This window comes from Xenopus laevis, chromosome 9_10S (assembly GCF_017654675.1).
Source record: "Xenopus laevis strain J_2021 chromosome 9_10S, Xenopus_laevis_v10.1, whole genome shotgun sequence".
Classification (NCBI taxonomy): Eukaryota; Metazoa; Chordata; class Amphibia; order Anura; family Pipidae; genus Xenopus; species Xenopus laevis.
Window position 1 is genome coordinate 52,561,084 of NC_054388.1, and position 144,179 is coordinate 52,705,262.

The following is a 144,179-nucleotide window of genomic DNA, read 5'->3' on the forward strand; positions in this document are numbered from 1 at the left end:
TGATCTGGAGACAAGTGCAAGAGCTATAAAGGGTATAAAACTGTTCCCATGCACAGAGCAATTATTATGACCAGGGCAATAGATGAGCTCTGCCGAGATCTGTCGGGATAAAGATCTAGGGCAAGGTGCACATGGTTAGTCCAGGCTCTATTGAGCATAGTAGCTCTGGCACTCCCTGAATAGCATTTAAGGAAGGGGGTGTTACCTGGGACCCATGTTCCTTCTCCCTGCTCTGATTACTGTAATGCTGAACAGAGACAGTGCTGCTGCATTCAGAATAAGGAACTCTAGTCTTTGCAGCCCCTAGGATTGTGCCACAGGATGCAGCGCATAGGGCAAAAAACAGGACGATTTGTGGCTTCTGTGCACAGAGAACCAGTGCATATGTAGAGAAAAAAAACACCAGCACCAGGGGTCTTTTTGCATCAAAAAAGCAATATATTGTGTTGCATGTAAAACTGACGTTTCAGTCCCTATTGAAAAAGGTCAATGCAACACAATATATTGCTTTTTTGATGCAAAAACTCTCTCTCTCTCTCTCTCTCTCTCTCTCTCTCTCTCTCTCTCTCTCTATGCCTTTGTGTGTGTGTGTGTGTGTGTGTGTGTGTGTGTGTATATGTATGTGTATATATATATATATATATTATATATATATATATATAATATTATATATATATATAAGCACACATAGGCCGCACTCTCCCAAATATCTCTCAGGTGATGTCGGGTGCTGCACTAAGTTGTATATTCACACCAAAACCTTATAGCAGCCCCACTGGCATTTGCCAGAACTCACAGATTGCCAGTCCGGGCCTGACTGCAACCCACCTAATATGCATGCAACCCACCTTATCCAAGAAACTCAAATGCCAAAACCACCAAACACCCTTTGTGTGGTCTGTCCTTGAATCTGCTCTACGTGGTCACTTCAGAAACTCTTCTAGGCTTTAGGTCCAGGTGACACCCATCAACCAGCACTTCATTTTGTTTGCCTTGTGTCTGAACATGCTCTTACTTGTACTTTATACAACATCATCTGTGTGGCATCTTCTTATCCCTTTCCAACCTATTAATTAGCAGACACCTTCTTTAAGTCCTTCCTTGAACCTGGATATTAGTTGGTCTTTAGCTGGCCATAGATGTAAAGATTTTTAAATGATCCAATCGTCATTGTGAAGACCACGATTATCTCGAAACGATGGTACGAATTGTCCATCAACTAAAAAGACCATTTGCCAGGAAAACAAAGGGGAGCTGCCTGCTTGTCCTGCAAACATAGATAGATTGCACTGGACCGATAAAGATTTTTTAACCTGGCCGATCGATTTTCTGACAGATGTCGACAAATCCCACTAACCCGCATGATAATTTGACAGATTGGTCGGACTTCGCCAAAAATCGGTCGTTCGGTCAACAGAAATCTTTACGTCTATGGGGATCGACACAGCATTTGTTTTTTAAACTCATGGCTCAAGAAAAATGTTGTCCCTTTTATAAATACAGATTACATTCAGTTACTGTATGTGATTATCTATTTTTCTCCATGTTGAGTACCATTGAATATATTTTCTCCTGTGTCCATTCTCACTTTAAAAATATTAGTTATTGAATTCTATTAATTTGCTAATTTTTCTCAAATATCGTGATAGCAGTCTTTGCAGACTTTGCTTGGACATTACACTGCCAGCCCTGCCAGCGCCGATTCTTGCCTAAGGGTTGCCTGAGGCGGCTCCTGCAATGCCGCCCCCCTCGGCCGACTTACCCGTCGGGAGGGGAGGCAGGAACACTAATGCGAGGGAGCGCAATTGAGCTCTCTCGCATCAGTAAAGCTGAATTTCCCGGGTTTAAAAAACGGAAATTCGGCTCTTAAAGGTACCAGGAGCGGCTTTTTGCCGCCCCTGGAAACCTCTCCGGCGTTGCCGCCTGAGGCGAGCGTCTCTATTTATTTTTAATAGCCTGGCATAATAAATAATTGCTGTACATAACACCTTCTCTGTTCCTCGAGGGTGTAGAGGATCAGAACTGTAGGTTCATAAATCACTTTAATTTAAGCTCAATGCAAATAGATTCAAATGGTATAATTTGAATCAGTTTGGGTTGATTTAAGGTGTGAATCTCATCTAAAAGGCTTCATAAAAGATATAGTAGTATGTAATGTTGATCTGGAGACAAGTGCAAGAGCTATAAAGGGTAAAACTGTTCCATGCACAGAGCAATTTATTATGACCAGGGCAATAGATGAGCTCTGCGAGTCTGTTCGGATAAAGATCTAGGGCAAGGTGCACATGGTTAGTCCCGGCTCTATTGAGCATAGTAGGCTCTGGCACTCCCTGAATAGCATTTAAGGAAGGGGTGTTACCTGGGACCCCATGTTCCTTCTCCCTGCTCTGATTACTGTAATGCTGAACAGAGACAGTGCTGCTGCATTCAGAATAAGGAACTCAGTCTTTGCAGCCCCTAGGATTGTGCCACAGGAATGCAGCGCATAGGGCAAAAAACAGGACGATTTGTGGCTTCTGTGCACAGAGAACCAGTGCATATGTAGAGAAAAAAAACACCAGCACCAGGGGTCTTTTTGCATCAAAAAAGCAATATATTGGTGTTGCATGTAAAAACTGACGTTTCAGTCCTATTGAAAAAGGTCAATGCAACACAATATTTGCTTTTTTGATGCAAAAACTCTCTCTCTCTCTCTCTCTCTCTCTTCTCTCTCTCTCTCTCTCTCTCTCTCTATGCCTTTTGTGTGTGTGTGTGTGTGTGTGTGGTGTATATGTATGTGTATATATATAATATATAATATATATTATATATATATATATTATATATATATATATAAGCACAACATAGGCCGCACTCTCCCAAATATCTCTCAGGTGATGTCGGGTGCTGCACTAAGTTGTATATTCACACAAAACCTTATAGCAGCCCCACTGGCATTTGCCAGAACTCACAGATTGCCAGTCCGGGCCTGACTGCAACCCACTAATATGCATGCAACCCACCTTATTCAAGAAACTCAAATGCCAAACCCACCAAACACCCTTTGTGTGGTCTGTCCTTGAATCTGCTCTACGTGGTCACTTCAGAAACTCTTCTAGGCTTTAGGTCCAGGTGGACACCCATCAACCAGCACTTCACTTTGTTTGCTTGTGTCTGAACATGCTCTTACTTGTACTTTATACAACATCATCTGTGTGGCATCTTCTTATCCCTTTCCAACCTATTAATTAGCAGACACCTTCTTTAAGTCCTTCCTTGAACCTGGATATTTAGTTGGTCTTTAGCTGGCCATAGATGTAAAGATTTTTAAATGATCCAATCGTCATTGTGAGACCACGATTATCTCGAAACGATGGTACGAATTGTCCATCACTAAAAGACCATTTGCCAGGAAAACAAAGGGAGCGCCTGCTTGTCCTGCAAACATAGATAGATTGCACTGGGACCGATAAAGATTTTTTTAACCTGGCCGATTCGATTTTCTGACAGATGTCGGACAAATCCCACTAACCGCCATGATAATTTGACAGATTGGTCGGACTTCGCCAAAAATCGGTCGTTCGGCAACAGAAATCTTTACGTCTATGGGGATCGACACAGCATTTGTTTTTAAACTCATGGCTCAAGAAAATGTTGTCCCTTTATAAATACAGATTACATTCAGTTTACTGTATGTGATTATCTATTTTTCTCCATGTTGAGTACATTGAATATATTTTCTCCTGTGTCCATTCTCAATTTAAAAATATTAGTTATTGAATTCTATTAAATTTGCTAATTTTTTTCAATATCGTGAATGCAGTCTTGCAGACTTTGCTTGGACATTACACTGCCAGCCCTGCAGCGCCGATTCTTGCCTAAGGGTTGCCTGAGGCGGCTTCCTGCAATGCCGCCCCCCCTCGCCGACTTACCTGTCGGGAGGGGAGGCAGGAACACTAATGCGAGGGAGCGCAATTGAGCTCTCTCGCATCAGTAAAGCTGAATTTCCGGTTTTAAAAAAACGAAATTCGGCTCTTAAAGGTACAGGAGCGGCTTTTTTGCCGCCCCTGGAAACCTCTCCGGCGTTGCCGGCCTGAGGCGAGCTCTCTATTTATTTTTAATAGCCCTGCATAATAAATAATTGCTGTACATAACACCTTCTCTGTTCTCGAGGGTGTGAGGATCAGAACGTAGGTTATAAATCACTTTAATTTAAGCTCAATGAAAATAGATTCAAATGGTTAATTTTGAATCGTTTTGGGTTGATTTAAGGTGTGAATTCATCTGAAAAGGCTTCAAAAAAAGATATAGTCTGTATGTAAGTTGATCTGGAGACAAGTGCAAGAGCTATAAAGGGTATAAAATGTTCCATGCACGAGCAATTTTTTATGAAGGGAATAGATGAGCTCTGCCGAGATCTGTCGGGATAAGATCTAGGGCAAGGTGCAATGGTTGTCCAGGCTCTATTGGATAGTACTCTGGCATCCCTGAATAGCATTTAAGGAAGGGGGTGTTACCTGGGACCCATGTTCCTTCTCCCTGTCTGTTATGTAATGCTGACGAGACAGTGCTGCTGCATTCAGAAATAAAGGAACCCTAGTCTTTGCAGCCCCCCTAGGTTGTGCCACAGGATGCAGCGCATAGGGCAAAAACAGGACGATTTGTGGCTTCTTTTGGACAAGAACCAGTGATATGTAAGAAAAAAAACACCAGCACAAGGGGTCTTTTTGCATCAAAAAAGCAATATATTGTTTGCATGTAAAACTGACGTTTCAGTCCCTATTGAAAAAGGTCAATGCAACCAATTATTGCTTTTTTGATGCAAAAAAATCTCTCTTTCTCTCTCCTCCTTCTCTCTCTCTCTCTCTCTATGCCTTTGTGTGTGGTGTGTGTTGTGTGTTGTGTGTATATGTATGTGTATATATTATATATATATATATATATATAAATATATATATTATATATATTATATTATATATTATATAAGCAACTAGGCCGACTCTCCAAATATCTTCAGGTGATGTCGGGTGCTGCCTAAGTTGTATATTCAACCAAAATCCAAGAAGATGTGCGCACTCCGTCGAAAATTGAAAGTCTTTATTGCAAAAACGATTACATTAACGTTTCGGTTCTGGTCTCGACCTTTTTCGATGAACATTTTTGAAAAAGGTTTGAGACGAAACGAACGTTATGTAATCGTTTTTGCAATAAAGACTTCAATTTTCGACGGAGTGCGCACATCTTCTTGGATTTTGGTATATTATATATATATGTATATATATTATATATATATATATATATTATATATATATATATATATTTATTATATATGTATGTATTATATATATATATATATTATATGTATGTATGTAGTATGTATGTATATATATATATATATGTATGTATATATATATATATATGTATGTATATATATATATGTTATATGTATGTTATATATAATATATGTATGTATATATATATATGTATATATGTATGTATATATATATATGTATGTAATATATATAATATATATATATATATGTGTATGTATATATTATATATATATATATGTATGTATGTATATATATATATATATATATATATATATGCTTTGTATATATATATATATATATCACAGTCCAGTGAGTATCCGCACTCCAAGGCAAACTCTATTGCGGCCTATAATAGCCGGGGGGGGAAGTTAAAAAAAATATATATAAACTTCAATTCAAAAAACCGGCACTCCATGTAAAAATGAATAAAAACGGAATAAATGATTGAGAATTTTTACATGGGAGTGCCGGTTTCTTGAATTGAAAGTTTTATATATAACCACAACACACATACACACACGTCACGTTGGCTTTTTTTCATGCTAATTGTTATATATATATATATATATATATATATATATATATATATATATATATATATATTCAGACACAAATGCACGCTAAAAAGCAGACTGCATAGGACAAAAATGCTGCAACATTGTTTCAATACTACCTGTAGTAAGGATCAGCAGTGCAGAGAATGGCAACACATAGACAGATACTGCACTTTTATTTTGGCACCCCCCCCCAGTCATTATGACTTACCTTCTCCTGTAAATTAAGTGAATATATATAATTAGTTATATTGGAAAGAATTTACTGGATTCTCTTGATCTCACTCCCTGATTTGATTTCTTTATCCCAATCTGGCATGCTACCTGCTGGAATAATGCCATCATAGGGTGGATATGATGTCATTCGAGGCAAGGGGAATTTGGCAAATGTCGCAGAGAAGCCTACATTGAAACACACATATTGCACACCCTGTTGGCCTTCAAATATACCTTCAATTCCTGTTCACACCCCACAATATGTTTGCAGATACCTGACCTGCTGGCTGCTGCAGAACTACACTAACTACTTTAAGCTGCTAAGTATATTTATTTTAACTAACTCAACCTGACCATTGATCACAGACCTGGAGCATGTGCAGTGGAAGCCAGTATGCATGCTCCTATTGGGAAGACAGTGCCAGTGTGAGTCCACAGAACTTTAGCCATTAACACTGCCATCATGGCACAGGGCAGCCTAGGGTTGCCACCTATTTTAATGGATTAACTTGAACAATAGGGCAGGGCTGCTGAGGGAGGGCATGACATTGGGGAAGGGCACAGTGATGTTGGGTGTGGTTATTGCATCACTTGTAATTGGCTAGATTTCAGTCCAGTTTTTTCAATGTTTTAAAGTGGACAGAAAATTTTGAACCGGACAGTCCTTTAAACAGGTGCCAACCCATGCTCTGTTTATATTCTGCCTGATGTGTAAGCTCAATGTATGGGAGCTATCAGGACTACCAGCATTAATCACCGGGCCCCATACGATAACATTTTCTGGGCCCCCTGGACCCCCACACCACAGTAAAAAGCCAAACAAACATGAGTGCTAAAAACCCATTGGTTGCCAGGGTTCCCACTACAAAGTAAAAACAAAAACATTGGTGGCCAAGCCCCACCCCATTTACAAGTTTAAAAAAAAACCTTGTCGGTCAAGGCACCCCCTACAAATTAAAATAATTATTGGTGGTCAGCCCCCCCCCTTACAAGTTAAAAAAAACAATTGGTAGCCAGTGACCCCCCTACAAGTTAAAAAAAATGGTGGTCAGAAGCCCCAAAAAACATTGGTTTTAACAGAATTCATTTTTCTTCTCATGGTATTAGTGTGAAACATAAAAATTTGTTTCATGCATACAACATTAATTCTGTGACCAGAAAACTCTGTCAACAAAATAAATATAATGCTTGATGTGAATTCTGTTCATTTTGTTTTTAACCACTAGGTGTCACTGTATAGTTGTTATCTCCGTGCCCATCTAACTCCATCATCATTCTGGCAGTTTCTTTCTTTCTTTCTTTCTTTCTTTCTTTCTTTCTTTCTTTCTTTCTTTCTTTCTTTCTTTCTTTCTTTCTTTCTTTCTTTCTTTCTTTTTCTCAAAAAAGAGCTCCCCAATTTTTTTAAAACCCCCAAAAAAAAATGCCCCCGCCCCCGGGGCCCCTTAAAAATTTTCCCAGGCCCCCAATTGTAAAACCCCAAAAGGGGCCCTTTTATGAAATCTCGTTTTTTAAAACCCCAAATCTGACTAGGGGGTTCAACCCCGGGGTAGTTTTAAAAATGGCTTAGCCCCTTCAAAATACCATAAAAAATATATTTTGGGGGACCCACATTTTTTCCAAGGGGAAAAATGGCCAACCCCCCTTTAAACCAGGACCATATGGACAGACATTTTTCCCCGGGGGCATATAAAAATTTTTTTCCAGGGGCCCCCAAAAGGCCTTCCCCCATTTTGGGGAAAAGGGGGGTGACCAGTTGCAAATTTTCCCGGGCCCCCCCTTGGGGGGAGCAGTATGGGCCCCCCTTTTTTCCCCGGAAAAATTGGGCAAATTTTTAAAATTCTACTATTTTCCCCCCGTGCCCCCCCGGCGGGATTTTTTCCCCTTTGTTATTTTAAAACCATAAAAATGACTCCCCCCCTTTAAAAATTTTAAGGGAAAAATTTTTTAAATTTCTCTGATCTTGACTTGGGAAAAAAAAAAAGGGGGGTTTTCCCCTTTTTAACACCCCCGGAACCTCAGCCAGGCACTGGAGGGGCTTTTAGATTGCTACAACTTATTAAAAACCCCTTTTTGGGAAAAAAGGGGATAATCCCATTTAAATTTTAAATTTTGGGAAAAATTTTCCGTTATATTTTTTTAGTTAAGTAAAAAGGAAAAAAGAAAAATTTTGTTTTATTTTAAAAATGGGGGAGGGCCCCTGTGAAAAGGGGCGGCCAAATTGGGTTTTTAAACCCTTCCCCCCTCAAAAAACCCAAATTTTTAAAAACCCATACTCTATTACTTTTTTACTCTTATATAAAAGTTGTTTTCCCCCCCTTACCCCAAAACAGGGCAGGGTGTTTTTTTTCAAGGGATCAAGTTTAAAAAAAACTGTGTTTTCTTTTCAAAACTTTATAAAATATCTAAATTTTTTAAACCTTTTTGCAAAAGGAGGATTTCTGCTTACAATGGATATCAGATATGATCTGTGTTACTGTAAAAGAAGCTCCTTTTAAAAAAATTTTGCAAAAATCAAAAACCCAAAAAAACAGGACAAAAATGCTGTTTTAAAAATGGGAAAACAGTTAGGACCCCTTTCAACTTTTTAAAAGAACGTTCTCTTTTTCCAAAATAGTTTTGAAAACCCCGCCATAAAAGGCGGGGGAGATTTTTTAAACAGATCTGTTAGGGAGATTTTTTTTAGGAGAGAAATCTCAAAACAACAATTAGCTTAATTTTCCCAAAAAAGAAGAAAAAAAAAGGTTGTTTTGGGTTGGGGTTTTTTCTGATTTTAGGGGAGGGTTTTTTATTGCCCCCCGAGGCCATAATTTTTATAATCAAAAAGGGTTAAAATTATCCACTTTTCCCTGAGGCCTAAAAAATTTCATTGATTTTTGTTTTTTAGTCGGTTTTCGAAAACGCCAAAAATTGTTGGAAAAATTTGGGCGACTTCGAAAAAAAAACCCCACGTTGCTTTAGGACAAGCCCCACTTTTTTTTAAAGCGGAACCCCCCGGGGAAGGGGGTTCCAATTGAAAATTCCCCGTGTTTAATGCCCCAAAAGGGGTTTGGGGCCCAAAAAGGACGTTTTGGCAAGCTGCACGCCGGGGACGAAAAGTCGGATGCAGAAAGCGGTCGGATCAAACGCTGCGACCCCCCGCCGAAAAAAGCATTTTTCTTACCTTATTTTTGTCCATGTATTTATGCGGGTTTTTGTTGGGGGCCCCGTCGGGGCGGGGCCCCAAAAAATCATGTTAAAACCTTTCCCCCAAAGGAACGCAGCACAAAAATTTAGTTTAAAATTAAAGGGGGCCCTTTTTTGTAATCATTGGCCTTCCCCGGGTTTTCTACTTTAATATTGAATTTTTTAAACCCAAAAGGGGGCCCCCCAAAAAACAATAGGAAACCCGCAAAAGATTTGAAGACTCAAAAAGCCCCACAACAAACCATTTTGGAAATTTTGGAATGGAATTTTGGCTGTGCCCCCGTATATCAAAATGTATTTGTATAGGGCTTAAAAGACCTTTGGAAAAATCCAAAACCCGACCCCTTTTCTCTGGGGAAAAAAGAGGGGTCACACCCCCAAGCCAAAGTTCTAACCCCCAAAACCAAAATAGGGGCAGGGAATATTAAAAAAAAATTCCCCCCTTGCCTATAAGGGGAAAGTCCGACGTGGGGGGCAATTTTGCTCCCCTTTTCTTCTGGCCTGTGGGGGGGTTTCGGTGGAAATGCAAAAAATCCTCTTCGTCAGCCTGGGGCCGAAAAATGAGACGATGGGGGTTTGGTTCAGGCAAAGGGGAAAAAGAAAAAACTCAAGGGGGTCTTAAAAGGAGGGGAAACGTAGGGGGTAAAACCCCCAGCGTCTGGGGCCAGCCCCCAAAGAGTGCCCCAAAAGGGAAAATTTGGGAAAAAATTAAAGACCCCGTAGGGGAAACCCTGGAGGATATCCCCACCCCCGGGTTTTATTTTTTTTGGGGTTTTGGTCCAAAAACCTTTGGGGAATTTTGGGGAAAGGCCCCACTGGGGTTTTGGGGAGATTTGGGGGTCTGGCGACTAATCGCTCTTTTTTGCGGGCCCCAAAAATCCCCCCAAAATTTCCCCTCACCCCTGCGCTGGCTTAAAAAAAAAAAACGCCTTTTTGCTTAAAATTCACGCCCCCGGTTTCCCTTTTCCGAAAGCGCCAGACCAAATCTTCCCCAAAATTTCCCAGTTGGCCTTACCAACAAAGCAGACTGTGTAAAATTTTTTTTTCCCCTTATTTTTTTATTTTAAAATTTTTTTAAAGGGTTACTGTAAAATTTTTCTTTTCCCAAAAAAAATATTCAGGGCCTTCCCGTTGCAAAACTTTTGCCCCAAGGGGAAATTCGACCAAAAAAAAAAGGCCCCTTTTTTTCAGTTTAATTCCAATAGGGGAACCCCAAAGCTGTTTTAAAATTTAAACCTTTAAATGGGGAAAAAAAAAAATCTGAAAAAAGGAAATGATTTAATAAACCAACTCCCCCCAAAATAAAAATTTTTTAAAAAGGGGTTTTTTATAAGGGGGGAATGGGTCCTTGAAACCCCAAAGGTTATTTTAAATACAAAAGGACCTGGCTCTCACCCATAATATTTTTTTTTATTATATATATAATTTATATATATATTAATATTGCTAAATGGCGGGGTGCACGGTAATTGCATGTAATTTCAATTATCAGGCAGACCACACCCCCTTTTTAAAAACGTAATACTTTTATTTGGGAGTACCCAAATGCCCGACGTTTCGTCCAAAAAAGTATTACGTTTTAAAAGGATGTGGTCTGCTGATAATTGATTTTAACATGAAAATTCCCGGGCCCACCCCGCATTAGCAACAGCCTTGGAGTGCGGATACCATTGAAAGTGTATATATTATTATATATAATACAAATGTATAGAGATTGAATTTTCTGGGCCCACACAATAAGTTTAAAACCCCCTTTGTACTGTATTTTTTTCTAAGGGAAACAATATGGACGTCCAAAACATTTTGTAAATGCAAAATATACAGAGAAGGAATTTCTGGGGCCAGAATAACAAACCGTTATTTCTGTACTGTCTATTTAAGAGAACATAGAAAGTAATCAAATATCAGAGAAACACTTGATGTGACATAGTACAAATACCAGTATGGATGAGGAGAGAATAATTATTGAAGTAAATACCAGATGTAAAAAAAATAAAATGACTTGTTCTGCTGTACAACCCAGTAAATGATACCCCGGCATTTATCCACAAGCTCATCTGAGCTACATCTATTATACTGTAATAAAGGACTCAGCAGCCACATCCATCACATTTACTCAGAACTCATTAAATGGGGGGCCTGAAGAGGTTTTTTCCATGGAACTGGCTAATTATACAACAGTCAGATGAAAATCTACTCTCATTAGCAAGGCCTCACTTCTTCATTAGTACAAAGTGAATGGAAGGTTTTTTTAATTCTGCACTCTTAAGTCAGATGCCAGAAGGAAGCTGCCATGTTGGTTTTACAAGGTAGACCGATGGGAATCACTAACACTTAACCCTTATTACCATTACTGTTCATTGGTCCCAGGGGGAGCAAAGTCTCATCTCTCCCACCTATGGAAATGGTAGCCCTAGCAGATTTACTATTTGGAATTACTGGGCAATTGAGACAGGCATTATATAAGGCCACGGTCTCCCAAATAAATATATTTAGACATGGAAGGCAGAGGCTGAGATGAAGTGAGAGAGGACAGGAGGAGAGGGAGAGGAACGAGGCACAGGGGATGGCGTTTGCTGTTTGGATTTCTAGTTAGATGTGACGAGCTATGGAGAATCCCCCACTGCCTGTGTGTCAGCAAATGACGCATGACATCATCACGTATGTTTTTTGGCTTTAAATAGATGCCAGAGTCCTGCAGCTATGCCCGAAATGCGTCAAGCCTAAAATGTAGCATGCTTTTTAATATGGACAAATAAAGTTTTTGCTTTTAACTGACGGTCCAGTGTGCGGAGCTCCTTTCTTCTTCCTTCCTCCTAATACATGCGGCGTGGGACGCCAAGAGTTATGCATCAAGTGCTGCCAGTCTTTTACCAATCAAGGTTCGGTGGTCCCAAGGGGGTTTTTTTATTTATCTTTTCCCTGGGATCCATTGCCTGATTATTAGTTTACCTTGTGGGTTCCTGGGTGCGCTAAATTTACTATTTCTTAAATGATTCCTTTTGAACTTGGCCTTTTCACCATTTATTGAAACCTTTGCTGCTTGAAAATGACCCTTTGCCGGATTGACTTTGTTAACCTCTTAAACCCCTTGATATCCCCGAACTGTGTTTGGTGCCTGCTACTTCCTCCTTTGTCTGTAATTCCCAACTGGAGCCTTCGGGCCCTGACAATGGGGCTCTTACACACAGACCCGCGGCACGTCACGAGGTGGAAGACAGGGAAACCACACAACATGGCACAATATGGCTATTATGTACAATATTGGGATGTCTGAGTACACTCAGCCCCAATGCACTTTCAGTCATGGATCTGCAAAAACACAGCCCCCTTGTTTATCATCACTGGAGGCAAAATGTTTTGTTTGGGGCACAATAATGACTCCCTGTATCCAAAACTATATATTTATTGGCCAAAAAGGTCACTGCACAGAGTGTACTGCTCATGGCTAAACCCAGCACCGCACCCAGATAACACCCAGACAAATCCCACAATCTGACTATGGCAGTACATTGTGATCAACACTATCTGTGCACTGTGAATCAACACTTCAGATGAATGGCAAAGTGAAAGAGCCCTGCAGTGGAAAACTCCATGTGTGTTGGGTGCCTAAAGGATGCACAGACTGATGCTCCATGACTGATTGTTACATTGTTATAGAGAAGACTGATGTCTCAGGGTGAGACACATGTGGCTGCAGCTTGCCCCATGGGGTTCCTCTAACAGAACAGGGTGCATTAGTGAGATGGGGAGAAGGAGTAGGAGGGGCTACTGGGAGGGGGCAGGTGCAGTTGTCAGAGACAGGAAGCTCACAATAAGCTATTGGGGCAGGATGTAATTTCATTAGGTGTCTCTGTAAGGATATAATCTCAAGTCTTCCCTTGTTGGACAATTGATTTATTGCTGTGTATGACTGTTGTCAGGGTGCCTGCATCTCAGTGCAAGAATAATGACTCTCCCATCATCTGATATAAGCCAACAAATAACCCATGTACAGATATTGGTTTTGCATCCAAGGTATGGGGGAAAGGATCAAGGAACATGCAGGTGTGTGATCTGTTATTACTAAAGCTGTTTTTCCTTTCTATACACTTCTGCTAACTAGTCACATTAATAGCACCTCAGCGGGCACAAGTTTCGTTGGAGCTTTCTTAAATCCTAATGCAGTGGTCGCCAAGTAGTGGTATGGGAGCAACATGTTTCTTACAATCCCCTTGCTTTTAGGGCCTCAATACAGGTGTTTTTTTTTTAATTCCTCGCTTGGAGGCAAGTTTTGGCAGAATAAAAAGTCAGACCCTTATTATTTTGTCTTTGTTGTTTTTTAGCAGGAGGGATTCCTGATTTACCCTATAAGTATAAATAATAATAGTCATACTGTATTCTTCATGTTCCATGTTTTCCTAACATTGGTCAGAAGAGTGCGGGGAAGTCCAGTAATGAACCATCTGTTCAGCCTTTGACAGTACAGTGAGAGAAACTGCAACAACAACTAGAGAGGTACATTTCCTGAAGAAAATGTGAGTGGTGCTTGCCGTGGCAAAACTCAGGCCCAAATCTGATTGGCTGTTGTTGCCCCGCCCTTTTTTTCCTAATTGTGAACCACAGTCACTCAGTGACTAACATACCAAAGTTTGGGAATGCTGTCATTTAATGTGTAAAAATGGCAGCATTTCTATTTTTTCTATTGAAAATCAATGAATGAAATTTGATTGGTTGTTGGTGGCTCCGCCCACTTTTTCTAAACTTGAAGTGGAAACCCCCAGCGACCACATTTGTGATATTCAAGGTCCCTGACATCAATACTGAGAGAATGGCAGCCTTCTTAATTTTTCCCATTAAAACCAATCAAAGAAATCTGATTGGTTGGTTTTGGCTCCACCCACTTTTCTTAATTTTAATCCCAGTCCCCAGTGACCAACTGTGCCAACTTTGAGGAGGCTGCCATTAACCGTCTAAGAGCGGCAGCAGTTTAAAATTTTCCTATTTAATTGAATGGCTGAAATTTGATTGGCTGTTGTAGACTCCGCCCACTTTTTGTAAATTTTGGCTGCAGTCACCCAGTGACCACGGTGCCAAGTTTGGGAGCTCTGGCTTTATTACTGTGAGAATTACAGCTGTTTACATTTTCTCATTGAAGTCAATAGGGAAAATCTGATTGGTTGTTTGCGGCTCCGCTCACTTTTTTGGGTCCCCAAAATAGGACAGAAAAGTCACAACACCCATTCCCGAATAAGCTGAACGGTTTGACACCTCATTCATGGGTCTGCGACAAACTAATTATTCGATAAATTCCCCATTATAAGTCAATGGGGCAAATTTGGGGACCTCTCCTGCCCCGGGGTAAAACTTATACCCTCGTGTGGGGTATCATCTGACACAGGTCGCAAACCTCTTCAAATGTGGTAAATTTAACGTTTCTACAAGATTCCCTCTCTGCGCTAGAATCCGTCAAAAGTTGGCCTCAATGTTAATCTATGGGACTTTTCGGGGTGGTTAATTGCCCCCGCAAGGGGCAATTAACCACCCACCCCTTAGAAAAGTCATACCACCCCATTCCCGATTAAGCCGCACGATTTGACACCTCATTCATGGGTCTAGGACAAACGGTGCGGGACTAGTTACGCGCCAAACTTTCATATGGAAGAAGAATAAAAATAAGTTTGCAAGATAACAGTAGTGATGCTTTGCTTCGCAAGCACCACTAATAACAGTAGTGATGCTTTGCTTCGCAAGCACCACTAATAAGTTTGCAAGATAACAGTAGTGATGCTTTGCTTCGCAAGCACCACTAATTATACAAGCAACAGGCGTCTGGGAGGAGTCTGTGGCTGTGGGATAGCAGGTATAGTAGGGTGAGATAGTGACTATAGTAGCAGTGAGGATAATAACATCTGGGAAGGGACTGTGGCTGTGAGAAGGTAGGAAGAGATAATGACTATAGTAGCAGTGGGATAATAGTCTCTGGGAAGGGACTGTGGCTGTGGCATAGCAGGTATAGTAGGGAGAGATGACTATAGTAACAGTGGGATGATAGCTTCTGGGAAGGGACTATGGCTGTGAGATAGAAGGTATAGTAGGGAGAGATGGTGCCTATAGTAGCAGTGGGGATATTAGTCTCTGGTAAGAGACTGTGGCTGTGAGACAGCAGGTATAGTAGGGAGAGATGGTGCCTATAGTAGCAGTAGGGATAATAACCTCTGGGAAGGGACTGTGTCTGTGAGATAGGTAGGAAGAGATAGTGACTATAGTAGCAGTGGGATAATAGTCTCTAGGAAGAGAGTGTGCCTGTGGGATAGCAGGTATAGTAGGGAGAGATGGTGTATATAGTAACAGTGGATAATAGTCTCTGGGAAGGGACTGTGGCTGTGGGATAGCAGGTATAGTAGGGAGAGATGGTGCCTATAGTAGCAGTGGGATAATAGTCTCTGGGAAGGGACTGTGGCTGTGGGATAGCAGGTATATTAGGGAGTGATGGTGCCTATAGTAGTAGTGGGGATAATAGTCTCATGGAAGGGAGTGTGACTGTGGGATAGCAGGTATAGTAGGGAGAGATGGTGTCTATAGTAACAGTGGATAATAGTCTCTGGGAAGGGACTATGACTGTGGGATAGCAGGTATAGTAGGGAGAGATGACTATAGTAACAGTGGGATGATAGCTTCTGGGAAGGGACTGTGGGATAGCAGGTATAGTAGGGAGAGATGGTGCCTATAGTAACAGTGGGGAAGGGACTATGGTTGTGGGATATAATATAATATAAGTTATAGTAACATTTTATGACAGTGCTGTAAAACATGTGGCAGTTGGGCCAAACCTCCTATTCTATTATGGACCTAGCTATGGGTTAGTGACCTATATTACTCAGTAGCAGATTTCCCAGTATTCTTTTCATTTAAGACACCTTTCCTTTTGATGCTGCATGCATTCCTAGGTAGGACCAAATCCCAATTTGCCTATAGCGATGACACAGCAATTAAATATTGATGGCACTTTTGTATGGTGACATAAAAATCTTAATTCCACCTTTGTTATTGGGCCAGCAGGGGTCCACAGTGCTTCCAAACAAATAATTTTTATAAAAAGAGCCACATTGCGCTGTTAAGATTTAATTCTGTGACATTTACACGGAGAGGTAGTAATTTGCATTTACGAGGGTGGGGGACAGGATGCCTGCTGCCTTCCAGCTATTGAGGTACTATTGTAGCACACCTCCTTATTAACATAGTTTATAATTAAACAATAGTAAGGTTAACTTCCCCTTTAAAGCACATTATTGAATGATTCAACTGATGCGCTCATTGCCTCTTGCTTTGCCATGAGGGAGAAGGTCTGTCAGTATAGGGGGCGTTTCCCTGAGCAAGGCACGCCTCTCTGTGGGAGGGGCTGTCTGGGTGCAGCTGAGTTCAGTTAAAGCCCTGGTCAATGCAGGATCAGTGAATCACAGGAGACAGGAGCTATAGTGGATGTGATTCGGAGGGAATGCAACAGTGGGGGTCCAGTCTGGCTGAAGGGGATGTCTCCCCAGTAACCTGAGCAAGTGAGAACAAAGGACTGGCTGAGAGATTCACAGCTGATACATTGTAGCAGCCTGTAGTGGAGAGGCTGCAGCAGCAGCTTCAGGATTTGGGTGCTAATGGGCTCTTCCCACCTGTGTGACCCTTGTGCTTCAGGGATACTCTGCAGGGCTGAGAGGGAGAAAATTCCATTGGCCCCTTGATGCCATTTAACTCTTTCCTACCCAGCTGGTGCCTCGCTGACCCTTAGTGAGAAGTCTTTGTACTTTTGTTATCCATCTAAACTTCAGGAGAGCAGATCTGGGTGCTATAAAACCCTGTTCTTATATTTCTGTCTGTCCTTGGAATACGCAGAGTCCTGGATTATATACTGGCTGAGCTGAGGGAGACATGGAGGAATATTTCACAGAGGTAAGTGGAGTTGGGATTAAATCAAGATTTCCTGTTGGACTGCTGCAGTACCAGCCCCTTCTCTAGGGACAAGGCTTCTGTACTGCCCAATCACCCGCAATGCTTGTCTAACACATAGAACCAGGGTTGCCTTTAGTGGTGGGACACTGGGGCAAAAGGAACTCCATAATGTATATTCAAGCCTAAAGCTCCCCAGCTGTTGTTTCATTACGCCTCCCTGAAAACCATAACTGAACAATAGGATAACTCGGTATGATTGACAGGTTGCCTTACTATACACATATACTACAGCTGCAGACCACAGCCAAACCCCTACTTAAAGTGATATTGACACAATCTTGCCTTACCGTATACACATGTCAGTGGGGCACATCATGGCAAATCTGGTGCTTGGAAGAATCCTACAAAGAGTGGGCCCTAATAGGATAATTGGCTTCTGGGTTTCTGTTAGAGAGATTGTAAGCTCCTGTGGGACAGGAAGCAGTCCACTGTACAGACATGTGCATTGCTGTGTAATATGTCTGTGCTATATAATTGATGAAAGGAAGAACGGCAGAGGACTCCAGGCAGCTGGGTCAGTATGAGATGGGATGTGGTGGTAGAGAGGATGGGGGGGGATACTGTACCACACCCACTACATGCTGGAGAGGTCACATAAAGAACGTGGCAGTGCAGATATTCCAGTATATTCCCAGTTATGGGGATTTCAGTCTCATGCAATCCTGCCACATGGTTCTGTCTCTTGGGTAAGAGAGTTTCCTTAAGTTTGAGCTTTGAGTGACAGAGCCTCAACATCTGTTGAAAGTTTTAAGAGAGGGGCTGTGCCCACATGCATCTCTTCCCCAAAATGGTCCCAGGGCAGGTATAGGGAACATCTGTGTTTGCTTATGTGTCTTTACAATACAGCAACACTGCGGGTCCCTAGAGGCCACTAATATGTGTTTGGGGGTTTCCTTCCTCTCCATTTATGGTCACAGGATGCTGTTATGCTATGTCAGATGCACAAGTGTAAAATATAGAGACTGATGGGAGCAAGGTATAATTTCTGTAGAGCAATATGTTGGTGCTAGTAAATATATATGTGTGTGTGTGTGTGTGTATGTATGTATGTATATATATATATGTATATATATATATATATATATATATATATATATATATATATATATATATATATATATATATATATATATATAAAACCCACATTAATGTATGGGGCTTATTGCCCATAAGGGCCATAGTATTTAAAAGGTATGGGAAAGTGTCAGAGTGATGATAGCTGTTGAAATAATTTAAACCTCTTTAAAGGCAAAGTAACTTTAAAAGAAAAGTTGATCTATGAGACAGGCACATATGTACAACTGGGAAAGCATTTACAGGCTCATTATTTTCCTTGAAGGGAATTTTAGATCAGATGGTAACACAGCAGCTCTTGTTTTGCTTTGATATTGTTCAGGGATAAAAAGCAACCTGCAGGTCTCGAGAAACTACAATGCCCGTGGTTCCATCCCCCACCACTACTAGCAAAAAGGGATTCTGGGAGTTGTAACTATGCTGTAACTTGAACATCAAAGTTGCCACAGGAAATTACAGGTTCCAGACCTGTAAGAAGTGATTTCAATTGAAAAAATAGACAGGAAAAAATGTATACAGTAGAACCCCCCCCACACACACACACACACTCTTTGTTTTTCAGTGGACCAGAAAAAAATTGTGTAAATTCAGGGAAAATGTAAAATTGCACTACTTGAACCCGATTCTGAATTATACTCTGAACCCCAGTGCCGCAAGGCAAAAGTGCTAACCATTGTGCCACCATGCTAGCCATATTCCAGACTTAGATGTGCATTAGTGATGTGCGGGTCGGGCTTTTCCCAACCTGCATTCGCCCGCCCAAGCTCAAATTATGGGTCTCTTTTATAGACCCACGCTGACCCACCCTGCCGATGACGTCACAAAAGGACGCGTCTATAACAACTCAACCTGGAAGCCGGCATTTGGAAGGTCATTGGTGGGGAGAGCAGTAAGAAGAGCCTGACCCACACCTGCCGCGGGTATCAGGTCGGCCCGCACATCACTAATGTGCATGGCTGTATTTTTATATTGGTGGCCGCAGGTCTGTTCCTAGGGTGGCAGCTTTCTGGTCTCTCTCACTCATGTCTGAACAAGGAAAGGTTAACTCACTGATGGTTACTAGTATGTACTGTGAATTAAGTTGCTTTTTTAACTTTGTCTGATACTCTTCTGCCGGTAAAAATGCACTGGCCCACGGAACTTCCTGTAGCTGCCATTTTATCTGTACTTTCGCCTATGCAGTATAGAAAAATCAGAAAATGTTTGTTCTATGTTATACAGTGGGCTCCAAATATCACAAGGGTTTATGTACCACCGTCTATAAATAATAAGTATATTAGTCACGGAGGGGTTCTGTGACCATATACTGTAAAGACACAAGGCTGCAGGTTGAGTTATACAGGGAACTCTGGGTATCACTTGTGTATTGTAAGGGATAATGTACCACCTGCTGTAAATTATAAGGATATTAGAATTTACTGAGGGGTTCTGTGACTATATCAGGGCACAAGGTTGCAGGCTGAGTTATACAGGGAACTCATTGGGAAATGCTTGTTTCCTTAACCAGTTTCTCAGATTTAATCTTTGCACTGTTATTATATTCCCCCATTGGTGCTTTACAGACCATTGACAATAATAGCAAGAGAATGAGAGACAGACAGGGCCATGAGTGCAAATAAAGATAAGGGAACTTTACCCAATGGGATAAGAAACCCAAATGCTGAGTGCAGATGTCCCCTGCAATGAGTGCAACCTGCTCTATGTTCCAGAATCTGGGACTGATCCTATTATCTGCCTCTGACTGTGCAGCCTTTGATCCCTACTGACTGTGGAATAAATTTCCGCTCCCACACTTATTCCTGTTTGTTCTCCTTGTTCCTGACCATATTCACTAATGGCTGGGAATGAATTGAGAGCTTCTCCCCTGGAAGGCACCACTTTTGTTTTTGGCTGTAGCTATCAGATATCATTAGGTACAGGGAATTCATTAAACCTCATTCTGCGTCTTGCAACAGGCTTCATTCTCTATATAATGGTTAAACACATAAAACTTTTTTGTTGGTCTTGGGCTAATAAAAAGCCTCAGTTTATAATAGTGATAGCATACCTCCGAACTGTCCCGTTTTGAGAGGGACAGTCCCTCTTTTGACAGCTCAACCTGCAGTCCCTGATTTGTACTGAAATGTCCCCAGTTTCTCTTTGATCTGCTGCACTGAACAGCCAGAAAAAGATACAAAGTTTCTAACTTAATTGGCTCTTGGCAGAGAGCCCGGAATACATACCTAAGATACTTTTGTAGCAGTTTTAGATAAGATAAGAACTGATTCACAGCTGAAAGGGCAATTCACCTTCATTAGCAAAACTGTAATAACACATAAAAACCATAGAAATGTGTTCAAACTTTCATAACCTGCCAAATTTTATAAATGGGCATGGTAATTAGGGGGTGTGGCCACAAAATGGGCGTGGTCAAGAAGAATTTCGCTACGCTACGCTCGCCAAAACTTTTTATCCCTCTTTCTGTTTCCAAAATGTTGGGAGGTATGGTGATAGAAAAGGCAATAGTCCATGGCACAAAGAGCCCGAACAGGAGGTAGATATAATGGCATCAAGTTATGAACGATATTGATATAAAGAATATTGTTAGATCCTCTGAACACAGAGCTAAAAAGGGAATGGGGAGGCTTATAGGAAAGGGGGGGAGTTTATTGTACAACATCAGGAGTATTCACTACTAATATCACAATTCAGTTGTGTTTTCTCTCCTGATGTGTCTCACCAACTGGTATTTTATTGGAGGATGTGACGCTCCATCAGCAATGATCTTCAGTAGATTACTTTGTATTTAGGGTGCTACAGCAGAATAGCGTTCATTCATCTGAAGCTTATTTTCCAGTGGGGTTATTTAGCCTCTTCCTCATTTACTATCTTCCTTACACACTGTCCCACTGTTACAACCTCAGGCCATGGGCAGAGATAGTCTAGTGTGAGACAGAGCATTGGGCCACAATACTTCTAGGCCCAGCACCCTCCCTGCTTGCCTGCCCCCTCCACTGGGTCCACTACCACACACACCCTTATTTTGCATGACACACTCTGCTGTCCCACTACCCCACCATTTATTCTCTGTTCAGCTGTGCCACCAACGAAACCATTATATAGTACGGGGCCCCATGATTACTGATCACAGACATGTACAGCTCCATCCACTAATGCTTCCCTTAACATTTACAAATCAGTTGGGCACTGCATATAACTGCTGCTCTGCTTGCACCCCCCCTAAAAAATCATAACTCAGCCAAGAATTCTGAATTGTTGAACATTCCTGTTGGGCTTCCCCATGGCAAATTGGTGTCCAAGAGATCTGTTATCTCACTACTCAGAACAGCTACCTCTAATTTCTGTGTGTTATTGCAGCTGGGCCCTCCTGCAGTGTGTGACTTGGTATTTCTGGCCCGGTCAATATTCCGGTGTTCTATGAGGTGATGCATCCCTACTCAGGTTTGGGCTGGAGCCCATTATACCATCATGCAGTCATTCTAAACAAATACCCAGCCAGTTTCCTGAGTCGGCCGCTGACACTCGTTTTCATGTGAGTCAACGTTATAATTTCTCTGCCAGATCAGTAGCCGGTTTCCCCCATGGAGTTCATATAGCCAAATATTTGGAATATTTTGAAAGGGAGGGGGGGCTTTCATTCATTTAGCATCTCACTGAGGATTTATGTTAAAGCCTTCACTGAAAACATTTCTCTAATCAACTTCCCAATATACAGATGTAACACATTATCACTGGTTTTATTGTTACTCTTAAGGGTAAGGGCACACGCTAAGATTCGGGAACATTTAGTCGCCCGACGACAAATAGCCTCTTCTTCGGAAAACACCTCATGAGGAAACTTTGGGCCACTTCGGAAAGCAAAGCACTCCAAGTGCCATCCCGCCGTCAATTTCGATTCTAGCCAGCGGGAAGGCTTTTCGGGGAGATTAGTCGCCCGAAGAAGAGGCGATTTGTCGCCGGGCGACTAAATCTCCCCGAATCTTCACCTGTGCCTTTACCCTAAACGTAATTGCTTTTGACAGCAGGAAACTTCGGGCAACACGAAAAACAAAGCACTCCACGTAATTGCTTTTGACAGCATTGTTTGCCTGTTTATAATTGCTGCATTGCTGGTTCTGACACAATGGGGCAAATTCACTATGCGCCGAAGCCCCTACGCTAGCATCAATTCGGTCATTTTCATTACTTCGCAAATTCACTAACGAACGCTGGCGTAAATTCACTAGTGTTACTTCGCAGCCTTACGCCTGGCTAATTTGCACAACGGACGTAACTACGCAAATTCACGAACGTGCGCATTGTACTGAACGCTACCTTTTACGCTAGACTTCCTTCAGACCAGGCGAAGCGCAATAGAGTAGATAGGGATTGCTTCAAAAAAAGTTCACATTTTTTCCAAGTCCCAAAAAACGCTGGCGTTTTTTCTATATTATGGGTGATAGGCTGAAAAAGATCGAAAAAATTTTTGGGGCTCCCCTTCTTCCCCCCTATATTTCCTAACTCATGGCAACTTAACTATACAGTGGGCACATGTGTAGGGCAAAAAAAAAATTTTATTTGATGTTTTGAAGGTTTCCCAGGCATTTGTAGTGATTGTACGTATTCCTCCATTGAAATTAGAATTTGGCGCTGTATGCAAATTAACCATCGCTAGCGTAACTTCGCTTCGCTTAGCGAATCAACGCTAGCGCAACTTCGCAACCTTACGCTACCCCTGAGCGCAACTTCGGATTTTAGTGAATTTGCGGAGTGCTGGCGAAACTACGCCTGGCGAAGTGTGGCGAAGTGCCACGAAGTTACGCCTGGCACAACTATGAATCTTGGTGAATTTGCCCCAATGTGATCAAAAGTAGCTCTCCCCCAGCCTCTGGGAGCTCAAATTCACACAATACCTTTCTAGCTTTTGTTTGAAGAGTCAGAACCAGTAGAGCAGATCAGAAAGGGCCTAGTTCTTCCCAAACACATTGCATACCACCCAACTGTCCCATTTTTCACAGGACAGTCCTGATTTTGCCAGCTCATCCCACAGATTGTTACTAAAATGTCCCAACTTTATCTTTGATATCCTGCACGGAACAGCCAGAAAAAGGTACAACGTTTCTAACTTAATTGGCTTTTGGCAGAGAGCCCAGAATTTGTGCCAGGTGCACTTGGACACTTTTGTAACAATTTAAGATAAGCAGGTCTCTTGAGGAAACTGTGACTTGCAGCTTAAAGGGCATTTTACCTTCATTAGCAAAACTGTAATAACACATAAAAACCACAGAAATGTGTTAAAATTTTCATAACATGGCAACATTTTGTAAAATTAATATGGTAATTAATATGGTCAAAACATTTGCCATGCTCCATGCAGCAAATCTTTTTTTCCCTCTTTCTATTTCCAAAATGTTGGCCGGTATGCACAAATGAGTTTAAAACGTTAGACACATTGGGGGCTTTAACAGTTTTTATCAATTGCAACTGGAATCTGTGTCAGGTCATACAATAGATATATGCAACATACCAGTGCATATTTATTGAGAGTCGGATTTTCGAAGTCGCCAGAAGTGACTTCGGAAATCCGAAGCGATTTGTATGCCATCCTGCCGGCATTTTGGGGAGATTAGTTACCCAAAGTAGAGAAGATTTGTCGCTGGGCGACTAATCTCCCCATCTGCCACCACCCTTAGCCACAAGGCTGCCCATAGCCTTGCTTTTCATTGACAAAAGAACATTGAAAAGAGAGCTGGACATTCTGCTATGGACATTCTGGCCACGCTGTCAGAGATATTGATCACATAATGGAAATGATATTGCACAGAGCTTGCTAGCAGGTACGGTAACTAACGATGCCCCAGAGACATATCTGGCAACTTACCCTGCTTATATCTAGCTGTGGCAGTATGGATGCATTGATAGATCAAGTATTATCATGCTCAGCCCACTGGGCCACGGCATACTTGGAAGGGCACAGACATTTTGCATTTATAGGTCAGTTGAAGTAACCACATTCTGGATCTTTATCGAAGAATTCCTGTAAATCAGTGCTGTTGATACAATGTGGTCTTTGTTTTCCTGTCTCTTTAAGGAACCCCTGTTATACAGATGCTCTGCCTTGCACAAAGACAACATTTCACCCCCCCCCCCTTTATAAATCTTCCTTTCCCAGTCTCATCAACCAGTGGAGTTTTTATTTCCCCACTAGGCTGCTAAATGGAGGGGAAAGTGTTAATAAGCTGACATGGCTGCTCTCTCCCCCATGGACATTCATCTGTAGTTCACCAGGGGAACATGTATTTCCCCAATTTTTCTCAAATCTCTCCCCTTCCCCCCAGGCTCTCAATTCCATTAGCAGATTCCAGCTATTTGCCTCATATTTTATTCATTGCTGTTTGGGCAGTGAGAAGACGTCCATTCTATATGATACAGTCTGCAACATCTTTATACCCAACAACATTACACTGATACAATGTACCTGCAGGTATTTGGACAGAGATACCATGTTACCAGACAGGATTGTGCTGCTGTCGTATTTCTCATTACCCAATCACTGCTCTGTACCAGGGCCAGAACTAGAGGTAGACAGAAGAGGCAAGTGCCTTAGGGCGCAAAGCTTGGGGGCACCAGGCAGGTATCTCATAAGCAGCCTACTCCTAGTCCGCCACTGAAAAATGTTAAGTGGGTGACGCTCTGGTCAAAGCGTGTTGACACAGACCCCTCCGCGCTCATTTGCGCACGGTTGCGCACGCGCGTCCTCGTTTGCGCACGGTTGCGCACGCGCGTCCTTGGTTGCGCACGATTGCGCACGCGCGTCCTCGTTTACGCACGGTTGCGCACGGGGTTGGGGCGCCCAACAGGCACTGCTCTGTACCAAGCAATCCTAGAAATGCTCTGATAGAACTGTTTCCTAATTACACAGGTACTGTCCTGTAGCAACTACTCCTAATAATGTTCTTCTGTGATTCCTGTCTTATTCCCTAGAATCCCTAATCATTGGCCTGTACCAACTAACTACTCCTAGTAATGCTTTCATGTGACTGCTTCCTCATTCCCTACTCACTGGCCTGTACCAGCTACTCCTAATATTGCTCTGCTGTGATTGCTTCCTTACCCCACTGTCCAATAGTAACAACTACTATTAATGCTCTCCTGTGACTGCTTCCTTATTCTACACCACTGCCCTGTATTAACTATTCCTAGTAATGCGCTCCTGTGACTGCTTCCTCATTCCCTACTCCCCTACAGTCGGCTGTTTCCTCATTCTAGCACCACAGCACTGTATCAACTGTTCCAAGCAATGTGCCAACTGCTGCTTTATTTTAACCCCCCCCTCCCCGCCTGGCCCTGGCATTTTCAGTACACGGATGCCCAAACATCCACTACCAGCCCACTTAAATAGTGACTGTCTATGGCATCTTACATCAGCACCCTGTACCAACTACTAGTAATGTTCTGCTGTGACTGCTTTCTCAATCCCTGCTAGCTTCCCTGTACCAACTACACTTAGTAATGTGATGCTGAAAATGTAACGTTTGGTGATACCTTTTATTGGCTGTGTGTGTGTGCTGTGTGCTCTGAAAGCTTTGAATTTTTACTTATTCAGTTAGCCAATAAAAGGTGTCACTAAACTTTACATTTTCTGCATTTTTTCAATGGCAAACACGGTACAACATAAATGAATGTGATGCTGTGACCGTTTCCTTATTTCCCCCCACTCACTGCCCTCTCCCCTATACAAGTTACTCCTAGTATTTCTCTGTTGTGAATGCTTCCTCATTCCCTACTCACTTGCCTGTACTAACTACTCCTAGTAATGCTCTACTTTGACTGCTTCCTCATTTCTCACTCAGTGCCTGTCCAATCTATTACCATGGTACTAACCGCTGATATTGCTCTGCTTAGTTGTTTCTGCCCAGGATACTGCCCTATTCCATCCCTGTGGGCAAAAAACATGAAATTTCTTTTACCGAAAACCTGAGTGGTGCTTATGGGATCCCAGGTGCTCAGCTGGCAACTGGAATTTCGAATGGCTCCTCTGGGGAAGCCTAAAGCTTTTCTGGAATGCAGAGCTGGGGGACAGCAGGGGGATGTAGAGTGTTTGTAATAGGGGTCAGGACATTGGGGGGGGGGATGTATTAGCAGTCTACTCCCCCACTAGTGAAGGGAGTGCAAATATTGCAGGCAGTGGTGAGGAAATCTTCAGGATGTTTTATTCCACCTTGTGTAGCGAGGCCACTAAACTGCAACAGAGTCTCCAGTCTGAATCTGATGTGCTGCAGTCTTGCCGTTTGGCTCTTATGTCACGTAGTAGTGTGTTTAGCCCTATGGGATATTTCTAAAATGATCAATAAGCCTGGCAAGTGCTCTAGACTTAGGTGAAATATATGTTATTATACTAATAGTATTTTTTTCCTTGTGTGAATAAGACTGCATGATTGTTTGAGTTAAGCTGGTCATAGACACAAGGATAAAGTCTTGTTTCATATGATTGTTTGACCATGTGTGGATCGTCCCTACATTTTTTGTACCATAGCGATTGGTCATTTATTTAATGGGACAGGTTTGAAGTTTTCTGTCGGCTAAAGATAATTTCTCTGCATGTGTTGCCTATCTGACGATATCAGTGGGTGACACTAACTAATATTTGTTTGACAACTTTTGCACGATTGCTGGCTGTGAATTAATGGCCAAAATATTGTCGGATTTGTTCTTTTCACTACTTTATATTTAATCTGAATGGTTAGTTGTAGGTCAAAAGATTGCACTGCACGATCGTTCGTTGGACATAAAGATATATCTGCATGTCTATGGCCGGCTTGATGTGCCTACAACATTCCTTCTCTGTATATTGTTTTTGTGTTGATACATATGTGCAGGAGGCTGGAGCTGCCATGTTGTTTCCCTTAGACAGCCAGATAGCACATAAGTAAATTTACTTGGAATTTATTTTAGGGGTTATACCTCCTTTTAATAAAGACCTTTAGCTTGTATAGCAGCCCTTGCAGGTCATACATGGTATACCCCTCTATTACAAACCCACCACAACACCTGGAATTTGGAGGTTTCCAAACTGCAGCAATCAATTAAAAGCATCACTAAAATCCTACTGGTGTCTATTGGCTCCTATGATCTCACATTCCTCCTCAAGAAAATCACAGTTGCATCTCCTGTGTCCAAGCCTTTTAGCTACAATTAGTTACAGGTACTTTGCTGAGAACAAGCTCCTTTAGAATAATCTTCTCTGATCTCTGTATTCAGTCATGGAAAAAAATGTTATGGGCAGAGAAACCAACAGTTCACTGCTCTCTGAATAAAGACGGTTCATTGTTATCATCATGGATTTAATAATGGAACTTTAATATGCAACAACTCTGTTTTGTGTTGTAGGTACAGGTATAGAACCTGTTATCCAGAATGCTTGGGACATAGGGTTTTCTGGAAAATGTGTCTTTCCATAATTACGATCTCTATACCTGAAGTCTACTAAAAAATATTTAAAACATTAAAAAAAACCAAAAGGATTGTTTTGCTTCTCTAATACAGAGTAACTAAAGCTTAGTTGGGATCAAGTACAAGGTACAATTTTATTATTACAAAAAAAGGAAATTATTTTTAAAAATGTGAATTATTTGATTAAAACAGCCTATAGGAGATGGCCTTTTTGTAATTTGGAGCTTCCTGGATAACTGGTTTCTGGATAGCAGACCCCATACCTGTACCAGCAGGGAGTCAGGGAATAAGTCATGACAAAATGTAATGTACAGCCACAACACAGTCCCTTCCTAGAGACTGTTATCTCCACTTCTACTATAGGCACCGTCTCCCCTCTACTATACCTGCTTTGCCACATCCCCAGTCCCTTCCCAGACTATTATCCCACTGCTACTATAGGCACCATCTCTCCCTACTATACCTGCTATCCCACAGTCACAGTCCCTTCCCAGAGACTATTATTTTACTGCTACTATAGACACCATCTCTCCCTACTATACCTGCTATCCCACAGCCACAGTCCCTTCCCAGAGACTATTATCCCACTGCTACTATAGGCACCATCTCTCCCTACTATACCTGCTATCCCACAACCACTGTCCCTTCCCAGAGACTATTATTTTACTGCTACTATAGACACCATCTCTCCCTACTATAACTGCTATCCCACAGTTCCTCCACAGAGGGCAATATGATTATGGGTTATATTGATGACTTATACAATATTCTTCTTGAGTTGAGTGCATTGTTATGTCAAGTTCCGGGGAGGTAGCTGTTACATGTACCCACTTTTAAAGGCTTTGGGCATGGATAAACCTTAATCCGCTTAAAGCTGTACCGCAATTGTGAACTGTCACCCTCAGTGTGTGCAGGATACCTATGCATGAGAATTGCACATAAAACCATCCTGGATACAATGTCACCCCCTGTTCTACAACTGCAATCAGTCTCTCTCCCTCTCTGGGGAAAAAATGTTAAAAATGTGTATATATGTACAAGTGAGTTATTTAATTTTTCCAGTTAATATTTCCCCAGGTGTATCGATATGCTGATACCTGAAGTAATGGCAGTGGGGTAACTTGATGGCTATGGCCCTTGGGGTTATGTCCTTGTATAGTTTGCTAATGTGTTACAAAAATTATTTTGGTTTTACACGTCCATTAAAAAAACATTTTGGACAATATTGGCAACACCCCTCAATCTACCTTAATGTATCCTATGAACCCCCTTTATCACAGTAGTGACTCTCCAGTTATAGTTGAGCTACAACTCCCAGCCAAATGTTTTCAAAGTGTGTGCTGGGAGTTGAAGAGCAACTAGGATACCAAGGTTAGTCTCATCTTTAATAGGCTGTATAAAATTGCAGTTTATTTGTGAAGTGAGGTGTAGTGAGATGTATGTGCCTAAACCGTTTACATTCAGCATACCTCCCAACATTTTGCAAGTAAAAAGAGGGACAAAATTTTTTTTTCGTACGCAGCACAGCAATTTTTTGGACCACACCCCTTTCTGTGGCCACACCCCCTAATTACCATGTTTGTTTTACAAAATTTGGCAGGTTATGAAAGTTTGAAAATATTTCTCCTTATCTAAACTGTGTTTTTGTGTCTCAAAATTGTTACAAAGTATCTTATTTGCACCTGTTGGCTGTTCTGGGCTCTCTGCTAAAAGCCAATTAAGTGAGAAACTTTGTTTCTTTTTCTGGCTGTTCAGTGCAGAGAAAAGAGGGACTTTCCAGTACAAATGAGGGACTGCGGGTTGAGCTGTCAAAAGAGGGACTGTCCCTCCGAAAAAGGGACAGTTGGGAGGTATGCATTCAGTTCCTGTGATGTCCTATAGAATGCTGAATTGCACAGGGGATAGTGACAGGACAGCATAGCTGTCACTCATTGCAGCTTTACACTGAAATTGACTTTGGTGAGGAAGGAAATCATTTTCTTCTATTTCATGCCTGGTTTGTGCTGATCATTCTGATATATCAACTGTGTCTGGCAGTGCAGTTTTGTTGGTGCTGTCATTTGTTATAGCTCATTGGCCATTTCTTGGCACTGACTGACAGTTGACTGACAACCTTGCTAGCCAATGAAATTAGAATTTTATCTCCACTCCACTGAACAGAATATTGGCACCGTCACCAGGACCTCTGCACTATCATTGCTTTAACATGCAGATAAAACAGCAAGGAGATCCCCACAGTTATGCCATTAACAGACATACTCTGGTCAGAATGTTTATCATGGGTAAGTGAAATTGATTCAATTCTTTATGGCTGGCATATTTTTATGGGATCTCTCTGTACAGTCTATGAGAAAACAGAGGGTCTGTTCCTTCTGAATTATTCTTAGTACAGGGAATTACCTATGCTGCCATAGTTCTATGGCATCTTCTGTACAAGCTATGATTTGATTATTAAAGACCTAATAGAATCTGTTTTAGGCAGTGACACCCGCTCAGATTCAGATGTCGGACAACTTTGGAAAACAAATCCCGGTGGTGATTTACATTCTAGCTGGCGGGAGGCAGTTCGGGGAGATTAGTCACCCCGAAGAAGTGGAGATTTGTCGCTGGGTGACTAATCTCCCCGAATCTAAGCAAGTGTCTCTGCCCTTAGACAAGGAGGGATGAAGCCTTCCCTGTATTTCTCAGTAATACAAGAAGACTTATTATTTACTTTGGGCTATTTAGTGCTGAAAGTTAAAAATGCGCAGACAATGGATAATGGAATCGCATGTTGCTAATTTGATCCTCTGTGTATCTCCTGCTGTTTGGCTTTTGCTCAGTCTGGTTACCTGCTTTCAGCTCTCACAGCATGTCATGTCCCTGCTACCTCCTGCTGTCCTGGTCCCTTGCTCAAGGCACTGCTTCTGCTTGATTAACTCTCCCCCCCTCATGTCTGCCACCCTATTTATAGGGACAGAAGCTCACCTTGTACCATCTGTGTCTGATGTAATGAGCAAGGAGAAATGGAATGGTATGCAGGAATGTGTTTTCAGAATGGTAGGATGTGCAATATAGACACCGTAAATGCAGTGGTGTAACTCAATTTCCTCCCCTCCCCCTGCTCAATTAAAAAAGATTGAAATGGGTTGGGAAGGGAGGCTAGAATGGATGCTGCAGTAGGGAATGTTACAATTGCTAATATTTCTTTATCTAAAATTCAACTGTTACATTGCATTTTTGGATATTTACATATCATGTATTTATATTAGGGATGCACCGAATCCAGGATTCGGTTCGGGATTCAGCCAGGATTCGGGCTTTTTTTCAGCAGGATTCGGATTCGGCCGAATCCTTCTGCCCAGCCAAACCGAATCCGAATCCTAATTTGCATATGCAAATTAGGGACGGGAGGGAAATTGCATGACTTTTTGTCAGAAAACAAGGAAGTAAAAAATGTTTTCCCCTTACCACCCCTAATTTGCATATGCAAATTAGGGTTCGGATTCGGTTCGGTATTCGGCCGAATCTTTCACGAAGGATTCGGGGGTTCGGCCGAATCCAAAAAAGTGGATTCGGTGCATCCCTAATTTATATAGTGTCTCTGTATACAACATTCAAATATACATAATAGCAGGGGTATAATCGTCTCTGGAAAGGGACTGTGGCTGTGGGATAGCAGGTATAGAAGGGAGAGATGGTGCCTTTAGTATCAGTGGGATAATAGTCTCTGGGAATGGACTGTGGCTGTGGGATAGCAGGTATAGTAGGGAGAGATGGTGCCTATAGTAGCAGTGGGGATAATAGCCTCTGGGAAGGGACTGTGGCTGTAGGTTTGCAGGTATAGTAGGGAGAGATGGCGACTATAGTAGCAGTGTGATAATAGTCTCTGGGAAGGGACTGTGGCTGTGGGCAGTAGTATAGGTCAATTGTCAGCACTCCCTGATTTTTCAGGAGTCACATTTATTTGTCCCCCGCTGGCAGGGAAGATCAAGGTGAGTGGCTTTATCATGGGAAAAACTCACCTTGATTCAGTTCCCTAGAAGCCAATGTCTCTGCTGGAATGACCTGACTGTACCTGAAGTTAGTGGGGCAGATGCAGTAACTTGGTAGCTTTTCTCTTGAGTTGATGATTTTGCCCCATAGATTGACTTTTTTCCCTTTTTCTGTTCTAGGGAAGTCGCGTGTGGCTGGTGGAGAAAGAAACTCTGCTCCCCGCAACAGTGACCTCCAGCAGCGACGGAGATGTCTTGTTTAACAGCGACTACGGGCAGGTAACTGCATCCAGCTATGAATTATGCATTATTAAAGCAATAGCTTAAAATGTAAGTTGCCAGATATGGATCAATATTGATTAAATGCTGAGGACAATGTATTAAAGGCCCAGTGGAACCCCTGAGCAGTGTAGGACCCCTGGGCTGCGGTTCTGATTCTGCCATCACATGACATCGCTTCTCACATCACATGCAGTAACATTAAGGCTAAGGCCACACTAGGCGATAGCGCCGCGATTTGACTCGCGGCGACTTTTCGCCGCGACTTTTAAGCCGCAATCGCTGGGGAAACTTTTGCGCTGGCGTCTATGGGGAATCGCGAAAAATCGCCAGCGTAAAAACACACGCGGCGATCTTTTTTCTATTGTCGCTCGAAATCGCCTAGCGAGGCAATTTCGAGCGACAGTAGAGAAAAGATCGCCGCGTGTGTTTTTACGCTGGCGATTTAGAGCACAAATTAATTCAGTGAACTAAATGATCCAGAAATTGGCTTCACAATGTTGCAGCAGCAGCGTCTGGGGAAAGTCAGAAACCATTATCTTTTCATACTGCAGATCTGTGCTATATACGGTAGTTTCCTTTGCTTACATTGAATCCTTTTAAGGTGCAGCAGGAGTCATTATAAATAACTTCATGTTACTTATAAATACCCATGTATTCCCACAGCCCTACCTAACAGCGTGCCAATGTGATGGAAAGTAGATAATGACATCAAATTGCCTTATTATTCACCCCCCCCCCCGATCTGATGGTTATTACAAGGTTATTTCCTAATGCAGTGGGGAGAAGCATTAATGTATATGATATCTCTCTGACTTCTACCCTTAGTATCTTGTAAATAATGTAAACCTAGGTGTGGAATGCCAGCTGAGGATGTTGGGAACTTCAATAGTGACAGTTGTAGTTGAACAACAACTGGAGGACTAGTGAATACACCCTGACTTTCCTGAAGATGGACCCTGTTGTTCTGTGGATAACATTGCACAAACCTCGCCTGGAAGCCCAGCAGCTGCTTACATATGGGGAATATGTTTAGTTAAGGGATTCTTTGCATTCCACATTCTGACCCATTTCGTGCTAAAGGATAGTTACTCACTAAGACCCCCACAGAGAGTCTGTCCCAGCAAATTCTGGGGGCTAACGTACAATTGACAACCCCACTTCCTGTTGTGCAAGTCTTGCCCAAAGCCCAGGGATAATTGAGAGGATCTATTAGTTACCAGATAAAAGAATGTAGTGATACAGATATGGTGGGACATACAATGTGGCTGTAGTGGTTATGCTGTCAGTACAGGCAGTTTCTTTCTACATGAAGAGCATGGAAGGATCATACTTGTCTGTGTCAGCACGAATATATACACGCAGAGACCATGGGGAAAATAGGGAAGGGTTATTGTCTTCTCTACTTTGGTACCTTTAAATATAAATAAGGAACACTAGATAGTTAAATAATCTATAGGGAAAGAGACAGGAAAAGTGTTGGAAATGTTACTGCTTCCACTACTCTCATTTCCCCTACAGAAATAGTGGTTGGTGGCACTAGATAGGTACCTAATAAATATATATATATATATATATATATATATATATATATATATATATATATATATAGAGACAGAGATAATGATGCCCACTCTACTTTTTTTTTTAATCATGGGGTTGATCAGTGACCCCCATTTGTTCAATAAGAGGTGATTTATTATTGAGTCTGCACAAGGTGCCAGTCAATAGGAACGATTTATCAACTTGGCTAAGTCTGAGAGAAGATCATTATGCAGAAATGCAGATATTGCCCTCTTGGTGCTTATAAGACAATAAAGCAGTTACACAGTGCACATATACAGTCCCATATGCAGTGCACTCCAGTATATAGTCAGCACATGCCTGGGTGCTGTCTCGTGTATCATAAATAGAGTTTCCAACAATAGACACTCTCCAGGACTTTCTAATGCAATGAAAATATAGAAAAATGTATTTGTCAACATTTCAGTCCTGTTTTTGGCCTTTCTCTGTCTTGAATAAGCAGGGTCGGATTGGGCCAGTGGGACACCGGGAAAAAAAACTTGGTGTGTCCCTGGCCTGGACCTGCTATTAGCGCTGCTCCCTGAACTAACTTCCAGCCCCTGGTTGCTGCTGCGAGCAGGAAAAAGGGTAGGCCCGGGGAGGGGGGTCAGTTGCTGCACAGGGGGGGGGGACCTGAGGTGCCTTTGTCGCTGGGGCGGAAAGCCCAGGAGGGGTTGGGGGCCCCAAAGCAGCAGCCCTGGTTGGCCCCCAGTCTGACCCTGCTAACTGTTTAAGGTAGTGGGTGGGTGTCTGGAATCTCTTGCTTATAAAAAAGAAGGGGCACCCAGCTGTTGAACAGACTTCAGCTCGTAAAATAATAATAATAATTTAATCTTCATGAAAAAGTTTCTTTTATTATGTGTCTTTGCTTAGATGTACAGACAAGACGTTCATGGAACAATTTCACATTTCATTAATGATACAAGTATAGGTTCACATTTCATTAATGATACAAGTATAGGATCTGAAAATCTGTTACCCACAAAGCTCCAAATTACTGATGGGCATCGCCAATTTGACTCAATTTTTATAAAATAATTCACATTTTAAAAAATGATTTCCCTTTTCTGTGTTATAATAAAGCAGTAGCTTGTACTGGATCTCAATAAAGATATCATTTATTGTTATTGGAGACAAAACAATCCTATTCAGTTTAATTAATGTTTAAATTATTTTTAGTATACTTAAGTTGTGGTGATTCCATTTTACGGAAAGACTTCTTACCCAGAAAACTCCAGGTTCCAAGCACTCTGGATAACAGGCCCCATACCTGTACTTGAAGTGCCAGGGCCTATTTTGAATATCAGTCTGAGTCTGTTTCAAGTCAAGAGTGAGTTTATTGTCATTTCATCCATATACGTTTGTACAGTACACAGTGAAATGTGTGAACAACGTTCCTCTAGGACCATGGTGCTATACACAACATAGATGTACCAGACAACAGACAAAAAGTGCAAAAATATGCAACTCCTGCAAGACAGGACAGCAGATGTAATATGTTAAGTAAATAATGCTAAACGTCAAACATGATGGGTGTATCATTGTGAAAATACAAAAAGTCTGTCTGAAGCATTCTTTTTGCTCCTTTAGAGATCCCCTATAATAATTTCACTTCCAGACAGAGTTTTTACATTTTTTTTAACAATATGGTATTTTTAGCCATATTCAATTTTGAGTTTATTTCTCCTTTAAATAGTCCAATGGCAGTGCAGAAAATGATTCTGATGAGATCTAAGTGACCTGTGATACAGTTAGTTTTTTGTGTTTATCTTCCCCAGTACATTAAGATGATACAACTCATTGTGTGCCCAGAACATTCCTTCTCTGTATATTTGTATTTATACATAACACACTTGCATACGATTTGATCAACTGAATTTAGAAAATAAAGGCATTCAGTTCAAAAAGGCTCATGGGAATTTGCAGACTGTGTATAGCTCAGGTTCCAGGCTGTAGTAGAGCTGGTGACTAGGTATAAGAGTTGTATAGAAATCCATCATATCTGAGTGGCTGCCACTGCCTCAAAGGCTTTGTAAGACACAATGTGCAACGTGAGAGCAGAACGGACAGAGAGACAGATCTGACGCTTCTGGAGCAAATACAGTGGTGTAATGAGTTTCCTTGAGGAAGTCACTGGGGCAGCGATACCTCTTCACTTCATTAAGTAGATAAACAGCTTGACATTTATAGGGGAAACATTGCTAAAATTGGATCAGGATATACGACTTCATATTATTATGGCAGTTTCCATTCTTCAAGGTAAATGCAACTACTGTGTAGTATTCTAATAGAAACAATATAACACTGCCTGCCCATATGTATAAATTACAAATATACAGAGATGAAATGTTCTGGGTGCCTAATAATCTATACCTTTATATTGTACTGTCTAAGGGAAACCATATGACACCTCTCATGTATAAATACATATATGCAGAGAGAATGTTCTGGGCACAAAATAATCAAAGCCTCCTACTGTGCTGTCAAAGTTATGTGACAATGCCCAGTGCAGTTGTGTTCAGTAGCATTGCAAGGAATATGATCTTCCATTGCTGGGAAAAGGAGGAGCGTCACAGACAGTAGCAAGCTGTTTCACAGGGCAGATTTCTTGTTTATATTCCACAAAAGCCTTCAAATACTAATTCTAATGGACGTCTCTTAGAAATGGGAGGAAAAGGAAAGGGTGATTGACCTTACTGTAAAGTCTGTGTCTGCGCTGCCTCATACAGTGACAGGGCATGGGTCTTGGAATTCTGCTGCATAGAGTAATTCATTTTAAATTCTGTTACATTAAGCCACTCCTTGTAAAGTTGTTGTACCATGTTAGCCAGCTACAGGGCAAAACAATTAAGTGGTATAAAGGGGATACCTATGTTGGCTAACTAAGATAATTATAGCAAGCTTTCAGAACATTTTAGTTCCTTTTTATAATATATAGTATAATGATGTTGAGGTTTTCTCTGATATATATATATATATATATATACACATTCAGCTCATAGATCAAATGACCAACAAAAATAAATGTCTATCTTTGTATGAAGTCTTATACAAGGGGACATGCAAGGGACAACCCGACAAGGTACAATAGAATGTGGATCAATGTTCCCAATTAGTTTAGGTATTTCTAAACTAGCTCTGTTATAAACATAGGATTGCTGTCTGTAATGGGATGCCTATGTGGCAGAATGCACTTGTAACGCCCACTTGGCTAACCCCCCTGGTTCCAAGGTCGTACTTGCTTACGAATTTGAGTCCTGAGTTCCCTTTGCAAGGTGATCGGGTACTGGGAATGCTTCTCTGGCAGTGCCTCCACCTAATGGGATCCGAGAATACACCTGCGGTGGCCCCATTAGGTCAACAAATCAATCACAAACTTTATATACAAATATAACTTTTATGCAGAAGTAAAACTTTACATTTTCATTAATAAAAATGCCCACTACCCTAGGAACCTGTAGCAGTCCAGTCCTGGTAATTCCCTGCCAGGAAAAGTCCCACACTACTCCATTTTGGCAGCCCAAGAGTCTCAATCCCTTTTCCCCAAAAGAGTACCAGTCCTAGGTAGCGCTACCTGCCCAAATACCTTCCTGATGGAAAGTATTTGCTCCCACGTGGCAGGGACACAAACAGCCTGTTTCCCCAAACAGGAGATCGCTGGATCCTCATCCTTTCCTACCCCTTCCCTCAGGTAACACTTACCCCAAAGGAGTCACACACAGAGCTGAGCGATAAAATCTTTATAGGCTCCAGACTCTCCCAGTCGAGCACATCACTTGCTTGATCGTAGCTCCCAGTACTCTCTATAGTACGAGCTTTTAAACTACAGTGTCAATCTTCCGGAACAACAGGGTCTAGTTATCCCTGAGCCCACACAGGACATAGCAGCCATATAGTGTGTCTCCATATCCTGAGGTCTGCCACTGCAGTACCCCAGCCAACGATCACTCCATCCTGCATCCAAGACAAGATCCGAATCAAGATGGATGTGTGAGCACATGGCATTCTCCTTTTATATTGGTGCACAGCGACACCTTGTGGCTTCCTTTGGGATCAACCATGCTGCACCAATCCAAGAGCTCTGCCCTTGGAAACTCTAGGAAACCCCACACTCTGCCATGAGGCTCCGACCGCCACTTAAAACCTGCCGATTTCTAATACAAGTCTATGGCAGAGGTCCGTTGGACCATTTGAAGATGTTATTAGCCTTCCTGACATTTCGAGGTTTTTTCGGAGGAAAGCTTGATTCGAATTAGATTAAAAGACCGGAAGGGAAATTAACCCTCATGGTCCCTACACACTGTTATAAAGATAGCTAGAATCTCAACCATAAAGCAGGACAGGACTGCTGCTTACAATTGGTTTTAGATAAGATCTGTGTCACTGTGACAGAATATTCTGTTATACAGATAGCCATAAAGCAAATGTCTTGTCTTTGTTAGAAAATGTAAAGCAGACTTAATAATTTTATGACATTTCTTTTTGCTTACATTTTTCAGCATTTTAAATAAATGTCCCTATAATTGCTGTTGCCTTTTCGCTTTGCCAGGTCTTCATTTACCCCCGATGTTCCCTGTCCCGTGAGAAAGTTCTCCCAATGCATCAGAGCAGCAGGGAAGGGGTGGAGGACATGTCTCTTCTGTCAGATCTACATGAAGCCTCCATAATGCTGAACCTGAGATTGCGCTACCAACAGGACAAGATCTATGTGAGTATCCACGAGTAGAGTACTGTGAGTATATAGGAATTTTGGGGAGGGGGTGCATTTGTGCACTGTCTTTCGGCTGTTTGCTTTTCTGTAATTTTCTCTCTTGCTTTCACCATGTGCGTTGTCTTCCACTTGTGGAGTCAGTGCAGAGGGAGTTCTATTTTGAAGAGATAGAAATGGAGTAGGAAAGAGACGCTGGCTATTTTTTTTTAGTGGGGGGGGGGCAAACTGATAATATGGCAGCTCACTCCTTTGCTTAAATTCTAATAAATATACGGTGGAATAAATGTAAAGTAGATTATATCTTCTCTTTTGGGTTAGTGCTGCTTCCAGGAATCATTTGTTCTGCTTTTTAGGTTTTGTTCAGAGAAAAGAACCACTTCCTTCTGGTAATAACAGCCTAATTATAGAACAATGCAAAATGGCATGTGCCATAGAAGACTGTACCCAGTTTAAATACCGGGCAATTAAAACCTGCTGTCACTAATTGGTACTTAAATGTAAAAGGAACCTCCGCCCAAAAAAAGATACATAAAGCATCTTCCTAATATACATGAATTCCTCATGTCTACTGGTTTTAATGTTATATGTAGATGTTATTGCTATCAGAAGCAGCATATGTCTGTTTACATTTTATTCAGTGTCCGTTATGACTCTTGAAACAATGTAGCAGAAACCAGCCAGACTTGACAGTGGAACTGACCTCTGTTTCTCATTAGGTAAACTTTTGCTTTCTCTAGACAAACATTGGCTCGATCCTGGCCTCTGTTAACCCGTACAAGCCCATAGCTGGTTTGTATGATGAGGAATGCGTGGATTTGTACAGCCGCCACCACTTTGGAGAATTGCCCCCCCATATATTTGCTATTGCAAATGAGTGTTACTGCTGCTTGTGGAAGAGGCATGACAGCCAGTGTGTGCTTATAAGGTAAGTGGGGGTGACCTGTCTGAATTATGTCACTAAGCTCATAAGGCAGTCGGTCCTATTTGAACAGCTCTGCTGATGGTGATTATGCCAGACTTGGCACCAGGTATAGACAGACTCATGGAGTCAGCCAAATGTTCAAAACGCCCTACCTTTCCTGAATAATCATCCGTTACTCTGACACCCCATCTCATTACAGCGGGGAGAGTGGAGCAGGGAAGACAGAGAGCACCAAATTGCTGCTGAAATTTCTCTCATCAATGAGTCAGAACTCGGCCGGGGGAGGAGGAATGCAGACGCACGTGGAGGAAGCCATCATGGAGAGCAGGTAGGATTTGAAATATGATAAACGTTGGCCTAGCTTGGTGGCTGCCCATTAGCAATGTCTGAATGATTACAGAAAATATTGCAAGGGCATTTAGCTTGTGTTGTTATGGATTCCACTGTGGCCCCACAGCATCTCCCAAAATATATATATCTCTCCTTGCAGTCCTATCCTTGAAGCTTTCGGGAATGCCAAAACAGTGTACAACAACAACTCCAGCCGCTTTGGGAAATTCATCCAACTTCACTTCTCGGAGCAGGGACATATTCAAGGGGGGCGTGTGGTGGACTGTATCCTTTTAGGGACTGGTTATGGATTTAAAGCACTCAGCTTGGCTCATTGAGTAACATATAAGAATGGCCATGTCTGATAGATACTTTGGTAAAATGGTATTCCTTTGTGCATCTCAGTGTTGCATCACAGTGCAATCATGGCTGCCCCCCTGACATGAACAAGCACATATAAGCACATACATAAACCTCAGAAGAACCAGCTGTGCTAGTAATGTTTTATTGGTCATTTAGAGATTAAGAAGGCTGCAATTCTTTAAATGGAGGCCCATGAAGACCTATTGTTCTTGGGGCTAGGAGTCGCTGACTGCCAGAGGGAGGGGGTGGGGTCTCTCTAGTTGGTTGTTTTCAACTCCTTCCCCATGGCTCAAGGCAGGTATGAGAAGGGAGGAGCTTATAAGATGAGGTAGTGGGGGAAGGGGCCAGATAATCCTTTGTTTGTGAATGTACAGACAGACATATTATTTTCCCTTCAATTCAGAGGAGGGGCATGTTGTTTACCAACCCCTTGGATGTTGCTCCCAGTGGCTGTAAAGCAGGTGCAGGGTCAAGTTTTGTTTGTATAAGAACCAGGTGTACTTCAAAACATAGTCTCCTGTAGGCTGCCAGCCCACATAGGGGCTACCCAATAGCCAATCACAGCCCATAATTGCCATCCCTGTGAACTTTTTGCATAGTTGTGTTACTATCCAATCTTTTTTTTTACATATGAATGTGGCTCACAGGTAAAAAAAAACTTGGGAATCACTGTCCACTGGCGTTTTAGCTGCTGAAGGCGACCTTTCAGACCTGGCATTAGCTTTCCAAGTGCCGGAGTGGCTCAAGAGAGGGGGGCACGCATTGCTAATGCAGAGAGAGAGAGAGAGAAAAATGGGTGTCAGTTGAACGAGGGGTCAGTGATAATTGTTTACCCACTTCTTTTTGTGAGAAAAAAGGAAGATGCCTAGTGCTCCCAGTGACAGACAGGCAGCAACCATGAGTGTGGAAGTTAGAGGCTCTCTAACCTAAGATACCAGCAATGTGCATAGTATTTGCTAATATTTGTAATGCACCAATAGCTGCATCTGTTTTCTTTGTCTTGCACCACAATACAGCGTAATGAAAGTTAAGTTCAAACAGGCTTATACCTTAGAACAGTGGTGGTTAAACAAAAGGTTCTTTCTAGTGCAGTTAGAATTTATTCGCCAGGCGCGGATTTGCGGGGAATTTCTGTGTTTCGCCACCGGATAAAATTGATTCGCAAAATTTCAGCGACAGTTGTGACGATGGCGACAATTCCGATGCCGGCGACAATTCTAGGCACCCAATGAGAGTAGCCCAGTAGCAGTAAATAATGTATAGTACTGTATGTTCATAATTTCTAGTGCATATTTTGAGTTGGAAACTTCCAGCCGTAGGGCTACTTATGCTAGTTGTCAATGTGTGCGCTAACATGTCTTGAAACAATAAAAAACTACTTTTGTACAGTGTTAGATTCCTAACTGATCCGTATCCAGATTTATTAGAGAAGGTAAGTCTGCCAACCATTCCTCTCCTCTTACATACAAATAGAGCATGAAGCATAGCTTTAGTGCAACTGTCCCTTCTCTCCTTCAGACGCGGGTCACACGCCAGAGCCCAGGGGAGAGGAACTACCATATATTCTATGCTTTGCTTGCAGGAGCCAATAAGGAGGAAAAAGGTGAGAGCATTTCTTCTATATGGGAAAGCCCAATTCGCAGGGCAGTACAGACAGGGGCTGTACTGGAAATCTCATGGCTGGAGCTGAACATTAGCATTCAGGATTTATCCGCACAATTGCATCATGTAAATAAGGGCTGTGCACTGCAGATGTCTCGCATATTAATTGCTGTCTGTATCTTACAGAAACGCTCTCCCTCTCTGACCCGCAAACCTACCAGTATCTTAGCACCTCTGGCTGCGTGACGGCAGAAGGACTCAATGATGAGGACATGCATGAGAAAGTTCTGGTGAGCCCCAAATGCCTATACAATTGGGTTTCATACAGATGCATAAGAATGGAAGGTTTAACTACTGGATCATAAAGTTCCTAATGACTTGTATAAATGAACTTATCTTGTAAATAGCTGTATTACTATTCATTTATACTTTTCGCCACTAGGAGGAGCATGCAGTGACAACTAAAAACTCTTAAAATCCCTGAAAAATAGCACGGCTGCAAAAGCCCCAGCCATAATAATAAATAAAAATCAAAAATAAATATCAGCCCTTAAGGTGGCCATACACGCACCAATATTATTGTATGAAATACATTTTTGTACAATATTAAGTGCGTGTATGGTGGGAGATGAGGCGATATCGGCAGAAGACTTTTATATTGGCCAGGCGGAAAATTTTGATTAGGTGCCTTTCCACTTTTCAGCCACTGGAAAGTGCTAAATCGTCAGATACAGGTCGAATTTTATTGTTTCTACTTGTATATCTGGTGAGTCAGCTCTACATGCATTTATTAAAACTAACAATCTTTCTTGGAAAGATTGTATTTGTTACCTCTATCGCCACCTTTACTCTGAAACAGATTGTCCTAGACTGCTTAAAGGAACAGTAACATCAAAAAATTAAAGGGTTTCAGGGCTTTAGCACAGGGGTAGATTCGGGTGATTTAGTCGCCTGGTGACAATCTCCCCGAACTGCCTTCCCCCTGCCTTCCGACTGCTAAAATGAAAAATCGCCTGCGGGAATGCACTGGCGGCACTTCGAATTTCCGAAGTCGCCGAAGTTGCCTCTCGAGGAAACTTCAGGCGACTTCGGAAAGCAAAACACCGCGAGACTAAATCTCCCCAAATCTGCCCGTGTGCTAAAGCCCTTAAAGTAATACAAATATAATGCAGTGTTGCCCTGCACTGGCAATACTACTACTGTTTATATAAATAAGTTGCTGTGTAGCAATAGGGGCAGCCATTCAAAGGAGAAAGGCTCAAGTTACACAGCAGATCGCAGATAAACTCTGTAGAACAAAATGTTATCTGTAATCCACTATTTATCCTGTGCCACAGAGGCGTAACTTGAGGAAGCAGAGGAAGCCCCATGTGGCCCTAATTCATATACAGTTTCAATAAATTTTGTCAACTGTATTTTGGGGGCATAAAAAATAATTTGCTATGGGCAGAGCCGGGCCAGGCCAGCCAGGCGCCCTAGGCAGCCTGTCTGTCCCCGGCACCGACTGAGAGCACGCAGGCGAATTGATGCTCGCGCGCGCACACACCCCTATTGGCCCTCGTGCGCGCATGCGCACAATGGAGCACCTCGTGCGCGCAAACGGAACTAGCTCCTGTGCGCATGCACAAAAATGGACTGTGCGCATGCGCCGGAGCACAATAGGTGAAGAAAATGCCAGCGGCAGTTGGGGAAAGAGGGGACTGGACATGGAGTAGGCGACAGAGCGGTACGTTTCTGGGCCCCCCCAGCTTTGCACCCTAGGCACGTGCCTACTCTGCCTACCCCTTGTTCCAGTCCTGGCTATGGGGCCCAGTAATATCTAGTTTTGCTGCTGTACCATATAGCCTTTTTTCTAAATCCGCCATTGTTACACAGCAGCTTGTTTATATAAACTATAGTAGTGTTTCTGAAGCAAACAGATCTGATTTACCAGTGCAGGGCAACACTACATGATATTTTCAATACTTTAAAACACTTTAATTTTTTGGTGTTACTGTTTCCTAAAATTATTCTAAACAGCCCCAAAAATTATACACCTGGAGCTTCAGGCTGGATAAGGAAGTAGCTGGTTGCTGCAGCAGGTTCCAGATTCAATGCAAGAAGAGAGGAATGTGATTTGTGGGACTTTTTAGAGTCTTTTTAGGGAGTTTAAAAAAAAAAAAAGCTTTTATTCTTAAAGGTATGACTGACCTGCTGCTGTATTACTACCTAGACAAGGTACAGTCCCTTATCACAAACTCCACCAAAGGGTTAGCGCTTGTCAGGAAATGGGAGGGGCTTTAAGTGCATCAGAGGCATAACTGGAAGCGGACCAGCCAGATTGGGGACATGACCTAAATTGTCTCTGATTCTGTTTTGGGTTCATAGGCTGCCCTGCAAGTGATGGATTTTAGTGATGAGGAGATCAGAGAAATGTGGAAATTGCTGTCCGGAATTCTGCAGCTGGGGAACCTGGAGTTTATGACAGCTGGAGGGGCCCAGATCACAACCAAAGCAGGTAATGCAGCATCACCTGGACTTTGATCACGTTTTCTGCCATATTTCTTTGGTCACTGATTGGAGTCTACAGGGGCTGTTTTACTTTAACTTTACATGAAGAGCAGCCTTTGAAGCTGAAGGCTTTAGTTTTGCTGTATTATCAGGAAAGAGTATTTCTGTTTTGCGGCAATGGAATGATTGCCAAAATTATGAATACCATTGTATTTATACCTGTGACTGTGCGCCATCTACTGGACACACATGGCTTTAGTTTGCTTTTTGTCTGGGTCACTATGTTTGACTAAAGCTGGCCACAGACACAAAGATCCAATCGTACAAATCAACGTACGATCGGACTTCCCCATCTCCCGACCTGCCACTAACCATTCCGATCAAATAAAGTAGAAAAAAACAGATCAGCCGATGTTCTGCCCCTGACGAAAGTTATGTCTGACAAAAGCTAGTGACAGTCTCCCACTGAAAATCATACGATAGGCAATGCACGCAGAGATATTACCCGCAGCCGACAGAAATCTTTTATCCTGTCTGATCGACCGATCTTCGCCGGATGAAAAATGACGAGACCCTCCACACACGGTCCGAAAATCGCACGAATCCTCGATTCATACGATCAGATCTTTGCGTCTATGGCCAGCTTTAGATCTGGTTGGGGTTTACAATAATCAGATGAACCCAATCTGACCTTCAGTTTGGATAGTCTAAATAAGCACGTGTAACCAACTACACTTGACTGAGTAGTAAATTTGCAAAGCATGCTGAGAGGCAAATAAATAAGTAATATGACTTTGATTCAGTAACTAATACAAGGTATTCAGGAGATGGGGGATTCCATTACAAGAACAGTTTGCTGTCTGCCCTGTTCATCAATTCTTGATGTTACCATTATATCACTCATAGGCATATCCATAGCAGGCTCCCTTCTGTGTATACTGTGTATAAGGCACCACGCAGGGTACTTGTTTTTTTATATTATGAATATTAAAGGCTAACTTTGCTTACGTGAAGCTGATTTGTACAACTGCTGTATGCAATGTCTTTCCCTTAGTACTGAGTGATGCAGCTGATCTTCTTGGACTGGACTCATTCCAGCTATCTGAGGTTCTGACACAAAGATCCATGATTCTCCGTGGTGAAGAAATCAGTTCTCCTCTCACGGTGGAGCAGGTGAGATGTTCCACAAGGATTCAGCTTTCCCAGTGCTGTTTCATACCTATTTTGTCTCACTCTGTGGGCCCTAGGGTCCTTCTTACTTATTTACTGTATGTTCCTTTCTGTGCAGGCAACTGACTCCCGGGATTCTCTTGCCATGGCACTATATGCTCAGTGCTTTTCCTGGCTTCTGGGCAAGATCAATTCTCGTATTCGAGGCAAAGAGAACTTCAAGTCTGTGGGGATTCTGGATATATTTGGCTTTGAGAACTTCCAGGTATTTAAAAATATAAATGATAAATTAACCCTTAGGGGTTTTCAGATGCCGCCCCCCTCACACCCTGCTCTTACCTTTTCGAGCACCTGAGTGCACAGAGATAAAATTCTGATTTAAAAATTGGAATTTCAGCTCTTTAAAGGAATACTGTCATGGGAAAACATTTTTTTTTTTCAAAATGTGTCAATTAATAGTGCTGCTCCAGCAGACTTATGCACTGAAATCTGTTTTTCAAAAGAGCAAACCGATTTTTTTATATTTAATTTTGAAATCAGACATGAGGCTAGACAGATTGTCCCAGATGCCCCCAGTCATGTGACTCTGATAAACTTCAGTCACTCTTTACTGCTGCACTGCAAGTTGGAGTAATATCACCCTCCTCCCATCACCCCCAGTAGCCGATCAGCAGATCAATGGGAAAGTAACCAGATAACAACTCCCTGTTATATATAAGAACAAAAAAAAAACATGTGCGGCTTTTTGCCGACCCTGGTAACCTGCAGGCTGCTGCCACCTGAGATGAGTTTCTCAACTTGCCTCATGGCAGCGCCCCTGCCTTCCCCTGAGTGCCAGTGCCCTCTGCCTATTCTTAATAACACTCTGGTTGCTTTTGGCTGATTGTGGTTTTGTTTGCTTTGTGGAGGTGAATCGGTTTGAGCAGTTCAACATCAACTATGCCAATGAGAAGCTGCAGGAATATTTCAATAAGCACATCTTTTCCCTCGAGCAGCTGGAGTACAACAGGTGGGTGTGGCAAGAGGGAGCAGAGGCTTTTGGGAAGTCACCTTTCCTGACCAAAGGAAAATCTTGTGGTGTTGCTGTGCTTCATACTGACCAGAAAAATTAAAATGTAATTTTTTAAGTAGAGCAATATCACAAGAAGTTTCTTTTCTCAAGAAATGATTTTTTTTGACAACTGTAGCCAGTCACCCAAAATGACTAATGGGTGGCACTGTGTAGTGCTCATTATATTTAGAGTTTAATACTAGTCATATATGGAAAAACTAAATAAAAAAGGTGCTAGAAAAGCTCTTTGGGCAATTTTACATGATTTTGGCTAAGGGCAGAGACACACGCTCTGATTTGGGGAGATTAGGTGCCCATCGATAAATCTTCTCTTCTTCGGGGCGACTAATCTCCCCAAACTGCCTCTCGCTGGCTAGAATGTAAATCGCCGGCATGATGGCAATCAGTGCGTTTCATTTTCCGAAGTCGCCCGGAGTTTCCTTAGGCGACTGTCACTGGGCGGCTATATCCCCGAATCTGAGCGTGTGTCTCTGCCCTTAAGGTTTACTTTCCTTTAATGAATTGTTAAATAGAAGCATTCATTGCCAGAGCCTGGGGGCTCATTATTCATGCACAGTTAATATCTCTTACTATTTCCTTGCACTCTTGTCTTGACTCCATACCATGGAAACATATCAGCAGTCAGGTCAGCTCCTCCATTCCCACAATGCCTTTCATGTTCTGTAAGAAGGAGATGAACATAAGTGAGAAAGGCATTGTGGAACATTCATATTTAGTACATGTTTAGTATAGTCTTCCTCTGGCTACATAGAGATATGGGTCTCCCTTCTCAACCACAGCTACTATTACAGATTCTTTGTGCTTTCCTCATTGATGATGGGCAGGAGAGATAGAGGCCAGGGGCAGATGCAAAGGCTGATATAGACAGGACAGTTTCTCGTTACTGTTTAACCTCTTGTTTACAGTTTGATTTCATCTTGTTTCTCTCATTTTTTCTCTGTGCCCATTTGCCCCATTGTCTTTATGCCACTCCAAGGGAGGGGATCCACTGGGACGCCATAGACTGGATGGACAATGCAGAGTGCCTAGATCTAATAGAAAAGGTGAGACCATTATTCTTAATCAATAGCAGATGTAAAGGGAAACTTTTCCTTGCTGTGGTTGAGAGAGAATATTATATATAATATAATAGAGTGTGAGTGAGCAATACTAGTCCAGCAATGCCCAGCCAGTGCTTCAAAGCTGCATGTGGCTAATGTCATCTGTATCCTCCCTGGTTGTTGTAAAAAGTTAGTCTGGATATGTTTCTTTTACTGAATGTTATTTTATATGTGACCTTTTGAGGAGTTAGGGGCCACATGTGAGGTCCCTTAAGTTTAGAATTGTATAATATTAAGCAATTACTTCCAGTGATTAAATTGTGGTTTATAGTTTGAGACATCCATAAGGTTTCAGGGACCAGACAGGAAGTGCCTGGAATTTGGAGCCTCATAGCTTATATATGGTAATTTCCATTAATTGTTTCATCATAATCTTCCTCGCAATTTCAGAAATTAGGGATTTTGGCTCTAATCAATGAAGAAAGTCGTTTTCCTAAAGGGACAGACTTCACTCTCCTTGAGAAGCTCCATAACCAGCATTCGGTGAGTCATGTTGTTATGTATAACACCTTTTCTCATTGTGTCCTTGCTTTATGGCGTTCTGTAACGACAATGCATGCAACGCTCACTTTAAGCTTTAGGTTCCCTTGCTGTCAAGCAGTGACGGGGTCAAGTTTGAGACTCAGTTAGGCACAGATTCAGAATGGGTGCTTTCTTTCCTTTTGTGTGTGCCCATCAGAACCAGTCCAGAGATTTGTCTAGCTTAGTTGCAACAGCATTGCAGGGATTCTCAGTGTCTCAATATAACACCAATGTCTTTCCCCATTGTCCCAGAATAACCCCCATTACGTGAAGCCTCGTGTGACTGAGCACCAGTTTGGCATCAAGCACTATGCGGGGGAGGTAAGTGCCTCAGGGCAGGTTAATTACATTGTTCAGTTCAGGGTGTTTTTTTTGTCTATATACTTTTTAATGTGATCACTATAAGACAAAACATCAAGGGTTACAATGCAGCACCATTACAGCTCACATTCTGCTTAGAAGCAATATAACCCTTCATACAACCTTCAACGTTGCAAGTTTTTAGGTGGAGTTACCCTTTAAAAGGTTCTTGCACTCTGGAAGGGCAACATTACAGCTACTTTCTCTATATCCATGGTTTTCATAGGGCTCACTATTAGAACTGCACAACAAGCAATAATTGAAGGTGCCAGGGGACCCATTTGGGTCCCTTTTTGGGCCAGATGTGACATATTCTGCTTTGAGTCTCTTTCACTATTCGACACTGCCCCATATAAACTAATATACAAAACTTACAATCAGTTTTTCAGTTGAAAACAAGCCACAGCCCTGTCTGACCATGGGGAAGAGAGCAGCCCAGAAGTGAGAATCAGAGCTCTGTCACTGGATGAGTACTGTGGGCAGAAATGCTTCATTTCTCATGGGAAGGCTGCTACTGAGGTTTGTCGAAATGGTGCAAAGTTTTAGCCCAAATGGATACAGCCTTTAACCCATTTAGTGCTGGTGGCCATCTAGAACAGTGGTATATTAATTCCCTTTCTATCCTTCTGGATATTCATAGGATTTATTCACATGAATTATTTATTTATTCACCTCAGTCAGAATATAATAATAATGATTTTTTTTTTTAACTCTATAGGTTACATATGATGTGCAGGGGTTCCTGGAGAAGAACAGAGACACGTTTAGGGATGATATTCTAAACATGCTCAGGGACAGCAGGTGAGTGAGATTAAAGCAGGCTTAAAGGAGAAGTAACCTCTGTGAGAATGGTCCTCTATAAACCCACTAACACTAAATTAACAAAGTATATGCATCGCACATTGTATGGTTAGTTACCCATTATCTGAAAGTCTCAGCACTACTGTCTGGGAATTGTGGGCCAAACCTGTGTATAGTGGTTTAATGTAAACTAGTTTACACTGCCTCTAGAGATCAATAGAATTGGAGAACCCTCCTGCTGACTGTTCAGTTAGGATTAAATCCAACCCCTTGCTGACCATGGGAAGGAGAGCTTGCAAGGAACAGGAAATACAGTAATTGGGTCTAGACTGTTTCTGGGTAAGTGGTGGAGGGAGAATTCATTCACTTATTCACAGGAAAGGTCCTCAATGGAGCTAAGGTTTCATCTTTTAAAGTTGGCAAATATTTCCTGCGCACTGAACTGTAGAGAAATGAAATCATGGTACTTAGCAGGGAGGGTAGACATACAGTATGACAAGGGGCAGAACTAGGGGGACAGGCACTTGCCTAGGGCACAACGGAGAGGGGTACTGGGCACCTTTTCTGCTTGGCTGCCCCTAGGTCAGGCCCATCTGGAAGTCCATCAGCCACGGGGGAGGGTTAGGTAGAGAAGATAAAAATTGGATGCCTGTCGAGGTTGGAGATGATGAATGTTTGGTGGTGGTGGTGGTGGGGGGGGGGGTTATGCTTTGCCGTCACTGCCTCCCTCCTCACCTCCTGAAGGTATGGGGCATGTCTTGGGCACTAACACCATTTGGCCTGGCACTGTGTATGACGTACTTAGGGTAGAGATATATGACATAACTTGGGAATAGATTTACATCCCTTGTTTGCCTCCTAGGCTAGACTTTGTGTATGACCTGTTTGAGAAAGTCTGCAGTAGAAACAGCGAGGAGACTCTTAAAATGGGGACCCAGAGAAAGAAGCCGACAGTCAGCTCACAATTCAGGGTAAGTAACAACTCTATACAGTATAATCACTGGAAACGGATGGACCGCCAGCCCTTGTATCTGCTTGGTCCCCAAATGGCTGCTTCCATGTATATGATTTTCATGAAATTAATTATTATGAATCTATTTCTGTACTAAGCCTTTCCTTTATTAATGTGTTTGTGTAGGAGTCTCTCCATTCCCTGATGGCCGTGCTCAGCACATCTAACCCTTTCTTCATTCGCTGCATCAAACCCAACACTGAGAAGGTAAGTACATCTTTCTGTTTCCTTTAAATTGGCTTCACTTACTCTGCATATAAACCCTCATTTATCTCCAGAACTGCAAGTTTCATGATATAGGTGCCAGCAGAAAAAAAGACCCTTTTCACATGTACATAGCATTTGGGTGGATTGGGCAGTCGTGCTCTGCTTATTTAGAGTTCCAGGTAGCTTACAGCAGTAATTGAGCCCTTTGTATTCAAGGTAGCCCATCCCTCTATGTATGAGCAAACTAAAGAGGCTGTTCCTGCTGAATAGTGTTTAGTACAGGGGAATACCTATGCTGGCATTCTTTTATGGTAGCTCTCTCTGCAGGCTATGAAAAACCTTAGGTATTTTATCCTGCTGCCAAGTGCCCCATTAACAGCCAAATAGGATGGCTACAGGCCTGAACTGCTTTCTGTCTTCTTTTAACTGGATTGTAGTCAAGTGGGGTCCAATAATGCCTTTGTGGCTTTTCAGCACAAGGCTGAACCAGTAGTAGTATTTTGGGTACATAAACCAGAAGCAAAATAAACACTACTGCTGGTGGATGGGCATCACCATGGAATGCGTAAATCTGCGGTACATTTCCCTTTCATATCAATAAGTATATTACTACAAAATGTCCTGGTGCCCATTTGAGATCTTTCTTAGTAGCTTTGTCTCTAGTAAGGGTGCACTGTTCCTTGTATTCACAATTATACACTTTCCCAGCTCTCAAACACATTTAACCCAGATGTGGTGCTGAACCAATTGAGATATTCTGGAATGCTGGAGACAGTGAAGATCCGGAGAGCTGGATTTCCTGTGCGCCGACTCTACCAGGATTTTGTCAGCAGGTGAGACTTACTCAGTTGGCTCATGTCTTGACCAATAGACTAAAGGCCATTTTTGCTGACCCAATGATCTAAGTTTCTTCTTAGGTAAAGCACAGTATTAAAGGATATGTCTCCATAGGAAAAGACATTGGCCCATTATTATAAGCCCCACTAGAAATCTTCTCATGTATATGTGAATCCCCAGTACTGACTCGGAGACAAAGCTTTGATTGGCTGTACTTCCTAGTCCTAGGCTGCTTTCTTATTCTACAGGAGAGGGTGTGGCTTTGATTCACCTTAGAGCTATTGGGAGGGTTTTCACATTGCATTAAATTATATGAACAGTCTAAAAAGGTAAAGAAAATGTGGCCACTAGAGGGAGCTTTTACTACTTGATTGTGCTTTTACATTGCCATAGAAATCCATTCAATGTCTGTAGTTTCAGTCTAAGCCCATCTGTGGCTGACACTGTGAGTGAGCAACACCGGAATAGTCCAAAGAAATATTGGGAAGACTCTTGATTCACTTACCGTGTTGGAGGTTCCTAGTGAAGTTAATAATAATATGAAAATGCTTTATCCCAAATGGACTTACCCAATAAATGATTATTAGCTTACAGTGTATAGTCCCTATTACATAAATGAGCAAACAAAGCATTTTTTCACAAGACACTTCTTACTAGGAGATGTGAGAGATGTAAACGCATTGCACAATATCTTGGTCTCCCCTACTTGTATTCTCCTGCCATAGACTTCTTCAGGTCAGATTCAGACTTTAATCCGTCTATGGAGGCAATGTGCTCCATGAAATTGTAGTTTATCTAGGGGGAGGAATAAAGATATAAGGGTGCTGAGAGGAATGGGTACAGTGATGTCCCGAGCCTTTGCAGCAGTGCCATTTTCCAAGGATTTTGTCTTTCACGTTGGTGCATGTTCCACCTAGTGGTAAAACACATAATCAATTAATTACTATTAACAAATAGTACAATGTATTGAAGTGAGAATTATTACAAATTTAATAATAGTGTAAAGAAAACAATGAAAAAGTAATAACGCAAGTGCCTCAAGTGAGGGCCAGATTTACCTACCCTGCCCAAGTTGTGCTTATTGTAGCAGTATATGCCCTATTTAGATGGTGCCCTGTGGTGCTGTAGACTTGGTACTCACTGCTGAGTTCTGTGCAGGTACAAGATGCTCTTGAAGAATCTCAAAGCCACAGACGAGGTGCGGGAAAAATGTGCCGCTTTCCTGCAGTCCTACGAGGGCACTAAAAGAGAATGGCAGCTGGGCAAAACCAAGGTATGGAAGGAACAGAAAGGCTTCTGAACCTATTAAATGGGTGTATCATGATTTATACAGATAAGTATTATTTATTACCAAAATATTCAGTGCACCGTGGGAAATGTGTAATTTCATGGTGCATTATAGATACAGTAGAAGTCTCTTTTCAAAAGGTTCAAAACCCTCTTATAACCACTTGCTAAAACTAACTGAAACCAGGAATATGAAATCTGAGTTTTTTTTTTTTACGGTTATTTGTTGTGCCATGAGCATTTTTTTTATGTTTGTTTATATTCACAGTTTACTGTCTGTATTTTTTATGGGTGTTATTGAAATTGTATTTAATTAAATTAACATAATGATGCAGAAATTAATACTTCTACATAATTGGTGCATTTAGGTCCCCATATAAGTCCCGTTTTTTTTTTATTTTATGACACTGAAAAATTCCAAAAGGCATTTTACCCAACAGGTTTTATAACATTTTATAATTCTTGTAAGTCCTAACTGAAACCAGAAATATATATTAATATAAAATGAACCTCTAAATGAAAATGTCATTTGATTGTTAGGGTCAACCAGAAAGTTGCTTCAGTCTGAGGACAGATCATTAATAGAAATACATGTTTTTCATCAGGCAGCCTATTATTCTTAGGCATTCCTGACATTCAATTATACGACATGTTGCTGGGAGTCATGAAAAACTGAGCAAATAGCAGTTTCAGTTCCAGTCTGGTGCTGTTTCATAATTCTTTACCTCCAGGTTATAGTTTATTTTTGCACCTTGTCCAGCTTACAGTCAGCAGTCAAAGGGTCAAAAATATTGCTGGATGTCCCTTATTTTCCTAAAACAATGATCTAAAACCATTATTGTCCCTGGCAATGTTCTGTGTATTTTTAACTGTACAAAAGCATTCGATGCTATAGTGACACCTGCTTGTAGAGACAATAAATCTGCCTATGTTAAAGAGTACAGTGCCACGATGTTATAGAATGGATTTTAATTTTTAAAGGGCAAATGGTATATTTTAAAAAAGATTGGGTTCAAGTTACCCTTTCAAACCATAAGAAAAAAGCTAACCCGATCAGAGCACCATGACTAATTGGCAGTCTCTATCTGCCTGCCATGACAGCCTGTGGTATGTGCAAGTGGGTGAGGGGGAGAAGTGGAATTCAGCAGGTCATTTGGTGCTCGGCAGAGGGGACGTGTGACAGAGGGAGACACACGGAGCATGGCGCTGCCCGGGGAACACATTTTGGGGAATGGAGTAGGTGGAAGGGTGCCAGCTGGGGCTGTGAAATAGACTCATTGTATCACAGGCCTGCGGCTGGCTTTAGTGCTGGGTGTCCCCTGCATGTTAGAGAGAGAGAGGGCCTCTTTGTTCAGCTCAAGGTCACAGGCAACTCCCAGCGGCTTTGTGTATGCAAAATCTAATCATTAAGGCTTTGTTCCAAGAACTGCCTGTTAAACCTAATGGAGGGGAGTTATATCTTTATTTACTGATTGTTGTCTCTTTTTTATGAATTTATTTGTTACTGACATAATAATGTATTTACCTGTTCTAGCTCTGCCTCACACTCTGCCAATAGAATTATATATACCCCCAATATTGCCTTCATACGCTATCCCTTTTACATTCCAAGTTAAGAACAGGTCTTTGCCTTTCTATCCCTTTGACCTTCGTTGCTTCAAGAATTCCATTTCCGCTGCTCCATGTGCTCTCACATCCTAGTTGATTGTTTATGAACAGAAGGAACAACAGCTGGAAGGAAGCTGGGGGTGCCGGTGTGGGGGGGGGAGAATTACTTCTTTTGGGTATTTGCTTTAAAAAATAATAAAAAGAAACAACCCGCACAATATTAGGAATGCAGAGCGCCATTAAGGGTAATCTGCAACCTTCTCTCTTAGAAATCATGTTCTAATGCTCCTTCCCTCTATTCTTATCACTTGCCTGGATGTTTGAGGGTGAAGGGAGTACAGAGTAATTTAGGCTGGGTAGGGAAGAGCATAGTTGGGCTGCAAGGATGGTACAGAGAATATTGGGGAGGGTCACAGACAGTGCAGGTAGCTAGAAAAAGCTATCAGAAAAAGAAAATTGTGGGTGAATGTGTTGGGCATAGGAGCATCAGGGAGGGTGGAATTGCAGATGGAGAGTGTAGTAAAGACCATAGCAGCTGGCAGAGTGCAGATCAGAATGTAAAAGAGGGAGAGTTTAGGGAGTAAGATGCATGATAGTAGTTTGTGCAAGATGGGGGCAGAGAGCAATTGGGAGGGATTAGAGAGCAGTAGGAATAGTGCAAGAATTAGTATGACTTGGCTGGGAGTTGGCAGGTAAGGGTGTTGGCAGTAGCAGTGTAAAGTGGGATTAACAGGAATTGTTCTGGCAGTAATAGCAAAGGGGCACAAAGATGGCAGGTTGGGTGTATGGAAAAAGCCCAATGGAGGCAGGGAATTGTAGAGGGTAGCATAGAGGGTAAGTTGGGGAGCAGATGAATGAGCAGGAAAGAGGCAGCTACAGTGCAGTGTCACCCAATATTTGAAAGATTCCTTTCTATGCTGTATGGTTTAGCCTAAGGATGAATAAATATTTTTAAGGGGTGCAGACGGCAGCCCTTTGGGTAGTATACTGGAACAAACTGGAAGTGGCATGGTACTGTATGCTGAACACTGTAACCCTCTTAATTGCATACTTGCTCTGCTCTTATTGAAATAATGTTTTCTTTTTACCCTATGTATTGCCTCTCTGTGTTTCTGAGGGACCATATAATACCAGTCTCTTTTGCTGTCCCCATTACTGTCTGCCCCCCAGCCTCTAGCAGTGATTGCCCTATTCTTTTCCTGTGGCATAGCTCTATAGCTTCTTATTCAGCCCCTCTCCCCATCACTGGCTAAGTTTGTCCTGTGATTATTCCTATGTCATTTCATTTCCTTTTGAGTGAAGCTTTGTCATCCTATTCCTGTCTGTCCCAGTCTCATACCTCTGTGCCCCCCCTTCCAGTCCCCTCCCCATTCTGGCAGTGGCTGGGACATGAGCGAGGGGCTGCAGGGCAGACACTTGAGCAGCTGAGATGTAGTGGGATAGACAGACAGTGACTGGGGACACGCTCAGACTGACACACAGACTTCCCGGAACATGGCTGCCCCCACCTGTAAGAGTGTGTCTTGTCCCCCACCATTAGGTGTTTATGAAAGAGGCATTGGAGCAGAAGCTGGAGAAGAGCCGTGAAGAGGAGCTGAGGAAAGCGGCCTTGGTGATTTGCGCTCACATCCAAGGATACGTTGCAAGGTAACACTTGCACCAGCAATGAACAAGTAGGGGCAGACTGTCAGAGAGTGCTGGGAGTTGAGGTTTCCAGGTGTCTGTAGTGTTTGCTTAAAGGGGTAACTATTTCTATTTTGACATATTTCAATATTTTTTTGTCCAAAAAAATTGCTCTTCAGAAATTGTCCATTTTCCCTTACCGATTTCTCGCAAGCATTTGCACAACATTGATTTTCATTTAATTTAAACATCAAGAAGGTTCTTTTTTTTTTTTCTTTTGAATAATCATTGTTTTATATTTTCATTAATAGATACAACAGGGAAACTTTGCTTGGTTGTATGTATTTATTCCTATGATAAAGGCACCCACCAACAAACTGTATTGTTCTCTTCCTATCCAAGCAGTGCTGTGATTGAGTTGTACATACACATAGTAGGACAGGTGTTACTGTATAAAAACTAGTGCTAGATTGAAATAGTACATACCTACTTAGCAAAGTTTACAAGCATTTCATAGATGGCACTGCACATTTCTGCACACAACCTCACAAACCATATGGCCTTTCATTCATTTTAAATGCCTTTGTCCGTAATTTATACAAGCCTTCCCTTGGTCATAGAGAGCAATTTATTTTCTGACAGCTGGTACCTCACTACAGGTAGGGTTTACTATTTTTAGGTGAAAGCTATTTGGGTTCAGAGAACAGGATGCAGCAAAGGCAATAGCGCTATGGATCAAGCAACAGTATGTCAGAATGTGCTTTGCTTTATTGGAAGGGTGAATGTGCTTGTGTGTATTAAGACAGGGCAGATGGTTGTTCAGTAACAGAGACTCACAGAAACATTTGCAAATGGTTCTGGGCAGTAAACTGTGGTATTTACTTTTGCCGTGGACCCAAGAGAAAGCTGGACACTGTAGGAAACCCCCTTATTCACAGCACATTGGGCTACAGCAGGAAGAGAGAACATGGTTCAAGGGGGGGTTTAAAAAAGAAAAGGGGCTCAGCATTGCCCAGCATGTGTATTAGGGAGTTAATATGTTCATAATTTTTGGATTGAAATGAAATAATGGAGGATAACCCTGACTTTTCCATCAGGGTTTCAAGTGATACTGTGAAGGTTACGGAACAGGTGGGATTGGATCTGAGTAGTACAACACCACATCATGCTAAATGACCTTTAATACCACGGACAGAAAAATTGGCCAGTGAACTTTAATGGTGCTTATTTATATGGGTTCAGCAACCCATTTGTGGTACCTTGCATTTCTGAGTTCTTTCTGTTGCAGGAAGCGTTACACTCGTGTTCGTCTCTGTGTAATCACGATCCAGAGGAATTACAGGGCCCATTTCTGGCGTACAGCCTTCTTGCGCCTCCGCCGATCGGTTGTGCAGTTCCAGAAGCACTGGAGGGGGGTGGTTGCTCGCCGACTCTATCAGCAAATACTGGAGGAAGAGAGGAAACTTCGGGAAGAGGAGGAACGCAAGAGGAAAGAGGAGGAAGACAGGAGGAGACTGGAGTTGGAAGAGCAGAGGAAGCAAGAAGAGGAAAGGAAAAGAAGAGAAGAGGAAGAAAGGAGGTAGACATGTCATTCTAATCCTCAAGCAGTTGCTGAGAGTGATGGTAGTTCTGTGACAGGTGGTGGCTTGCACATGCATGCAAACATAGATCTAGAGAACAACTGTAGGTAGGTAGCTAGCTTACTGCCTTTACAGGGACTGGCCCCTGTTTTACCTGCTTTGTTCTTTGTTAATCTCACAATTTTCTTTATTTGCCCCATAGGGAGCAGGAACGGTTGGAGGCAGAGTTACGGGAAGCTCAGGTCAGTTCCTTGTACCTTTTTTTGTGTTTTCTGGGATTAAGTCTTCAAATTTGAGGGCCAATATCTGCCCAGAATATTCTATATTACACTCAAATTGGTCCTTATATTGGACTCCAATATTCACCACTTTAGTTCCTCCCAAGGGTCATCCCCACAGTTTGGTAACTTTTGTTTTATGAAAGATAAAAAAAAGCACAACCATTGTGTATTACATCAAAGTGTCACGCATAGTGATAACTTTGTAACAATGCTTCTTTGACATCTATAGTCCACTTACTCTCTAGTAAATCCCAGAGAATATTCTAAGGATAGACTACAGACATCAACATGAAAGGGTCCATTTAACTGGCCTGAAATATGTTGTTACCTAAAGTTGTTAATGTTTGTTGTAGGAAGAGCAAGAGAAAGCCAAGAACTTGGAGAACATCATACTCCAGGAGGAAGAGAGAAGGCAAATGAATGAAATACTAAGGCTAGAGAAGGAAATTGAGAAGTTGCATCAACAGCAGAAACTGGATGGTGTCTCTATCTCCTGCACAGAGACGCATAAAGAATTGACTCGGCAGCGGGAGGAGCAAATCCATAAGTTGGAGAAGGAAGCCTCGCTGGTTGCTCAGGAGTTCCTAGAGCTCCTGGATTTTGGGAACTTGGAAGTGAGTGTGCAGTGCTTGGAGAACGGCATTGATGGGACTGTTGGTGCAGAGGGCAGCCTGGTGGCTCCTTTGGCTGAGGAGGAGGTAGATGAAGGATTCCATGCAGATGATGAGATGTTGCCCCCTCCACCTCCTATGCTGTTGGAGGATAATGGCGCAAGAACCAGTGAGAGCTTCTCTGAGGAAGAAACTTACACTAACATCCCTATTGATGTACCTGGAGCTCAAAGCAACAGCTGTGCTGACACATCACTTTCTCCTTCAGAGCCTCGATCTGCTCATGACCTTTATAGCGTCATATCAGATAAGTCTGAGAGTATATATCAGTGCGTGTCTGATACTCAAAGTACCAGCGAGGAGCAACAGGAACCCATCTACAGTTATCCCCCTGATGTGGAGTCAGACTATGACCATGAAGAATTTGATGAAGCCCTACCAGGTTCCAGCATGAATCTAAGCAATGAACATCTGACAGATGAGGAGCTTATGAGAATTTCAAAGCCCGGGAGTTTTGGGTCTCGATGTGGCAGCGTGGATTCGGTAAGAACTACTTAGCTTGTATTATACCTTCGTACATTTATGTTTCCTTAAGTATATATTATATAAATGTAGGCATGATATATTCTCTGTTGAAGCCCATTTGTTAGTCGTATGTTGCACATGGCTGTTCCACATAAGTAGTTTTCCTTGCAATTAATTATTTCATAGGGAACCAACTAAAGCTGTAGTGTAGTTTATGGGACTGAAGCAGATAACAGATCAGAACAGTGTGTTCTTTATTCTGTCTCAAAACTCTTTATTTCAGCAATTGACATTTTGTGGTGCACATCTCCAAATCATGTGAAATGGGCACACAATTGCTCTTTGTGTGGGAAGAATTCTCCTGGGGTATTTATGCTAATGGGATATTTATGACCTTATTTTTAGGCTTTCAGAACTAGGAAAAATACACATGCTTGCAAAGCAGCTGGCTAAGGATTATGGGACTTTGCTGCATATGTTTCAGTTCAACCCTTGGCTTTATACTGTAGCAAACAGAGGCATAGTTACCTATCAGCAGACCCTTTGGGAGACAAGGGAGCTGTTCATCCCCCCAGAACCCTTCCTCCAGTAACCTTCATTTGTGCAGCAATTGCTGAATTAATGCAAAGTCACAGTCATGACATCACTCATGTATTATTCATTTACAATACACAAAAGCCATGAATATCCTGTAAATTATATCCTTATATACGGCTTAGTGAGGTCATCAGTTATAAATGGAGCTTAGTGATGTCATTTTTGTCACAAGACTCACTAAAACATGTATATTATAATAAATAAAGTACCCCTTGTTGGAAAATATGAGGATATTAGAAGTAACCTCGGAATTCCATGACCTGTATAAAAGCATCAGGCCATCTGCCCCGTGATTTTATATGGTCATGGAACTCCTATGTGACTTAATATCCCTATATTTTACAATAGGGGGTACTTTATTCACTATATAATTTGCTGACACATTTATGCACCAATTAACAGCTTATCAGTTCCTGCCCAAGTGGAGCTTACAATCTTAGGCAGGAGTGCTCATACTTTACTAATGCGGGGTCTACTTTTGGTGATGTTGTCCCGTTTTGATCTACATCCATAAAATCAGTTAGCACTGTTCCATAGAAAATATTACTTGCATATATTGATTTATGAGAATTTATATTGCTGTATATTTCTTATGTAACCATAACATAATAAATATCTGAATGAAAAGAATGAAACGGGAGGGTGATTTAGACAAGCTGGTTGTTGACAGTGTCTTGAGATCTACCAATACCCAACTAAAGGTCTACTGGTAGATCCCGATATACCTGTTGGGTAACCCTGATCTAAGGTTTGATCATGTCAGACTTCTAACAGTCACCATTGTGGCATCACTCCTGCATTAAGAGCAGTTCCAAATTGCTTTCCTGTTCTGCAAATGAAAATATATAGATTTATAGAAAGTTAACATCTATGGAACAATAAAAAGGAAAAATATAGAGCATGAATAAATTGGGATTGTGTCTTTTCAACAGAATAATCCACTTGATTTTCTTGACATATTGACTTACTAACTTCAGTGCTCTCTTCCACTACATACTGTGACAAAGCTCTGATTCTCTATACTTCCCGCTGCTGTCTCCCTAATCAGGGGGAAGATATGAAAATCAGTTGAGTAATGTAAGAAAAGCATCTAAAGGTTAACATGATATGAACCACGCACCCCAACTGGTTTGTTGCCTGACCATGGGAAAGAGAGCAGCCTAGGGTCAAAAAGTGTAAAGAATCCGAGCTTTGTTCCTGGGTAAGTACTGAGAAACACAGATTTCCTTATTTATGGGGAGGTAGTTAGTTGGGCAATAGCAAAGTGCACTTAAAGGAGAACCAAACCCTTGCTAATAATACCCCCTACCCCCACCCTACATAGACCCCAACCCTGCTCTCCCCCCCCAGCCTAGGTTGTACCTTTGGTAAATGCCCCTAAGCCCTAAATTGCCAAAGTGCTGGAAGAAGACCAGAAGATTACCAAAGAGAAGAAGATGGCACCCGTGAACTCTGATGCCCTGTATCTGCACCGAGGGTAAGTAAAGAGTTAGAGCCATTTACCAAAGAACAACCTAGGCTGGGGGGGGGGCAGGAAAAGGGGGTCTATGAAGGGTAGGGGGTAGGGGTTTTATTAGCAAGGGTTTGGTCCTCCTTTAAGAAACCTATTAGTTGTCCAATAGTTTAGATTGTCTCATTGTTTCACCTTCGCTTGTGTATTCTGTTCTGGCTGTAGCTTGTGGCATCATGAACTATTGGCAACATAGTGAGTAGGGCAGTTGCTGTTTCATATGATTATTGAAGCACCTATTATAGTGAGTTGTTATCCATTTTATTTCCTTGCAGTTCTTGGACAGTGATGAAGAAGTTGACAGTCATATTGATACAGATGAAGAGTTAATGACTGGGCGAGTGACCCTGTTTAATGGAGGAGGGCCTCCTTATTTTCACAGCTATCTTTACATGAAAGGTAAATGTCTTGGCTGCTTCTTTGGGATGGAGAATGGACACATATACAGGGACCCCCAACTGTGTTTCTTCTAAATCTATTCAAATTTATAAATTTATAAATATGATTCCATATCAGAACTCGAGTTTGGCTCCGTGGGGAAAAACCATACAAGTCTTGCATTCGGCTCCCTATAGATTATAATGTACAATGACCTCATGCTGTGACATTAATTCCTTTGTTACCAACGTGCCCCAATCAAACAATATATTGCAGACGATATCATGTTAGAGGAGAACTAAAGCGTAAAGGTATTCTGTCATGGGAAAACATGTTTTTTTCAAAATGAATCAGTTAATAGTGCTGCTCCAGCAGAATTCTGCACTGAAATCCATTTTTCAAAAGAGCAAACAGATTTTCTTATATTCAATTTTGAAATCTGACATGTGGCTAGACATATTGTCAGTTTCCCAGCTGCCCCCAGTCATGTGACTTGTGCTCTGATAAACTTCAGTCACTCTTTACTGCTGTACTGCAAGTGGGAGTGATATCACCCCTTCCCCCCCCAGCAGCCTTACAACAGAACAATGGGAAGGTAATGATATAGCAGCTCCCTAACACAAGATAACAGCTCCCTGGAAGATCTAAGAACAACACTCAATAGTAAAAGCCAAGTCCCACTGAGACTGATTCAGTTACATTAAGTAGGAGTAATAACTGCTTGCCAGAAAGTAGTTCCATCCTAAAGTGCAGGCACAAGTCACATGACTGGGGCAGCTGGGAAACTGACAATATGTCTAGCCCCATGTCAGATTTCAAAATTGAATATAAGAAAATCTGTTTGCTCTTTTGAAAAATGGATTCCAGTGCAGAATTCTGCTGCAGCGGCACTATTAACTGATGCATTTTGGAAAAAAACATGTTTTCCCACGACAGTATCCCTTTAACTTTAGAAGTATGGTAAACATCGGTGCCTCCAAAGATGCCCCAGTAGCTCATCGTCTTCTTTTTGCTGATTCACTGCATATGCTCTGTACTGCTGTCAGGTTCTGAACCTTGGGATAGACACACAATATACTGAATATATTCCATATAAATGTCACAATATAAGTATGATTGTGTAAATAATTCAGATTATCATTACAAGGATGCTCAGAAACTAACCCAATTACATCCCTGTAGCATCTGGTTATCTGACATGCAAACCTCATTTTCTGCGTGATGATTTGGAATAGCCCCTAAGCTTAGCTTTCTAATAGCTGCTCGAAACACACTAAGCATGTGCTTGTCACTGACAAAATTCTAGATGGGAAACTCTGCCGGAAATTTTGAAGGCCTGGATCAGTACTGCTATAGAGATGCTGAACCTTTATTTTGGTTTAAACGGATTCTGTCATGATTTTTATGGTTTACTTTTTTTTTACTTTATTCTTGAACCAACAAATGTATTTCTTTTTAGCTCTGTTGGTGTGGAGGCAGCCATCTCAGTGCATTTGGCTGATTCTAAGCTTTGAGAAGGAGCCAGTACTTTTGGATGGAACCGTTTTGAGACCATTTCTCCCCTTCCCATTGTATTTACCATGCCCTAGGTTGTGCTCCCTAGCAGGAAAAGCAGGGTTTTTCCTGCTTGGGTGATATTCTAATGTCTACCACTAGGTGGGGCTAGGGACGCAATCCAAACAAATGTCAGCAGAAGTGTCAGGGAGCAGCTGTCTGGTTAGCTGCCCATTGTTCTGTCGATAGGAGGGAAGGGAGATGAGTGATAATCCCTCCAACTTGCAGTGAGTACAAATCACATGATCTGAAGTAACTGACAATATGTCAAGCTCCATGCTGAATTTCAAAATCAGAAGAAAAAAATGTTCTTTTAAATTTATTTCAGCGCAGAATTCTGATGGAGCAGCACAATTAACTGATGCTTCTTGGAAAAATGTTTTCCGACGACAACATCCCTTTAATAAGTTCAATATATAAAATATGGCATTTCTAGCAATATTCATTTTTTAGGGTTGAGTTCTTGTCGTATGGCATTACTCAAGTTGTATCATATAAGTGGTTGTGTCATTCCAGCTGGGGGCCTAATGAACATCTGGAGGCGCCGTTGGTGCGTACTGAAGGATGACACATTTATGTGGTTCCGTACAAAGCAGGAAGCTCTTAAGTCCGGTTGGCTGTACAAGAAGGGTGGTGGGATGTCCACTCTGTCCCGGCGCAACTGGAAGCGCCGCTGGTTTGTTCTACGAGAGTCTAAGCTCATGTACTTTGAGAATGACGGCGAGGAGCGCCTCAGAGGGACTATTGATATCAGGACTGCCAAGTGAGTAATGGCTTATCTGAGATTGGGGGTAAACACTTTTACTACATTCAGGACCCTATGCGTAACAGAATGAAGGGGAATATACTAAACTGTTGTAACTGCAATGTGCAGTAATAATTAACCCATAGCGATGTGGTGAATGCAGTAAGACTAATGATGGTGTATATGGGCTATTCCTGCTGAGCTGAATTACCCTAGTTTAGTGAGTCCCAACTCTGGAATGTATCACTTGCACATTTTCCTCCTCCTCCCTGCAGGGCGGTTATAGACATACATGAGAAGGAGAATGCCCTGGATATTGTCACCGAGGAGAGAACGTATCACATAGTGGCTGAGACACCTGAGGATGCCAGGTAGGTAGCCACTGGAAAACTCATTAAGAGAATATAGGGAACGATGTATCAAGTTCTGCTACATAGGAGTAAACCCTCAGAGAAGAAGGGCAGTTCTGGAACAGAACCAAGTGTAATGGTGTTGTCAGAGTCTAGCAATGTGAGCAAAGCTCTGCCCTGGGTGTTTATTTAGGGGTCCTGGTGACTAAAGCCTGGCTTCTAGATTTCCTTTGTCTTTGTTTCCAGTGGTTGGTTTAATGTCCTCAGCAGAGTTCACAGCGCCACGTCCCAACAGCTACGAGACATGAGGGATGAACAGGCCAACCCCAAGAATGCTGTGGTGAGTGAGTCAGGAAGGGAAACTCATGGGAACACCATCAAATAAAAGAACAGATACATTGTATGCATAAGCTATGTTCTGCCGTCTAGCGCTTCTTGCACTGTACAAGTGCTTTTGCCCCACCTTTTGGTGGACAGGGAACATTGCACCTGCAAGTAACCAACCCAGAATTTAGCTGCTTCTTGTAGCTGCAGAGATGTAATAGAAGGAGGTGAGGCCCCCCTGGAAATGTATTGGCCTCAGTGAAGACTTGGAAATAGATTTTAACTACAGAAATTTATATAGGTTCATGAAAAAAATATATAACATTTGTCAGCATTTGGACTCAGGATTTGCATTCCCTATAAACACGCTGACTCCTCCAAGCTTAAAGGAGAAGGAAAGCTACAAAAACAGTTTATTGCCAAAAGATTAGCCACAATAGTGCAAGCTATAACACTATATTTATTCTGCAGAATGCTTTACCATACCTGAGTAAACAGCTCTAGAAGCTCTCTGTTTGTTTAGGATAGCAGCTGCCATATTAGCTTGGTGGGACATCACTTCCTGCCTGAGTCTCTCCCTGCTCACTCATAGCTCTGGGCTCAGATTACAGCAGGAGGAGGGGAAGAGAGGGGGAGTGGGAGAGAGGAGCAAACTGAGCATGCTCAAGCCCTAGCCCTGGAGGTTTAAGATGAAAACAGGAAGTCTGATACAGAAGACCATGTATACAAAATAGAAGTAAAGAAATGCTGTGTTTCTTTTGACAGAGGACTCAGAACGGCATTACTTTGAGTGTTTACTAGTGTATTTATATAGACCTTTCTGATGAAGCTTACTTAATTTTAGCCTTTCCTTCCCCTTTAATGGTGTAAGTGAATCCCTGCAAGACTTAATAGTATACAAGTCTGTTAGCAAATGGCCAACAGCCAATACAAATCTGGTAACCACTCCTCAGTTTCTACGTATCTGCATGCTTTATAAGGAAAAAGAAGGAATACATTTATATTTATATATAATAATAAGTAGGTGTTTTTTTCTACAGGGAACTCTGGATGTGGGTCTCATAGACTCTGTGTGTGCTTCCGACTGTCCTGATAGGTAACCGGAATGTTCTCTATTCTATATATTCTATGTATACTTGTATGTTGTATAGTACATGGGTTTATACTTGTTATTCCATTATCTGTCGTGTCTTATAAGAGAATGTACCTCCTACTGTAGATTATAAGGATATTAGATGTCACTGAGGGGCTATATCAAGGCATAAGGCTGCAGGCTGAGTTATACAGGGAACATCAAGTATTACTCATGTATTATAAGAGATAATGTACTCCATACTGTAAATATATTACATAAATTATTTTAAATTATATTAGAAATGAATGAGGGGTTTTGTGGACATATAAGGTCTAATAAACCCCCTGCGATGTATGTTTTATATATGTATGTAAGAATTATACTTTTTCTGTCTTTCAGGCCAAACTCCTTTGTGATAATCACTGCAAATCGTGTGATACACTGTAACACAGACATAGCAGAGGAGATGCACCACTGGATCTCACTACTGCAGAAGCCCCGTGGAGAGGCCAAGGTGGATGGGCAGGAATTCCTTGTAAGAGGTAACTCACAGGTCTAACACCCCCTAGGAAATCTGACACATGGTATGATTCTCCAATATTCTAATACAACCACCCAAACTCTCCATACCAGTAATATTTCAGCATTATCACATCATCAGATTCACAGAAGACACTTGCAGAATATGTCATAAAATGTCACTTTTTAAATGGCTTGTCATAATTGGGTTCCTACAGGTTGGCTCCACAAGGAGGTACAGAGCAGCACAAAAATGGCATCTCTGAAACTAAAGAGGCGGTGGTTTGTGTTGACTCGGAATGCCCTCGATTATTACAAGTCCTCTGAACGGGGAGGGTCCAAGCTCGGGACCCTTGTACTCAACAGTCTGTGCTCTGTGGTGCAGCCTGATGAAAAGGTTCACTCAGAAACAGGTAAGGCAAGAATGGAGGGGCAGCAACATATCAGAAAGAAACTGGCAGTCCTGAATATCAGATGCAGGCATGAACGTGATTCTAGTATAGGACCTAGGATAAGTGGGTACAATCTAACATTTTATGTAGTCTTGTTGTAACATCTCTTATAGGATACTGGAATCTTGTTGTCTATGGGCGGAAACATTCATACAGGCTCTACACCAAACTGCTCAACGAGGCAATGAGGTGGGCTAACGCCATCCAGGGAGTCATTGAGAGCAAGACACCCATTGAAACCCCCACTCAGCAGCTGATCAGAGATATCAAGGTAGGATAATCTCTGTTTTGGTTTAAAGGGGAACATGACTTTTAAACAATATGGCAGTTTTTTTGGTTGCCAAAAATTGGGTGATGCTGGAGGGCTGCAGATTTGACGTTGATGTTTTAATGTGTTGTCTGAACCTATTCTCTTATTATCAGGATAACAGCCTAAACAGTGAGGCTGTGGAACAGACCTACAAGAGGAATCCTATTTTGAGATATACCCAACATCCGCTGCATTCTCCTCTGCTGCCATTGCCTTATGGACATGTCAACCTCAACTGTATGTTTCCACCTTCTTATTCCTTCTGTTGTTAATTAGTACACTTCTTAGTGCAGTACTTACATACATCTAGTTCTGTTTTCTGTTTGTGGGAACAAACTCTGCTCTACTGTATGTTGAGTTACAGCAGGTGTGTCCATTTAGGTTGTGTCTTTGTTTACATTAGTTAAAAACCTTAGGGAACCATTAAAATGGAAGCTGCTATTCCCCAGAAGCATGCAATCGTACTGAGCCAATTTCCCAGAATGCCAAGCACTGGGGCCTTGTGTTTAATTCCAGAGCTCACACCCTGTAGAATTCAAAAAAAATAACTAAATTCAGTAGTTACAAGGCTCCTACAGATATCTTCCAATGGTGCTCATTGGGGCAGAGCACTCCTTAAAAGAGTCGCCATAGTGGAATATGGGTGATTGGAAAGTGATTTAGACTTATAGATGGGCATTTTTGTGCATAACTGGGTGTGAGCTGAGTGTGTCAGGGTGTGACCTAAATTGACCTGCTTTTTAAATTAAAATATTGGGAGGAATAAACCCTACCCTATGTTAGAAACTGTCTTTTACTCAATGTGCCCACTATATCCCCTTAATCAATTCCCCCCCCCCCCGTTGTCTTTATAATATACTCCTTGCAGTACAAAAAGAGAAGGGCTATACCACCTTACAGGATGAGGCTGTCCGCATCTTCAACTCCCTACAGGAGATTGAGACAGTTCCAGATCCAGTCCCTATAATCCAGGGAATCTTACAAACTTGCCAAGATCTGAAGTCCCTACGGGACGAGGTTTACTGTCAGCTGATCAAACAGACCAATCACGTGCCTGAGCCTAACAGCCCTGGAAATTTGCACCACTGGCAGCTCCTGTCCTGCATGAGTTGCACCTTCCTTCCAGGACGGAACATTCTGCGATATCTCAAATTCCATCTGAAATGGTGAGAAGTTGAAACCTGACACTGGTTCCTTGCCCATCAAAGGTGTCCCAGAACATTAATTTTGGCTTCACATATGATGACAGTGGGGGTCATATATTGCACTGCTCTGCCCGTCTGTCCAGTTTTTGCGAATTCGCATTATGAATAAATTTGCAAATGGCGCGCAAATGAGTCGGGAGGTTGTGTGAGGTTGTTGTGTGCAAAAATAGCATTAACTTAATTTAAGTAACTTAAATTTGCACTTTGCGAAACTGTTTTGCGAATATTTTTTGTATATTTTTGTGGTGTAATTCAGTCGTAGAGGGGGTCATTTATAAACTTTGCGCAGGGCAGATTGGTTCGCAGAGTGAATATATTTGCCCTGTGCATGGTTATATTTATAAAGCTGAATAAGAGGGTGCAATTTTTTTTCACAATGCGAATGTCTAAAGGAGCTTTTTAAATATCTCACAATTCGCAAATTGCGAATATTTATGCACACACTCTGCGACTCAATTACGCCACAACTTTGGTGGTGGATAAAATATTCGCAAAACAGTTTCGCAAACTGTGAATTTAAGTTACTGTCAACGCTATTTTCGCGCACAACAGCCTCGCACAAACTCCTGGCTCATTTGCACGCCATTTGCGAAAATTTATTAACAATGCTAATTCACAAAAACCGGGAAGACAGGCAGAGCAGTGCATTATATTTGCGTTCAGGAAAAAACATGCACAATATAACCATTTGCGAAAAATTTATAAATGACCACTTTTGCGAACCAATCTTACCTTGCACGAAGTTTATAAATGACCCCCAGTGTATTTTATAAGTATTTTGTATTTTATATGGCTTCTTATGGTTATTGAACTTCAGTTCTCATCATACCCAAAGAGAAAGAGCTCTCTGTATTCTTTATTAGGGTGAGGGAGAGCTTTCCAGGCACTGAAGTTGAACAGTTTGCCCACTTTATTGTTGACGTTCTGAAGAAGACCAAGTGCAGAGAGATGGTCCCATCCCAAGAAGAGATCTCTGCTCTTCTGACACGAAGTCAGATGACCACCTCTGTTTACTGTCATGGCGGCGGCTCCTGCCAGATCAGCATTAACTCTCATACCACAGCAGGAGAGGTGAGACTGTTCAATATTTCGGGTTGCAAAAGAAGAGTTTAGTCCTAAGGGGAATCCTTTTGTAGAACCTCATTCTCTTTAATATACAGGATAGTGAATTTGCCCCCTTAGCTCTATTTTTTTCCTTATTTAGTGAAAATGTCATTCCCATCCATGGGACCCCTTCAGGTTCCAGGGCCCACTCATGGGCTGCAGGTTTTATACTTCTCATTCATAGAGTCATGACTTGTCATTTTCCCACCTCAGGTCGTGGAGAAGTTGATTCGGGGTCTCTCCATGGATAACAGCCGCAATATGTTCGCTTTGTTCGAACACAACAATAACACAGACAGGGCAGTAGAAAGTCGGGTCATTGTGGCCGATGTCTTGGCAAAGTTTGAAAGGTAGAATAACTCTGGTATCTACATCTGTATGTAAAGTGCGTGCCCCATAGTTCCTGAACTAATGTGGCTTTAAATGAACCCTATAAAGTATGCCGTTATGGTATAAAGTTACCAAATCATTTGACACTGTAATAAATACAAGTTGCTGAGCAGCTCTATACATGGGCTGCTCTCTTTCCCAGGGTTAGGCAGGGAGCAATACATGGAATTGGCTTAACTTGGCTGGAGTGAGGCAGAATAGGAAAATAATACAAAATGCTAAAAATGTATTTAATAGTAAATTTTATTCTAAAAAAGAACCAGTGCTTCCTCTGGTGGGCAAATCTCTATCTCCATCTGATTGCTCTCTCCATATGCCCTCAGGCTGGCAGGTACAGGGGATGAGGAGGATGACCCGGGGCCTTGGAATCTGTATTTTAAACTCTACTGTTTCCTGGATGTACAGAGTGTCCCAAACGAGGGTATTGAGTTTGCTTTCATGTTCGAGCAGGTATGGGTTTCATTTTTTCACTGGCATAGTTCCCATTGCATTTTGTTGCTACTGACAGTATGTTACTTTTTGGTAACACTTGAAAATATTTCAAGGGTAACACTACCCAAATAATGGAAAAAACAGCTATGAGAGTACTGGCATTAAACTGTTATATCCCAATCTGCTATTCCAGGCCCATGAAAGTCTCACCAGTGGTCACTTTCCTGCTCCAGAGGAGACTTTACAGCATTTGGCTGCACTCAGGCTTCAGTACCAGAATGGAGATTTCTCCAAGATCACGTGGTCCTTGGATACCATGTATCCCGTACAGAGACTCAAAGCTAAAATCCTACAGGCCACTAAAAGCAGCACGTCTGGTCACACCTTGGAGAGGAGGAGAACCAGCTTCCTAGAGGGCACTCTGAAACGTGGTTTTAAGGTCGGTTCCATGAGGAAGCAGAAGCTGGAGGAGGAACAGATGATGGAGATGTGGGTGAAGGAAGAGCTGTCAGCGGCTCGCACAAGCATTGCTGAGAAATGGTCACGGTTACAGGGGGTGTCCCAGCACCAAGCCATGGTGAAATACATGGCCATTGTGAGCGAATGGCCAGGATATGGCTCTACACTCTTCGATGTTGAGGTATGAAAAGCAAGAATATTATTTCTGATACTTCCATCCCATAGTAATATATTCAGTAGGCTAATGTCACACCTGAATATTTGCCACATTTTCTTGCCTTATTCCCTATATTATGTTCCCTACCCAGTTTGTTCCAATTGTTATGTTGGATGACTTGATCCTACTTTTAATGTCTTGTTTCCTACAGTACAAGGAAGGGGGGTTCCCCAATGATCTGTGGCTTGGGGTGAGTGCCGAGAATGTGTCGGTGTACAAGCGCGGAGATGCAAAGCCACTGGAGAAATTTCAGTATGAGCACATTATTTTCTTTGGAGCACCTCAGCCCAACACCTTCAAGATCACTGTGGATGACAGGGAGATGTTCTTTGAAACTACCCAGGTGAGTTGCATGTGTGTCCAAACCTGAGTACTATTGAGCAGGTCATGGTTGGGCACCCTTTATCTGTCCAAATGCTATTGAATTTTAACCCTTACTCCACTCACTCTATTAAAGTAAGCTATTCCCACACCCAGGGGGTTATTTATCAAAGGTGATTTTTTTTTAAAATAAATTTGAATGTACTCACAACTCGGATGGGAGGTTATTTATGAAAAACTCGAACGTCTAAAATTCAATCGAATAGTCCCAACCCAAAAATTCTAATCTAATTCGAATTGAGTTTTCCCCCGGAAAAAAACTCGAATCTCAGGAAGGCAATTAGCATATTCAAATGGTTCATCAGACCTCTGCCATTGACTTGTAAATGAACTCTGCAGGTTTTAGGTGGCGAATATTCAAATTAGAACCCATGGTTGAAGTGTGATAAATCTCACATTCAAATGGACATTTGAGTTGCTGCTTTTAAATTCAAATTTATGAGTTTTGACATAAAAAAATTTAAAATTCGAATTTACCATTTGAACCCAATAAATCTGCCACTTCCACATTTATCCCAATAAATCTGCCACTTCCACATTTATCCTCTTCTCCCAAATGCAATCTCACCTACACATTTGGGAGATGTTAAAATACACAGAGCCATTCATTCTGCCCAAACCTTTGCAAATAATGAACCTTGCCTTGTGCATTGCAGGTGGGGGAGATTACCAAAATCATGAGAGCGTACATCAATATGATTGTGAAGAAGCGATGCAGTGTCCGATCTGTGACAAGCCAGGACAGCCAATCCAGCAACTGTGCTAGGTGACCCACCAGCCACATACTGTGGGACTATTCATCATCCTTCCCCTGAGAAATTTTGCAGTTAATATGGATGATGATCCCAAAAAAGGGTGAAGAATGTTTCAACATTGTAGCAAAATACTCCAATAATTCTGATTTTTATTTTATACCACAAGGGTAAAAACTGTGAAAGAGTTTATCTCTTTGGCCCTGGAAGAAGCCATTATTTTAAGGTGATGTTCCAGGAGGACATAAGACCCAAATTCTTACCTGATCTTCCATTGATGCCATCCCCTGAAATAATGCAGACTCAAGCCTTTTATAGTATTATCTTGTCTCAGGGCTTTCAGGACTTCTGAAAATCTTAAACACTGTGCATGATGATTGTTTGTTTTCCGGCATTGGAGAAATTCTTTAAAACATTTCCCTTGCAGAACAGTATTCAACTGCTAAGCAGAATTGGACTGTCCTTTCCAAATGCTCCTATGAGGTGGAATTTCTCATTACATTTTACTATTGGTTTGGTCATTGTAAGATGGATTCTTTTTCCAGTTAAGGATATTTTCAAGTCTAGAGCACATGAAGATACCTGGTTTTCTATAGCCGTCTCTTTATGTATTCCCATTGGCCATCCTTGTTGTTGACCTACCACAAATCTGTTCCTGGTGAGCACTGATCCTGGATGGCTATTGTAAATGTTGTCTTGGGAACCCATTAAACACCCTTTAAATATTGATCCAGGGGTTATAATGCCTTTGGCCCCTGGGATGTTGAACTCCCATTGCCCTCCCTTCTTCAGGGGCAAAGTTTGCCCAGTTGTGCTCCAGACAATCAATTTATGATCAGGACTTTACTAATGATTACAACTACAAATGATTAAACCTGGGAATTTGGGAGCACCTTTGTATTTAAACCTATCCTTCCTCAGCCATGTGGCCCTAAACATATACCTATGGAGCAAAGAGAAAGTATTTGCAGACTACAGTATCTTGGTCTTTAAAATAAAATAAATAGAACATTTAGAGGTGTGGGAGAACAAGTGTCGGGATTTGTCTCTCACCAATTGGTGAATCCAGGCCATTGCGTTTTGTCTACCTCTAGTTGTAACGTGGATGGTCATATTGTGCTCCTGGGCTGCTGCGGGCAGCGGAGACTCAGGAATGAATGTATTTTACTCCTATTCTGGTTGTTACTATTTGAGTGTCACAGCATTTACAGTATATTGCTAATAAATTATTGAATTATTGTTTCTTGTGAATCTGATTATTCTGCATGGGGTGAGTCAAGTGGCACAGTATAGGGACAATAGGCAGGGCTGTCTTTACTGATATCAGGTCCGAATGCAAAAATAATTTCCATTCCATTTCAAATGATTCGCTATAGTCAGTGTTGTAGCAAGTACCATGGACTGCACAATGCAGCCTTTGCATTTCCTATGGGTTGCATCTTCTGTACCAAACAATTTACTCCTCGAGTGCAATGGGGATGGTTGTCCTACAGCTCCACAAATGGCTTCATTCAGAGTATTTTCTATTTGTCCCAAACACATTCTGTAAACAAAAATATCCCTAGTACACAGAATGAATGTCTGTCGTGGTAAATAAGTATGTGTGACCATATACACAGATTAAAATATATACAAATGCCTATTTCTATTGAAGGATGAAAACAAAATCTGGTTTGTGCACAAAATGATATCCTTTTATTACAAACTCCATTTGGTAACAAGCAATCTGCTTCACAAATGTATAACATCCATGTAACAAACCAGTATGTGTAGAGTTACTTACAGAATGAACTATATAAGAAAAAAAAAACAGAATATATAAAATGGTGTAACTAACTAGTGCGTGCCAAGCTAGATTTTAATGACAAAAGATTGTATAGCACAGCATTCTTTCAACAAAATTAAAACTCAGTTTCATAAAACTGGCTGCCCCCATGGACACACAGTAGCTTGTTTATATTAACTATAGTAGAGTTTCTGAAGCAAACAACCTAGTTGTACCACTGTAGGGCAGCACTACATTATATTGTCTTTCCTTTAAAAGACTTCAGTTTTTTTTGGTGTTACTGTTCCTTGAAGCAGCACAATCTTAATAGGTAGACAATGGCCATCTGAGATACAGAAGTTACATGGACCCTATTAGTCTTAAGCATCTTTTAATTAGATAATTTGAGGTTTAAGCTGTAACTGTGGAGAGGAACAGGCTAACAGTGCACTGCGTTCCCCAGACAAGAAGAAGTTCTTGTATACATGGAGGAGGCAGTCATAATAAATGATGATGCCACAATTTTGAAATCATGAAAAATGCACCCCCTTGGTGCACATAACCTATTTGTGATGGACTGATTGCATTTATTCAATTTATGAATTGTTATAGGCCAGCAGATATAGGTGGAGGTGGATATTTGTGTCTGGGGAGGTGAATTAAAGACGGTTTCCAGTATACCTTTGCCAATTTCATGTAGAATACCCTACAACAGGTGCCAGAGTGTTAAGGCCACCAGAGAACATCATCTTTGCCCAGAACACTATGGTTCTACCAGACACACATATTCTGTTGTGGTTGTAAGATCAGGATTCCACTGTTTCATTGGCTGACACCTGTTCTGGATCCGAAGAACTTTTACAATCTGAACCATCAACAACTTCTCCAGCTCATAGCCCTGGATTATCATTGTCTGAGTCTTGAGTTTTTATGCACTTCAATATTTTATGCGCTTTTCAGTGAGTGACAGCCAAAGAGAAATGACACTGATGCTGCCAACTTCTTTTTTAACCACTTTGATGCAGTGTACAGAAAGATGAAGCTAATTTAGAAAAATGAAGGGGAGGTTTAGGGGAAAAAAATTCCACCAGCTCCAAATGGTCTTAAAGGGATTCTCAAGTATTGATTGAAGTACAGCACCACAAATTTTTTCTTATAGATAAAAATGCCTTTATTGGAACACTGGCAGGACCTGGATAAGCGACTTTTCAGGCTACACAGAGCCTTTTTTCAAGCTTACCAGACACTTCAACAACACAGCTTTTTATAGAGAAACATATTGCGCCATCTACTGGCTTCTTGTTACAAATTAGTTACAATTTTCAACAGGTTTGCTACAATGTCACAAGTAGATATCCAGTTAACTCTTAAATGGATGAATCATCACAAGTTTGCCCAAGTTTTAAATATCTGTAAGACACAAATTTTAAAAAACAAATTTTTAAAAAACAATTACACCCGGAAAATAGCTTGTAGATCGTATTCCCTGTTTAGTCCCTGGGGTGTGAGGGTTTCTAATCTCCGAATCCACATGGCTTCTTTCTTAAGAAGCCTTTTGGTCCGGTCCCCCCCTCGTCGCATTTTAGGTACATGATCAATAACCTGATATTTTAGCTGCTGCACTCCATGACCCTTCTCTATAAAGTGTGAAGCCACTGCCTGCTCCGCTTTCTTAGTGCGTATAGCTGACTTATGTTCCCTAATGTGTTCCCTCACTGTGCGGCTAGTCTGCCCTACATACATAAGTCCGCATGGGCATTTTATTACATAGATAGCAAACGTGGTTTCACAAGTATAATATCCCCGGATTTTTATGGGGGTGCCCATAAAAATGCATGGATGGTAGATTGTATCACTTTTCTGGCAGTTCGAGCAGCAATTACAGCTTAAACATGGGAAGGTTCCACATTTAACCGGACACAAGAATCTCTATATCGGCTTTCCTTCTCCCAAATCCGACTTGGTTCACGTAGTTCCAATTGTCGTGTTCCTTTTATATGACATCATTGGTGGCAACTCAAACCAAGTTACCCCAGGGATGCCATCCCTCAAAACACCCCAATGTCTCCTTATGATATTGGCCACCTGGTGGCTTAGTACATTATATTTTGAGACAAAGGGAATACGATCAGTGTGTCCCTGCTGTCGGCCTTTCCTTGCATTATTTCTCTCTGAATGCTCTATCTCCTCCCGTTGCTTTAATAAAAGGTTACTGGGGTAACCTCTCTCCCTGAACTTTTCCTGCATTTTGTCCAATCTATCCCCCAGCAGTGTTTCATCACTCACAATACGTTTAACTCTACTGAATTGAGATTTTGGTAGCAATTTTTTAACCTGCAATGGGTGGAAAGAATCGAAGTGCAGTAAAGTGTTTCTGTCTGTGGGTTTCACATACAGATCAGTTAACAGCACCTTGCCACATTTTGAAACCCTGGTATCCAGAAAGGAGATATCTTCCTGACTATCATGTGCCGTAAATTTTATAAAAGCCAATGAGGAGTTCATGTCGTGTACAAACTCCTCAAGGGTCCAATGTGGCCCCATCCACAAGGCGAACACGTCATCGATGAAACGGAACCATCTTAAACAATGTTGCATAAACCACCTATTGGTGTAGACAAACTGTTCCTCAAATATATTCATAAAAATGTTCGGGTAGGACGGGGCCACATTCGACCACATAGCTGTACCCCGCAACTGTAGATACCATTTATCCTGGAAGACAAAATGATTATTATATAGGACCATTTCCAAACATTGTATGACAAACTTTTTTTGGGCACCATCTAATGATGGATCCTGGTCCAGCTCGATGCGGACCTCCTCCACACCCCCATCATGTGGGATGGACGTGTAGAGGCTCTCCGCATCAAGCGTGACCAAAATCAACTCCTGTGATAATTCTCCCAGCTCCTGTATTTTTGATAAAAAATCACTAGTATCTTTTATATAAGACTTATGTAAGGGAACAACATAGAGGTTAATAATCCAATCAACAAAAATCGAAAGGGGTGTTAGTACTGAACCCATACAGGAGACGATTGGTCGCCCCGGGGGTTTTGCCAAATTTTTTTGTATTTTAGGCAAAACATAAAAAACAGGCATTAAAGGGATTCTGTCACAGAAAAACTGATTTTTTTTTTTCAAAAGGCGTCAATCGATAGTGCTGAACAGCAGAATAGAATTCTGCACTGAAATCCATTTTTCAACAGAGCAAACAGATTTTTTATATTTAATTTTAAAATCTGACATGGGGCTAGACATATTGTCAGTTTCCCAGGTGCCCCAAGTCATGTGACTTGTACTCTGGTAAACTCCAGTCACTCTTTACTGATGCACTTCAAATTGGAGTGATATAATCCCTCTCTCATTCACCCCCAGCAGCCTTACAATAGAACAACAATAGGTAACAGCACTCAATAATAATTTTAATCATGCTTCCCACTTTCTTTTTAAAGAGCTTGAGTCTGAGTGTGATCAGGATATCAACAAGCTTATACATAGCCCAGATATTATTATTGTAGACACCTATAGGGTTAGTGCTCCACTATGGCTTTAAATGCCTACACTTCCTTGTTCTCTGGTTGCTGGGCAAAACCTCATGTATCTACTTTTGCTTATTAACATAATGTGTACAGTGTATCATTGGCCCAGAGGCTGATGACAAGTTCCTGCCACACTTTAGTTTAGTGCTGGACAGAGGGCAGGCGTCCTCTTTTCCCTTCCACTCCAGAAGGATTTGGATGCACTGGGAGCCTAAAGCTTTGGCCTCAGTAAAGGGGAGGCTATAGTGAAGTAGGGGATACAAGGACCACATGAACAGGGTTGGACTGGCCCAGTGGGACACCGGAAAAACGCCAAGCACCGGCGTTCGTGCATGTGCACGGGGACCCCGAAAGTTTGGCACCCAGTGGGCCCCAATGCTCCAGTCCGACCCTGCTCACAGGAATACAGACTGAAGCACTGGAACTCCCACATTTCAGTATAAATCTGTTACACAAATAAAACCCATGCCCAGAGAATCCTCAGATACTTCACACTCATGTTCCCTCTCCTAAAGCCTCCAGTGCCACTGACTGCCCTTGCTGACTTGCCTAGCTCCAAAGTCTGTCTTGCCTTTAGAGGTGAACAGCCCAAAGAAGAAGTTTCTGGCTCCTGCATGTCCTTATATACAGGTGGGTAGGTGTTAGGAGCCCTATTGTATACAAGCATTGGCGGATCAAAGCATCAAATGTACCCAAGCTATTTTTCCTTCTGCAAAATATACCAATAATTCTTTTTTGCTTTCTCATATTGACACATTTAACCCTTTCTCCTTTAGATGTGTCAAAGTAAGCTTTTTTTGGCAGGGCCCTCTTTACCTTTTATATTGGTTACTGATCGATATGTATGCAATTCTGTATGTTATTTGAACAAACACATCTATTTACATGGAATATGATGTCATTCTTTTTAATAATAATAACAATAATAGTAATAATAATAATAAAGTGTTGTTTTAAGCAATTTGGCTCTATCCAAACTGGTTAATTCATTCTCAATTTCATTTTTTCTTTGGTGTCTTCTCATTACAAATTTGTCTACCATGAACGAATTCTTCAGGATTCCTGGTATCACAAATATGGCGGCAAGTTCTCGTGATAGGTTACCCTAAAGTGATTGACATTAAAAAAATATTTCTACAGCAGGGAAGCATGCTGAATTTGGTTTCTGATTTCCAAACAACCCATTGGTCTTATGGAAAACCTACATCTCCTACATGTGACTTTTAGACTGTTTCATAGATTTAACCTGAATGGCCTTCTCCATCCTTCTTATTATGGTCTGATTTGCCACTGATCCTTAGATGTCACTTCCTGACTGCCCATATGTGAATCTATTGACAATGCTCTTGCCAACTTCAACCCTGGGTACTGTTTGAATTCCATTACAGGTACAAGGGATGATAGTCTTCAAATTAGCAATTCAGCAATTCTGGGTCCCATTTATCCGAGTTGGCACAATCAGTGTTGGACTGGGTCACCAGGGGCCCACCAAAAATCATTAGACCAGGGGCCCACACTCAGTACACAGTTCTTCCTCTCCTCACTCTATTCTCATAGTCATAGTCTTTTTTCTTTACACACTATAATCTATAATTCCAACTATTTAGCCTCTTTGTTCTCATAGAAATAGGGAATGGCCATGAAATAGGCCAAATGTTAAGAAGCAGGAGGGCCCACTGACACCTGGGCCTACCGGGAGTTTTCTTGGTTTTCCAGTGGGCCAGTCCAATACTGGGCACAATGCCCAGTATTTCTCTCTTATTTCTTTCACCCCAGTTAAGCACCTATGTTACCAAATTATCTTAGTCTACTCTAGTTTAGGAAACTGGCCTAGAGTTTGCCTCAAATTAGCCTTTCGATGTTGGTTCAAACATCAAATGACTCTGGTTCGGCTCCTGGTGGCAACTCCCTGTGACCCTGAACAAGTCACAGTCCCCTGGTGTACATTATTAATGCAACTATAGTGGCTGCCACGCTTGCTTTAAAAAAACACTTTGGGGGGAATTCACAAAAGTGTCGGGAACGAAAAAATGTCTTTAAAATGTCGTAGAAAGTGTAGCAACAGCCGACAAATTCAAAGAGCATTTCTCCGCCAGTTTTCCGACATGTGCGACACTTTTGAATTAGTGTCGTTAAAAGTGGGCGTGGTTTTTTCGGCGCCACTTTTCCCGACATTTTTATGAATTACTCGTAAACTCATTTTTTTTACCGACAATTTTTCAGACACTTTAGGCTCTCCAAAATGAAAATGTCAGACAAATTGTCGTTTAAAAAGTCTTGGTAAATGTCGTTTGTACGATGAAAAGATATATGACATTTTAGAAAATTGTCAGACTTACGAGACATTCAGCGATGGTAACATCTGCCTTTGTGAATTTGCCGTTCGTACGACATTTTACAAATTTGTCGACCGCCACTTCTGGGTTACTTTTTTTACCGACACACCGACACTTTTGTGAATTCCCCCCTTTGAGTCCCAAGGGGGGAAAGCATTATAGAAAAATTACACCCCCCACATTTTCCCTTCTTTGGTTGTTCCTTACTACTTGCTGAAGTTTCTGTTTTTAACCACTAGAGGGAAAAATCAAATAGCGCTGGCTTGCAACAGTAACTTAACAGCCCTTTGAGCAGAGGTTTGCAAACTGTGTTTCTGCATTTGCAAAGCAATTTCCAATTACAGCAGGCTAATTTCAGTGCATTTTGTAAGCCTAGTTGAAGGTAAGTTGATCTTTTACGCCAAAAGAATAAATTAAGAATACTTTGTTACCCTTATGGGTAAATGAACATTATGTATCCCATCTCACATCAGCATAACTCATTACAAAAAACTCATTGGTATATTTAAACTGTTTATTTTTTATGCAATAATTACACTATTGTTTTACATTTCTCTAGCCCATTAAATCTCTATTAGGAAGTCTTTCAACTCCCCTTGGCTAAATGAATCCAATAGACCCCTTTATTTACCTGGGCATAAAGTATTGATTAGTCCTGCTGCTTGCTCCTAGGTAGGGATGTAGCGAACGTCGGAAAAAAAGTTCGCGAACATATTCGCGAACTTGCGTCAAAAATGCGAATGGTTCGCGAACGTCGCGAATCCCATAGACTTCAATGGGAAGGCGAATTTTAAAAGCTAGAAAAGACATTTCTGGCCAGAAAAATGATTTTAAAGTTGTTTAAAGGGTGCAACGACCTGGACAGTGGCATGCCAGAGGGGGATCAAGGGCAAAAATGTTTCTGAAAAATACATTGTTGACACAGCACTGCGTTTTGTGCTGTAAAGGGCAGAAATCACACTACGTCACTCAGGTGATGTTTCTGGACACGGAATGTGAAAAAGCTCACACAGCTAGGTGGCCGTTGTTTGAAAATGAAGAACACACTGGGCAAACAAATTGAAACAATGCCTGCAAGGTCAACGTATACACTACAGCAGTGGATACGGAATATATTATTGCTGCTTGAAAAACGTCACTCAGGCGGTGTTTCTGGAGACGGTATTATTATTGATATTTAGACAGAATGTGAACAAGCTCACACAGCTAGATGGGAGTTGTTTGAAGATGAAGAACACACTGGGCAAACAAGGCCTACAAGGTCAACGTATACACTACTACAGCAGTGGATACGGAATATATTATTGCTGCCTGAAAAACGTCACTCGGGTGGTGTTTCTGGAGACGGTATTATTATTGATATTTAGACAGAATGTGAACAAGCTCACACAGCTAGATGGTTGTTGTTTGAAGAACACACTGGGCAAATAATGCCTGCAAGTGCACTACTATTGGTGCACTACTATGAAGAACAGCAACAGCACTGTACACGTTAAAGAACAGTAAGATAAGTAAAAGAAAAAAAAATATATGTATATTAAAAAAAAAAAAATTCTTGGGTTGCTGCTGCTGAACTACTAGGAGCAGCACAGCAGCACACCAGTCCCACTCCCCAACACAGCTAGACTAATAGCACTGGGCTGTTAAAGTAGCAAAGTAAAACAACAAAAAAGAAAATAAAAGCAGTCCTTACAAGGACTATTGGGTTATTACAGCAGTCAGCAGATGAGATCAGAAGAGATCAGTGCCCACAGCAGGCAGCTACATACAGAGCACTGCAGTAGAAGGTAGATTACTAGCAAGCAAAGCTACCTAAACTAAAATGTCCCTCAAATCCCTGCAGACTTCTGTCCCTCCAATACAGAGCAGTATCAAGTAGATTACTAGCCAGCAAACTTATTATCAACTGTTCCTCAAAGAAATCAGTGAAATCAGTAACAGCTCTCTCCCTACACTAGCTCTTGCAAGCACACACAGGCAGAATGAAAAAACGCTGCAGGGCTTCAGTTTATATATGGAAGGGGAGTGGTCCAGGGGGTGTGGGGGTGGTCCAGGAGGGAGAGCTTCCTGATTGGCTGCCATGTATCTGCTGGTCTGGGGTGAGAGGTAAAAAAAAAGCGCCAGGTAAGGCGAACCCAAAATGGCGAACGTCGCGCGACGTTCGCGAACATTCGGCGAGCGCGAACAGTCGATGTTCGCGCGAACAAGTTCGCCGGCGAACAGTCCGCACCATCCCTACTCCTTGGCCTAGGGTGCTCTCTTTCATGTGGTCAGACAGGGCAATCAGGGACTGAAATAGAAGGAAAAGGCAAATGGGTTATTGGATCCACTTACCCAGAAATATGTTCGACAGTAGGGCTAATGTATACTGGGCCATCAGTCCTCAAAATGTCATCACCAACTATTATAGTCGTTTTTGTACATGATTATTATATAGGAAACAGGAGATGTCAGTAGAACAAAGCCTGAGGATATTATTGCCAAGTGTTACAGTAACAAAAGATTTTTTCTAGTGCTTCTCCATGTGCCAATCCCATATATAGAAGGGGCACTGTAATAAAAGATATAATTAGATTTTACATTTCAGGCAATAGAACAATAAAAGTTCCCTGCCAATTACTGCTAGCCTGCTACCTTATTAATATAAATGTGCATGGAGAAAAAAAAATATTAGTAAGGCTGCGGGGGGACAACAGATCTTTCGTTTGTCTGTCTTAAGGTGGCCATACACGGAGAGACATCGCCAAACGAGCGGATCTTTCTCCGATATGCCCCCCTTGAGGTTCTGTTTTTAGGGTTGCCACCTTTTCTGGAAAAAAATAAAGGCCTTCCTATATTCTTGCCGTTTTTTACTATTAATAACATTGGCATCAAATGAGTGGTTTGCAAAAATGAGGTGCATGACCGAAAATACGTACATTCCAAGCTAAAAGCAAGCAGCAAACTAGTAGCAACCTTTGACATCTTATTTCTACAAACATTTTTTTCTTTTTTTCTTTAATTTCCAGTGTGACTAATGTAAACGCTAATCACACTGTGGAAATTTTTCTGTATTTAATTATGTTTATATTATTGCATTTTATCAGTTTTATTGCATTTTCACTTATGCTTAGCTGTTTATTGCCTGTTTGCACAAATTTTTTATAGCTCAGTAAAAATGATTGCGATCTTCTTGTGCATGTGTCCAACGTGCTCTTACTTTTATGTGCTCTGGCACTGCGCTATGATGTTCCGGAGTAATCGTGCAAGGCCTGAAATTCAAATATTTTAAGGAGCCACTGCCTATTACCTCTTGCCCAACGTAGGTTCTTTTTGCTGTTAGTTCCTGGGTGTGATATTGATCTGTTTCATGTGTGTGACCTCTTGTCTGTCTCTGACTCTGATAATTGCTACCTGTCCTGACCTTATTCCCTGTGGCTGACTATGATCTGAATTCTGATTTGGTTTGGCGCTTCTCTCACAGTATAGGCCCTAGCCTGTCCCCTGACTATGTACTGCTTGGTCCCTATCCATCTGTTTTACAATCTGGTTCTCTTGCCTGCCCAGAATTTGAGCCTTGAATCTCTCACTATAAGACCTGGTGGCATCTGAGAAGTGGAGGGCTCCTCCCAAAGCAAAAAAGGCGACTGTTAAAAGCTTGAGCCATGACTGGAAGTTTGGCTTTTATTCTGGGTTTTGCGAAATTGGGTGTGACAATGGCACCTGCCTGGTTATTTAGATTGTGAATTCCAAGACTGAAGGAAACAACAATTACATTCTATACTGTATATACAGAATATATAATGTAAGAAAAGTTTATTTTGCTCAACTAACATGAAAAAAAGGGATTTGGAATTATTTCTTTGGGTGACAGGTCCCCTTTAAATACATAGCAATAGTAATTTCCCCATAACCACATCCAGGTTGTACTTACAATTATTCTTGTAGATATTAACCTCCAGCTTCCAACCATTGAATCTAGTCATCAAGTTATGTGTGCTCAGAGGGAACACATAACTTATGCTATGGGTGATGCCCCCTGAAGAAACACCACCCATTAACGTTTGTTTTTGGTATTATTCCATTTAATCTTATGGACTTTTCTTTATTTCAGATTTTCATTATGGTTGGGATTGTCCCAAAGAAAAAATCGAAAGGGGTGGATTTTTGTGGTGATGATGAACATTATTATATCATTCGATCTGACCTGAATTGTTACCTGAGATCAAGTGACTTCCAAAACGGTGACAATCTCTGCATTTTTACCCTCCACCCCTCATGTAGAGATGGTGACCATTACCTGGCTCATGAAGATGGTTACTTCTACATCATTAAGGGCAGCAGCTACCGTCAAGTCACAAGTTTGAATACAGATGAAGATGCAACTGTCTACTCGCTCCATCCCAATTGCCAGGGTGGGGACCATTACCTGTCAGCTTCCAACTATTACTACATCATCTACCAGAGCCGAGGTGTCTATCGTCGCACCAAGAACATGAACAATAATGAAGACAGTGACGAATTTAATCTTAGTGCAGACTATAAGAATGGCCTGTATTATTTTGGAATGGAAGGCTACTGCTATTTTGTGAAGCCCCATAAAAAGTGGGGGATTCACTACTACCAGTGCAGCAACTTCAAGGAGAATCAAATTCTTAGTTATTCTTTTCACCCCTCTGTCATCAACTTTCTCCCAGGGGGCTTGGCCATCACTAAAGGACCATCGTTTTGCAGGTGGGAATGCATTAAAAACATTTGCAATCATTCTGACAATGTGATTACCTGGACCAAGCAGAACACTATGAGGGTTGGCTATGAGAAAGAGAAGATGTCCAGTATAGAGCACAAGTGGACCATTGCCCTTGACGACAGCATGGAATCTATTGGATTGACAACTTTTATTGCAAAGGCACAGTTTTCTCTCAAAACTGAATATGGAGGATCCTCAGTCAATACTGATAGAGAGAACTGGGACCAGGCTACTGAGGTGGAAGAAACAATAGCTGCCACTTTGCAACCCCAGCAATGCTTGTATATCTGGCAGTACAAACTTGGCCTAGGTTCTGAATCAGTTCTTCACTGTCATTACACCACGATTACAGATGAGCCAATCCCACCTACACGTAAACCATTGCCATCAACATAAAAATATTTTGTTGTTACCATTTTGTTTTGTTTTGTCTGGTAAGCAATGGTTGGGCTTTGATATCCTACTTAGACATATCTGTTCCATATTTTCTGTTTCGTCAGGAGTAGATTCATCAGAACAACGCTAATTAACTAAAATCCAAAGTTGCATCCATGGCGCCGAACGCTGGCGAAGTTGCACTAGCGTTATTGTGGCCAGCGAAGCAAAGTTGCTCTAGTGTTGCCTAATTTGCATACGCAAGGAAGTTAAAGTTGAATGGACGTATATGTTGCAGCAAATACATTACATTATACAAGCCCGGGAAACCTTAATAAAATAAAGTTGTTATATTGCCCTACACATGAGCCCAGTGTATAGTTTATGTGCCATATGTTAGGAAATGTAGGGGGAAGCTGGGTACCCCAGAAAAAAATTCCGATCTTTTGCAGCCTATCACCCTGTAAAATGAAAAGCGTGTTTTGGGACTTAGAAAAATTTTCAACTATTTTTTGAGGAAGTCCAATCTACTCTATTGCACTTCATCTGGTCTGAGGTGGTGAAGGCAAGTCTGGCGCAAGAGGTAACATTCTTAGTGAATTTGCGTAGTTACGTCCCTTCGCCAGGAGTAAGGGAGCGAATTTCCGCTAGCAAAGTTACGCCCACGGCTGTTAGTAAATCGGCAAAGTAATGAAATGACGTCACGCTGGCGAATTTCCACTAATGTTAGTCACTTCGCCATTTAGTAAATCTGCCCCTGTGTCTCCTTTATAAGCTTCTACTGCAGAAGATACGGATCTGCAACCGACAGAAGAGGATGAGACGACAAACAGAAGATGCCTCTTGAACTCTGCTGCTCCAATTTACTGTATACCAGGTCAAGATACAGGGAGATTTTTAAAAGGTATAGATGCAGCGTGGAAGAAGCTTGGGGGGGGGTCAATGGAGCCACAGTGGAGGGGTCTAGCGTTTATTTCCCCTTTAAGTTTATTTCCATTTCAAATCCCTCCCACCAAGCTGCTTATTCTTTACAGTGCTTCCTTTTCTAACCAATCACACAATGCTTTTTATTATTAGAGATCAGCTGGTTTCTGGGTTGGTCTAGCCAAGGCTACCAAGTATAAGATACAAGAACGCTCATTGGCATAACTACCATACAGCAGACTTTGTGATTGTGAATTGTGAGTTCTGCTGTACAGTTCCAATTTAAATCATGCTCACTTTATTCCATCAAGTAGTGAGTGCCTGGGGGGAATGTACGGTAGTTGGCTAGAGGCACTTTACAACACTGAGAACTCTCTTCCCTTAAAGGGCCAGTAGTAAATTACTAATGACTTAGAGCGCAACTGTCCAGTTCTGGTCGAACAATGTGAGTTACACGGGCAGATTCAGGACCATGCAGAACAGCCATTGTTCTTGATCACATTATTAAGCAGTAAAGGTTATATCTGCAATATAGTAGAATATCCTTAAATGGTCAAGTAAGATGGGTACTTGACAATTTTTTTTTCCATTATATTAAACAAGGCCCTTTACTGATCTTTTGTCACACCCTTGTGTAATCCTTCAGTAATTAGACCATACCCTGTGTACCTTAGCTCCTTTAGTAATTTCTCCCTGGATAAATGAATCCAATCCCCCCTTCTACACAAGATTCCTGATACAACGAGGGAAATTACTCTGCTGCTCCTCTGAGACAAACTGAGGGTCAGAATTCTAGTTTCTAATGTTATAATGTAACTGATATGGCCACCGTAATGGTCATTAGATCAGGCATATAAGAATCATCAGGCCTTATTAGTAAAGTCCCATTCTAGGCTATTGAGGTAGAACACAAACAATTATGCTTTCTTATTACTTGCTGAAGTTTCAAATTATAACCACAAGGGGGAACCCTACACTAATAGATAGAGAGAGAGAGAGAGAGAGAGAGAGAGAGAGAGAGAGAGAGAGAGAGAGAGAGAGAGATAATAGATAGATAGATAGATAGATAGATAGATAGATAGATAGATAGATAGATAGATAGATAGATAGATAGATAGATAGATAGCAGTGTCTGCATTTTTCTTTACAAACTCAAACATTCACTGTATAAACTGAAACATTTTCAAGATTTTGCTTTCCTTTGAATCACTGAACTAATATTTAGTTGTATAATCAGTGTTTCTGAGAATTGCTGCACATCTGTGTTACATGGAATCGACGAACTTCTGGCACCTGTTACATTCCACAATTCTTCTGCATTTCTTGGTTTTGAAACAGTATTTTTGATCTCACCCCACAAGTTTTCAATTGGATTAAGGCCTGGGCATAGGCGGACGGTGATTTTTTCAATTGGGGAGGCTAAAAATGGCACACGGCAAAATAACTGCCTGATTTACCATCCACATGGATGCCTAAAGTACTGAAATTTAAAAAGAAGAAGGGAAACAGGTCCAGTCCTAGCAAATCTTGCATGCTGCATCACCAGTATCATTACACACAATATACCCAAGCACAATCATGAAGCCAGTGTATATATTCTCTAACTTTGCACCCACACTAGGTAACTTACTGTGCTGTTTTGTTAAAATATATTTGTATTTTTCAAATCTAGTTTGATTTCTATATGGATGTACACACTGATTTCCCCATTGTGATGCCTATGCTGGGCCGCTGGCTCTTTGTTACCTCATTCATATTGGGCTAATGATCTCATTCTTTCAGGACAGTGATGCAATGCTGACCTGACAATGGGTTGGATATTGGGGGAAAGTTGACTAATTCTGGGATGATCGGTGCAGTGTTCAGTTATAATTGGTCAGAGCAGAGATTGTGGTCAAATTGTCCCTTATTTAATCATTCAGATGTTAGGAGGTATGGGACTGGGCCAAGGAAGCATTTGGGTTGGGCAGGCAAGTTGAGGCAACAGAACAAAGAACATTGGTAGGAGGGAAGTGGCAACAACAACAAGTAAACCAAAAGTAACTGGGGCAAATGCAGTGTATTTTTTTTTGGGGGGGGTGAATGTAGTAGGGGAAGTACAGAAATGACAGAGTAGAAGCAAATAATGACTATATTTGATGATATAGGCAGAAACAGGGCGAAGGTTAATAAAGTAATTAAGAAAAAGGGACTGGTATGAAGCAGCAATAGCAAAAGAGCTGCCTGTGGTTTGCATTCCATTTTACACCTTTCACTCCTCTCTTGGCCACCTCTGTCAATGGGTAAGCAGGGTGCTTTTTTTCTCAGATAAGACTGATAATATTTTACCATGGGCAAGAGATCAATTTAGTCACCAGAAGCTTTGCAAGTCACCAAGCCACACCCCCTGACCATTGGAAAGAGAGTATCACAATAAGGCATAGTACAGAGCAGAACTTGAGGATGTTGCTACATTGACACATGTCACTTGTTTTTTTTATTTAGTCAATAAAGTTGTGGCCAATTCTGCAGTCATCATCCTAATGATTTTCCCTTAACCAAACCCAGACATAAAAATGATACACAGGGAGTACATTAATTAAAGACGTAGATGTTGCTTTAGGTCAATTATCTTAAACCAACCAACCAGATACTTGCTTCCATACAGAAGAATCATAAAGCTCCCTGCGCATTCTTTGCTATATGTTATACGAATCCGGCTGTGTTATTATATAAGCCTTAAGGATCCCAAAACCAAACACATGATGCTGCTCTCAGCATCTGAAACCCACTGATACAGCTGCCAAAATCCAGGGTGTGAGGGGTGGTGTCTTTCTTGGAAAAAGTGTGCCAGGAACCCATCTTAAAAAGAGTTTCTGTAGTAATGATCCATAGTTACATCATGTGTAACTGGTTAGTACTTCCAACCATAAGCAGCTGCCTGGCAGGGTTACAGTGCTGGATCATATGTACTCTGGGAAACAAGGGAGAAAACACGAAAGAAAAGAGGAGCATTAGGAAGGGTACAGGAAGATGGTAATTGTTTGGTTTTCTGCAATCATGTGTGATAGGCTCTACAATGGAGGAAATCCTGCACCCACTATATTTTGCACACAATCATCATAAATGAGCGATTATAAAAGGAGGCTTTCATTTTCTAAGGGCCTGATGTACAGTTATAATGACACTAAAAAACTACTTTTTAAAATATGAATGTACATTAAAAGTTACCTATAGGTCATGTTGATCTTTATTAGCTGAGAGGTTTGTTTTTGTAAGTAATTGTTAGTTGAAGTTCCTAAACCTGACTGTTTTGCCAACCTGACTGTCCCATCTCAGCCTGCAAGTTTCTAATGCTAACGGACGCTTGCTGCACAAATATGGCAGCCCCCTCATACAGGAACATGGGGCATCAGACAGGTAATGTAAAAGCATTGTGCAAATACTTTATGGCAAAGTTATAAGTAGCTTTCAATGGCAATATTATGATAGATGTAAAAAAAAGAGTTTAATTTCTGGTGTCAGTATCTCTTTAAGATTGCTCAAGTCTGAGGATTCAGCTACTAAAACCATGAAGCATTCTACATTTGAATAACTCTACTTCCTGACAATCTTTTTTTTCCCCCAGGTGAGTTTTTCAAAAAAATAAAAATCTTGGCACCTACAACCTGTCAATCTTTTTTTTTTTTTTTGCAAGAAAAAAAAAAGATCGTCAGGAACTCTCACATGGTTTAAATGGCTAAAATCTCAAGCATTCTTAAAGGAAAATTATACCCCTGAACAATATCTCTATAACATTTCTTCAATAAAACAGCAAGTCATACAGTATGTAAAACCCTGCTTCATGTAAATAAACCATTTTTTGATAATATACTTTTCTAGTAGTATGTGCCATTGGGTAATCCTAAATATATAGTTGCCATTTTAAGATATAAGGATGGGATGCTCAGGGGCGCGCCGCCAATGAGGCGAGCTGAGCCGCTCGCCTCAGGCGGCAGCACCTGAAAGGATTCCAGGGGCGGCAAAAAGCCGCTCCTGCACTTTTAAGAGCCGAATTTCCGGTTTTTGAACCGGAAATTCGGCTGTACTATTGCGAGAGAGCGCAATTGCGCTCTCCGCAATAGTGTTTCTGCCTCCCCTCCCGACACGTAAGTTGGTGAGTATTTCTGGTCAGTTGATCTCTGAGGCAGCATAAAAATTATCATAAAATGGGGCCTCAAGGGAAAAGATGTAAAAGGGTAATATTTACTGTATGATGTAAACTATCTGTTGCATAAGCATTCATTTTGGGGGTACAGCTTTCCTTTAAATTGACCCCTCTGTGTAGCAATTGATGCATCAATGTGTAATCCAACACTCATTCTAGTTACTATCAGAGCATGTATTCATCATAAATGAGCAATTATACATGTAGACTTAAGTGTAGTGATGGGCAAATTTCTCCTGTTTCGCTGAAAAATGTGCGAATTTACTGCAAAATTCACAAAATGCTAAAAAATTAGCGAAAAATCAAGAAATTGGAAAGTTCCTGAAAAAATAGTAAAATTCTAAAGTTTTCACGCAAAAATCGTGAAAATCAGATGTTTTCACGCAAAAATCGTGAAATTAGAAAGATTCCACACAAAAATCTTGAAATTTAAAGGATTTCACTCAAAAATCCTGAAATTTGAAGGTTTTCACTAAGAATTTGTGAAAATCGGACGTTTCACACAAAAATCGTAAAAGTTGAAGGATTTCACTCAAAAGTTGTGAAATTTGAAAGTTTTCACCAAAAAAAATGTGAAAATCTGACATTTTCGCGTAAAATCGTGAAAATCGGAAATTGACGCCAGCGAATTTTCACAGGAGATTCGCAAATTTATTTGCTGGCGGTGAAACGCGGAAATTTGCCACAAATTTTTGCCAGGCGAATTTATTCGCCCATCACTACCTAAGTGGTAATAAAATTAGACTAACATTTGCCCATTTTAGCACCAATCACAGCACTTAGTCACCATAAATTAGAAATTATGATGAAATATAATTTAGACTTTACTACTTATTTATGATGACTAATCTCAAAATGTGAGGTGAGAGCTCACCATGAAAAAACTAACACACTTTCTATTCATTCCTATGAAATTTGTAAATGTGTATTTCTCAAATGATGAACTCATTGATAAATACAATTCTAAAAAATCCCATTAGAATGAATAGAAAGTGTGTTATCTGTGGTGAGCTCTATTCTCATATTTTGATAAATCTGCCCAATAAACACTACAATGGGTGCGTTCCTGCAGCAATTTAGTGGCCATCGCAGCATTTACTATAAATGAGCAACTATAAATTTAGACTTAAGGACTCATTTATGATCACTGAATGAGCACAGCAATAGACACTACAATGTATGGAGTCCTGTGCCCAATATAGTACAAATTTTGCATTATGAATGAGTGGTTTTAAAGTTAGACTTCAGGGATCATAAATTTTAGATTTTTGAACTCTTTTATGATCACAAAGTGCAGCAATGCTCCCATCATAGAGTTTTATCATTGTAGACTCTCACATCGTAGTCTGGCACTACGAGTAATTTAGAGGTAAACATGCATTTAGGTTTCAAGCCCCCTTTAATTGCTCGCCCATGTATCTAATCAAGATTTCTTTGTCCTCCTTCATTAGTTTAATTGTCACTTCGCCTTCTCTTCAGAATGTTCGCAGCTGCTGTGATACGTGTCAATCTGCAATTATCGCAAGGGAACATTCCATAAGGTTTTACACTTGCATCAGTGGAATATTCAGTTTAGGAAACACTAGAAAAAAACTTGAGCAAAGAAAATCACGTGAAGGAAAACCTAAGCTGACTGCTGCGCTCGCCTGATTGCTCGATACGTTTATTTTTAGGGCCTTGTTGCCAATGTGTTACCATTTATTCTTGGCACAGCAGAATGTAGCAGTTTCCTTCTGAGATCTTTCTAATGTTCTCTATTGTTCTTTCCTTGGTGCGATTTATTACATTGTCTTATTGACATTTTCAGTCTTGGTCCACAACTTGAGTGGCCACTCAGTCATTTTGGTTTAATCTTGGACTTTGTCCAATACCAGTAGGCCACAAACCATGCTGGATCCAAACCCTATATGCCAAAAATGGTGCTTCATATCTGTAGTAATAAATCAACTCAACTGGAATTGCTGTGTTATTCTTGAAGACATTTCACCAGTCATCCAACTGGCTTTCTCAATTCAGAATGACTTGTATCCAAGATCTTTTTGTAATAAATACCCTGGAATGTTGCTCCAATGAGCATTATCTGTTTAATCATAATCTGCAAGGATGAAGGTGAAGGTAAGGTACATGATCAGAGCTATGAGGTGTTATTAAACCTTCCAGGGAGAGGTGCCAAAACATCATTGTATGTGGCAGACAATAGATGTTGCATCCCCCGCCTCTATTCCAACTTGTTTTTTCTGTTTGGACATATATGGCATATTTAAAACCTCTTTTGATCCAGTCGTTCTCCCGTCTAGAATCTGGACTTGGCAGTCTTCAAACATGTGTCCTTTTTTTCTTTTAGATGTAAGTACATGGCTGACCACATACAAATCAGAACACTCCTCACTGCACTGCATACACTGTTACTCTTCCTGTGCTGGGTTGGGTATTTTGGGTGAACCAGTTGCTGCCTTAGTATGTTGCTGGGTTTAAAGCAGACATGGGTGCAAATTCACTAAGTGCCGAAAATGCGCTAGCGACGCCTTTGCCGCACTTCGCAAGGTGAAGTTTCGACAGGGCGCCGCTAATCAGAAGGTGTGCTCAGGAAGGTGAAAGGTAGCAAAGTTTCGCTAACGTTGCGTAGTTTGCATAAGGTGCCAAGTTAAAGTACAATGGACGCATATATAGCAGCAAATACATTACAATACACAAGCCTGGGAAAGCTTCATAAAATAAAATAGAGTTGTTATTTGTGCCCTAAACTGTATAGTTTAGGTGCCATATGTTAGGAAATGTAGAGGGGAAGGAGGGTACCCCAAAAAGATTTACGATCTTTTTCAGCCTATCACCCTTGAAAAAGTAAAAGACGCCAGCGTTTTTTGGGACTTAGAAAAAGTCCTATCTACTCTTTTGCACTTCACCTGGTCTGAGGTGGCGAAGGCAATTCTGGCGCAAGAGGTAACGTTCAGGAAAATGTGCAAGTTAGTGAATTATCGTAGTTACCTAATAGGTAGGTCCCTTTGCCATAGCGCAACTTTGTCTGGCGTATGGGTGAGAAGTAGTGCTAGAGTAGGTGCACTTCGCTAGCGAATTTACGCCAGCATCTGTTAGTAAATCGGCGAAGTAACGAAATGACGTCACGCTGGCGAATTTGCGCTAGCATTAGCCGATTCGTGCTGTAGTGAATTTGCCCCATGGTGTAGTGTTTATTAAATCCTTCTAAGTTTTTCAGACATATGGGATGTCTGGCATGGGATGACCAAGCAAAAAAAAGTAGGCCACTTTTTTGTCCTAATAAATTTTTTAATAAACTGTGCTTTCTGAATTTTTGGAAAAAAACCTACTATACATTTTTATTCCTTATTTTCAATATACAACCTTTAGACTGGGGTGGACTGTAGGATTTCCCTGAGGTGTGGTACCTCAGCTAAATTACTACAGGCCAGGGCTGGTACTAGGGGTAGGCAGGTACTTAGGGCGCAAAGCTGGGGGGCGCCAGGCACGTACCTTCTCTGCCTCTCTTACCCCCTAGTCCGGTCCCTGCTTCGGCCAGCCTGTGCTGACTTTTCGCACATGTGTGCCTAAGGCGAAACAATTGGGAGGCGCTGAGCAGCTACCTCTTCTGCCTACCCCTAGACCAGACTCATCTGGCATTCAACTAGTTCAAATGCGCATGACATCCCTGCGCATCAATGTGAGCGTGCGTGACAATGGATATCAGACAGGACCTGTGCCACTGTGACAGAATGCTCTGTAATAAAGAGAGCTAGAATCTCAGCCATAAAGCAGGGCAGGACTGCTGCTTACAGTGGGTATCAGATAGGATCTGTGTCACTGTGACATGTTCTGTCATTAAGATTGCTAGAATTTCAGCCACATGAGAGAGAGTAGAACTAGCCAATCAATATTAGCATTATATTTTCCCAATCTGGTCTTTGACCTAAAACAGACCATGGCCTGTGCAGGATGACTATTTTGGAAGTTTTTAACAACACCTGCTTATTAGAGATCCCAGTGAATTTAGCAACAAATAAATTATAAAGTAAATTATAAAAATGTATTAAATATCATGTGCTGGCCACTAGAGGGCACAAGACGTATTACATGCTGCCCAGAGCCATTAGTACATTGGTTTGGAAATAGGATGAATCTAATTATTGCTTTTTCTTTCCCTGCTTAAACCAAAAGGGAAAATCTAGACAATGAGCAAATCCACTAAAAATTCATCACACTTCAGGAAGTGCCGGTGGATCCGGCAAGAAACGCATAAGTCAGCGTGCACACCCACCGCCTAAACCCTTACCTGTGTGTATGATGAAATAAAGCCTGAATTTTGCATCTAACGCTGTTGTCCGAGTGATGTCCAGGATCTGCGCCGAAAACGCGAGAGTGTGATGAATTTTTAGTGGATACCGGCACGAAGTAACCGGCGTCTCGTAAAGGCTGCGACTGGATAGACACAGCTGATCCGGGTGAGCTCCGATGCGAACCGCATCTATTTCTTTTTCTAATGAGCAAATCCAGTTAATTAAAGAAAAAACAATTCAAGTTCTAACTGTGGTAACCCTTTAACCCCAAGCTCATACCATAAAACTATGGCTGCTTAGGTATTCTTCTGTACTCAGCAGGGACAGACCCATAAGTTTGCACATACACTGTAAAGAGAAATACTATTAATACAATTGCATTTTATTATATAATTACATATATAGGCATCAGGAGGAGTTTAATTTGAATCATCTAGAAGGCAATAGGGCAGACAACTTCACATTAAACGAGCCCCTGCTAGAAAGGATAGTCCTGCCTATTTTACCAGTAGAGGACTGATGGATTGTGACACTAGTATGAGCAATAAAACAAGTGGATTTCTCACTTCCCAGAATTGAGGTCAAGCTGGGAGTGAATGGGGCAAAAACAAGTAATTCCCATTTATTTTCAGCCCTTACCATTTTCCATGCAAATGAACTACAAATGCAACAGTGCACATTTTCAGCTGATAAATAATGGACACATGAACGAATAGAGAAATGGAGAGGCAGGGAAAAGCCTTATCAGCAGGAAACCTGTTTCCCTGTCCAGTGTCTTATCTGGTCAGACAGTTGGTCATTTCTCTTCACATTTCTTTTTCCAGGACAGAATATTCCATCAGTTCAGGAAAAGCAAAGCACACAGGTTCAGCATGACATAAATTGAACCATTTTAAAAGGGGCAGTGTACCCTATTTCACAATAAATAGGGCAGGTGCTGGACATCCTCTTTGTACAATCGGTACAATTCATTAGTCCACTAGAATCCATGAATAAACAACAAACCCCTCCTTTCCCCCAACTACAGCTTATTATGCTTTGTGCTAAGAATTAGTTCATTATATAGAGGGTCCTCAGTTTAAATATACCTCGTTCCCTTTATACAGTTTCTAGGGAGCACAGGTAATTATTCTTTCTTTGTTTCCTTATTCCTTTTGAATACAATTTTGAAAAACAAAATGGTGACTCATTTGGTACAAATGTATGGGCCGTGCACACAGTCAGAACCAGCAGCATCCAGTTGGGTTTAGTTCAGCAGATATTGTTTTTTCTTTATAATTAAGTAAAATTGGATACAAAATAGATTTTAATATAAAATGAATTTTTTATGAAAAGAAGGGACATACTGTTCCATGTACCTATTGTATATAATTTTTTGGCAAGGCATTCTGTTTGCCACACTGTGCGGTGTTCCAAAGTCTCAGGTGTAAAGAAAAAGTAATTTGTGCACATATATTTTTTTCCTACCCAAAAATAGCTGTTTTGCATAATGAAAGAATGTCATTCAAAGCAACTCTCCAATATCCATTCTTTCCTCATTCTTTCTGGTTTGAGAGTTATGTCTAAATGTCATTGTTATTGACAGCATTCTCTGTCTGGCTGTTGATATTTTCTGCACTGCCGACTCTGACTCCTGCAATGACATAGCAGATGCTAGCTGCTTCCAGGAGCAATTACATTTACAGATAATAATGAGAAAATGTGTAATGAATGGATATTATGAAATTGCTTAGAGTTAAACAGTATATTCCTTCCGTTATGAAAAGGAAAATATTTATGAGTTGAGTTCCATTTTTAAGAATAGTACAATGCTGTTTTTTATTAGGCACCTTGATGAGATATTAGCAAACGATATGTTGCGTTAAGCAAATAAACAGAATGTCTCCTTAGCCAAACACTGAACCCTTTTATACCCAGCAGAGATAATATCCTGGTAACTACGCTGTGCAGAAATCATAAACTCCATGAATTTGTGTCTGATAGATTTCAATTTCCTGCTCATAAAGCTGAATAACCCAATGTATCAGTTTCTTTTAATACCAGCTGTTACTTTTAATGGTGATATCCCCCCCCCTCTCTCTCTAGTTATACAAGCCCCCCCATCATGGATGTGAGGTACTACGGGTGCATTTGATTGGATGAGTTAGCGCCTCATATTAGCCACATTACCTCTCACTATCTGTAATATACTTTACTCTATATTTTTAATGAGAAGCTTCTATAAGTTTTATAAATGTTATGTGTTTTATGATGAGTCAGTGCAGTGGTACGGGAAACAAAAGCTTATTGGAGGGATGGAATTATGTCAGTAAATAATATTTGAGTGATTCTGGATGGAACTTGTTTACTGTGCGGCTATGGGTAGTATGCCGAGAGCGACTAATGCTTTCAATTGCTTTCCTGTCAGATACATTGCCTCATGGAGCTAAAGTGCTAGTGATTTGTATGGTGCTCCGTGTGCAGGGGAGGAAATTATAAAGGCCATTTGCAATAAAGCATGGAGCCAAAGAGAACGAAAAGGGAGGGAAGGTGGGTAGAAAGGAGCATTTAGGGACATAGAATGCTTTAAGGAGGATATAGGGTTAAAAAAGTACAGGTATGGGACCTGTTATCCAGAATGCTCAGGACCCGGGGGTTCTCCTGATAATGGATCTTTCTGTAATTTTTATTCTCATACCTTAAGTCTCCTAGAAAATCATGTAAACATTAAATAAACCAAATAGGCTGGTTCTGCTTCCAATAAGGATTAATTATACCTTACTTTGGATCAAGTACAAGCTACTAGTGATGTGAGGGTCAGGTTTTTCCCGATGCGCACCTGCCCGATATCTGCCCTCCCTCCACCCATGCCTGCCCAAGCCCAACTTCCTGGGTTCCTTTTATAGACCCGCGCTGACCCGCCCTCAGATGATGTCACAGGCAGGGCGAGCAGGCGCGGGGCTATAAAACCAGAACCTGGAAGTCGGAAGCTGGCAGTGTAAGGTTGTGGGTGGGGAGAGCAAGAAGAAGAGCTCGACCCAACACCTGAGAAGAGGGTAACCCGACAGGTCCTGGCCCGCACATGACGACAGGTTATTGTTTTATTATTACAGAGAAAAAAGGAAATGATTTTTAAGGATTTGGATTATTTGTTTATTATAGAGTCTATGAAAGGCCCGGAAGATGTCTGCCGTGAACTCCGATCCCTGAATCTGCACCGAGGGGTAAGTAAAAAGTTAGGGGCATTTGCCCGGGATAGCAGCTAGGCTGGGGGGGAGGGGGGTCTATGGGGGGTAGGGTTTTGTTCTCCTTTAAGTGTTAATGTAATGGGTACCAGCCTCTCTGCTTCTTACAGCAGTGTTGTATATTTCCTTTGAGATCTGATGAGTAGGTACCCATTGTGCCATTAGTAATCAAATAGAAAATAATGAGGCCACAAGTTAAAATATAAAAGCTAAAATCTGATTCGTTGCTATGGGTAACTGCACTGGTGCAATTTAGTGCTTATGTCAGTCAATTAGCCTCAGTTGCTCACAGGCTCCTTTACTAACACTAGGTAAATTGTACTGGTGCAGTCGCTCATGGCATCCAGTTACATATTTGCTTTTATTGTTCTTTTTTTTTTTTTTAACAATTCTTTTATTGAAACAAACATACATTCAGGTAACACAACTGTGGTAGATACAATGTTTGTTCCTGTTAATATACGTAACATGTAAGCATTTCAGTTTTTATCAATAAAACTTAAATAACAATAACATGGTGTCTTTGTCGTTCTTCAGATTATTGTCATAGTCTTGTCCTTACTTCACTATTATTATGTTCCCTATGCTTTCCTTGTCATATTGAATAACAAACATTACAATACAGTTCTATCCCGATACATCTGGTAAACCACAGTGTATCTACAACATCACACAGTGCTGCCATAGGTTCCCAACCTCAGTATAAAGACATTGTTATATTCCCATCCCCCCTGTTTCTCACACATTATTGTCCTCTATGCATTGTAAGTGTTAAATTCCTCAAAGTAGTAGTGAACCAATAGATAACCCCCTTACACACCCACATCTCACTAGGATATTATGTACAGATAAAGGATAGCATGAACTCAGCGTGATCAGCAGAGAGTCAAGGAGGATCTATGTCAGGGTCCTCCTCAAGCCACAAGCCCCATATCTTATTAAATTTCTCAGGGCAACCCCTTTTCATGTATGTAAGTTTGTACAATGGTAAGGAGTTTTCCACTAATTGTTCCCAGTCTTTAACATTGGGTCCATCTCCAGACTTCCATTTAATTGCAATCGATTTTTTAGCATACATACAGAGTACAGATAGTAAGGTGCGATGTGCCCTCCTTGGGGACACGTCATCCATCTGACTTAATAAAAGTACTCTGGGCTCTAACGGTACGAAAAGGTCAATTTTAGCTTCAATGAGCTGCACAACCGCCCTCCAAAATGATTTAATCACAGGGCAATCCCACACCATATGAAAAAAGTCCGCCGGGGAGTGTCGACATCTGGGGCACTCTGAGCTAATGGCTGGATTCATTTTATGCAGTCGTTGTGGGGTAAAGTAAACTCTATGCAAGTAGTTAATTTGTGTCATTCTGTCTTTACTACTGATTACTCCCTCAAAGATGGAACTCAGTGATTCTTCCCAATGTTCCTGCGTGATCTCAGGGATGTCCTGCTGCCACTTTGTTCGTAATCTATTGAGAGGAGTACCCTTAACAGTCTGTAATTGTGTATAAAAATATGATAGAGGCTTGCCTAACACCTGTTTATGTATCCCTACCTGTAAGCCATTTAGCGTGGTGTCTACCGTGTCACCCTTAAACTGAGTCCCAAACGCGTGTCTCAATTGCAAGTATCTGAAAAACATATTATTCGGTAAAGTATAAGTGTCTTTTAGGGCTTGAAAACCAATGAGTTTACCCTCCTCTGTGATATCTGATATATACTTTATATTATATCTTGCCCATAGCTGAGGGTCAGGGATCAACTCTAACTGCTCCAGATAGGGGTTACACCACAGCGGGGCAAAGCTGGAGCATTGAGGTTGTAGCTTAGGGTAATATTGATTAACCAAACGCCAGGCCTTCAGTGTTTCTTTCATCAGAAGGGAGACCGTAACATTATAAGTAGCACCTCGATAAGGTAAATTTTTTAGTCCTTCAAAGGACCCTGCCAGTTGAGCTTCAAGTATTACAGATGCATTGGTGTCATCAGATTTGGCCCAATCCCTCACGACTACCAACTGAGATGCCAAATAATAAAAGAAAAGGTTAGGGGCCGCCAAACCTCCCTGCTGGGTCGGGAGTTGTAAGGTGGTGAGAGCTAGTCTAGGCGTAGCATTATTCCAGTACATCATAAGTGTAAGGCTTTTGAGTTTAGAGAAGATCATATGAGGAATCATTATTGGGGATTGCCTAAAGATATAAGTCAATTTCGGTAGTATCACCATTTTAAAAAGGTTTATCCTACCAATTAGAGATAGAGGTAGATTAGCCCATGCATTTCTTTTCTGTTCCATATATCTTATTTGAGGCAGAATATTAAGTTCTGTGTATTTAGTTAGATCAGCGTGGATCCAAATCCCCAAATATTTGAAGGCGGTCACCCAATTAAGTCCCAAAGTCCTTTGAGGATTATCCGGTGGGAGAGTATCTATAGGAAAGAGAACCGACTTGGACCAGTTTATCCTGAGTCCAGAATAATTAGTGTGATCATTTATAATGTTTAGAGCTTGTGTCAGTGCCAGTTGTGAGTTAGGCAGGTATAATAGAGTGTCATCAGCATACATAGAAATGACCTCAGTTAGGTTCCCAATCCTAAACCCTCCAATGTCCCGGGAGGCCCTGATGCGGCAGGCCATAGGTTCCATGGCCAGTGCAAACAAAAACGGGGAAAGGGGGCAGCCCTGCCTGGTGCCTCTGAGGATTGGAAATGGGGTGGATAATTTGTTGTTTGTACGGAGTTTCGCTACAGGCAGCTCATATATTGCTCTTATCCAGTTAATGTACGAGGGGGGTATACCTACTCTGTTCAACGTGGCCCATAGATATTCCCATTCGACTGAGTCAAAAGCCTTTTCGTTATCCAAAGAGGCAACCAGTCTACTACCTGGATTATCGTGTGTAATAGAAATATTCGTGAACAATCTCCTAATGTTTATATCCGTGGAGCGCCCAGGCATAAAACCTGTCTGGTCTGGAGAGATTAAGTGAGCTAATATTTTTGCATCAGCATTAATGAGTGCTATGGGCCGGTACGAACTACATTCTAGCGGGTCTTTACCCGGTTTTAATAGTAAAATTATTAAAGATTCTCTCATCGAGGCTGGCAATAGCGACCCTTTTTGTACCCCATTATACAAGTCTGTCAGGAGAGGTGCAAGTAACTTAACATGTTGTTTGTACCACTCCATTGGCAAACCATCAGTACCTGGAGTTTTCCCTGATGGGAATGAAGCTATCGCAGCCTCAACTTCTGATAGTGTGATATTCTCAGCCAGTGCTACAGAGAGGTGTGGTGCCAGTTTTGGGATATTAATGTCACTTAGATAGTCTCTTATTTCTGCCGGAGTAGTGCATATTTTGGGGCTATACAAGTCAGAATAGAAATTCACAAATCTCTGATTTATTTCTTCTAGTGTGGATACTACGGTGCCATCTAATAACCTTACAGCAGGAATTGCCATGGTAGTCGTCTCCTCCTTTGCTAGCATTGCCAGTAGCTTCCCGTTTTTGTCCCCATGCTCAAATATATTGCCTTTCTGATAGAGTATATGCTTTTTAGTTAGCTCTACTTGGGCGAGTTTCAAGGCACTTTGACTAGCTTGCCAGCTCTGGAATGAATGGGTTGTGGGACATTTGATATAGGCCTCTTCCTCCACCTGTGCTGCTATCGTTTTTTGGGCTATGTCCACTTGCGCCAATTTCGTTAAAGCTGCAATATTACAGATAAACTCGCCCCTGACATAGGCTTTGAGTGCATCCCACTTTACATGTAAGGGAGTTTCGGTGCCATTCGCAGCCAAGAAATTTAATATACTGGCATGGGTGTCCGCAGAAAATTTTCCAGGGTGGGGCAAGGAGGCATCTGTGGGCGGGCCTGTGAGATAGGTGGGTGTGTCACTGCCATCAAGGGGTGGAGCTATGCCACGGCGATCAGCCGATCGCCGGGTCAATCAAGGGAATCCTGCACAGTTTCCCTAATTTGACCCGGGCAACCCTTCAAAATACCGGTTGTCTGACAAGTGGCAACCCTAGTTCACACAAAGATGGCAAAGTGGCAAGTTCATGTATAAATACCCCCAGAACTCACAAACAGATGGCACAGGGGCACGTACATGCATAAATACCCCCAGAACTCACAAACAGATGGCACAGGGGCAAGTTCATGTATAAATACCCCCAGAACTCACAAACAGATGGCACAGGGGCAAGTTCATGTATAAATACCCCCAGAACTCACAAACAGATGGCACAGGGGCAAGTACATGCATAAATACCCCCAGAACTCACAAACAGATGGCACAGGGGCAAGTACATGTATAAATACCCCCAGAACTCACAAACAGATGGTACAGTGGTAAGTACATGTATAAATACCCCCAGAACTCACAAACAGATGGCACAGGGGCACGTACATGTATAAATACCCCCAGAACTCACAAACAGATAGCACAGGGGCAAGTACATGCATAAATACCCCATGTAGCCACATGTTCTTTTTTTACAATTCATTCTGCTGGGTACCTACATAATCTAGATGACAGTCCCAGACCCAACACCACAGTAATAAAAGCCACACAAACATGGGAGATAAAACAAACACTAGAAACCCACTGGTTACCAGGGACCCCCATACAAGTTAAAAAAAACAATTGGTGGTTAGGATAGGGGCCCCCCATAAAAGTTAAAAAAAAACTTCATTGGTGGACAGATAGAGACTGTAGAAAGAGAGGGACTCACAGAGAGAGTCAGAGTGCAGAGAGAAGCAGAGTGCAGTGAGACAGAGTGCAGAGAACAACAGAGTGCAGAGAGAGAAAAAGACAGAGTAGAGAGAGAGAGAGAGAGACAGTGCAGAGAGAGACAGAGTGCAGTGAAAGAGAGAGTGTAGTGAGAGAGGCAGAGTGCAGAGAGAGACAGAGACTCACAGAGAGAGACAGAGTGCAGTGAGAGAAAGAAAGAGTGCAGCGAGAGAGAGACAGAGGGACAGAGAGAGAAACAAAGACTCAGAGAGAGAGAGGGGTAGAGAGAGACAGAGTGCAGGCTAAAGAGATTCCTGAGAAGCACAGTGACTGCTGGCTTCCCCTTCTTACCACATCAGTTCCTGTACTTCCGTCTTCGGCATCAGTGATGTCCACGCTCGTAAGGGGGGCTGGCTAATCCCCCTTTGAGCCTAAATCCTGCCTGGCCCAAAACTTTCTTCCTTGTTCCCCCCTGATGGCAGGCAGGCAGGCAGGCCTGCACACAGCACAGCATGAGAACGGAGACGAGTGGAAGGGGCGGAGCCACAGTGGGAGCTGGGACGGAGGAGCGGTCCTAGAGCCCACAGTTTGAAATGAACATTATAGATCAGGAGCGGCCCACATTACAAAATGCCCGAATAAACAGATGGTCAGTCTGCTGGTCCCAGGGGGGGGCACTGACCCCTCTTGCCCCCCTCTGTGGACGCCCATGTATACTGGTATTGATAATATCGTTTAAATGGGTATGTTTCGCCCAGTAGGGACTCAGCCTCCACACTCTATCCATGGGAGCTTGTGAATACATGAAAGTAAGTAGTAGGGGGGAATGATCCGAGATGCCTCTAGTAAGCATCTCAACCGATTTTACCCATTTATTCATCTCTGGACAACCTAGAGCGAGATCTATTCTAGACATGCTGTTGCAACCAGGGGAGTAACACGTAAATTGCTTGATGTCAGGGTTGCGCACTCTCCACAGATCCACTAAGTTTATGGCAGAAATCCATCTATTAAAATGCACCGAGGAAACCCGAGGTGGATGCAGTTTATCGATTTCCGCATCGGATACTGCATTAAAATCCCCGATAAGGAGAAATGGCGCTATGGGCAAGCTCAGCATTTTCCCAGTCACCTCATTAAAAAACTTCGGCCGTAGGTGGAGGGGGGGCATACAGTGGCGTAACTAGACCTTTAAGGGCCCTGGTACGTAATATTTAAAACTGGGCCCCCCCCACGCATTGTGCTGGAATACAGCATTACCGTGTTGGGAGAGCAAGTAGTAGGGCGAGGATTATCGTTGCAGGCGCTCGGTCAGCTCCAGTCTATGGAGGCCTGCTCTGTAAAGATGGACTTTGTGGCATTGCTCAGAGGACCATCTCAGAGGCACCATCTCTCCCTACTATACCTGCTATCCCACAGTCACACTCCCTTCCCAGAGACTATTATCCACTGTTACTATAGACACCATCTCTCCCTACTATACCTGCTATCCCACAGTCACACTCCCTTCCCAGAGACTATTATCCACTGTTACTATAGACACCATCTCTCCCTACTATACCTGCTATTAGGGATGTCGCGGACTGTTCGCCCGCGAACTAATTCGCGCGAACATCGACTATTCGCGTTCGGCGAATGTTCGCGAACGTCGCGCGACGTTCGCCAATTTGGGTTCGCCTTAGCTGGCGCTTATTTTTGCCCTCTCACCCCAGACCAGCAGATACATGGCAGCCAATCAGGAAGCTCTCCCTCCTGGACCACCCCCACACCCCCTGGACCACTCCCCTTCCATATATAAACTGAAGCCCTGCAGCGTTTTTTCATTCTGCCTGTGTGTGCTTGGAAGAGCTAGTGTAGGGAGAGAGCTGTTAGTGATTTGAGGGACAGTTGATAGTAACTTTGCTGGCTAGTAATCTACTTGATACTGCTCTGTATTGTAGGGACAGAACTCTGCAGGGATTTGAGGGACATTTTAGGTTAGGTAGCTTTGCTGGCTAGTAATCTACCTTCTACTGCAGTGCTCTGTATGTAGCTGCTGTGGGCAGCTGTCTGTCCTGCTGCTGATCTCTCATCTGCATCTGTTCTTCAAACAACTGCCACCTAGCTGTCTAAATATCAATAATAATACCGTCTCCAGAAACACCACCCGAGTGACGTTTTTCAAGCAGCAATAATATATTCCGTATCCAACGGCTGTAGTGTATACGTTGCCCTTGCAGGCATTATTTGCCCAGTCTTTAACCAAGTGCCACCTAGCTGTGTGAGCTTTTTCACATTCCGTGTCCAGAAACATCACCTGAGTGACGTAGTGTGATTTCTGCCCTTTACAGCACAAAACGCAGCGCTGTGTCAACAATGGATTTTTCAGATACATTTTTGCCCTTGATCCCCCTCTGGCATGCCACTGTCCAGGTCGTTGCACCCTTTAAACAACTTTAAAATCATTTTTCTGGCCAGAAATGTCTTTTCTAGCTTTTAAAATTCGCCTTCCCATTGAAGTCTATGGGGTTCGCGACGTTCGCGAACTATTCGCATGTTTTGTCGCAAGTTCGCGAATATGTTCGCGAACATTTTTTCCGCCGTTCGCTACATCCCTACCTGCTATCCCACAGTCACACTCCCTTCCCAGAGACTATTATCCACTGTTACTATAGACACCATCTCTCCCTACTATACCTGCTATCCCACAGTCACACTCCCTTCCCAGAGACTATTATCCACTGTTACTATAGACACCATCTCTCTCTACTAGTGATGGGCGAATTTGCGCCGTTTCGCTTCGCCGAAAAATTTGCGAAACGGCGCCAGCGTCTCGTTTTTGACGCCGGCGCCCGTTTTTGACGCTGGCGTCCGTTTTTCCGACGCCGGTGCCCGTTTTTGACGCCGGCGAATTTTTACCGCGAATTTTCGCGGGCGTTTCGCGAATTTATTCGCTCGACGCGAATCGCGCAAATTCGCCGCGAATTCGCGCATGGCGAATAAATTCGCCCATCACTACTCTCTACTATACCTGCTATCCCACAGTCACACTCCCTTCCCAGAGACTATTATCCACTGTTACTATAGGCACCATCTCTCCCTACTATACCTGCTATCCCACAGTCACACTCCCTTCCCAGAGACTAGTATCCACTGTTACTATAGACACCATCTCTCCCTACTATACCTGCTATCCCACAGTCACACTCCCTTCCCAGAGACTATTATCCACTGTTACTATAGACACATCTCTCCCTACTATACCTGCTATCCCACAGTCACACTCCCTTCCCAGAGACTATTATCCACTGTTACTATAGACACATCTCTCCCTACTATACCTGCTATCCCACAGTCACACTCCCTTCCCAGAGACTATTATCCACTGTTACTATAGACACATCTCTCCCTACTATACCTGCTATCCCACAGTCACACTCCCTTCCCAGAGACTATTATCCACTGTTACTATAGACACCATCTCTCCCTACTATACCTGCTATCCCACAGTCACACTCCCTTCCCAGAGACTATTATCCACTGTTACTATAGGCACCATCTCTCCCTACTATACCTGCTATCCCACAGTCACACTCCCTTCCCAGAGACTATTATCCACTGTTACTATAGGCACCATCTCTCCCTACTATACCTGCTATCCCACAGTCACACTCCCTTCCCAGAGACTAGTATCCACTGTTACTATAGACATCATCTCTCCCTACTATACCTGCTATCCCACAGTCACACTCCCTTCCCAGAGACTATTATCCACTGTTACTATAGAACACATCTCTCCCTACTATACCTGCTATCCCACAGTCACACTCCCTTCCCAGAGACTATTATCCACTGTTACTATAGACACATCTCTCCCTACTATACCTGCTATCCCACAGTCACACTCCCTTCCCAGAGACTATTATCCACTGTTACTATAGACACCATCTCTCCCTACTATACCTGCTATCCCACAGTCACACTCCCTTCCCAGAGACTATTATCCACTGTTACTATAGGCACCATCTCTCCCTACTATACCTGCTATCCCACAGTCACACTCCCTTCCCAGAGACTATTATCCACTGTTACTATAGGCACCATCTCTCCCTACTATACCTGCTATCCCACAGTCACACTCCCTTCCCAGAGACTATTATCCACTGTTACTATAGGCACCATCTCTCCCTACTATACCTGCTATCCCACAGCCACACTCCCTTCCCAGAGACTAGTATCCACTGTTACTATAGACACCATCTCTCCCTACTATACCTGCTATCCCACAGTCACACTCCCTTCCCAGAGACTATTATCCACTGTTACTATAGACACATCTCTCCTACTATACCTGCTATCCCACAGTCACACTCCCTTCCCAGAGACTATTATCCACTGTTACTATAGACACATCTCTCCCTACATATACCTGCTATCCCACAGTCACACTCCCTTCCCAGAGACTATTATCCACTGTTACTATAGGCACCATCTCTCCCTACTATACCTGCTATCCCACAGTCACACTCCCTTCCCAGAGACTATTATCCCACTGTCACTATAGGCACCATTTCTCCTTACTATACCTGCTATCCCACAGTCACACTCCCTTCCCAGAGACTATTATTCCACTGTTACTATAAGCATCATCTTTCCCTACTATTTCACAGTCACACTCCATTCCCAGGATTTTGTAACCCAAGCCATTAACTAATCTGGTACATGGCAAATTACAGTTGATACATGTAGCTGGTTAAAAATGTGTTTGTATCCAATGGTAAAAACCTACTGCATAGCCATTTAGCAAACCTATCCAAATGGAATTATCAAGCTGCAAATCGCAGCAGTGTGAGGGATGCTGGGAGATGTAGTTCATTTGATTGCTTATATGTGAGCCAGCGAGTAGCTAATCCATGGCGTGTCATTGGAGTCTCATGGGGGGATATGGAGATGGACAGAGATAGTACAGGAGCAATATGTCCCTTTACAAGGAAGCTGCAATAACCCCGGGCCAGTCTTACCTCCCCTATAGTCACCTAACGCTTCTCTTTCCCTTCACGGTTCTGCTACTTGTGTTGTTCCTTCACGCTCAGTACTAGAGCCCGCCCCGCACTCCCTTCCGCCCTGCCCGGGCCTGGCCCTCTCCGGCTCCTCCCTCAGGCTCCGCCTCCGCTGTAGGTGCAAGATGCAGTTTTTCAGCTTCTCGTTCTCTGCCCGTAGCTGTTCCAGCGCGGGTTTAAGGTTGTGCTCCACTGTACCCTGCAGGCCCAGCTTCAAGAAGCTTCCGATCTCCTTTCCCTCACCACTTCAACGGCTAGGGGGGTGGTGGTGCAAAGTGGATTGGATGAGGGATGGAGGGAGCCCGCAAGCCCGCCCACCCAGCCAAAAAAAACATTGTAAAAAAAAAAAAAACTAAAAAAAAGTCAGTGGAGGCGGAAAATTCTGGGCGGGCCCCGAGGGGAGCGGGCCGTGGTGCAACTGCACCGCCTGCTCCCCCGGTAGTTACGCCACTGGGGGGCATATATGTTCGCTATGTTAAATTTTTTGCCATAGACCTCCGTGTAGGAGGATAAATCTACCATGTTTATCAGAAATTACTTTTTCTACCGTCAGAGGGCAGGTTTTGGCTAATAAAATAGAAACTCCCCTAGAGTAACTGGAAAAGGAGGAGTGGTACATTCAACCAATCCAGGGCTTTTTTAGGGATAACAGTTTAGAACCCACTAAATGGGTCTCCTGAAGAAAAATCATCTGAGGTTTATACCTTTTGATAAAGTCAAAAACCAGTCTACGTTTTATCCCATCCCCCATACCTCTAACATTCCACGACATTACCCTAATGGAAGCCATCAGTCATACAGATAGAGAGTGTGACAGGAGTGGGAGGAGGCACATCGAGAATAAAACTGCATATTGACATGAAAACACAATAGATCATGAATCTTGAGACACCGAAAAAATTAACATCGCTAGCAATACCCACAACTTTAACCCCTACCCAAACCCACCCCACCCACTCCACAACCTTAGAAGAGTGAGTTTTTTCTTTCCCCATAAAATAAAATGAACTATGAAGGGAGGTTAGTGGGCACACTTCGTCCTTACTAGGCAGAACCAAATGTCCATGGGCCTGCCGCTTCCGCACAGGGACAAAAGGGTTAGTTAACTATTGTCCTGCATTACGACATATGTTGCAGCATTACCTGTCCGGGGAAATGTCCTCTTGTAGAGACAATGAGAATGTGCCAGGCCGTAACTTCCAGAGCGACATAATAAACCTAAGGGTAAACTTGCGTCGAGCAAGCCTGATGTAGCGTAGAAGAGCTCACTACTCTCTCCGTGGAGACTGTCTGGGCCTCACCTCCAGCCAATTGAAGACCTCCTCCGGTGTAGTAAAGAAATTGGCCTTGCCGTTGTCTGTTACTCTCAGCCTTGCCGGAAACATCATAGCGTATGGAATTTGCCTTTGTCTGAGTTGCAGCTTGGCTTCCGTAAATTTTGCTCTCTGCTTCCGAATTTCCGTAGAGAAGTCTGGATAAACTGATATTCTGTGATTTTCAAAAAATATTTCTCCAGCTCTTCTAGCCGCTTGCAAAGCCACGTCTCTGTCGCGGTAATTCAGAAGGCGGGCAATTAATGGACGTGGAGGGGCCCCCGGTGGCGGCGGTCTCCCCGGCACCCTGTGCGCCCGCTCCACCGTGTCGGCCAGCCATTTTTCAACAAAATTCTCCGTGGCTGTACCCTCCACCCTCTCAGGGAGGCCCAGTATCCTTATATTATTCCTTCTCAAACGGTTTTCTAAGTCATCAGCCTTTTGTTCAAGCAACACGACCTGCTTTTCTGTGGCCGTTAACCTGTTAGGCAGAGGTGCTGTGTGATCTTCCACTTCACTGACCCGTCTTTCCACCTCCCCTGTCCTCTCCCTTAACTTTTGCACATTGTGTTTCAGTATGGCAAAGTCTGTCTTGAGTTCATCAATTTTCCCAACCAGTGCAGTGTGGTTTGAAGTTATAGCCTGCAGGACCTCTGCTAAGGTTGGTTCTAAGGGGGATTGCGTGGGGACAGGGGAGGAGGGTGCAGCTGTGGCAGGTTCTGTGTCTGAATACTCCATTGCGCTGGTAGGAGATGTGGACATACCTGCTGGCAAAGGCTGTGGCAGTGGGTCTCTAGCAAAGAGTGCTAGTTTCCCTGCAGCAGTTCCACCCGGTCCCTGCGAGTCCTCCGTAGTCGGGCGCGCCGCATGGTGCACGCGCCATTTTGATTTGCCATGATGCGGGGAGACACGGAGTGGCGCGCTGTGTGATTGCGCCGACTTCTCCTAACCATCAGAGGCTCCGGTTGCAAGCTCGGGTACTTTACCCGCCAGGTAATGTTTAGTAGGAGCAGGTGAATCGCAGAATATCTGCAGTATGGTCCCCTGTGTGGCGGAGCTGTCGGCCTGTGCTGCCTATCCGGTCTCCATGCAGACCACGCCCCCCTTTATTGTTCTTTATACAGCTACAACTTGCAATCTAAAGGCTATTTAGAAAAAGCTAATGCCTGATTGGCTGATATGGGTTACTGCCCAGGTATCAGCCACAGATTAAAGAGCAAAGCAATGCAATGTGTGTGTGTGTGTGTGTATGTGTGTACCAAAAAGGAAACAATTGCTCAGGACTTAGTTGGGAACAGATACCATAGGGGGCAGCAATACCCTGGTTACTGCAATGTGCTGCTATGTATTAGTCCCTGGCAATTCATAGCTTTGTGAAATAAAAAATAAAATAACGCCATATTTAAAAGTACAGATTAGAGGAATATATTGCTGGGCATTTTCTGCTCCATGTTAAAAATACAGTAAAAAAATAACGCCATACATACACTAATAACAACAACGCCATAGCAAATGTGCTCATCTAAGCTGTAAATGTTGAGCGCAATACCCGGTAATGGCAACTCCATCTACTTTGGTTTGCTCTCTGGCACAATTCATTCTTTTTTAATGCAGGCTGGAATGCTGCCAGACCCATTTTCTGGCTCCTGCTCGATACATTTGTCACAAAGAGAAAGACGGAATTTCAGATTTGATTGTGAATAAATTAGATTTAGTCTCACAAGGAAACTTCGGGTGGGTGATTTGTCGCTGGGTGACTAATTTCCCCCAGTAGCACTGTGTGCCACTGCCCTTAAGTAATGTGTGTGCATTTATTTTCTGTAGGGTGTGTGTAATAAAACAAACAAATTGTGTATTGAGAAGAAGCCACTCCAGCAAGATTCAGATGCATATTGGTCCATGTCAGAGAGAAATTGTCTCTGCAGTCCCCAACACTTGGACAAATTGCTGCCATAATTGGTATAAAGAGCTGCTTCTTGGAACAAATTAACCAGGAACAACATGTACAGAGGTGAAAGAACATGTAACGAGGTGAGAGAACTGGAATAGGAAACTAGCACTCTACTGGGGGTAGCGAAAATGGGTGACCATCCTGAACCCTGTATATAGTTGTAACAATCGGCACCCTAAATCCAGAACAAGTGCTAGGCTCTGTGGTCTCGACTCCGCTACCGCCTGTAGCAGCCGCCTTTCACTTCGGGAGGAACCCTCCGCTAATTGCATGCCGCCAGGTCTTAATAAGAGAGGAGCTTAGCAAGAGTGGACGAGCAATGGGGCACGATTGTTTACCAAGGATTTTAGAAGGAAGGCCACACAACACAGGAGGAACCAAACGGAATAGCGTGGTCAGACAGGCCAGGTCGGTACAGGCAGAGTTCAAGCAAGGTCAGACAGGCTAGGATCAGGATTGAAGAGTTCAGAATAATCAGGCAGGCAGGCAAGAATAAGGATTGGAGAGTTTGGAATAGTCTGGCAGGCTAGGGTCAGGATTGCAGAGTTCAGAATATTCAGGCAAGCAGGCAAGGGTCAATATCAGTATAACAAGCAGGATTCACAAGGAATAAGCACCCAGGAACTAAAGAAGTTCGACCTAACAACGCCAACAAATTCGAATCCGAAATCCCTTTAAATACATTTGAATTTTGCGCCAATGCGTGATCATATCATCATGCTGGCGCGTAAAACCTGGAAGTGCCATAGCATAACCGGCACTCAGATGGAGAGAGAGCACGCGGGGGGGCGTTCCCCGCTGGAAGTGCTGTGGGCATCCCCGCCGGCCACTAGACCACCAGGGTAAGAGTTTCTTACAATAGTAAAGCAGCCCTGGGAGGATATCAGAGCAAAGAGTAAGACCTTATCAGGGTTGCTCAACTTATATATGCTGTTGAAGGGCATTTGTTCGTAACCACAGTAGGTATATTAGAGGAAAATTGAGGCAGGTGAACAAGATGGTGACAATGTGGCAAGACAGAAACAGTAGGATTCGGTGCTGACTGTAGGGCAAAGTAATAAATAACTGTGTCCCCCTTGTCCTAGAGCAGGAGTGCCCATACTTTACTAATGTGGGTTTTACTTTTAATGATGTTGTCCTATTATGATCTACGTCCATAAAAGCATTGTTAGCATTCTGTTTAATTGAAAATATTTATTTTATTAAAAAATATTACTAATATTACTATTAATTTTTGAGAAAATGTATATTGCTATATTTAACAAACAACTATTTCATTTCATGTAACCTTAACATAATAAATATCTGAATGAAAAGAATGAAACAGGGAAGTGATTTAGACAAGCTGTTTGTTGACAGAGTCTTGAGATCTACTGGTCACCAGCTAAAGTACTACTGGTAAATCCCAATCTACTTTTTGGGCACCCCTTTCCTAGAGCCAGCTACAGGAAAAGATGAAGATAGTATGACAAGTTACTACTACTAATAATAATAATAAGCACAGCAGGTATACCGCAACAAGATAAAGACAGTACTGCACAATGAAGACAACAGGGCAATATATAGACATTATGCAAGGAACATTCACCCTGGTCGTCAAGTGGGCCGGCGCGGACGCCTGCTATGTTGATCCTGACCCTTCAAACGGCAGTTTTCCTATGGTGCATGCGGAATGCACTTCCGGGTTTTAAGCATCGCCGGCGTCATGATGTCATTGCGTTTTGGTGCAAGATTTGAATATTTAAAGGGGCTCTGTGAACAAAATCCCTGCCTGTTGTTAGGTTTACTTGCTATTATCCTGGGTGTGTTTTGATTCCTGTTTTGATTCCTGCCTGCCTGACTACTCTGAACTCCGATTATCCTGACCTGTGCCTGCCTGACTATTCTGTCTCTACCGGTATCTACCGTGAATGCTGCCTTTATCGACCCAGGCCTGATTGACCTTGCTTGTACTCTGCCCGCACCGACCCCAGCCTGTCTGACTACACTTTTGTCTACTCCTTGAACTGTACCTTCCGTCCAAAACCTTGCTAACCACCATGCCCCTTTGCTCGTCTAGCACCTTTGCTTGGCTCCTTTCTTATTAAGACCTGGCAGCATCCAATTAGCTGAGGGCTCCTCCCGAAGTGAAAGGCGGCTGTTATAGGCAGAAGCAAGAGCCGAGACCAGGGTGCCTAGCACTGGTTCTGGATTTAGGGCGCCGATTGTGACACAGAGTGAGCTGGAGTCAGAAGGATGGACAAGATGGGGACATTAGGTCAAAATGGTGGCAGTAGATCAAGATGGTGACTGTATAGCAAAATGGTCATAGCAGAACAAAACAGAGAAAGTAGAGCAGAAAGAGTAGTAGTGGGGACAGCAGTGTAATATGGAGGCAGTAAGGTCAACATTGCAACAGTGGGAAAATATGACAAGAAGGCAAAGTGGAGACATGTGCAATATCAATATGTTTCTTTATTATGCCAGCAATTTATAGTTAGTCCAATGGACATTTAGACCTTTTATTTATGAAATCAGCTAAAACCATTTGATGAGGCCAGGACATTAAAAAAAAGGTCATTAGTTCCTAATCATTGTTCATAATGCAGAGAAATGTGCATGTTTTCAAGTAAAATTGCTACATCAGCAGCATCTATTGAGCTAAATGAGAGGCTATTTCAGGCACAAACACACAGGAGGTCAGAGCAGCCAGGATGAGCATGACAGTGGCGAAGCCAAAAGGTCAAGCTCTATAATCATAGGCTAACCACATAATAAATGTCACAGAGCAGAATGCTGTAATACTTTGAGCATTAGGAATAATTTAAAGGGAACCTGTCACATTTTCATTGTGTGTAAATACTTTTTCACCTAATTAAATTAATTTCATTTTAAAAATATTTTTTTAACTTTGCATATCTTAAGGTATGTTTATTCCAAATCCAAGCAGTCTGGGGAGGCTAAAACTGAAGAATGCATAAATATATAAATGAAAATAGAGCAGTTAAACTTTTATTTAGAAGCCACCCTAAGTATTAATTATTCTCCATCCATGTCTCTAAGTGAATTAAGCCTGGAAATATTACAGGAATTTATATGGTAACTTATTTGGTTCAAGGCAAATGCCATCAATGAGATCATATCGCCTGTCTGGCTTTGGTTCAGGTACTTGTGTGTAGAGAAAGCATTTTAATTTAGTTTAATGGAAGTACAACTGACCTGGTCAAATTAACTTAACATCTTGATTAATGTAAATTTGTTTTTTAAATACAAGTTTATAATAAAGTTGCTATCATACACCGCCAACTTCGATGCAATTATAACATCCCAACACCTGTATCTTTAATGTTGAGCTTTTCTCACATTTGTCCCTGCTGTCTCCATCTAGTCATACTGGGGCTCATTTATCAACACTGGGCAAATTTGCCCATGGGCAGTTACCTATAGCAACCAATCAATGATTAGCTTTTTGAAACCAGCTGCAAGTAGAGCAATGAATGCAGCAATCTGATTGGTTCCCATGGGCAAATTTGCCCAGTATTGATAAATGAGCCACACTGTCTTCATCTTGTTTCACTGCCTCAATCGTGCCCCTAGTGTGTCCATCTTGTACTACTGTCTCCATCCAGTCATACTGTTTCCACCTTTCCCTACAGTTCTATCTTGCCCTGCATTCTCCATCTTGTCCTATGGTCAACATCTTACTTTCATTATGTTTCCCTCTTATACTTGCTATACCATTCCATTCCTTTTCACACCTGCTGTTCTGCAGAGCATCACTATTTTTACCCTCTAAAGAAACCTCTGAATGTAAACATTTATTTAAGATCTACTGAACATTTTGACTGAAAGAGAAATACATTTCATTGATCTTAAAAAGCAAAGGGAGAACCAGTGGTACTGCTGCCATGTAGCAGTGAGGTCCTAGTCTAGCCTAATCATGATTTGCAAGGCCATTGCATGTTCCTGTGTCTCCCTCTAGGTACCACCAGTTTTCTTCTATACTCCAAAACATACAAGCAAGATAAAGTGTGTTGTGTGAAAGTTATAGGATCCTGGACTGTAAGCTCAACTGAACCAGTGACTAATGGGAATGTTGAAGAATAAAGGATAATATTTAAGCTGAACTCTGCCACAAGGCTGCTCATTCAGTTGCCAATGGACAACTGATATACTGTATCTCCAATGGACTGAAAACCAATACCTGTTTTCTATATACCATCACCAAATAAGAAGATATCTTCAGAAGGACATGATATTGAAACTGATGATTTTAAAGCAAATCAATGAGGAATTCATTACAATGCACAGGTTTCCTGACTACTGAAACAAACACGAGTTTTGTAACAGGATAGGTGCAGAGAACTTGTATTCACCATGCCAAATATGGACTAAAGGAGAAAGAAATCTTTTTGTAAAAGGAGAATAAGTCTAAAGCTGTCTAATAGGAGTTTGCGCATGGAGCTTCCGCATCAATATGGATATTGAATGTTTAACATGAAGGGGCAATATATCAATAAAAGCAACATGAGACTAATATGTGTTGTGCTAAGAGCAGTAGAACTAATGAGTAGCTTTGTAGCTTTTGTAGCTTTTCCTTTGTTCCTGCCTTCTATTAAGTCAGAGTCTCTCCGACCACCAGTAGGGTGAGAAACACCACTGAACTATATGTAATGCTAAAAAGTTGGGTGCACAAATATTATTACTTTGAATTTTTTTTTGTATTGTTTTATAGATATTTTCATTATGAACCCTATTTATTTGTAGATCATAGTTACATAGTAAGTTAGGTTGAAAAAAGACATGTCCATCAAGTTCAGCCTTTTAGGTCTATATATAACCTGCCTAATGGACTGAAATACGGATATTTACAAAGCCTTTTTCTCATTATTTTTTATTTTATTTGTTCTAATTTCCATGTTGTTCACTGTGATGTCACTATGAATGGGAGTCATAAGCCACTCCTGAAGTGCACCCTATAAAACATTGTCTTCACTTGCAGTCACTAGACAAAGGGCCCAATAGGGTCCGAAACATTGCCCTTATCTTGTATGTACATGGGCTATATAAACAAGAAATCCACTTGCTTCACTTCAAATCAGTGCTGCTGGTTAATTTTTTACATTGGATACAGGACCTGTTGGCTAGGAGAAGTCATACAGATTAAGCACCTGACACCCATATTGGGTGTACATCAAAAGGGTGAGCACTCCAAACTGGATAAACGGTTCCACTGGGTGGGATAATATATGGAACCAGAAAGACTTGATCCAGAGGAAGGCAAAAAAAAAACATTTGAAGCTCTCCAATTTGCATCAGAGGACCACTCCAAGATGGCAAACAGACTACTCCAACTTGTACTATGAGCTGTATTCCTTAACCCTGTATTCCCTCACTTGCTTAAACGCCTTCCAACCCCTTTCTAAAGCTATCTTTTTTTTTTTTCAAAGTTTTATTTATTACTAGTGCAAGGTCCAATAAACAGGGGTACACACTTGTTGTACAATAGTAAAAGCAGATACAAAGGACACATTGCGCCAGTGAATTTTCATTTACACCCTGGGAAAACAATTAGTAGATGGGAAGAGAGCAGAAAGAAAATAGAAAGAAGAAAAGTAGAAAAGAAGTGAAGGCTTATGAGAAGGAGATCCAGTACATAGAACATGTTTATAGTACACAATGACTCAGATGACTCCAAGCGAAAAACGTATATACCCACATTCAGACACATTAGATGAAACACTCTGTCATTATGTCCTCAGAGCCCAAGACTCACGCCCTGACGAGAGTCCCAATAGCCCATTTTCATTCTGGTCCAAGTAACCAATCAAGTGTAAGTTGAGATGAGTCTGGTTCCCTGTTAGAATATGACTTGTTTTGTAATATCCACAATGTCCAGATGGTTCTAAAGCTATCTAATATATTAGCCTGTACGACTGATTCAGGGAGAGAATTCCACATCTTCACAGCTCTCAATGTAAAAAACCCCTTCCGAATATTTAGCCAGATCCTACTTTCTTCGGAATAGGTTATCTCTTGGCAGCTAAAAGGACTTACTGGTAAATAAAGCAGTAGAGAAATTATTATATGATCATTATTATTAACATGTATTTATAGCGTGCCAACATATTTCGCAGTGCTGTATGATCCCCTTATATATTTATACATTGTTATCATATCACCCCATAAGTGCCTCTTCTCCAACATTAACAACCTCAACTTGTCCAGTCTTTCTTCATAGCTAAGATTTTCCATACTGTTTACCAGCTTAGTTGCCCTTCTCTGGACCCTCTCTAATACAATAATGTCCTGTTTGACCACTGGAGGCAAAAACTGTACGGCATATTCTAGATGGGGCCTTACCAGCACTCTGTACAGTGGAAGAATAACCTCCTCCTCCCACGAATCTATGCCCCTTTTAATACAGCTCAAGTCCTTATTTGCCCTTGCAGCTGCTGACTGGCATTGCTTGTTACAGCCAAGTTCATTATCTACAAGGACTCCAAGGTCCTTTTCCGTTTTGGATTTGCCTAGTGCTGTCCCATTTAAAGTATAGTGGCTTGGATATTTTTACATCCCAGGTGCATGACTTTACATTTATCAACAATGAATTTCATCTGCCACTTAGCTGCTCAGATTGCCAGTTTGTCACAATCCTGGTGCAAAGATTTCACATCCTAAATGTGCTACATACAAATTGGGCTACATTGCTTTGTTTCATCTGCAAATGAAATTTGTCTGACATGACCTATCCTTCATAAAGCCACGCTGATTACGGACCATAATGCCTTAACAAGCCTTCAAATAAATTTCCCACCACGAATGTCAAATTTACTGGCCTATAATTGCCAGGTTGAGATTGTAATCCCTTTTAAAATATAGGAATTAGATCACCATACCAGATGAAAGGAAATCTGAGAAAATCAGAAACAGAGGCCAGTCTAAAACTGAACTAAGCTCTCTTAGTACAGGAGGGTGTATTCCACTTGGCCCTGGCTCCTTGTTCAAATTAATTTTTAGTAAAGCTTTATGAACCATATCCTGAGTCAGCCACTCAGTTTGAGGTGCAGCTATGAGGTGGGTTTTGGAACTCGGAGTCCTCTATTGTATACACTGAAGAAAATAATTGATTTAGCACATTTGCCTTTTTCGCTATCTGTTACAACCATCCTGATACCATTATTTAAAGGAGCCACACTCTCAATTTGCATATTTTTACTATTAATATGCTTAAAAACCTTTTGGGGTTAGATTTAGCCTATGCCGCTATGCGTTCCTCATTTTATATATTTGCCTTTTGGATTGTTGTTTTACAACATTTATTATAGTGTTAATATTCATTAAATGCAGCTTCTGCCCCCACAGTCTTGTAGTTTTTAAATGCTTTTCTCTTATTTCCTATTAACTTCTTTACTTCTATATTAAGCCACACAGGATGGTTCTTAGTGCTTCTACATTTACTTCTTAAGGGAATAAATTGAGAATAGTAACAATTTAATATAATTTTGAATGACAACCATTTCTGTTATGTGTTTTTAGCAGAAAACATAAGGGCAGCCCTTAAGGAGCTAAAATGTGTTTTTCTGAAATTCAGGGTTTTTGTACCAAACACTAAATGAGATCACGTTATGGTCGCTATTTCCCAGGTGTTCAATTACTTGTACATTTATATGTTCTGTGTCATTAGAAATAACTAGATCTAGTATAGCTTGGTTTCTGGTTGGCTCTTCAAGAACATGTGCCACATAATTGCCATGCAACAAGTTTATAAACATGTTCCCATTAACTGTCCTGGCAGTATTGTTGATACAGTCAATAACTGGGTAATTAAAAGCACCCTTTATCATTACTTTTCCCCAATCTAGCAGCTCTTTCTATTTGCATCAGGATCTTAGCCCCCTCCTCTTCACTTACATTAGAGGGTCTATAACCTAATTCTACAATTAATTAATTTAATGATGAACATAGGTATACAGTATTTTTCCCCTTAAACAAGGAGCAGAAAAGGCTCCCTTAGTGATAAGGAATAGCTCTCAATGAATTATATTAAGCAATAAAGAAAAAACCCACCCTGCAATTACTGCGAGCAAAGCAAATTAAGGAAACCTCTTATACTGTCAGCATGATGGGAAAACAAGCTCAGGGAGATCTCAGCACTGCTAGAGAAGAGAAAGCAGGATACATGAATATACAGTATATACACTAAAGGGAATTTTGCCAGAATATTCATTTACCTTTTTAACTCCATTACATTAACGCTAATTGCTATAATCTTGTGTGTTATATATTAATTGTATTGCTAAATAAACTGAAGGAAAACAATACACACATTTTAGTTTGTTATATTGGAAGCAGTGTAAAAAGTTTGAAGAGCTGAGTTATACAGGGATCTCTGAGTATTATTCGTGTATTAGAAGGGATAATATACTGTAAATAATAAGGATATTAGAAGTCACTGACCATATAAAGGCACAAACCTGCGGGTTGGGTTAACGGGGATCTCTGAGTATCACTCATGCATTATACACCATAATGTACCCCCTACTGTTTATTATAAGGATTTTGTTGCAAAAATGAAACAAAATTTAGGGCATTTGTGGTTGGGAGGTTGGTAGAATTTTTTTAAAAAAAAATATCCCCCAAGTCTGAGCATTGAGAAGAGAACAGACCTGCAAGAGGATGTATGTACCCTTGAAGTGTTGATATTACCTAATAATCACTTAACCAAGGTACATTTCTACTGAATCTGAAGCCTATAGGCCCAGTTTGAAACCAAATCTATTTTACCTTGGCAGCAACACCTGTGTGGAAGTGCCGCTCCAGGAATTCTTCATTAAGTCAAGTGCATCCTTTTTGTTTGTCAGTCAGGTAAATATTACAGGGAAAATGGCCAAAATAACCTTTACAGTTTATTGCTTGAGTAGTTTCAGTAGCAGCTATACAGAATAACACTGGAAAATGTCCAGACATGTACTTTAATATTTGCATGGTAGCAGAAAGATGCATTATTCTATCAAGCTGCTGAGGGGGGGGATAAAATATTCGATATTCATTCACAGGCTTGGATTTATGAACAAGCAATGGAAAATCTATAGGAAGGAGGGTATCTATCTAACATATCCCAAGCTTCAGTGAACCAAGCAGCTGAAAATGTATCTGTCAGCATGGCTATCCAATTCTATTGCACTCTGGGAATCAATTATAGAGGCAAAATGGTATATAGGGAGAGACAACAATTAGTCAACAAGGATATCCTGGGACAGGTCATTGATAGAGATGATGGGGCCTAAATCTCAGGAAACTCAGAGTGTTGTGTTAGGTTTCCCTTGTGTATTACAGGAATATATTGCTTATGTGGCATGCCTCTCACATATAATTATGGAAAAATATTCTACTATTATTTATTCTAGAATTAAAAACATATTCTTTTATGAAATGTCTCTCTGTTAAAGTTTTACTGCCCTAATAGTTATGAAATACAAGAACTTGGAAGGAGAGGACTGTTCTGATGCCAGGAGTGGTTAATTCAATCCTTATGGCTGCCAGTGACATTATCCATCACACCCCTATAAATGAACTGCTGCCTGCTCTTCATTGGGCAGATCAGTATTTATTTGACTTGATTTTGGCATGAAAACTATTAACTAAACAACAGGTTTATAATGTTTATAAGCTACAACCTAGACAACAAGTATGATACTGTTTTGGTTGTCAAATGTCATAGTTGGCATACCCCAGGACTCCCTGGGACTTGCTGCCTACCTGCAAGGGAGCTACCATCTTAATATAATGTCTATTGAAAGCTTAAACAAGAACAAGGGGTCCTATAATCGATATGGTGGTCTATCCACCACAGTGCCACAAATGTGCAATAGAGAAGAATAACAAACATTCATGTGATAGGTACTGTATATAGCTGCAACTCGGCGATAGAGTGCGAATTAACACTATCGGCAGTCCTGTTTGCTAGCGAATTGGCGCCTGCTCCTCTTAGTGAATTAACGATGTCCCTGCGGGTGGCAACGCTAGCGAATTGTCGCTAGCGTTAGCCTCTTCGCTCTTCAGTAAATCTGCCCCACAGTCTCCAGCAGTGATCAATCTGAAGCCACTAGACATTCTAAGCAATAAGAGTAACAGTAATCGGAGCAATACAGATATTTTATTTTATGACCTGGATGAATGAAAGGCTGTGTAGTTATTGCAGAGGGTGATTGATGGCCATGGCTCTCTGCCACTCAGATTTCCTGTGAATTATTAATAACATTTATAAGTGCTGGAAAGAATATTCTATATGTGCTGTGTAGATAATCCATGAGAATGGATTTTGCATTATGCATACATATCAACATCACCACATATGCCATTATTTAAATTGAGGCGCTAATACATGGTTCTGTCCCCAAGGCTACATATTCTTGGTGTGCTTGGGCCAGGGGTTTCAGATAACAGCCCTATCTCCTGCCATAAATAGCAGGCGGGAACAGATATAAAATATCCCATGCTTTTTCCTATCTATATACTGCATGGAGATAAGGCCACTGGCATAGAAGGAGATCAGTCGTCCTGCAATAAATCTCCTAATCTCCTCCAAATGCTTTCCTACTGGCAGTAATGTAAATAGTTGGTGGGAAAACATACAAGTCTGTTAGTTTGCCTGAAGTTGCCCTATGTGGAAACTGCAGTGACTTCGGAAAGCAAAATTGACTTGTATGTTTTCTCACCTGTGATTTACATTATTGCCTGTGGAAAAGCATATAGACGAGGTTAGTTGCCCACACTAGAGGAGATTAATTGTGGGAGATTTATCACTTTGTGTGTAAGGGCCCTAACACATGTAAAGCCGACAGAGTTATTTTCTGTCTATATGATGGCTGGGGGTAACAAATATAAAACTGACGGCATATCTGCCGATATGCTGCTTGGGGTATCACACATAGGGGCAAATTCACTATGCGCCGAAGCGCCTAACGCTAGCGTCAATTCGCTAGCGTTGGCCATATTCGTTACTTCGCAAATTCACTAACGGATGCTGGTGTAAGTTCGCTAGTGTTACTTCGCACCCTTACGCCTGGCGAATTTGCGCAACATACGTAACTACGCAAATCACTAACGCGCGCATTGTACTGAACGCTACCTTTTACGCTAGACTTCCTTCGCCACCTCAGACCAGGTGAAGCGCAATAGAGTAGATAGGGATTTCTTCAAAAAAAGTTAAAATTTTTTCTAAAAAGTCCCAAAAAACACTGGCGTTTTTTCTATATTATGGGTGATAGGCTGAAAAAGATCTAAAAAAGTTTTGGGGCTCCCCTTCCTCCCCCCTACATTTCCTAACTCATGGCAACTTAACTATACAGTGGGCACATGTTTAGGGCAAAATAAAAATTTTATTTGATGTTTTGAAGGTTTCCCAGGCATTTGTAGTGATTCTACGTATTCTTCCATTGAAATTTGAATTTGGTGCCGTATGCAAATTAACCATCGCTAGCATAACTTTGCTTCGCTTAGCGAATCAACGCTAGCGCAACTTCGCAACCTTACGCTACCCCTGAGTGCAACTTCGGATTTTAGTGAATTTACGAAGCGCTGGCGAAACTACGCCTGGCGAAGTGTGCCGAAGTGCGGCGAAGTTACGCCTGGCGAAACTACGAATCTTAGTGAGTGTCCCACATAGAGAGTACTGTTTCCTCTCTATACACTGCCTGGAGTTAACATATAAAACTGATGGTGGTATTTACTGCCTATATGCTGCCTTGAAGTAACATATATTGAAGTGACAAATGATTATAGCTGTCCATATACTGCATGGGGGTAACAGATATAATACAGAACGTTATATTGCCTGTCTACAATATGTCGTGTGGTAACAGATTTAAAACTGGTAGTCAGGGCTGCATTTACACCCCTAGGCCCGCTGTCGTTCGTCGCCCCACGACCCCACACTTTTATTCACTCACCGGGTATTGATGGCCTCTCCACAAATCCGGGCCTGCTGGTAGTGCTATTTGCTGTCTATATGATGGTATGGGAAAGCAGATATAAAAGTGACAAAGCAATTTCCTGTCTGTATGTTAGCTAGGGGTAAATATAAAACAGACAGTGCTGTTTCCTACCTATATGGTGCCTGCGGGTACAAGACTGACAGTACAATTTCCTGTCAATGTACTTGCTGGCGTAACAGATATAGTACTGACAGTACAGGCATGGGATTCATTATCCAGAAACCTGTTATCCAGAAAGCTCAGAATTAAGGGATCTTTGTCTCCCATAGACTCCACTTTATCCAAATAATCCAAATTTTATAAAATGATTTCCTTTTTCGCTGTAATAATAAAACAGTACCTTGTACATGATCCAGATTAAGATATAATTAATCCTATTTGGTTTATTTAATCTTTACATGATTTTCTAGTAGACTTAAGGTATGAAGATCTAAATTATGGAAATATCTGTTATACGGAAAGCCCCAGGTCCAAAGCATTCTGGGTAACAGGTCCCATAAATGTACTCATTTCTGTTTGCATGCTTGTTGAGGATAATGGGTATAAAACTGAGTGCACTTTTTTTCTGTCTTTCTGCCGGGTTGGAGGTAAGAGTTAAAAATGTATAATATTGACAGCAATATTTTCTGCCTTTACTGAGGGTAACAGAGTACAATCCTTTGTCCGTATATCTCCTAGAGTGAATCAGGGGCATAAGATGGTGAAATGATGGCATGTACCTAGGCAGACTGATGGCATAAGTGGGCAGGCTTGGGGTGTAAAAAGAGTAGTGTAGTCAGTACTGATCTTATGGAGTCTTTTACCAGCGATGTCATTGAAATAATGGATACCAACCCTAAAACACACTGGCTGAAGCCTGTAGACCTAATAGGCAAATATGGACCATCTTCTACCTATTAGGTGCCATGGGGCAATAATACAATTAGCACCTTCTCTATCAGTAATATACGCTGGCTAGATCACGTCTTGTGTAGTGGGGTCTCCAATTATTCTCTGTGTTATAGGGGTTGTTCGCCTTTGAGTTAAGTTTACTATGATGTAGAGAGGGATATTCTGAGATAATTTACAATTGGTGTTCATTTTTATTACTTGCAATTTTTGAGTTATTCAGCTTTTTATACAGCAGCTCCCCTGTTTGCAGTTTCTGCAATCTGGTTGCTAGGGTCCAAATTCCCCTAGAAACCATGCATTGATTTTAATAAGAGACTGGAATATGTATAGGAGAGGGCATGAATAGAAAGATGAGTAATAGAAAGATGAGTAATAAAAAGTAGCAACAACATTATAGTAGCCTTAAAAAGTATTTGTTTTTAGATGGGGTCAGTGACCCCCATTTAAAAGCTGGAAAGAGCTGGAAGAAAAAGGCAAATAATTAAAAAACATATGAATAATGAAGACCAATTGAAAAGTTGCTTAGTATTGGCCATTCTATAACATACTAAAAGTTAACTTAAAGGTGAACCACCACTTTAATGTATATGAAGCATCAGAATGTCTCTGTAATGTTGGAACAGTAGCCGGGGCTAATACAGGACCCTGCCTCAGGGCCTAATCTTCATTTGAGAATACGACTGTGTTGTTATAATAATATCCCTTGGTATAGGTAGCATAATGAAAGCCTTAAGCCTTGGACTGAGGAACAAACATGCCTGGGATTTGCACCTCATAAATATTCCCGCTGGAGTGATTTATTATAGATTCAATCTGTAGCTGATCTTTTAAACTAGAAAACATTGTCCAAATATTGTCAGTCCTTAGCTCCTTGGCTGCCTGAGAAGACCTCGCTGTGTTCAAAGCTGGGGAAATATCAGCCAACTCCTGATTATTCATGTTGTTTATTGTTCATTGGGGGAAATTAGCATCTCTGACATTCAGCACAATATCAATGTGCCAGATTGTACGTCTTGCCTCTAGCAATCCATTGTTTATATCTTGACACACACACACACACAAAAAGAGATGTTTATAGAGGAAGAAAGGCACAACTGTGCTACAGTGTGCCAAGTAAACTAGGGAGGAATGATAAATATCTTTTATTCTTCTTCGGCAGGGATAAAATAAAGTGCATTTCTTGTCAGGAAGAAGATAAACACTATATACAGCAATAACAAGCAGTTAGAATCTTCTTAAGCCAGGGCTATAATGACAACAGCCAATCCTAATTGGATTCACTTAGCCCTTGAGAGGCTACATAACTTGCTATGGAGATAAACAGCATTCTTAAATCTGGGTTGGGCTGCGAGAAGCCCCTGCAGGGTGAAGCCTGGTTGTTTGTTGTTGTGTTTGTTTTTGTTGCTAACAAAACAAACACAACAACAACAAGGCACAAAATGGACAATGCTTCTGAGCTATTCTTTTTCCTATGGTAAGGCCCATAGAAACACGAAAAACAGAAGATAAGATGTCTGCAAATGGAGTTAAGCTGGCCATAGACTCAAAGATCCGATCGTACGAATCGTGGATTCGTACGATTTTCGGACCGTGTGTGGAGAGTCCCGACATTTTTCTTCCGTCGGAGATCGGTCGTTTGGTCGATCGGACAGGTTAGAAAATTTCTGTCGCCTGCCGATAATATCTCTGCGTGTATTGCCGATCGTACGATTTTCAGAGGGAGACTGTCACTAGTGTTGTCAGACATAAGTATCGTACAATTGCTGTCAGGGGCAGAACATTGGGTGATCTGTTCTTATTTGATCGGAATGGTAAAGACTTTGATCTGAATGGTTAGTGGAGGGTCGGGAGATGGGAAAGTCCGATCGTACGTTGATTCGTACGATCGGATCTTTGCGTCTATGGCCAGCTTAACACTGGATGAGGAGGTTTAACTTGTAGTCCAAGACCGGATAATGCACACACTCAGGTTTCAGATAAAAAGGCCTCATCGAGGAGTAGGAAAGACAATGGGCATACTGTCTCTTTAAATAGAGACTGGTGTTTACTTGCAAACAATGTTCAACAACCCTGTAATCTTTTGTTATGCTACCTGTAATTAGCTTTTGGAAAATACACTCCCACCTGCCTCTCACCTCTCACTCGCACTTTCATTTACTATACCAATATATATATATATATATATATATATATGCTTGAAGTAAACTGGAGCACTCTTCCTGCAGATTGCAACTGCCTGGGTGCTGGTTTAAAAATAATACACATCCATAGCAAAAACCGCACTACCAGGTCTTTATCCAAGTGAAAAGAAAATTTATTAAATATACGACGTTTCGGCCCTGTTGCTCGAGCCTTCTTCAGGTGGGTTACACAGTGAAAATAACACTCCAATTTAAACCTAAAATGGCGCCAAACAAACAATCAAGCTCACAATGATGACGTCATCCCCCCTCAAGTGAAGGTGTATATATACTTAGCAGTGTCCAGCCGCCGCTCTCTATGGTGTGTGTACCAAGTGCTTGTGCGCTGTCCATGCGGCGAGTGCTTAAAATGTTACAATAAGGTGCTCATTTATTAGTGCTTCTAAATGCCCAAAACACATCCTCATACGTGATGTAACACCAGGGACCGTGCTTACCAAAGAAGGGATCCGAAGCAGCGTTGCTCTTGTACGTTCATGATATCGCCTGTGTAGGTAGGAGACATGTTCCAATGGTATGACGTTATACCTAACCGACCTTCTTAACGCACCTCGCCCTTTAGCAGACTTACCCCTCCTTGCCGATCCATGTATCGGTCATGACTCCGATCTTTACCAATAGGCCACGCCCCCTAGAGACCGCGGGTGTGTTTTGAAAAAACCGATACCTTTCCTTTCACACTGAGCCTCCTTGTTAGCCGGCTTCCGTGCAGCGCAACTCTTGGACTAGGGATGTAGCGACTCGTCACAGTCCCCTTCCATGTCGCTGCGCTGTTTTGTGAGCCATCATATCTCAAACCACACCAATGTATAACGGGAGCTAGAGGTATAAGGTATAACCCAGGTCTCCTGGACGTGTACCAACCTATATATCAGAGCTAGGAGGGAACTGTGTAACTTTGGGCTGTTTCTACTGATTCCTCAGGTTAAACGTCTGGAAACAGTCTTCCCTATCCCAGGCCTTACCTTCAAAGAGACGCTGCCTCTCTCCCTTCCCTGGTTTTTCGGTGCAATACGACAGTGGTCATGGATTCGTAGTGTGTGGTCCTGGTGCTGTGAAAACTAAAAACAATAGAAGCAACAAAGGTTAACAACCTATTATGGGTTAAAATCACCCAGCCATAACATTACAAAATCTACGTGTCCTTATTTTTTGCAATAAATACGTAAACAGTCCATCTTCCATCCTCCTTCCCAGTCTGATTCGTGCCAATTTCAATGTGAGCAGGTAAGCCATAGTGTTGCCATTTAAGTACCCTTTGCACAGGTGACTAAGTTCTGGTCCGGATATCGGTAAGTTTCCCTCTTTGGCCTACTCTAGACACTGGATAATACAGGGGGGTAGGCTCTGATCCGTATACACGTAAAAATGTCCTAGTCATAGGAATCTCCCCGAGGAGAGATAACAGAGTAACAATTATCGAATCCGAGAAGTCCAAATTGGCCGATCCAGGTAAGTTATATGTAGAGAAACAAAATGATACCTATGTGCCCTATCAAATGGGCAGCTTCATTAACAGTCTGATCCTCCAGTCTCCAGTGGGAGTCCAACAACAAAAAGCGGCTAGGTGAGAGCCGCATATCAAGCAACAGAAAAATGCAAAAATTACAAAAATATATAAAAAATGAATACTGAAAAAGGAAAAAAGAGGAAATTTTTTATCCACAGTGCAAAGATGAAAAAATGGAAAAATGAAAAAATTAAAAAATGAACCAATGAGAAATTCCACAGAAGGCGACAGGGATCACAGTGTCTCTGAATATAGGACACCAAGGGAGGGAATATTTCCCTAAGATAATACGTCAAATTCTAGTCAATTAATAGAAATGAGACATGGGCAGAGTCTCGTTCAGCCCCTTGGGGGTAAGGGTGTCCAATGTAAAGATCCACATGCTCTCTCGCTTTAATAGTAGGGCCTCTCTGTCCCCCCCTCTTCTTGGAGCTGGTACATGCTCTATAATCATGTGTCTAAATTGTGGGAGTGAGTGTCCCATTTTAAGCCAGTGTCTAGGTACTGGCTGATCGGTTTTCCCTGTAGCTAGGGCACTTCTTATAGCACTACGATGATTATTCATGCGCTCCCGATATGTGGTTGAGGCTTTGCCCACATAGTGCAAACCACATGGGCACCATGCCATGTATACCACATGATCGGAAGTACAGGAAACTCTATGTTGTATTTTATATCTGAAACCCGTCCGTGGGTGTACAAAATGTGTGCCCTGTAGCATCCCCCACATGTCAGGCAATTTGAGCATTTGTAGCATCCGGGTTTTAGTGGTTGATTCAGCCAAGTCCTGCCCACCTTCGGGCTAGTAGATAGATTTTTTACTATCAGCATGTCGCCCAAATTGCGACCTCTTCTGTACCCACATATAGGTTTTTGTTTGCCATAGAACGGGAGATCCCTATCCGTGTTTATAATTTCCCATCTGCCGCCTAGTGCCCTCTTAATTTGTGGGGTAACTTCGGACCACTCTGTTGTAAAAATAGGATCCGGTCCTTTTTTGGGCAAATTACTGGTTGTCTGTAGCAAATCATCTTGGTTCCGGAGGCGTGCTCGTTCCAATTGATCCCTGATCAAGGTATCTGAGTATCCTCGCATGGCAAACTGTTTAGTTAATGTCAAAAGCTGTTCTCTGTTGGAATTATTCCTAATGATCCTCAGGCATTGGGAGTACAGGACCCCTCGGGACATATGAGGTGGGTGGTGGGAGTGGGCATGAATTAAGCTGTTTCTATCTGTCGACTTCCTGTATAGAGTGGTACACATTTTGCCATCCTCCACATAGATACTCACGTCAAGATAGTGTATTATTTGTTTGTCGTATGTCATCGTCAGCCTAATGGGGGAATCAATCTCATTTAGCGTTCTATGGAAATCGATGAGCTCCCTCTCCGTGCCTTTCCATAGCAGTAAGAGATCGTCAATATAACGTTTGTAGAAGGAAACATGAGCGCCCCCTCTAGGGAGTAGGTGCTGTTCTTCATAGGCCTGCATGAAGAGGTTGGCGAATGAGGGAGCAACATTCGATCCCATAGCAGTACCTGAGATCTGTAAGAAAAAGGCATCGTTAAACTCAAAGTAGTTGTGAGTGAGGACCAGGTCCAACAATTCTATCAGAAACTCAATGGGAGGTGGACCTTGGTGATGTCTTATTAAGGCTTCCCTGCACACCGCCACCCCACTTTGATGAGGAATGACCGTGTACAAGCTGGAGACGTCCATCGTCACTAAGAAGTAATCTGTCTCTGGGACACTCACTTCTCTGAGTAAGGTGAGTAAGTGGGTGGTGTCTTTGACATAAGAGCTCATTTTTTGTACAATGGGTTGTAAAAATGAATCAAGATATTGAGCCACAGGTTGAAACAGGGAATCAATAGCTGAGATAATTGGACGCCCGGGGGGTGTCGTTAAAGACTTGTGGATTTTTGGTAAAGAATAAATAAACGGTGTTCGAGGATACTCAGTGGACAGGAAATTACTGGTAGATGTATCTATCCATCCCGCCTCTAGTCCTATCTGTATTAAACCATCCAATTTATTTTTATACATCTTCGTCGGATCTCCCCTTAAGGGGGTATACGTGTTCACCTCGGATAGTTGCGAGCTTAATTCCTGGATGTAATAAGATTTGTCAAGAAGTACAATTGCCCCTCCCTTGTCTGCCTGTCTTATAATGAGCTCTCGATCTGTTTTAAGGGTTTTCAGGGCTTCTCTTTCCATATTTGTCAAATTAGGAAACATCTTCTTATGCTTTTGGTGTATTTCCCCCGAGTCTTTAGTCAATAAATGGGTAAAAATGTTGATAGAGGGGGCCGTATTTGGGGGATCAAAAGTGCTTTTGCCCTTAAAGTGAGGAGAGTCAGTGCTTTGTTTGTCTTTATAGAAATCACGCAACTTTAGTTGTCTTTTAAATTTATGTATATCCTTATATACTTCAAAAGGATTGGGGGGGTTTGTGGGAACAAATTTTAAACCCCTATTTAACAATCTCCTCTCCCCCTGAGACAATGTATGCTGTGACAAGTTAACAATTATGTCTTCCTCTTCCCCCTTCTCGGGGGTTTGCCTGTGGTGTTTCCTGCCTCCCCTCCTGGTTTTCTTGTTGTCCCTCCCCTCTCTGTCTCTGTAGTCGTGTCTGTGGGCGCTGGACCTTCCCCTAAAAAAGACTGTGTAGGAATAGTCTGGATACCTAAGTCAGAGTCCGTCGATTCCCCTGAGCTGTCGACTGTGTTCAGTGTTGTGGGCTTATATTTACGAATCTTTCGCCTTCTGTTATCGTCCGTCAGCCCCAGTAACCACCTATAGACTCTCTTATGTTTGTAATCTTCTTTAACTGTTGCCAATTTCCTCTCTTTAAAGGATACAAGTTCCTGTTTGTACTTGGTTACATTCGTCTCTATATTTTTTAACCAGTCAACCGACTTATCTTGTGTTATTTGTAACAGGTGGTGTGTTTCGAAATCAGTAATATCACTCTGAGTGTGCTTCAGATCTTTTCCCACAAATTCAATTACTAATAATAGTAAGTCTAGTGAGCATTTGTTCAAAATTTTACACCATCTGCTGCAAAATTCCACATTAGATCGTCCCAAAGTGGGGACGTTCCTCACTCTAAATCCCCTGGGGATGGTTTTCTCTCGATAGTAATTAGACAGGTACGTACCATGTAATAAAAGATCTACCTCCCTCTTTTTTAGATTCAACAAATTATGATACAGATCCCGAGGGGTCCTACCCAGTATATTCGCCTGCTGCAATTCACCAAAGAGGATCCTCTCTGCGTCCTCTGGAGAGAAAGTATGTTCACCTGTAGTATCCACTTGTGTGGCTGTGCAACTCTCATCCATAGTCTGCCCAGGAAAAGAAAGAACTGGAATAGTGAAAATTAGTATTAGGTTGTAAAGATTGTTAAAGTCCAATGTTCCACATTAACTCATCAATAGTTCACAGTCAATAGTCAATATAGGTAATAATTGATGGTGCTATAAGAAGTGCCCTAGCTACAGGGAAAACCGATCAGCCAGTACCTAGACACTGGCTTAAAATGGGACACTCACTCCCACAATTTAGACACATGATTATAGAGCATGTACCAGCTCCAAGAAGAGGGGGGGACAGAGAGGCCCTACTATTAAAGCGAGAGAGCATGTGGATCTTTACATTGGACACCCTTACCCCCAAGGGGCTGAACGAGACTCTGCCCATGTCTCATTTCTATTAATTGACTAGAATTTGACGTATTATCTTAGGGAAATATTCCCTCCCTTGGTGTCCTATATTCAGAGACACTGTGATCCCTGTCGCCTTCTGTGGAATTTCTCATTGGTTCATTTTTTAATTTTTTCATTTTTCCATTTTTTCATCTTTGCACTGTGGATAAAAAATTTCCTCTTTTTTCCTTTTTCAGTATTCATTTTTTATATATTTTTGTAATTTTTGCATTTTTCTGTTGCTTGATATGCGGCTCTCACCTAGCCGCTTTTTGTTGTTGGACTCCCACTGGAGACTGGAGGATCAGACTGTTAATGAAGCTGCCCATTTGATAGGGCACATAGGTATCATTTTGTTTCTCTACATATAACTTACCTGGATTGGCCAATTTGGACTTCTCGGATTCGATAATTGTTACTCTGTTATCTCTCCTCGGGGAGATTCCTATGACTAGGACATTTTTACGTGTATACGGATCAGAGCCTACCCCCCTGTATTATCCAGTGTCTAGAGTAGGCCAAAGAGGGAAACTTACCGATATCCGGACCAGAACTTAGTCACCTGTGCAAAGGGTACTTAAATGGCAACACTATGGCTTACCTGCTCACATTGAAATTGGCACGAATCAGACTGGGAAGGAGGATGGAAGATGGACTGTTTACGTATTTATTGCAAAAAATAAGGACACGTAGATTTTGTAATGTTATGGCTGGGTGATTTTAACCCATAATAGGTTGTTAACCTTTGTTGCTTCTATTGTTTTTAGTTTTCACAGCACCAGGACCACACACTACGAATCCATGACCACTGTCGTATTGCACCGAAAAACCAGGGAAGGGAGAGAGGCAGCGTCTCTTTGAAGGTAAGGCCTGGGATAGGGAAGACTGTTTCCAGACGTTTAACCTGAGGAATCAGTAGAAACAGCCCAAAGTTACACAGTTCCCTCCTAGCTCTGATATATAGGTTGGTACACGTCCAGGAGACCTGGGTTATACCTTATACCTCTAGCTCCCGTTATACCTTGGTGTGGTTTGAGATATGATGGCTCACAAAACAGCGCAGCGACATGGAAGGGGACTGTGACGAGTCGCTACATCCCTAGTCCAAGAGTTGCGCTGCACGGAAGCCGGCTAACAAGGAGGCTCAGTGTGAAAGGAAAGGTATCGGTTTTTTCAAACACACCCGCGGTCTCTAGGGGGCGTGGCCTATTGGTAAAGATCGGAGTCATGACCGATACATGGATCGGCAAGGAGGGGTAAGTCTGCTAAAGGGCGAGGTGCGTTAAGAAGGTCGGTTAGGTATAACGTCATACCATTGGAACATGTCTCCTACCTACACAGGCGATATCATGAACGTACAAGAGCAACGCTGCTTCGGATCCCTTCTTTGGTAAGCACGGTCCCTGGTGTTACATCACGTATGAGGATGTGTTTTGGGCGTTTAGAAGCACTAATAAATGAGCACCTTATTGTAACATTTTAAGCACTCGCCGCATGGACAGCGCACAAGCACTTGGTACACACACCATAGAGAGCGGCGGCTGGACACTGCTAAGTATATATACACCTTCACTTGAGGGGGGATGACGTCATCATTGTGAGCTTGATTGTTTGTTTGGCGCCATTTTAGGTTTAAATTGGAGTGTTATTTTCACTGTGTAACCCACCTGAAGAAGGCTCGAGCAACAGGGCCGAAACGTCGTATATTTAATAAATTTTCTTTTCACTTGGATAAAGACCTGGTAGTGCGGTTTTTTGCTATGGATGTATATATATATATATATATATATATATATATATATATATATATATATATATATATATATATACTTTTTAACCAGACAGACAAATTAATACAGTGTCTTATTAATGGGAAGCATGGTATAAAGCCATGTTTGTGTCAGATAATTAGCATGAATAAATTAACATAAGTTAACATTTTGCTTTTAAGATATCTATAAAATTGCCAAAACTTTATTTCTGCACTTCGGGCTCAAGAGCTCATTAAAGCAGCCCCACTAGTAACCTAAATGAGATTAGCACCTTTACATAAAGCGATTGTTCTGATTACTAAGCGATGGGGTTTATGAGGGCTTCAAAACTGTAATCAGTAATGCTGTGCATAGTAGTACTGATTTGGGAAGCTTCATGTACTTCACTTGCATGGGGGAGTGTATCTCATGGTACTCATGTGATGCACTCATTAAGCAGTCTCACAAGAAACACAGTTAGTTCAGATGTTTGTTTTATATTTACAACACTGATGAATGGTGGTTTGATTTAACTAGAAGAATAGGAGAGTAGAAGGAGTCACAAATGTAAAATGTGTAAATATACTGTATGTTTCTACTTCATACAAATGTTCATGACTGTCACTTCAGCTACAGCAAAATCAATACACTGCTTGCTTTATGCTAAAAGCTGCAAAAAAGAAAGACAACCCCTCCCACCAAAAAGTCACATTCTGAGCAATACAGAGTTAATATGTTTTTCTACTTCAAACCTCCAAACTACAAAGCTTTGCTAAAACTAGAGATTTTATGTTAATTCTAAAAGTTTCTAAAGGTTGCTATGCCTCCCCAAACCAATGCCAATGAATCCACCACAACTATAATGAAGGTATTTATACATGGAACGGGCATTGTATTTATCCTGCCATGTGTTCTGGGGTATTATACATGGAAATGGCACTGCATTCATCCTACTTTTTATTCTGATCTCTGACACTTTATTTATACTACCATGTATACTGAGGCATTACACGTATGTATACAGAATACATTTATCCTGACATATTTTCTGGAGGCATTATATGTGGAACTGGCACCATATTTTTCCTGAAATGTGTGTGTGTATATATATATATATATATATATATATATATATATATATATATATATATATATATATTCCAAAGATTTTATAAAGCAATCTATGTTAAAAGACACTCTCACTCTCCTTCTATGCCCCTCCCACCCCTTACTTGCAAGTCACAGTCATACACTGCTTCTGTTTTGTGTTTCATAAGAGACCATAAAATTAAATTGACCCCAGAAAATCATATACATGATACATCCCTACGAAAATAATATAAGTTAATATCTCTTTCTACTTTTAATCTTTCTACTCCAAAATACCTAAATGCAAACCTATACTAAATTAGAGGTTTTTATTAACATATTTGCAATTCACCTTTAGGGCATGCATATTGCAGCATCTAAAAAACATTCACCATATGAAGGGGTGTTCTCAACAGTTTGATAATTATTAACATAGGATGACTTGTAAAGACCCCAAAGTCATCCATGTGATGTTTTACAGTTTGGCTTCCGCAAATAAGCACCTAGTTTGTGTTTTATTTGTCATTACAGTCCTTAAGAGTAAGCTGACCACATAACCCATATATTTTTGCAAAGTACGCATTCTGATGCAGTCAAAATGTGTAAAAATGTCTTTCTATTCCTAGCTACCAAATTGCAAAGATAACATCATTGTAGCACCTACATATTTCCATATACAAATATGCTTAATGCCAAATATACATTGAATTGCAAAGCTGAAAAGGCCCAAAAATGAAAAAAAAACAAAACAACAGTATACAACAATTTTACAGGCAAAACAAATACTCAAGAACAATACAAAATTCAATAAAATCACAAAAAATCCAATAAAAGACTTACATAGAAGCACATGGTTTCCCTATAATTCTCTTTTTACACATATGAGTTTCCAGGTCCTTGTTGCTACTGCAATTAAACTGCTATGAAGCAGACCCAGTAAGAGAACCGCAGCCTCATCTGTAATACTGGAGCCTATAAATAAAACATTAAAACATGTATTGAGCTGCTTATTTCACACATCCATCCAACTAACACTGCCTGCAACTTCCTACCTCACACATTTCGCTAACACTTGCATCTGATTCTATTTCAGCTTCTTATCTCATTAAACTGTAATTAGTGAATAGCCGTCAGCGCCTGGCACAGTTGTGTACCTCCTGTTTATTAATAGCAGTGACATACTTGGCCTTAAAATAATAAACTTTTACTTGTTAGTAAAATAAGATTCCAGCAGCCTGGCAGGACTGGAAAGAAATTATTAATTAACTTGCAGTAGAATTTCATTGGTCCACCATTGGAGTCAAATGCTCCTGTTGTAGTTGCAACAGCTGGAAAGAAATAGGCTGGCCGAAACTCAAGAATCGTGTGGGTTTGGGCTGGTGAAACACTTTATTAGAACATCACAGTCAAACTTTGATGACAACCCTTCCCAAGACATTAGCATTCCCCTATTTTCTCCTCGCCTGTCTGCCATGGTTTATTTACATACTTGTGCCTGCCCCACTATTACACTGGGACTGGGGGCTAGGTGCTTACAGGGCACTTCCATCCAGGGCCCAGCTATTGTTACAACACTGTTGCCTTTTTGTTCTACGTCTCTTCCTACCACCACACCCCCCCCTCAGTGGCCACTCTGTTGCTGGGTGAAAGAAAGCCCCTGGGCAGCACAACTTAAACTTTTTTAGATTATCCTGAACTAGAGGAAATTGCATTTAGCTGACTGAGCTGCCAGCATCCCAGCAACATTCAAGTGTATACGACTCATGAATAATTTGGAACAGAAGTTTAAAAGCTGAGGAAGATGAAACAACATCTCAAGGGGAACCAATGAGCATGCAGCAGCTGTACTTTCTTTAACGCTAAAGCTAATATATCTTAGATTCTCTGATCAATAATTAAGAAGGATCAATCATTCTCTGCTAGTGAGAAAACACAACATAGACTCTTATCCAAAATGGCAAAAATATTTATAAATCTCTTGCCTGCAAACATGCTTATTCCATGGTAATCCTAATCCCCCCTCCCACAACTGCTATTAATATTAAAGGAAAACTATACCCCTCACACAATGTAGGTCTATATAAAAAGATATTGCCTAAAACATGTCATATGTAAAATTCTGCTTCATGTAAATAAAGGCAAGAGATGCAAGAGATGTAAAGGGGGAATATTTACTTAAATATATATTCCAGTTTGATAAGATTCTTTAATATGCCACTTAATTTGACATAAACTATCTGTTGCTCAAGTATTCATTTTGGGGGTATAGTTTTCCTTTAAGGGTGCTCAATGCCTGCTGAATTGTGCTTAGAAGGGGTTGAATACTTATACTGATTATAATGTTTTGGGATCTCTCTGTATAGGTTAAGAGCAAACTTGGGGAGCTGTTCCTGCTAAACTGTGTGTAGTACAGGGAAATACCTATGCTGCCATATTTTTAACGATATCTCACTATACATTATTTAAGGTGCTGCTCCTGCTGACTTCTGCTTAGTACAGATAATTACCCAGACAAAAATAAGGTGATTGGCACATACAGTACTAGATGACAAATTGATACTCAGAAACAGACTGTCATGGCAACCTCAAGCATCTTCTATAATTTACTGTGTAAGACATATAGATGTGCTGTATCATGAAAGACTCTTAAGGGGTCCTTGAAAGACCAGCTTTATTATATAAAAGCACCATTCATTTCATTGTACATTGGTGATGGTGAGTCCTGCTTCTAGCTCTTCACGTGATATGTGGTTTATTACAGCCTTCTTGGAATAATGGCTTTGGCACAGAAACTTGCCATTGATGAGCTGCCAGAGCTATCGTTAGTGTTAGCACCCCATTTATTATAAAAGGGTTGTCTTACATAGTAACATAGTAACATAGCAACATAGTAAGTAAGGTTGAAAAAAGACACATGTCCATCGAGTTCAACCTTTTTTTTTTTTTTGTTTATTAACTACCTATCTGCCAGTTGATCCAGAGGAAGGCAAAAAACCCATCTGAAGCCTCTCCAATTTGCCTTAGAGGGGGAAAAATTCCTTCCTGACTCCAAAATGGCAATCGGACTAGTCCCTGGATCAACTTGGACTATGAGCTATTTCCCATAACCCTGTATTCCCTCACTTGCTAAAAAGCCATCCAACCCCTTCTTAAAGCTATCTAATGTATCAGCCTGTACAACTGATTCAGGGAGAGAATTCCACATCTTCACAGCTCTCACTGTAAAAAACCCCTTCCGAATATTTAGGCGGAACCTCTTTTCTTCTAATCGGAATAGGTGACCTCGTGTCAGCTGGAAAGACCTACTGGTAAATAAAGCATTAGAGAGATTGTTATATGATCCCCTTATATATTTATACATAGTCATCATATCACCCCTTAAGCGCCTCTTCTCCAGCGTAAACATCCCCAATTTGGCCAGTCTTTCCTCATAGCTAAGATTTTCAATACCTTTTACCAGCTTAGTTGCCCTTCTCTGTACCCTCTCTAATACAATAATGTCCTGTTTGAGTGATGGAGACCAAAACTGTACGGCATATTCTAGATGGGGCCTTACAAGTGCTCTATACAGTGGAAGAATGACCCCCTCCTCCCGTGACTCTATGCCCCTTTTAATACAGCTCAAGACTTTATTTGCCCTTGATGCTGCTGACTGGCATTGCTTGCTACAGCCAAGTTTATCATCTACAAGGACTCCAAGGTCCTTTTCCATAATGGATTTGCCTAGTGCAGTCCCATTAAGGGTATAAGTGGCTTGGATATTTTTACATCCCAGGTGCATGACTTTACATTTATCAACATTGAATCTCATTTGCCACTTAGCTGCCCAGATTGCCAGTTTGTCAAGATCCTGTTGCAAGGATGCCAGATCCTGGATGGAATTAATTGGGCTGGATAATTTTGTGTCATCTGCAAACACTGATACATTACTTACAACACCCTCCCCTAAGTCATTAATGAACAAGTTAAATAAAAGTGGACCCAATACTGAGCCCTGGGGGACCCCACTAAGAACCTTACTCCAAGTAGAGAATGTCCCATTAACAACCACCCTCTGTACCCGATCCTGTAGCCAGTTTCCTATCCATGTGCAAACGACTTCATTAAGCCCAACAGACCTTAGTTTAGAAAGCAGTCGTTTGTGGGGCACAGTATCAAACGCTTTGGCAAAATCCAAATAGATCACATCTACTGCCCCCCCACTATCCAGAATCTTACTTACCACATCATAAAATGCAATCAAATTCGTCTGACATGACCTATCCTTCATAAAGCCATGCTGATTGTTGCTCATAATGCCATTGATTAGGACAAAATTTTGAATGTGATCCCTTAACAAGCCTTCAAATAATTTGCCCACCACAGATGTCAAGCTTACTGGCCTATAATTGCCAGGCTGAGATCGTAATCCCTTTTTAAATATTGGAATAACATCAGCTTTTCTCCAATCCATAGGCACCATACCAGATGACAGTGAATCTGAGAAAATCAGAAATAAGGGCTGGTCTAAAACTGAACTAAGCTCTCTTAGAACCCGGGGGTGTATGCCATCAGGCCCTGGAGCCTTGTTTACATTAATTTGTATTAAAGCTTTTTGAATCATATCCTGAGTCAGCCACTGACTAGATTGAGCTGAACCATTCGTGCAGTTATTAAGTGAGCCTGTGAACCCAGACTCCTCTATTGTATACACTGAAGAAAAGAACTGATTTAACACATTTGCCTTATCTGTATCTGTTACAACCATACTGGTACCATTATTTAATGGAGCAACACTCTCAACCTGCATCTTTTTACTATTAATATATTTAAAAAACTTTTTAGGGTTAGTTTTCACCTCCACCGCAATTAACTCTTCATTTCTTTTCTTAGCCTTCCGGATTGCTGATTTACAACATTTATTACAGTGTTTATATTCATTAAATGCAGCTTCTGTCCCTACAGATTTGTAGTTTTTAAATGCCTTTCTCTTCTTTCCCATTAACATCTTTACCTCTGTATTAAGCCACACAGGATGATTCTTAGAGCTTCTACGTTTAGTCCTTAAGGGAATAAATTGAGAACAGTAATGATTTAATATCATTTTAAAGGACAACCATTTCTGTTCTGTGTTTTTAGCTGAAAACCTAATGCCCCAATCAATGCTCTGTAGGGCAGCCCTCAAGGCACTAAAATTAGCTTTGGCAAAATTCATGGTTTTTGTTGCCCCAGTATATTTTTGTTTTTTGCACCAGACATTAAAAGATATAACATTATGGTCACTATTACCCAGGGGTTCAATGACTTGCACATTTGCTATAAGTTCTGGGTCATTTGAGATCACTAAATCAAGAATAGCATTTTTTCTGGTAGGCTCCTCAACAACCTGTGCTAAAAAATTGTCGTGCAATAAGTTTATAAACTTGCTCCCATTAACTGATCTGGCAGTACCGTTGCTCCAGTCAATATCTGGGTAATTAAAATCCCCCATTATCATTACTTTACCTAAACTAGCAGCCTTTTCTATTTGCATTAGGAGCTTTGTCTCTTCCTCCTCACTTACATTAGGGGGTCTATAGCATACTCCTACAATTAATTTGCTGGATTCTTTACAATTGGTGAAGAACTCCACCCATACGACTTCTGGCCCCTAATTTTCTAACATAACCTCCTCCTTTATATGAGCTTTTAAATCCTGCCTAACATACAGACATACCCCTCCTCCTTTTCTATTGCCTCTGTCCCTCCGAAAACAAAGTATAGCCACTGATATTTACTGCCCAGTCATGCGACTCATTCAGCCATGTTTCGGCCACACCAATCACATCATATTTTGGCACTTCAGTTGTTCTTAGACTACAATATTTAAATTCTGACTACCTTTTCTTATCATTGGGTGCTAGACCTGCTATCCCACAGTTACAGTCATTTCCCAGAGACTATCCTCCCACTGCTACTATATGCACCATCTTGCCCTACTATACAATACCTGCTAGCCCACATCCACAGTCCCATCGCAGAGACTACTATCCCCACTGCTACTATAGGCACATCTCTCCCTTCTATATCTGCTATCCCACAGCCACAGTCCCTTCCCGGAGGCTATTATCCTACTGCTACAAAAGGCACCAGCTCTCCCTACTATACCTGCTATCCCACAGCCACAGACAATTACCAAAGGCTATTATCCCCCCCCCCACTATAGGCGCCATCTCACTCTACTATACCTGGTATCCCACAGTCACAGTCCCTTCCCAGTGGCTATTATCCCCACTGCTACTATAGACACCATCTCTCCCTACTATACCTGCTATCCTACAGCCGCAGTGCCTTCCCAGAGACTATTATCCCCACTGCTATTACAGGCACCATCTCTTCCTACTATATCTGCTATCCTACAGCCACAGACCCTTCCTAGAGACTATTATCCCACTGCTACTATAGCCACCATATCTCCCTACTATACCTGCTATCCCACAGTCACAGTCCCTTCCAAGTGGCTATTATCTCCATGTCAAACTACCCCCATTAAACAATCCCTATGACAGCTTTGAGAACAGGTTCAATTCTTTGTTCCCTTTCCCTTGTTTCTGCACACAATTTATTAGACTGGCCCAATGCCTATCAAAAAGCAGAAAGCAAGTCCGGAATTTTCCCAGCCTTAAAGAAAGTTATGCTCCAGGTATCAGCACTTCATCATAACTGTTGTAAATGCAGAGCTGTAAATTGTGCAGTTGATGCCAAAAGGGATTATCAGGCATAAAGGAATCATTTTCATGTAGATGCAAGTCAGTAAAGATGATAAATCTCACTATATATATATCCTGTCTCTGCTTGGTGAGAAAATAACGGAACATAAATAGCTAAACGCTGCATATGATGTAAAGCACTGAGCCAGCAACATACCATAAAAACCAATGGGATTTGTCCTGAATCCTTCAATCCCTGTGCATAACAAAATGAAAAAAAAAATCAGAACAATATTAGAAAAAAACGATGAAAGGCAAACAAAGGAGAGCACCCACCCACACCTCGCTGTGTACCGACTATGCCGTCTGTGCTGACACATGCACGCGCCTCCGGAATGCACAGGTCTTTTTTCAAGTGATAGATAAATCTATAGATAGATAAAGGGAAAATTTCTTCCTGACTCCAAGATGGCAAATGGACCAGTCCATAATTAACTATTTATTATTTATTTATTTTAAATAACCCCGATTTTCCCACTTGCTAAAAAACAATCCAATCCCTATTTTAAGTTATATCATGTATATGCCAGTACAACTGATTCAGGGAGAGAATTTCAAACTTCAGTTCTCAAGAGGGAACCTCCTTTCCTCCAGTTTGAATGTATGTTCTTGTGTCAGCTGGAAGGACCTATTGGTAAATAAAGCATTAGAGGTTTTATTATTATATGGTCCCCTTATATATGTATACATATTTATGATATTGCCCTTAAGCACATGTTCACCAGTGTAAACAACCACATGTTGGCCATGGGACATGGCACATAGTAAAGCAAGACAATATCTGGGAAATAGGCTGTACCTGTGGACAATGTGTATAGTAAGACATATGGTATTAGCTGGAGGGGCTGTAGTGTATTACTGAACTGTCATATTGTAATGAAGTGATCCCCAACCAGTAGCTCCTGAGCAACATGTTGCTCTCTAACCCCTTGGATGTTGCTCTCAGCGCCGGCCTCAAAGCAGGTGATTATTTTTGAATTCCAGGCTTGGAAACAAGTTTTATTTGCATAAAAACGAAGTATGGTGCCAAGCAGAGCCTCCTGTAGGCTGCCAGACCACATAGGGGCTACCAAATAGCCAATCACAGCCCTTATATGGCACCCAAAGGACTTTTTCATGCTTGTGCTGCTCCCCAACTCTTTTTACATTTGAATGTGGCTCACAGGTAAAAAAGGTTGGGGACCCCTGTTGTAATGTCATCTTCTTTCCTTACATACAACTGCTGCTCGGTGTCGTTGACTATGGGGCCATTTATTTAAGTAGCCCTGGTAGTCATCCCAGCTTGGAGCCCCAAAAGACATCTCTGAGGACCCATGACCTATAAACATCAACATTTGATCTAGGCTTTCTAAAGAGAATCCTACAAATATTATATTAAGTATGTTGAAACATCATTAAAGAGAAAGTTAATTAACTTTTAGTATTTTGTAGATGGACCTATTTTAAGCATCCTTTCAGTTGGTCTTTCTTATTTATTTTGCTTTTTTTTAAAATTATTATTAGCCTTCCAGTTCTGAGAAACAAAGACCCTGGGTGAGTGCTAGTTGCTAGAAGAATCGAGGGGAACAGAAATATGGCACCTTTGGCAGTGTGATTTTAGAGAAAGGAGAAGAAGATGAGGTAGGCATTTAACAAAGTCAAGATAATCATGTATAATAACGCAATATAATTTGCATGGCATCTCTCAAATTGTGCAGCATCTTCCAGATTATGACAGAATAGCAGATCCCATTGCTTAAGATGGCCATAGATGTAAGGATTTTTAAAAGATCTTTTTGTTATCGTTAGAGCAAGCTTATCTTGAAACATTTAAATGTACGATTTGTCCATCATCTAAAAAGACCATTTCAAGCAAAAAAAAACTATTTACAAAAAAGGTATTCAGTGTCAAACATAATGTAAGTTGGGGTATCATCGCAAATAGAAAATTGCCTATGATTAAGTGCCTCTAAGGCACGAAACGGGTACGGCTCTTTGCTGTGATGTTTTTTACCTAAATAAATACTTTTTTACTGCATCAACTTGTGGAGTGTGGTCCGGAATGTGCCAGCCTTTTTTCAATTTGCAATCATTTCAAGCAATGTTGTCTAGTTGAAGCCAGGAAAACTGAGGGTAGCTGCCTGCTTGGCCCTGCAAGCATAGATAGATTTCACTGTGACCGATGAAAATTTTTTAGCCTGGCCGATCAATTTTCTGACAGATGTCGGACGAAAAATAGTTAGATGCACGATCGTTCGATTCCCACTAACCTCACGATTATTTGACAGATTGTTTGGATTGCACTAAAATCGGTCATTCACCAAAGAAAAATCTTTGTGTCAATGGGGACCTTTAGAAATAACAAGGTTGTTTCAGGCACACAATCAGGGGCTGCCAAACAGGATGGCAGTCCAATGGGAGTAAAGCATGGTGGTGCATTATATGTACTCCTTATTTTTTTTCAAGGGAATGCTGGGAGTTGTACTGTAAAAGCAGCAGTTTGAAATTGTTTTATTGCAAAAATTAATCAGTTTAAGGTCAGTTCTTTCTCTTAAAATATATGGTAAGTATAACACACACACATTAGGGAGAGTAGAGTGGCAGCTAGACAGCAAGCAGAATGGGAGTACAGTACGTACCCAGTATCATGATTCTCACTCACACTGCACTGCTGTGCCTGATATTTGAGCAGCTGTTCCTTTGCAAATAGAGATTTCTTATAGGAAAATGTGCCCCCCTTCCCTTGATACCAGGTCCCGTGAAGAACACTGGTTTAGTTAATATAGACTTGTCATGCTTGTTGCCTGGTGGAAGTAAGGGCAAACACAAAACAAACATTAATTTGCTGTTTATATATATTTTACATATGCAGATTTTTTGAGGCAAGTCCTATTTATTGGACAGTTTATATTGCACCCTTACTTGCACTTCATAAGTGTTCCGTTTTTTGTGTAAAAAGGTAGTAGTGTAATAGTTACCATCTACCCCCCACCCCCAAACATATTGCACACCAAAAGATTTCCACCAACACTTGCCGTCTGAGATAAGACTTATAACAGCTCCGGTGGGCCCCATGGGGCCCTGTAGTTACCACTGGAACAAGGAAATAACAATCAACATACATTTTGCCAAGACTATGTTAATTGTTTTCTTGTAGTTATTCAAAGTTGTTTTTTAGTAACCCAAACATTTGTTTTGCAGGTAAATAACATAAGTAACATCCCTTGGCTGTGGGACTTGGGCTTGAGAGTCTAAATAAAATGTAATAAAGGTAGCAAGCACAGTGTGTCCAACCTTCCCCATAAAGTGAATGCTTTCAAAGGAAAGTATCATTATATTATAGATGATTAATATTATCATTTGATGGGAGCAGAATTCCTGCTGCCTAAGGTGGATTTCCTAAAGACTAATGAGACCTGTCTAAAAACAAACATGGAGGGAATACATTACAAGACTTCCAGTGGGTTTAACATGATTATACCCATCATAGAAACAAGCTATTAAAGTTAAATATAATAGGAAACTGGACTGGACCTGAATAATAGCTTAAGGTGATTCTACTATTCTGCTATTCAGCACCTTGGACAAGGAGCATTGTATTTGTTTAGAAATTGCTAAAAACTGTTAAATATTAAACATTGCTAAAAGCAAGTCCCTAGTTTTTTATAATGCAATTTTATCTTGTACACAGGCTTAAAGGAAGGATATCCTCAGAGATCAGAGATTCTTTATATATATATATATATATATATATATTGTCCAACGAGATTGCGTACCATGATATAAAATTTAAAACATAGCGTTTATTTCGTAAGCATAAAAACAGCCAAGGTACGCTTAAATCTATGCAACGTTTTGAGTGCTTGCTGCTTCCTTTCTCAAGCTGGTCTCCATGTAGTATTAGGACTACAGTTCCCAGAAGCTCACTTAAGCCTTGTGGTGTCCCATGTGTTCAGGATGACGTCACCTTTGTGCGTAAATACGCAGCGTTTGTGTGGCGTGGTGAAAAAGCATTGCACTGTCACCCGGTGTAAATTCCCTCACCATGGACGTTTCAGCAGTGGACACCATTTTGGAAATGGGCTAAATGTGTACAACATTCCACACATATAGAAGAATTGCCAAAATACATAGGTGTTTTCAGGGCTTCGAACATTTGCCGCAGGATTTATGGGAAAGGGAGGCTTGTTTGCAAGTGGAAAGGCCGTAAAGGAGACTTTTGATACAAACATATTGACAAAGGAGTATCCAATTTTTTTAACTATTATTTGAAATGGACTGGGACACTCTATATGGGATTTTTCATTTGATTTTTTTTATATTTTATATATTTTTTTGATGCACTTTTTGGATGTTATGAATTGAATTTATGGATTTAATGATTAATTTATATATTCACTATATTTTGGGAAGCAACATATATATACACATTATTGGGGGTATATTAATGTGTAGTAATAACTAAATATGGGGGGTTGCTATTGGAGGCACACACAGGTGAGTATGGATACTATGGTGTTAGATTAATGGTTGGAGGGTAATAGATACTTCTGATACACTGATGTAGGGTTGTTTTGTTTTTTTTTTATATAAATT

The 144,179-nt window shown here is 41.5% G+C and overlaps 2 protein-coding genes across 4 annotated transcripts; both read left to right on the forward strand.

Annotated features, from left to right (window-relative positions):
• The first annotated feature begins 16,671 nt into the window (after nucleotides 1-16,671).
• Nucleotides 16,672-72,577, forward strand: LOC108702915 (unconventional myosin-X). Of its 3 annotated transcripts, none has more exons than XM_018238696.2 (41): nucleotides 16,672-17,188; nucleotides 31,909-32,007; nucleotides 38,120-38,278; nucleotides 39,019-39,206; nucleotides 39,403-39,531; nucleotides 39,694-39,818; nucleotides 41,315-41,328; nucleotides 41,415-41,499; nucleotides 41,685-41,788; nucleotides 43,866-43,995; nucleotides 45,043-45,161; nucleotides 45,277-45,423; nucleotides 46,067-46,167; nucleotides 47,207-47,273; nucleotides 47,721-47,813; nucleotides 48,105-48,173; nucleotides 48,931-49,013; nucleotides 49,876-49,984; nucleotides 50,152-50,232; nucleotides 50,941-51,065; nucleotides 52,228-52,342; nucleotides 55,505-55,611; nucleotides 56,876-57,166; nucleotides 57,370-57,409; nucleotides 57,802-58,602; nucleotides 60,967-61,090; nucleotides 63,140-63,386; nucleotides 63,644-63,739; nucleotides 63,965-64,058; nucleotides 65,083-65,138; nucleotides 65,517-65,659; nucleotides 65,855-66,049; nucleotides 66,202-66,359; nucleotides 66,512-66,635; nucleotides 67,267-67,564; nucleotides 68,467-68,674; nucleotides 68,921-69,057; nucleotides 69,421-69,547; nucleotides 69,723-70,169; nucleotides 70,357-70,548; nucleotides 71,243-72,577. In XM_018238696.2, exons 1-41 carry the CDS (start codon nucleotides 17,168-17,170, stop codon nucleotides 71,354-71,356), a joined length of 6,162 nt encoding a protein of 2,053 aa, XP_018094185.1. In that variant the 5' UTR covers nucleotides 16,672-17,167; the 3' UTR covers nucleotides 71,357-72,577. The 3 variants fall into 3 exon arrangements, 2 of the variants coding, with proteins under 2 accessions (XP_018094185.1, XP_041435218.1); XM_041579284.1 differs by lacking the exon at nucleotides 16,672-17,188 and adding an exon at nucleotides 29,902-30,036; XR_005964819.1 differs by lacking the exons at nucleotides 16,672-17,188; nucleotides 68,921-69,057; nucleotides 70,357-70,548; nucleotides 71,243-72,577 and adding an exon at nucleotides 29,895-30,036 and having other exon boundaries at nucleotides 69,723-69,864.
• Nucleotides 72,578-79,081: 6,504 nt separating this feature from the next.
• LOC108702916 lies at nucleotides 79,082-84,125 on the forward strand. Its single transcript, XM_018238699.2, has 2 exons — nucleotides 79,082-79,366; nucleotides 83,078-84,125. The coding sequence occupies exon 2, from the start codon at nucleotides 83,087-83,089 to the stop codon at nucleotides 84,107-84,109; it is 1,023 nt and encodes a 340-aa protein (XP_018094188.1). The 5' UTR covers nucleotides 79,082-79,366; nucleotides 83,078-83,086; the 3' UTR covers nucleotides 84,110-84,125.
• The last annotated feature ends 60,054 nt before the right edge of the window (nucleotides 84,126-144,179 follow it).

Coding starts and splice junctions, on each gene's coding strand:
- LOC108702915 (XM_041579284.1), top strand. CDS start 29,995: ATGCCATTAACAGACATACTCTGGTCAGAATGTTTATCATGG. Junction 49,014..49,875: donor AACATGCTCAGGGACAGCAG/GTGAGTGAGATT, acceptor TTTGCCTCCTAG/GCTAGACTTTGTGTATGACC. Junction 68,675..68,920: donor CTCATACCACAGCAGGAGAG/GTGAGACTGTTC, acceptor TTCCCACCTCAG/GTCGTGGAGAAGTTGATTCG.
- LOC108702916 (XM_018238699.2), top strand. CDS start 83,087: ATGGTTGGGATTGTCCCAAAGAAAAAATCGAAAGGGGTGGATTTTTGT.